Source organism: Aphelocoma coerulescens, unplaced genomic scaffold, assembly GCF_041296385.1.
Source record: "Aphelocoma coerulescens isolate FSJ_1873_10779 unplaced genomic scaffold, UR_Acoe_1.0 HiC_scaffold_94, whole genome shotgun sequence".
Lineage (NCBI taxonomy): Eukaryota > Metazoa > Chordata > Aves > Passeriformes > Corvidae > Aphelocoma > Aphelocoma coerulescens.
In genome coordinates, this window is record NW_027184076.1 from 71,522 (window position 1) to 180,402 (window position 108,881).

General features: G+C 49.6%; 3 protein-coding genes across 5 annotated transcripts; 1 reads left to right on the forward strand and 2 right to left on the reverse strand.

Moving 5' to 3' along the window:
- Positions 1 to 13,811: 13,811 nt before the first annotated feature.
- On the reverse strand, positions 13,812 to 21,263 carry LOC138102601 (SH3 and multiple ankyrin repeat domains protein 1-like). The gene is made up of 8 exons (XM_069000322.1): positions 20,792 to 21,263; positions 19,763 to 20,116; positions 18,750 to 18,839; positions 18,442 to 18,629; positions 17,311 to 17,410; positions 15,621 to 16,223; positions 15,159 to 15,272; positions 13,812 to 14,779 (listed from the first exon to the last, which is right to left on the reverse strand). Exons 1-6 carry the CDS (start codon positions 21,261 to 21,263, stop codon positions 16,153 to 16,155), a joined length of 1,275 nt encoding a protein of 424 aa, XP_068856423.1. The 3' UTR covers positions 13,812 to 14,779; positions 15,159 to 15,272; positions 15,621 to 16,152.
- A 13,088-nt stretch (positions 21,264 to 34,351) lies between these two features.
- On the reverse strand, positions 34,352 to 94,824 carry LOC138102609 (uncharacterized). Of its 3 annotated transcripts, XM_069000332.1 has the most exons (6): positions 94,456 to 94,824; positions 93,429 to 93,616; positions 91,800 to 91,920; positions 90,013 to 90,721; positions 89,605 to 89,718; positions 88,231 to 89,226 (listed from the first exon to the last, which is right to left on the reverse strand). In XM_069000332.1, the coding sequence occupies exons 1-4, from the start codon at positions 94,682 to 94,684 to the stop codon at positions 90,651 to 90,653; spliced, it is 609 nt and encodes a 202-aa protein (XP_068856433.1). In that variant the 5' UTR covers positions 94,685 to 94,824; the 3' UTR covers positions 88,231 to 89,226; positions 89,605 to 89,718; positions 90,013 to 90,650. The 3 variants fall into 3 exon arrangements, with proteins under 3 accessions (XP_068856434.1, XP_068856433.1, XP_068856432.1); XM_069000333.1 differs by lacking the exons at positions 88,231 to 89,226; positions 89,605 to 89,718; positions 90,013 to 90,721 and adding exons at positions 34,352 to 34,393; positions 35,024 to 35,046 and having other exon boundaries at positions 91,823 to 91,920; XM_069000331.1 differs by having other exon boundaries at positions 89,605 to 90,721.
- Positions 43,577 to 68,820, forward strand: LOC138102624 (uncharacterized). The gene is made up of 17 exons (XM_069000340.1): positions 43,577 to 43,608; positions 52,405 to 52,517; positions 53,461 to 53,498; positions 53,936 to 54,058; positions 55,870 to 55,992; positions 58,483 to 58,617; positions 58,895 to 59,239; positions 59,664 to 59,831; positions 60,156 to 60,333; positions 62,366 to 62,429; positions 63,119 to 63,167; positions 63,943 to 64,055; positions 64,721 to 64,838; positions 65,656 to 65,755; positions 66,190 to 66,386; positions 68,036 to 68,173; positions 68,609 to 68,820. The coding sequence occupies exons 1-17, from the start codon at positions 43,577 to 43,579 to the stop codon at positions 68,735 to 68,737; spliced, it is 2,163 nt and encodes a 720-aa protein (XP_068856441.1). The 3' UTR covers positions 68,738 to 68,820.
- Positions 94,825 to 108,881: the final 14,057 nt, after the last annotated feature.

The window sequence follows — 108,881 nt, forward strand, 5'->3', positions numbered from 1 at the left end:
TTGTTGGGTCTCTCGATCACAATTGCAGCCTTGCTCAGGACCTCACTGCTGAAATACTGGCCTGTGTCCAGCTGATCCAGTGCATGGCCTGTGGGCTGCTGCTGTTCCTGCTTCCCTGTCTTGTGTATTGCAGTGAAGACCGTGTGCAGAGCCCTTGGGGCACTCTTGAAGACGGACGTCCGTCTCTCTTGAGCCAGGGCATCGATGACTGTGGGGGAAGGAGATCTGAAGGCAGGTCCTGCAGGTGTTCCTGCTTCTGTTGCTTCCTTCATGCTCAGTTCCAGGTCTGGCTCTGCTTCTTCCAGCTGCTGGCCAGGACCCTGTTTCACAGGGTGGTCCTTGTCCAGGCCCTCAGCCCTGATGGACTGGGCCAGCTCTGGCAGAGCCTCTTTGCAGCCTGCTGGGTGCTGCCTCTTTTGCTCTCCTTTGCCTTGGGCAGCAGCTAAGGCCCTCCACAGAACGCTCAGCGCCTTCCTGCGCCACGTCTGGTTCCCTTCAACCAGGGCGTCCAGGAAAGCAGAGAAAGGGATGGTGTAGGTGAGGGCCTGGCCTGCATCTGGGTGAGCTGCTGCCTGCTCCCCCACCTGAGAGGGCTCTTCCTGAGCTGCTGGGGTGACAGTGGCTGTGCTATCTTCTCCTTCATGGTCTTCACCTGAGAGACATTCCTTGTCCTCAGATCCTCGTGCTGTGGTACTTGCTACTGTTCCCTCATCCATGTGGCAGCTGGGGCCTGCCTTAGGACCAGGGTGGGAGCTCCTGTTGTCCTGCAGGCCCAAGGAATTGAGCCGGTGGTGAACAGGAGATGACCCAATGTCATCTGTCCCTTGGCACAGCTCTGTGTCTATTGCATCTTCCCATTCCTCTGCCTCGGACAGCTCAACATCAAGGGCGTCTTCCCACTCCTCTTCCTCAGACAGCTGAACATCAAGGGCGTCTTCCCACTCCTCTTCCTCAGACAGCTCTGGACCCATGGCGTCTTCACACTCCTGCTCCTCGGTCCAGGCCACCGGCTCACTGCTTGGAGCTTGGGCTCCTAGCCTCTCCAGTATCACCTGATTGTTTAGGGTGCCCTCAGTGAATCTCCGATGTGTCACCTGTGGCTGCTGTGGTGCGGTGTAGCCAATCGTCCATGGGAGGCTGGTGGCCCTGTCCCGTCCGGTCTCAGGCTGTCCCATGGTGTCATTGGCACTCACCTGCCCAGGTGTGTCATCGAGCCTCCCGGAGAGCCTCAGCAAGGAGCCCTGTCCTTGCCTCTGTGGCTCTCTGTGCTCCAGGCCATCCTGCTGCTGCAGCAGGGTGGCTTCCCACAAGCCGTGGGCCCAGACGCTCCTGCGCGGCTCCTCCAAAGGCCTCCTCTTGAAGGACACGATGACCTCCTTCAAAACAGGCCCGTGCCACGAAGTGCTTTGGTGGCACTCAATTTGCACTGACAGCCCTGCTTGGTCCTGCCATGCCGGATGCTGCTGGTGGCCTGTGCCTGCATCTGCACCCCTGCTCGGGGAAGCTGATACAGACACGCGGCGTGCCTGTGCCGGCTCTGCTGCCGGCCGCTCCTCCTCCATGCTTGGCTTTGGCGTCCTCTGCCGCAGACCTGTCACTGCTGCCCTGGAGAGCTGCTGCCTCCCGAGAGAGCTGCTCTCCTAGGACTGGGCACCCCAGGGCTCTCTGCTCCTTAACTACCGTCAGGGCAGGGCCCCGTGTCACAATGGCCTCTGTTTCCTATGGGCACTGCATCTCAGGGGGCCACTGTCACACAGGGCCATGCCCTGGCTTTGCCATTCTGTTGTCTGATGTCATCTTCAGAAAGACCATGAAGATTTAAACCATATGTGAACAAGCTGAGATGACAAGAACAGCTTTTTTATTTTTTGAATTTCAACTTTGCTACCTGTTTGGCTCAGCAAGAAGATCCCAAGTAAATAATGGTTCAGAACTATCAGAAAGGGTGAAGAGAAAGGAGATGCTGTTATTTAGTTATGTGTTTTATTTAATTAACACTCCTCATCTACAAGCAGCAGCTTAATAAGTTTTCTTTGGGAAGCAAGAACTCCTCAGGCAGAGTTTGAGGTCATGACTATAGAATGAGACATCTCTTCCTCCACGTGCTCCTGGCTCTGCAGTTCACTTCTTCCTTTGGCCTTTCCAGCCACTTACAAAGTTTTTCTCTCATTCTCCCTGACATCCATCATCCAAAGTCCTGCCAGAATTCAGGGTCTCTTCTGCATTGCTGTAAAGGCTATTGTAGGCTTGTAAGAGATGGTCCAAAGATCCCTCATCTGCCTCACGATCATTGCCAAGGACAGAGACTGAACACAGGAGTCCTGGCCTGGCTGAGGTGGGATGTCTGTCATGTGTTGCCTGTGGGTGTGCCCACTGGGAACTAATTTTCCTGAGGAGGAAAATTAGCGCAGGTCACAATGGACTGCGCCGTTCTTGCTGGCCAGGCGGGAAGAACTGCGCTGAAGCAGAAAGGAATGACCTGTCCTGTACACCTGTCCTGGACCTGTTTCCCAAAGCAACGGGCCTCATAACAAGAGCTGTAGATTTGTCCCACCTCTTGGGGAAAAGGGGGAGATGTGGGGATACAGCTAGAAAGCAGAAGTGACAGCACTGCTAAACTCATGTCAGAAGTAGACGCGCTAACGCTGCTAGGCCACAAACCATGGCAGGCAGTACGGCCTATAATGAAGTAGTTAGCATAGGAGAAAGGCATGCTTGGTATGTACCTGTGATAGTCAGTGCTAGCTTCTAGTTTTGCAATGTTATTACGAAACATAGATATGGTCTTGGCCAGTTGCCCCGCGCTTCTGAAAAGGACTATAAAGGGACTTTCTGAGATAACTGAGAAGAGATCTCCCCACGGAAAGAAGGCGAATTTGTTGGCAGGAGACCACGAGGACTTTGTCTCATCCATTGGTAGCTACTTCCCCCACCTTCTTCCTCTCTACTCTTTTACTTTGTTTCCTTTCTCTCTCTCTCTCTCTCTCTTTCTCTCCTCTATCGCATTACTGTGTTGTGGGCACTTAATAAAAGTACACTGTTCTGATTAAAACTGAAATCCCTTGTGTCCTTTTGCACTCTGAGATCCATAAACGAACCATCACGACCCTCGCTTGTATTAGTGGATCTTGACAAGGCTGCACTATGCCCTGTGACACACACAACACTGGCCTTTTGAGGACTTCCAGAACTAGACATCACTCCCTTTTTTGTGGAATTCTGGAACTAGAACTGACTTGAGCTCAACGAGCCAGCTTTGCAGTGGCTATGCCTCTCATTAAGTGGAATCCTTTACAAATTCCTTTATCAAGTCTCAGCAGTTTTCTTCAACACACTAAAGAGGGCACAAACTCATTGGGTCACAACACAGGGATTTTGTTCCCCATTTGTCCCTGAGGCTTTAAAAAGAAAGCCTTGGATCAAGGAATGCAAGCACTGCCATGACACATTACAGAGCCAGCTCACAGTGCTGCCAAAGCTGTGGAGGGAACAGGGGCTCATTCCAGACAGAAGCTATACCATTTCTTTGGGTTGGTGCTTGAACCAAACAAAAGATACAGTTCCTCCACATTTGACTGAAGACTGGTTGGCCTTAGCTGCATTTGCAACTCTCAGTCCATGTGCTAGGCTCACATGAGTGAGATGCTCAAGAGAGACATGCTTCAAGCTCAGGGGAAAATGCAGGCTGTGGCAACACAGCTGGTGCAAATTAAAAAAAAAACCCTCATTTTATCTCAAAACAAATGGGACCAGAAAGTGACCTTCATTTCAAGGAAAGAGTTTTGTCTAACTGAGATCTGTAACGTGTTATGCGATACATGTTTTGTATTGCTGTACTAAGTCAGATTTCCTGTGTAACATCAACTCCCTCTACCACAGTTGAGTGGATCAGTGATGTAAATTTTTCTCATTGAGTTCATTAAAGAAGCATAAGTGTCTCCCTAATTAGCCAGCCCAGCCCAGGCGGAGTGAATGTGTGTGACTCAGCCGAACGCAGAGCATAAAATCCAGACAACCAGAAAAGAATGTTAAAGAGAGTAATGGGCTTCAGCTGGTTTCAGCCATTTCTTCAGCCGGCATGTCTTCCCGGAGACGGGAGTCCCTCAGAGCTGTGATGGTGAGTGGCCCGCAGAGAACAGCAATGGGATCACACTGTGCTGCGGGCTGGTGCTGCGGGCTGGTGCTGCGGCTACGCGGGAAACACGGCGGTGGCTGCGCGCTGGGTGCAGGCAGCGGCTGCTCCATCAGGGAAACACTGGAGCACCGGACTGTCATGGCGAGGAGCTGCCCCGGGGAAGTGTCGAAGCAGTGATGCCTGAAGTGGCCACCTGAAAACAGAGACTAGACAAGAATAAGGGAATAAAGGTAGGTATTTGTTTGAAAGGCCTTCAAAGGTACATCCTGGGGAGCCAGAGGCTACTGCCAAGATGGACCCCAAGATGGACCCCAGGTCACGAGTTCTTCACACTTTTATAGGTTTGGTTCATTTGCCTATCAGGGTTAATTCTCCAACTAGAGCTTCAGTTAATGATGTAATTTCCCCACATTTGCCCCCCCTTTAGAGGCTTTTGGCTTATACTTTTTGGGCCTAGGACAGTCAGAGTGTCCTTGGAGAGCAGGCCTGGAGAGGCTTTGTTATGTCTACCTAGCATGAGAGAGCAGAAGTTAGCAGGCTACAAGAAACTTCAGCGTTACACACTAGGCAGTACAGGATTTGAAAAATACGCCAAGTTAAAACCTAAGGCATCATTTCCCCCTTTAGAGGCTTGACAAGGCCGCTCCAAGTTCCAGGGCAATTGTTCGCTTGATTTTCCCTCTGTTAGTTTGTTGCTAGCTTGTGTGAACCCACAGCCTTTGGCATACAGCCGGGCGGCGCAGAGGCTTGGAGGCTTGGAACCTGCTTCCACCCACAGTCTGAAACCCTGGGGCTTGTGACTTTGATCTCTGCCTCTTCCACTTTTCTTTCTCGGCTTATTAGTGTGTGTTTAGATCGCTTTGCTTTATTTCTGTGAACGTCTCTGTTTATAAGCATAAAACCATGGGCTGTAATATTTCTCGTATGGGGAATGAAATACCGCAGAACTCGCCTTTGAGTTTAGTATTAGAAAACTGGCAAAAATTGACTGGCAAAGATAAAGCCCTTCCAAAATCTGAATTAATTTGCTTTTCTAGATTAGTCTGGCCATCTTATGAATTAGACAACCATCAGACTTGGCCGGAATTTGGCAGCCTAGATAAAAAATGAATACCGTGTTTAATATCATATCTCCAAAAAGATCGCTGTTTCTTAGAACTAGATTATGCGAAGCTCTTCTTGGTTCTATCCAAGTTACAAAGATCTAAAAGAGAACGCATACTGCTTTTAAAGAAAGAAGAGAAGAAGGATAAGAAGTCCACATTGGACCCATTGGAGGGAGGGTAGGGAGGGGGTGAAAATGGACTTAATAGCTCCTGCCTTGAGGCCTGGGCCCTCCACAGCCCCAGCACAGCCTCTGCCGCCTCCCCCCAGCAGAGCCTTCGGTTATAGCCAAGCTGGGGAAAGATGATATCAAATTTCTGGTAGGCACCGGTGCACGTATTCTGTGTTACATGCTTTAGAAGGGAAACTGAGTCAAGATACTGTTCATGTCGTTGGGCCAACAGGGGTAACTGAAACACAGCCTTTCTTCCAACCTTTGAAACTGAAACCGGGGAAGCACTGGGTAACTCACCAATTCCTTTCCATGCCTAACTCCCCTAAACCATTGCTGGGGAGGGATTTGTTGGAGAAATTGGAAGCTGAAATTAAATTTACAAAAGGGAAAGCTGCACGAGTTATAATTCCAGAAACTAAATTTGTCGAAGTTGCTGCACTTTTTATGCAGGGCAGATGTGGTGAAATCCCCATTGAAGTTGAAAATGCTGTCAATCCAATTGTGTGGGCCAGTGATGTTCCAGGAAGATCCAAACAGGCAGAACCAATGAGCATTGCACTCAAACCAGGAGCCACACTGGTAAAGCAAAAACAATACCCTCTGAAATTAGAAAGTGGTAGAGGATTGGTGCCTATAATTGAAAAATTCCACCATCATGGGTTATTAGTGCAATGTGAGTCCAAGTATAGCACACCAATCCTTTCAGGAAAGAAAGCTGATGGCAAGAGTTATCAGTGAGTCCAAGATTTGAGGGCTAGTAACAGAATTACAGAGGACGTACACCCAGTGGTAGCAAACCCTTATATACTTTTGACCACACTGACAGACGAATTAGGGTGGTTTACTGTTGTAGACCTGAAAGATGCCTTTTTCTGCATCCCTGTACATCAAAACAGCCAGGAGCTTTTTGCTTTTGAGTGGGAAAATCCCAAAACAGGGAGGAAAAGTCAGTTTACTTGGATAGTCCTACCCCAGGGTTTCAAGAATAGCCCAACAATAGTTGGAAACCTGAGGAGACTGACAGCTGCTCCGGGGGCCTCACACAGTCAGACCTGAAATCGGTCAGAATTTACCCATGAGAATTTTACAGTGACATTTTGCAGCTTCAGTGAAACCCACAGAGAAAGCCAAGAAGATAATCAGTGAGAGAAGGTGTTGTGGACACAAGGAGAGGACGTTCTTGTTATGGGACATTAAGACTGTACAAGGAAGAACTTGCGGATAATATGTCACAACTATACCTTGGCTTGTACAGCTAATTGTTTTACTGCTTGAATGGTCACTGTATGTTAGACAGCCTTGTTGTTGTTAAGCAGCCAATCTCAATAAGCCACTGCAATTGTGAAGAGGTATAAGAATAGCAGTAGAGAAAATAGAAAAACTTTTACAGCTTTGGATTACAACAAGTGTGTGCTGTTACGTCCGTCTCAACAAAGCCCCAGAAACCAGCTAGCAAAGGAATTGGAAGATTGGAGGAGACAAGAGCCAGCAGGAGTTATTCTTCAATATGTTGATGACATCTTGATTGCAGCTAAGACCACAGATGACTTCATCCAATTCACTGTAAGTCTGTTAAACTTTTTAGGACAGAGTGGATACAGAGTTTCTAAAGACAAAGCACAGATCACCAAGGAAGCAGGAAGAAGGGTGCGGTATCTCAGGAAATATTTAAGGGGGTTGTTAGGGCGTGTAGGAAAAAAGTTGGAGAGGCCAAAGCTCAGAACTTAATTTGGCAACTTTTGTGACGGAGAATAAAAAACGGTTTTACAAATATATTAATGGCAGAAGGAAGGGTAAGAACAACCTCGATTCTCCACTGGATGCGGGAGGGAATTTAGTGACCGCAGATGGGGAGAAGGCAGAAGTGGTTAACGCCTTCTTTGCCTCGGTCTTTATTGGAAAGACGGTTTTTGCTCAGGACAACTGTCCTCCTGGGCTGGTAGATGGTGTCAGGGAGCAGGATGCTCTGCTTGTTATCCAGGAGGAAGCAGTGAGAGAACTGCTGAGCTGCTTGGATGTTTATAGATCTATGGGAGCAGATGGGATCCATCCCAGGGTGATGAGGGAGCTGGCAGATGAGCTTGCAAAGCCGCTCTCCATCGTTTACCAACAGTCCTGGCTCACTGGTGAGGTTCCAGATGACTGGTGTCATGGGTTGGCAAAGCATAGTCGTGGAAGTGATGTCCTTGCAGGGGGGTGCTTACAGCTTCCTCTGTGACCTGACAGGACCTGTAAGATGGCCAGTTTGAAAATGGACAATTCTTTGAGCCACTTAAAGTTGTGACTGCCTCTGTGATGCACACTTAAGAATAGAAACCCTGAGGCAGAGGCTCTCTCTTGTTTCTGTGCTGGGACAGGTGGCTGTGGGCCCCGTGCGGGGGCCAGTGGGCCCGGCCCACGGCCATCCTGGAGCGGATGGACCTGTTCCACCCGTGGAACTCCCCCCAGCAGGGCTGTGGGCAGCCAGAGCGGCTGGGCTTCCCCCCCCCTCTCCACTGCGATGATAAGCCACATTCCAGCTGCAAGGCCGAGGTGAGATTAACCCTTTCAGTGCTGTGAAGAGCTGAAAACCTGAGGGAAGAGAAAGAGGAGATGCTTAAAGCTAAAATTCTGTTGTGAAGCTATGATATATCAGAGTATCCCGTTGTAATTTCATGAAGATATGGGGGGTGGAGTGTTCAACTCGTGCTTGTGAGCAAAAGCACCTGTGCTGAGATAGGCAGATGCTGATGCAGCTGTAATTTCATGAGAAGTTTGGACAGGGAGAGATGGAAGCGATGAAGACTTTTGCTCCAAATGGGAAAGGAGAGAACCTCAGTTCCTAGAGATGTTCCCAGAGATAGTCCTAAAGATGAAGATGAGGAAGACCCTTTGCTCCCAGGGAAGGAGATGGGCCTCTGTTCTTAGAGATGAAATGCTCCCAGAGATGGGTGAAGAGAACTTTTGTTTCTGAATGGCTCAACCTTAAAATTGTACCCCAAAAACATTCAAGAGTGGACCCTTGAAAGCAGTTGTGGGAAAAGCTGCAAGGTGGGGGGGGGGGGGGGGGGGGGGAGGGGAAAGGGAGTCACATGCGAGCAGGGAACCAACCTGGGCAGCTGTCTCATTGTGATACTGTTTTCATAGCACGAGCAAGAGAGACTCCTCTTCCTAAATAGACTGAACAAGGTTTTTATGGAAGTGGTAAACAGACTGAACATCTTAAGGGTTTGTCTTTTTACATTGTCAGTGGGAGAAGGGAGGAAGGTGGGGGAGGAGAAGAGTTCTGAAGGTGTGGTATAATTTTTTTTTTCCTTCTTTTAGGTCTGTTAATAAACTTTTTAATATTCTTTCAAGTTTGGTGCCTGCTTTGCATTTCTCCTAATTCTTACCTCACAGAAGATAAACAGTAATGAGTATCTTGGACCAAACCACTACACTAAATTGGTGTTTCTGCCCGGTTACAAACCCAAACCCGCTACACTGGAAGCTGGCCAGCGTGAATCCCATTCACAAGAAGGGTAGGAAGGAAGATCCTGGAAATTACAGGCCAGTCAGTCTAACCTCGGAACCTGGTAAGGTTATGAAACAGTTTCTTTTGAGTGCCATCACACAGCACCTACAGGATGGCCAGGGGATCACACCCAGCCAGCATGGGTTTAGGAGGAGTAGGTCGTGTTTGACCAACCTGATCTCCTTTTATGACCAGGTGACCCACCTGGTGGATGCGGGAAAGACTGTGGATGTTGTCTGTTTGGACTTCAGCGAGGCCTTTAACACTGTTCCCCACAGTAAACTCCTGGAAAAGCTGGCAGCCCGTGGCTTGGACAGGCGCACTCTTTGCTGGGCTAAGAACTGGCTGGATGGCCGCGCCCAGAGAGTGCTGGTGAATGGTGCTGCATCCAGTTGGTGGCCAGTCACTGGTGGTGTCCCTCAGGGATCTGTGCTGGGGCCAGTTTTGTGTAATATTTTTTTTGATGACATGGATGAGGGTATTTGAGTCTACTCTGAGTAAATTTGCAGATGACGCTAAGCTGGGAGCGTGTGTCGATCTGTTGGAAGGTAGGAGGGCTCTGCAAAGAGACCTGGAACGGTTGGATAGATGGGCAGAGTCCAGTAAGATGAAGTCTAACGAGTCCAAGTGCCGAGTCCTGCATTTTGGCCACAATAACCCCCAGCAATGCTATAGGCTGGGGACAGTGTGGCTGGACAGTGCCCAGGTAGAAAGGGACCTGGGGGTACTGATCGACAGCTGGCTGAACATGAGCCAGCAGTGTGCCCTGGTGGCCAAGAAGGCCAACGACATCCTGGCCTGTATCTGGAATAGTGTGGCCAGCAGACCAGGGAAGTCATTCTTCTCTGTACTTGGCACTGGTGAGGCCGCACCTCGAGTACCATGTCCAGTTCTGGGCCCGTCAGTTCAGGAGAGACATTGAGACACTTGACGGCGTCCAAAGGAGGGCAACAGGGCTGGTGAAGGGCTTGGAACACAAGCCCTGTGAGGAACGACTGAGGTTGTTTAGCCTGGAGAAAAGAAGACTCAGAGGTGACCTTATCTCGCTCTACAACTACCTGAAAGGTGTCAGGCGGGGGTTGGTCTCTCCTCCCCGGCAACAACTGACAGGACAAGAGGACACGGTCTTAAAATGCACCAAGGGAAATTTAGGTTGGATGTTAGGAAAAAGTTTTTTACTGAAAGAGTGATAAAGTTCTGGAATTGTCTGCCTGGGGAGGTGGTCAAGTCACCATCCCTGGATGTGTTTCAAAATAGATTGGATGTGGCACTCAGTGCCATGGTTTAGTTGAGGCGGTCTTAGGGCATGGGTTGGACTCGGTGATCTTGAAGGTCTCTTCCAATCTGGCGATTCTGTGATCCTGTGATCAGTGAAGAAATAGGGACAAACATCAATGAGGTCACTAATCCTGGAGATGAGAAGGGCCCCAAAGCCAATGTCAGCTTAAAAGGGAAATTTATTACAGATTGCTATGACTGCACTGCTTATATAGAATGACCAATTTCAGTTAAAAGCTGGCTGCAGAATGGTACAACTCTGCTGACTATAGATAAAGATACAAATGTCCATTTCAGTTCCCACAATCAAGTATGTTACAGGTTACAAAGCAGTGCCTCTGTATTTATAGACATATATGTATATGTATATGCATATGTATATGTATATGTATGTGTATATATAAGGAGCCAAATGATCTCAATGTCCGCAGAGCAGGAACTAAACTGTACAATACTACACGTGTGTACACTGGACTTTATACATATATAAATATAACAATCTATGGTATATAAATATATTGATACCTGTATAAAAACAACTCTACACAGAGTGAACTTTTACATAACTATCCAAACACCAGTGTCCCCATCTAAACTTCCATACAAGTGTAAGTCAAGAAATAGGACGGTGTAGCTATCGAGCTCTGTATGTACAGAAACAGACCTCGAGACATACAGAAACATAGCTGTGGACAGGCACAAAGGTAACTGGGTACACGGATGGGTGGGATAAGAGAGAGAGGGAACGCGGCCGGCCCATTTCCGCCCGCTCGGGCCCGCGCAGAGCGGCCCTTCTGGAAACGCAGAGCAGACGCAGATCTGGGAAGCAAAGGGAATGCTGAGTCACTTCCAGCGTGCCCTCAGCCCCGCCACAGCCTCAGCACACCCGCAGCCCTCCCAGTCCCTTCAGACCCTCCAAGCCCATCGGCCCCCAGTGCTGCCATCGCCCGCAGTGTCCGGGGTGCCCTGAGCCCCGCCAGCCCTCTCAGCCCGCGCCTCTTCCCTGCCCACTCGGCCTCCGCCGCCATCGCCCTCAGCTCCCGCAGAGCTCCGCTGCTTCCCCTCGGCCCCCACCGCCTCAGCGGCCTCTCAGTGCCGTAGGCACCAGCAGCAGCTCAGCAGCGCGGGGCCTTGGGCGGCGCTGTCCCTGCGGCAGCCCCGGTGCCCTCAGCCTTCCCGGCCCTTCAGCGGCTCCCCGGTGCCTTGAGCCCCGCGGCCCCTGAGGGGGACGGTGCCCGGTGCCACCGGCGCTTCCCGCCGCTCCCGTCAGCTGCGGCCAGCCGGGACCTGGGGCTGAAAGCGCTGCTCGGCCCGGCCCCGCTGCCAGCACGGACCCCAGCACGGAGTAGTGGAATTTACTGTAATGCAGCTCTGCCGAAAAATAATCACAGAAGGATAAGTTAAGCACTACAGCTAAGCATTACCAAAAAAGGTTGCCTCTAGTGATTAAGAGAGATACATCTCCAGATACCCTACTCCTTTCCCCTTCATCCAGATCCGCACATCAGCTGGGGGAAGCTGTCCCAGCAAAGCCCTGCAGAGCCACGGCTGGGAACGGGGACATCCTGCGGTGCCTCCACCTTTGCCGGCCACGAGGCTTCCGAGGGCGCTGTGAGAGTAGCCCGGCTTGGACAGTGCTGCAGGAGCATCTGACAGAACTTCTAGTGCAGGGACACCTGATTGCATTCTCCTCTTGGTTTTCTCCCCTTGAGTCTGGCAACAGGAGGAATCGAAGGAGTTGTCTTGGATCCTACACCCCCAGACAGGCCCAGGTGTGGCCTTGTCCGGATTCTAAATGCCAAAGGTAAATACCTGCATCCCCAAGGAGCGGATACGTAGATCCTATTGCTAATAATACTTGATTAATGTGTGGAGACATAGATCCAATTGCTGCCTGTGTCCTTACAAAGTTGATGCCAAGGCAACGAGATGTTGCTTGAGCTCTGCAAAAAGCTGTAGCTATGCAGAAAGAAGTAGGTAGTCTGTAACAGGGGATGTGCAGGAAGCACTTGGAGAAATCAGCACATTTAGCAGAACAGGCTAACTGCAAAAGCTAACCACTGGCTATTTGAGCAGACAATCTTAGAGAGCATGCACAGGGAACAGGGCTGAGAAGTTCAAGCCCAAGGAAGACTTACGAGCCTTCATCAGAAACGACCACCAGGAGGCTGATGACCACCTCATGCAGAAACCACACATGGTTTGCTGCAAGGGCTTGCAAAACCATGGGATTAGAAAATGTGTTGCAATATGAAGGATAGGAAAGTACAATGTGCACATTAAGGAAAAAAGTAGAAAAGCTATACTGGGTGAAGAATGGACAAGTGAGTTTGTGGTGGAGTTATCCCACTCACTCCCGCCATTGAATAAACAAATACCTGCTCTGTAGGCCTTATACTATGGAGTAGTGTTTTCTGGCCTAGTTTTTGGGCATCAGAGTGCACCAGTAGGGTTGAGTTGCTGAGCACGTGCACAGTTCCCTGCAGTGCCTCCTGTTCCTGGTAGCTGTACATGCCATTGTCTCCTCTGCAGAAGACACAGCCCAGGAAAACAAGGCAAAGTTCTTACCTACTTTTCCCACAAGACTTGTTTGTCCCAATGGTTTCTGAGAGGACTGCATTTCCCTCTCCTCAGCGTTCTTATTTCTCATTCCACAAAATAAGAGAGCTGAAGGAGTTTCTGGCGTGGGAGTACCTCATCCCTCTTTCCTTCTAAAGGCTCTGCCTCACGGAGCCCTGGTGACCTGCCAGTGCTTTGGCACGGGAGGCATTCATTCCCTAAACACAAGGGCAGTGACTTCAGCTGCAAAGCCTCTCATTGGAAGGGCATTGCTGTTACCCTGCAGGCTCCATGGGCACGGGGTTTGTGTGAGCAGGGCAATCACAGCCTGTGTCCTGGAAACAGATCCAGCAAAATGAGCAGATCCTGCTGTCTCCTTGGTCCTGCTGATCCCAGCAGCAACTCCCCTGCAAGTTCCTTCAGGGAACTTCACAAAAAGGGCTTTCATCATTTCAGCGCTTGTGAGAACTTGTTGCTTCCCAGTTGTCCAGCATCCTTCTGGATTTTGGAGCATTTCAGCACTTGGGTCAATGGCCCTTCCCTCATCCCTGCCCTGCAGCAGTTACAGTCACTGTTCCCTCGCCCTGGCTCCAGACCTTTTGCCAAAGTGCTGCCAAAGGCAGCGCAGCTGGCTCAGGATCCCAGGTTGCTGCTGCTCTCCAGGATGACCTTCAGAGGGACACTTGGAGCGCTCCCTAAAGAGCTCCCGGTGGGACGGGGGTGGATTTCTCCCCCCCGGGTGGCTCCTGGCTGCAGTTCTACGCTCAGGGGAGCCCCGATTTCTCAGCAGGCCTCTGCAGCGAGTCTGTAGCCAACGTGTGGCTCTGCTGCCAGCCCAAATGTGCCGTTCCCTTGCCCAGCCTGGCTGCAGCTGGGGGATCTGCTGGGCACGGCTGGGGATTTTCATGGCCAAAATCCTCCAGCGTCTTCACGTCTACATCTGCCCATTGCTTTGGAGAGCACAAATCACAGAACACTCCTCTCAGCTGACAAATGTCATTTATTGCCGGTTGCTGCAGCCACACCGCTGATCTACAAACACATGAGAATCAATTTCAGTTGAAAAATGTAATTTATTACAAATTGCTACATCCCTGCTGACAATAGATAACTGTACAGATCTCAGTTAAGGTACAAAACAGTCATTTATTTGATTATTACAACAATGCTACGTCAAAATATACAGACATCAACTTCCAGAAACAAAAACTAATTTATTGCCAACCTCTACAACAACTCACTATACACAAAGATCAACTGAAGTTTAACAACTTAATTTATTCCATGTTACTATAACTGTACAGCCCATATAGAAACACAAAAATATCAACATCTCTCTCTAAATAACCCTATAGCAAGAACTGAATAAATAGAATTACGCAACTATACAACTCCATCTATATTTAAATAGAACTAATACATATCTAGAACCACCACAATACACAGATGTAAATATAAATACTCATATTACCTACAATACATATATAAATAGATAGATAAAACAACTGCATCTATACAAATATACAAATATGAGCTAAACATCTCAACACATGTAAATATAATTACAGAAATAGATCAATATGCATACAAAACTATAAAACCAGACATATATACCAATACAAATACCAATGTACCTATTTAAAGAGCCAAATACCTACAAGAACATCACTAGAAATAGATACCTAGACAAATGTATAGACAGGAAATAGAACTTGACAGAGACATAACAACATCCGTATATACTTAGATACATATATACACATGTATGTAACGAGAAACATGTATGTATATAGCTACACATACATATATATGTACTACATCCATTCATGTAACAACATACACATAGAAATATACCTATGCAAATAGCACATACATAAATATCAATATAATTATCATGCTCTACGTGCAAGTCCATTCATCTGTAAGCAGAACTACAAGCAGAGGGATTCCAGCCGCCCCATCTTCAAAGCCTCTCCCTCTGTCGCTTCCTCTCGTGCAGAGCAGCTCTCCTGGATGGGGACAGCAGATGGGACATCTGGGAAGCAAAGGGAACACTAAGTCAGGATTGGGACGTTTCCCTTGGCAGCAGCTGCACTTCCATCGGGGAAGAGGAAATCTCAGAGCCTCCCCAGGAGGGTTAGAAAGAAAAACCAGGCCCAGCGGGCCAGGCTGTGGCGAGCGCAGCCCCGGCGGGACCGTCCCGCAGCCCCCGGCAGCGCGGCACAGCCGGCACCGCTCCCGGGCCCTGCCGGCGCAGCTGCCTTGCCCAAGGACAGCCCCTGTGCCGCCCGGGGCAGCCGCGCTGAGCGGCCCCAGCACGGGCAGGGCCCGCTCCTGCCCAGCCGGCCAGTGCCCGCGGCCAAAGCCCACGCCAGCCTCACGCCCACCCTGCCTCAGTGGCCCTGGGGCCTCACCCAGGCTCTCGGGCGGCAGCAGCAGGTCCCCGTTCGCTGCTCTTGCTGGCGGCCTTCAGCTTCTCCCTGCTGGCTCCCATCACTCTCCGGCTCTTCTCAACGACTTCAGGGCAGCTGTGGCAAAAGTGGAGGCTCTGGAATTGGTTCCACAGCCTGACAGAACCACAGGCCCAGACCCCTCTGTGCTCCCTGCTGGCCCCCTCCATCCCCTCAGCCCTGCCATGCCCTCAGCCAACCCCCAGTCCCCTCCCAGTTCCTTCAGCCCCTCACAGTCCTCTCCAGCCTCTCAGTCCCTTCTGACCCATCCCATCTCCTTAGACCTGGCACCCCCCTCAGCCTGTGCCACTTCCCTTTCACCTCAGTGCCACCACTGCCCTCTGCTCCCCCACACCCCTCAGCCCCACCAGCACCTCAACGTCACCGTCCCTTCAGTGTCACCTCTCCCCAGCCCCTCTGGCTCACCGCCCTCCAGCAGCTCCTCAGGGCACAGTGCCTGCGGCCGCCGGCAGCTCCCACCGCTCCAGGGACACCGGGGCTGCAGCTGCTGCTGCGCCCGGCCCGGCCGCCAGCTCGGAGCCAGCACCAGAAGAGGGGACAGAGGGGGAAAGACGAGATGAAAAAGGCAGCCGAGGCAGGAAAAAGCTTAAAATGCAGGTCTAGGCCTATATAAACATCAATCTATGGATCTAAACATCCATTTACCTCTAGCTAAATAACTGTGCACATTTATAAATAAAACTCTATATATGTATGTATATTGCTGTACACGTATATAAATGTAGATATGCACATCTAAAAATGTAAATACATCGACATAAATATAATTTTATCATCTATATAACTACAGATACAAATTTAACTATACAGATCTATAAATATATGCACGTATAAGCACAGCTCTGTAAATCTAAAAATGTAACCACATTATATATAAATCTAACTATGGAAATCTATAAAGCCATCTATAAACAGAGGGATTGCACCTGTCAGATGGTCACAGGCTCTCCCTCGGTCTCTTCTCCCCACGCAAGGCAGCCCTCCTGGAGAGGTAGATCAGATGGATATCTGGGAAGCAAAGGGAACACTGAGTCAATATTGGTCTCCATGCATCTTTCTCTTTGGAAGTAATTGTCCTTCTATCAAAGACTGCAAAAGATGGCCCGAAAGGCAGACTCTCACTTGGGAATTTCAGGCCTGCTCTTTAAAGAGCAGGGAGCATTCCAAGTTTTCAAAACCTCCAAAGGTTTGAAGTATCCCAGTAAAGCCTCAGCACTCGCAGTGCAAATGGCACCCACGAGAGCTTGAAGCACAGACAGTCCCAGCTCCCACACAGAAGCCCAGCCTTGCTCTTTCTCTGTGCTGACAGAGACACCTCAGTCCTCACTGAAATGGCTGAAGCTGACGGGTGCTGTGAGCTGAGTTACGAACCAGCACCGTTCCCTGCCATCTACAAAGTGCCCTCTGCAGTGAGCAACAGCTCCTCCAACACAACCATCAGCTCTGGCAGGAAGAGCTGGGAGGGAAAGAGCTCCCCACGAGGCCTGCAGGCAGCACCAGCTTTGCTCAAGCATGCAGTTCCAAGGTGCTCCCTCTCTCCTATTACTTCTCGCTAATCTGGGATAATTTAAGTTTTTCCTTTCCAAATCATAAATCCTTGTGATTTATTATTTGTTTGGCCTCTGCTGCTTGTATTTTTAATGTGTCTCACTAGAGCTATCAGCAGACTGGTACTACATTGATTTAATGCTCTGAGATAAAAAGCTCAGACTTCTACACTGACTTCTTGCTGGGGTTTTGCTCTCTTGATTCAAGAGTCCCTCAGTGTTGCCTCCAGAGCACTGTCACCCTGCAGCAAATTCATCCATGGACTTCAGGACAGAATTGGGACAGCCAGGTTGGTGACACAACTCCCACAGGCTGGGTTTATTCACTGCTCTCTGGCCACAGCACAGCACTCGGTGTCAGTGCCTCTGGAGAAGCGTGGAGGGCAGGGCTCGGGGAGGCTGTGCCAGGGCAGGATTTGACCTAAAGGCACCAGGAAGCACCAACCCTGCAGACAAGAACTCAACTCTTGTCATCTCCCTTCCTGCCAGAGGCAGGCTCAGAGCAGCCACCTCAGAGCTCTCTAAAGCAGTGTGGGCTCTCTCCTTACCAGGCTCCTCGGGTTCCAGGGAACTGTTCCTGCAGCTCTCGGTGCCAGTCAAAGCTCCCTCTGCTGCAGCCTTCCTCACAGCCTCCCCTCCTGAATTGTCCTGAAAAGAAAACCAGAAAGAAAGAAACCCAAAGATCACTCACTATTTTCTGCAGGGACACCATAGCTCAGAGCCTGCAACATTTCCTTCTCTTAAGGAAGAAAATGCTTTTGAAAACTGCTGTGGGTGAGATTAGAGAAGACAAAAGGCCTTCAACAGTCCAGAAGATTGACTTCTCAAACACAGCCCAAAAGCTGTCCCAGCTGACAACGTTGAACATGGGGAGTGACAATGAACACATGGAGTGGGCACTGAGGAAGGAGTCCTGCCAGCTCCTGGCACAGGGATGTGCTCCTCCCTCCAAAGCCCTGAGCAGAACAGGCTCATCCAGGCAGCAGCTTTACAGGGACTGCATGGGAGCACACATCTCTTCCCACAGAGATGCCCAAGAGGAAGGTGCTTGAGCTCTGGAACACGGAGAGCAAGACTGGCAAGCTTGCCCAGCTGAGGATTTCCCAGACAGAAACAGGAATGGAGGCACCAGGTTACTGAGAGGAGCAGAAAGCTGCAGCTCCAGCCCATCCCCAAACAGGGCTCTGGCAGCGCCTGCACGCTCGGCACGGCTCACACAGCAGCAGCAGCAGCTGCAGCCCAGCCCTTGCTTTGCCTTGGCCTTCCCACCCAAAACAGGCAGAGCCCACTGCTGCTGCTGCTGTCAGGGAGGCACCTCTCGCATGCCCCTCCCTGCACGGGACCCTTTGCCTTCAGTGGCAATTCTCCCCACACTCTTCTCTTCTGTCCCATCACACAAAGCCTCTTAGAACCTTCAAAGCTTCCACTTCCTCACCACAAATGCCCCTGCACCAGGAATTCTTCCCAGCAAAAGGAGCACTCAAACTTGGCCAACACCTCTCATCCTCACTAAGGGCTATCCCCCTTCTCATTCCCTCTTCTTTTGGAGATCTTGCTTTGCCAAGCAAATCCTCCCCTGTCCATTCACAGCTGAGCTCAAGAAGCCTTTCCTTCTCAGCCATGCAACAACATTCACAGCTGTCAGTCCAGCCCCTTTCATCCCTGTCCAATGGAGTTACCTGAGCCAAGGGAGACCTCTCAGGGTGGGAGGACGAAAGCATCTCCTCCAGCGTCTCAAGCACAAGGTCCAGATCCAGCGGTGGCAATTCCTCTTCCCCAGGACTATTCCATGCCCAGCTGGAGGCTGTCCATGCTGCCCAGCCAGCACAGCCAGCTGGAGCACTGGGGGCTGGATGGCCTGGTGTGGCTGCAGGAATCCAAACACATTGGTCAGGCTCCAGAATGTGGCTTTGGGATGCAGAGCTCTACTGCTGCCTTGCAGCAAACATCGCAGGAAGAACACAGCAAACTCAATTCCAGAACTCACGCTCCTGAGCACCGGCACTTGTACTGGAAGGGCCTGGAGGCAGCTCTGAAACCGCAGGTGAGGCAGCAGCGAGGTTCTGGCGCGAGGGAGCTGTGGAGCAGAGAGGGAAGAAGAAAGGAAGCAAAGGGAAGGCTGGGTCATTACTGGTCTTTGGGTGTGTTTCCCTTGGCAGCAACTGTACTTCTATCAGGAAAGGCAAAAGCTCCCATCCTCCCAAGCAGGGTGACAAAGGAAAACATCCCCACGTGTTCTGAGCCTTTGCAACAACCAATTCTAGTTAGCTCTCCCCTATTCATTCAACCACTGAAAAAACTGTGCCGCTGCAATCCCCTGGCAGGAGGCAACTGCCACAAACCCAACTGCCAGGTCCTTTCCCCTCTGCTCCAAAGGGACACAAAACTTTAAAATCACAAAGTATAACCACAAATCCTATCTCGCCAGCAGCTTTTGGATTGGGCTGCTTAAGTTTCTCATCATGCTGGACCACAGCAAGTGGATGCACCCAGGAAGAGCTGAAATCTTCAGAAACACACACCGAAATTAAACTGTGACTTTATTCTAAAAACAACCTTGTGCGTGAGGCCGTATTCTGCAGCTGCAACTGTTCTGGGGCACACAGAGCTCACTGAAATGTAACAGCATTCTTTGCAGGAGAGAGACAATCTGTAAGCTCTGCAATATCCTATCACCATCCTAGTTTGGCTTCAATCAATGAAAGAGGGGAGTTCACCCAACACTGACCACTTGTCAGGCAATGCTTTTCGCCTCGCCCTTGCACCTCAGCACAGAGGCTGTCTGGAAAATGCCCAGGAGAGGCTCCATATGCGGAGGAAGGACAGGAAAAGCAGACAGAGCATTCTTTTGCATTCAAGGTCCCTCTTGCTAGGCGACTTGACACTTTCTACCTGCTTCTCACCTGAGATCTACCCATGGCAGAGCACTGTGGGAAAATACTTCAAACGGTCGCTTTCCAGGACCTGTCTGAAAAGCAAGGGTAGAAACTCTTTCCCTACCTGATGGGCTGCGGGCTGGAGTGTGCTGCTCTGAGGACGTGCAGCTGCTGCTCTCGCGAAGGGCCCTGGAAGTGGCTTGATGGTCGATGCAAACCAGGCGAACCATGAGCTCAGGGCGGCGTTTCAGGTCCACGCGAACCAGCGGAACGGTGAGCTTACGCAGATGAAATTTGCGAATGAGGGCGATTGATGGTTCCTCTGATGAAGCCCCTGGAAGTCTGGACGTTGCAGACACTTTCTTGGGAGGTGCTGGGGAAGCCCCAGACTCCTGAGCACCTGCACTTCGCCTGGAAGGGCCTGGAGGCAGCTCTGAACCCTCAGGTGAGGCAGCAGCGAGGTTCTGGCGCGAGGGAGCTGTGGAGCAGTGAGGGAAGAAGAAAGGAAGCAAAGGGAAGCCTGCGTCACTATTGGTCCTCAGGTATGTTTTCCTTGGCAGCAACTGTACTTCTGTCAGGGAAGACAAAAGCTCCTATCGTCCCAAGCAGGGTGACAAAGAAAAAAATCCCCACATGTTCTGGGCCTTTGCGAACACCAATTCCTTGTCAATTTAGCACTCCCCTGCTCGTTCAACCGTCTGGGAAAACTGTCCCGCTGCAATTCCCTGGCAGGAGGCAACAGCCACAAAGCCAACTGCCAGGTCTTTCCCCTCTGCTCCAAAGGGACAGGAGGCTCCCTCCAGCTGGGCCTGACCGCGACCGAGCCCTCGGCACTCACACGCACTTACGGAGAGCTCCCCAGGCATCCCAGGGCCGGGCAAGGAGCAGCGCCAGCCACGGCGCAGGGCTGCGCCAGCTGCAGGCCCAGCGGGCCAGGGTGTTTGCTGTGAGCGCAGCCCCGGCGGGACCGTCCCGCAGCCCCGGCAGCGCGGCACAGCCGGCACCGCTCCCGGGCCCTGCCGGCGCAGCTGCCTTGCCCAAGGACAGCCCCTGTGCCGCCCGGGCCAGCCGCGCTGAGCGGCCCCAGCACGGGCAGGGCCCGCGGCCAAAGCCCACGCCAGCCTCCGTGCCCGCAGCTCCCACCCCGTCTCACCGGCCCTGCGGGGCTCCTGGAAGCGGCTGCGCGGGCGCCTGCGCTCCTCCCGCCCGGCCGCAGGTCGCTGCCTCTTGGCTCTGGTGCAGCGCCTGATGCAGAGGAGGAGGTGGGGGCGGTCGCGGCGAAACCAGGGGTTGCGGTAGTGGAGGCACGCCCCGGCATCGCCCGGCACAGCCGCGCCAACGCGGCCCGCCGCCTCATGGAAGCCGTAGCGGCTCAGCTGGCAAAGGAAGCTGCGGAACCGCGTGGCTTTGAAGGCGTCCGGGGACATCGCCGCCCCCTCTCGGCCCGCCCCGTGGGGGCCGGCCGGGCTGAGCAGCTCCTGCTCAAAGAGGGCGCGGTCGATGAGCAGCCCCTGGCCCTGGCTGTCCCAGCGCACGGAGCGGACGCGGGGGCTGTTCGCCAGACGCCACAGCTTGGCGGGGAAGGTGCTGGCATTGAGCCCGGCGGGCAGCGGCAGCTCGGCCATCGCGCCTGTCGCCCACTGGCGCCGCAACGGCCGCAGCTGCACCGGCGGCGCGCGGCCTGAGGGGGGCGCTGCGCTCGGCCCCGCGCGGGAACGAGCGGCACAAAGCCGGGGCTGCGGGCACAGCGCGGGCGGGGCGGCTCCCGGGGCGCTGCCCGGGCGCGGCACGGACCGGAGCGGGGCAAAGCCTTTCTTTCTCTGCGTGGAATCGTCCCTCTGCCTTTGGCTCGCAGCACGACCCCAAACCACCAAGGCAAGCGCAGCCAGTTTCAGAAAGGGTCCAAACTGAGGAATCCCATGGGAAACTGTTCCTATGTGTCAAGTGGCAGCCACATCTCTCTGTGTTCCGCATGGCTGAAGGGAGGGAGGAAAAAGATCTTCCACTGAGTAGCTTCACTCTTTTGCTTGGGGTTGCTACCAGAGTTGCCTACTTCAAAGCAGACTGGTCCAACAAGACCAGGGGAAATGATGAAAAGGAGAGACTTGAGGACTTGCTTTTTGCCCCTTTTCCAGCTAACTGGCTGGCTCTTTCTCACTGTTTCTGCCTGTCTTGGGCAGATTTGGCCCATTTCTCATTCTTTGGAGTCAGAAGCAGCAACAGGAAGGGGCAGCAGTTTTGTCAGCGTTGCCCATCAAAGCTTAAATCGTGCACCGTGGATGGATGTTGCTTTCCCCAAGGGATTAATGACCTAGAGTTGTAGTGAACTCCCGCTGATGTCTCTCCAAGAGATTGTGCCTTTTTCTTTCCTCAGGAATCATTTCTTCTCTTCTTTTTTTTCCCCAGTCTGGGGAGAGTTCCAATGCAAAATCCCTCCTGCAGCCAAGTCTTTTCAATGGACACTAACAAAGGTGATCTTCCAATCCTCTGTGCTTAGTGTCACTTGTTCTTTTAAATTCTCTTTTGAACTGGAAAGATTTTTCTGTTCATAGCAGGAAAAAATAGACCTAATTCTTCCATCTCTTTAATTTGTGCCTTTTTTTTTTTTTTTTTTTAATATCTCTACATCATTTAACCCTGCGGGCTCATGTGAGTATGTTTGGTGCTGTGGCATAAGCTCATCCCACACACAGAGGGGATGTTCTCCTTACATCCAGCTTGTCTTGAGTTCCAGCTAACACTGCCTTCTCTTGCCCTCCTTCCAGGTCCCTTTGTGAGGAGCCCTGCCCTGTCACTTTGGTCCCTGCCCTATGGGTGACACAAGGATTGTTGGTCTCACCACATTCTGGAATAGTCTTTTGCACTGAGTGGTTTAAAGATGCCCTGTCATCTCTTCCTGTGTGTGCTGGCTTTCTCAGAAAAATGGAAACCCACTACCCAGAAAATCTCTTCCCAATTCATCTTAAACAGCTTAAAACAGTACCTGAATTCCAAATGATGCACCTCAGTGGGATGGGGTTTGTCTTTCTTTAAACACAGTGTAACAACTCTTGTAAAAATTATCCCAGCGACCGAATTGCAACAACATTTCTAATGAATAGGCAAAAAGGAGAAGACAGGAGTTCAGAAGAGAAGGGACATCTTTCTTCATGTTTCATGGCCCTTATTTCCCAGACATTTGTCTATGTGCTGCTTCATCCAGAAAAGCCTCTTTGAAGATCTCCTCTGTACTCTCTGTGAGTTATGAGAAACACACGATCACTGGACCGGTGCCCTACTGGAGATGAGGAAGCAGGTGGCTGAAAAGCGGATTGTCCATTGGAATGTTTAGTCACCCCTGAAGTATGGTTATGGTTGCATTGACTTTTCCACAGTACTCTGTGGCTAAGAATGAGAAGTTACCCTTAGCTGTGTTTTAAGGCTACTGAAACTTGAAAAGAAGGGTGCTTATCTTGTGTCTGGCAGCATGACTCATTCCCAATTTTCTACCCTACTGGTAGAATTTAATGTCAGTTACAAACACCACAAGACAAATGATGGATATTACATTTCAGTGTTTGGGCCAAAAATTGGTTTAATAATTAACAACAGAAAAGGTTGTTAAGTTTTAGGAAAGAAAAATCCTTAAAACTGTGGTATGTGGTTTTAGATTAAGATTTTTCTCTTAAAATTACTCCTTTCCCCTTTTAAAGTAATTTGTAGAGAACATCACTCAATGTACAGGCCTGATGACTTTAAGTATTATTACTGTTCCATATCTTTCCTTTTTCCCTACATGGCACCGTAGCTTTTGAATCCCAATTTTTACCACTTTGAAAATGCAGTTTTAATGTTTTTCCTACTGGTGAATACTTACCAGTTCCAAGTTAAAGAGCAGTCAGTTCTGAAAGCGAAATATGCCTTATGTAAATATATTTTTTCACTAGTCTCCTGGTATTACGTGCAACAGGGGCAACGTTAAAACAGTCTATACTGACTTATTTTAGAAGCTGTTAGAAATTATAAATATTTTCAGTATATCTGCAATACATTAGTGTGTGTTTCAGGTGAAACTGTCCCTTGTGCTCTTCTGCTAGCATGTAAGATCTCCTTGCGGCGTAGGAAGACACAATTTTCACTTTCTGATTGGCCCACAGCTGTGTCACTGCCTTCACCTTTCCATCTCAGATGCTCAGACAGTTTTTCCTCCAACACCTGCGATAGCAATGTCCCTTAAGGTGATGCAGACATGGTGGGCATGCAGCACCCAAGCTGTTCCTGATCTTCTGGGAACTAACTGCTGGTCCTGAACCCATCCTTTGCTGTTTACTTCTATACCGTACTTGTGGCAAAGGCTGTTCCTGCCAGTGTTGTAGGTTACTTGGTCTAACCACAGCAGCATGAAGAGTAGAAGCTGAAGAAAGAAATGTACATTTTTCTGACCAATTTAGCTGGAGTCTGTATTTGGACTTACATTGCTGATAAAAGTGAGAAATTCCTGGCAAACAAGTAATAAGTCATTGAATTTAGCATGTATTTCTTGGGTTCCTTGGCTACAGAACGGGGAAGAGAATCTTCATCACTTTCTTCCTCCTTACAGATGTGGTTTTAACCCAGTATAGGAACACCTAGACCCCAAGTTTGACATAACTAAAAATATTGGCATAGGAGGTAGAATCCCACCAGGCAAAGGGAATCTTACTGCAACAGCAGGTACAGAGCATCCACGCTTTTGAGTCCAGTGAATTCAAAACACAGGTTTTGAAACCTGCTCACCAGCACTGAGGGGGCCACCTTAGTCCCTGGACTTTAGAGGGTAAGAAGAGAGAACATAAAGTCTTTTCTACAAAAAAACAGAACCACAAAGTAAAACTTCATGGTAACTGCCCTGAAACTGCACCTCCGTTTTGGGATGAACTTGGTCTGAAATGGTTCTTTGCTGAACTTCACAAGCAGCTTCTGCCTCTTTCTGTTTGCTCCCTTGGGTTTGTTTGTCTGCAAACACCATCTCAGGTTGTTCTAGTGCTGCTCCCCCCGACTAAAATCTCTCTGTACATTCTGCAGCCTCCACTGAATATCTGCATGAACTGTTTTGTGTGATGTCTGCACAAGTCTTGTTAAACCTGAAGTTGTGATGCCCTGGTTTGGGTCTCCCTGTCTCCTGGACATGCTGCTCAGGTCTGCCAGGATGGTTGTCCTCCCTCAAGTGAGCTGAGCTAGTGGAAGCGCTCCAGGGACGTTTAAGAGCGCAGCTACCTCAGGTGGAAGAAATTCTCATCGTCTGTGCCCGTTCAGGCTGGCTGTGACTGTGCCGAGGGGAAATGGCATTTGTTACCTGAGTAGCTCCAGGAGGACTAAAGGTCATGGTGAAATGCTCTGGTGAGGGCTGTGGCAAAGGAACAAAACTGGGATTAAGGGGAGTTTTCAGTAATAATTGCATCTTGTTCTGGCTGCTGTCACAGGTAGTTTAGTCACTGGCTAAGGTAGCTCAGAAGTGATTTTGGAATACTGCTGTTGGACTTTAAATGGTATGGACTCTTCCTCATCCAGATGTGTGGCTGTGGGCCTGTGTGTTTATGAGTGACACACAAGCTGAGAGAGGCAGACAAATTCTGCAGGGCTCCTGGGGTTCAGGTGCCCTCCAGCATCCTTCTGCTTGCTGGAAAAGCTTCTTGCCAAGCAATGGAAGAAATTCTCCCTCTTCTTCTCCAGGAATATCAACTTGGCCACCTGCATCTTGCAGCTCATGTCAAGGGAAGTACTGGGAAGCTGGACATCTCATAGACTCCAAACTCACCTCATATGTTTGCTGTGTCCTTCAGTAAAGAATGTCTTCTTACCAGAAGAACTTGAAGACATTCGACACCTAAGCCAAAGTAAAAGAAAAGAAAGAAATTAAAGCATCCGTTGTCAGTATTTAGGATCAAGAAAATGCAAATATTTGCAAAAGGCTCAAGTGAAGAAATGAAGAAACAAAGCAGGGTTTACTCTATTAAAGCTAGGGATATAAGTCTGCCTGCTTATGCACCCAACTGCTTTCCAGGTGTGCACCTGCCAGGGATTTTACCTTTCTGTATGCTGTAGGTCTCAGGCTAAAACCATCAACAGGCAAACCCAACCAAACCAAACTAACCAACCAACCAAAAAAACTCCACAAAAATCCCCAACTCAGAACTAATCTGAACTAAACTGAACTAAACTAACAAACCCCCCCCCCCAAACACCAATCCCCCACCAAACGAAATAAAAAGTAGGTGGAGAAACTTGTTCCCATAATGTCACTCCTTTGACACAAGACAGTTTAGACCTCTTTTTGAATGTGAAAGAAAACCATACATCCTAGGTAGCAAGATTCAATTATCACTGAATAAATAAGAAGGACATTTTAGTGTCGGGAGAATTTGACCGTTACTCTTAAGCAAAAAAGTTGGTACCTTACTTTCCTGGAAACATCACTTCTGTTTATGGTATTACAGTCCCTCCTGACCGGGCCAAATAACAGCTCCTTGTCTGCCGACAAATACAGCCATGATTCTCAGGTATTTCGGTGTGTGGAGATGAGCAGCGGGTGAAAAGGAGCACAAGCCATCTCCTCTGAGCTCCTGCTGTTTATGGGAACAGATACGGGCCTTGGGGATGTTTGCTAAAACACTGCACTCCAGCAATCAAACTCCACACATTCAGAGTGCTGAGTGCTGAGGCACACTCAGCACTCGCTGGCACCAGCTGAGGACTGTGGGCTTCTGTGAAGCCAACACACAAAATTAACCCCTGTTAAGGTCAAAGCAATGGCATTGTTTAAGAATTAGACAAGTTTATCGGACAAAATTATTTTGATGACAGAATGTAAATTTATTTTTTGCAGACAGCACAGCAGATGATGGAAATTGCAATCAAAGATGTCTGTTGTAGGCAAACTAGAATGCAAGGCTGATTGTTTCATTCTGAGATTTCGATCTGAACTGTATTTGTGCTGGACAAACAATAGGATATACCATTACAAGGAGAAAGAGGTGGAAATGCTTTGAGAAAGGAGGAGCATGAGCCATCTTAGCATGAAAAGCAGGGGTCTGTGCTTGCTGGGCTCTCCCACAGGCCCAGTTTTGTGCCACATGGCCAGTCTGATTCTAGTTATGAACCCTGTGGAGAGCAATAACTGTCCTGACTTAAGCAGTGGAAAAGGGAATGTGCTTGCTGGGGTAAATTGATAGTTTTCTAGTAAATCTTTGTCTGACCATGAAAGAATAAGGGAAGAGACAAGAATTTTATAACACCATTTGAAGGAGCTGGGAAAAAACTGTGGAGTTGTTCTCTTCCTCTGGTCTGAAATCAACAACAGTTTTTAAAGTCTGATGCCCAAAACCTGGGCAAGAGAGCAGTCCTCCGTAGTATAAGGCCTATAGAGCAGGTATTTGTTTATTGGACACCGGGAGGGAGGGAGGGAGGGAGGGAGGGGAGTAACTCCACCACAAACTCACTCCATTCTTCACACAGTAGTAGATTTTATACTTTTTTTCCTTAATGTGCACATTATACTTTCCTAACCTTCATATTGCAAGACATTTTCTAATCACACGTTTATGTCAGCCCTTGGAGCACATGCACAGTCTCTGCACGCGGTGGTCGTCAGCCTCCTGGTGGTCATTTCTGATGAAGGCTCCTAAGTCTTCCTGAACTTCTCACCCCTGCTTCCTGCACGTGCTCTCTAAGATTGCCGGCTCAAATAGCCAGGGGTTAGCTTTTGCAGTTAGCCTGTCCTGCTAAATGTGCTGGTTTCTAAAAAGGGCTTCATTCACATACCCTGTTACAAAGGACCTACTTCTTTCTGCATAGCTACAGCTTTTTGCAGAGCTCAAGCATTATCTTGTTGCCTAGGCAGCAGTAGCCTGGCTTTGATAGTGCTGAACAACCAGTCTGACAGAACTTGTATTGCAGGGACATCTGATTTCATTCTACTGTTTCCTTCCAAAGCCCAGCCATGGCTGGAGGAGGAACCGAGGGAGTTGTCTTGGATCCTACACCCCAAACAGGGCCAGACGTGGTCTTGTCCGCATTCTAAATACTGAAAGGTAAAGACACGTTCCACCAATGAAGGGCTGCACAGATCCCATTGATGGTAATGCCTGGTTAAGGAGCAGACCCGTAGAACATTTGGTCAGAAGGGTCATCTAGAGGGCAACTTTGGCTCAGGGCCTGTTGCTGAGGCCTCAGTCCTTCAGTGTTTTGTGGTGCAAATGAATGCCCTGGAGGGCTGGAAAGGAACAAGTCCCTCTTTAGCAGGTTGCAGACAGGGAACGGGATTAGCCCTGCCAGGCCGGGCTGGGGCCAAGAGCAGAAGGCCGGCACGCTGCGTTTGCCCACGGGCAGCCGTGCAGAGCAAGGAGGCCGCTCCTGCCCAGGGGCTGAGGTGCCCGAAGCTGCCTCCCTGCTGCGCAGCTCTGCGGGGCCCGTGGTGCGCAGCGTCCTGGGCAGCCAGGGCAGCCCAGCTGCCTTGGAGCACGAGGAGCGTCCCAGAGAAGCTGCGGCCCTTTGCTTTGGAGCTGTTTCTCCCAGTAGTTCTTCCGAGTTCTTCTTTGGACTATTTCTCCGAGTCTTGTCATTAATCCATAGATTCTGACGTGTTTTCCTTTCTCCTTGCAAATTTAAGACATCTTTTTGAGAGAAGTGACTGACGTAGCTTCTGCTGCGGGTGGTGCTTTAGTCTGTAGGTCAGGGCAGGTGATTTTAACCAAGGATGGAGTCCAAAGGTAACGTTCCAGTTTTGCCAAGTCAATAAAACCATTTACAATGGGGGTGCTGATGCTGAGCAGCTTTCCTAGTTTTTGGAAAGTTGCAACCTTAAAAAACCCTACAGGTTTTCCTACCTGAGGATACCAGCAGTAGCATGATGCCAATTCTTTGCACCTCTTTTCTGTATCTTTGGTGCTTTTAAGAGTTCCTCAGTCCCCAGCAGGAAAGAAAGCACGTGTGATAATGTAAGTGATTTGAGAGCTGTGTGTTGTGCCTTGCCCCATCAGCGTTCGTGCCAAGCTGGACACCCCACTGGTAGGTCTGTCGAGTTGAATTCACCCTAATTGTGTGCAAACAGCAGCCCAGAGATGCCGAGAAGAGCAAGGACGGTGGGTGGGTGTGCACGGACACACCCGTGGGCTGATGGCTGTGTGGGCAGAAGGCTTTGGACAGCAGTACATCTTCACTCTCCCAAGTTGGAAGAATATTTCAAATCTACATGAAATGAAAATATTTCTCAAAATGTATCAAATAATACATATTAATTTATCATCTCTTCAATTTATCCTATATAGTATGATATACAATATATTTTAATAGATATAATAAATAGAATATGTCAAATTTCTACTTGATCTTTTCCTAAGCCATAGCCTGTGGGGCTTATAGACCATCTCCTAGCAGTGCTACATTTTTGCCTTCTGGTCCTACTTATTATAGCAGCGTTTCCCCTGCGAGTTCCTTCAGGGAACTTCACTCAAAGGGCTTCCATCATTTCAGCGCTTGTGAGAACTTGTTGCTTCCCAGTTGTCCAGCATCCTTCTGGATTTTGGAGCATTTCAGCACTTGGGTCAATGGCCCTTCCCTCATCCCTGCCCTGCAGCAGTTACAGTCACTGTTCCCTCGCCCTGGCTCCAGACCTTTTGCCAAAGTGCTGCCAAAGGCAGCGCAGCTGGCTCAGGATCCCTGGTTGCTGCTGCTCTCCAGGATGACCTTCAGAGGGACACTTGGAGCGCTCCCTGAAGAGCTTCCGGTGGGATGGGGGTGGATTTCTCCTCCCCGGGTGGCTCCTGGTTACAGTTCTACGCTCAGGGTGATGCCTTTTCCTGGTCTTAAAATCAAGAGTCAAACACGGTTAGAAGGGGAAAAGGGATTTTACCTTGGGATTTATTTTAAGGATCCTTAGGTGCACATGTCCAGGTCATATGCATGGAGAATGACAGCAGTGGAAAAACTCAATTGGGAAGTACAGGGACCACCCAGAGAGAGTAGCTATGTGTGTAGAAATGGGACCCTCTAAACCCAGATTTGCAAGATTTGTCAAGAGACATCCATGACGTGGGTTCAAGCCCTGCCTGTAGCCTTGCTGAGAGTCCGCATACAGCCAAGGAGAAGGGACAACATCAGTCCCTATGAAATATTATATGGCAGGCCATAGCAGGTTCCACATATCCCAGGGGAAATTCATATGAGAAGTAAAAATGATTTGCAAAAGTGTTTAATGGCTCTGAGTTCCACTTTGCAGAAGCTCCAGAGATTCGTCGTGTTATCCAAACCAATAGGATTGGACACAGCTGCTCATCCCAGACTGAGTCTACATCAAGTGGTGGGACAGCGACCCCTTGCAAGCCAAGTGGAAGGGACCATTCCAAGTTTTGCTGACCACTTTTACTGGGGTCAAGGTTGCTGGCAAGGGACCGTGGATCCACTACTCCAGGGTGAAGAAAGCTTCTGCTCCCAAAATCACCGAGATTTGATACAGAGACTGATACAAATCAGAAAGATGCAGTTTAAACTGTTTTTGACATGTTTCCTGTTTGTCCAACTGGTAACCATGGTTCAAGGTTCACCCCATGATTTGCATAAGACTGTGGTCCAAAATGTGTCCAAAATTCTTAATAAGAGCAATTGCTAGATCTGTACTCAGTTACCACCCCTAGATGGGAAGGGTCAGTGGCCATTGATTGGCATTTTAATGGAAGAGAACCGCACTGAAATGTGGGAACCAATGAATAGCACCCTTCTGCTCCCCATTACCCTGAGTAGCCTGGTAGAGCATGCCAACTATAAGGTTCCTTGTGCAATTGTAAACGCCACAGGAAAAGCCGTTCTTCCTTCATATTGTCATCAGACCCATTTCAGGGAAATAATAGACCCAAGAACTGCAGCAAAGATGAAACTGACAGGGTGGAGACTGGCTCAGTCGTTTGGGATGGGGTTGTATTGGATATGTGGTAATAAGGCCTGGAAAGTTATGCCTGTGAACAAAGACCAGGCTTGTGCTATTGGGGCTGTGGTCCCAAATATAACAATATTTGACCATCTTGAAAAACCAAATGAGAAGAAAAAAAGGTCTCTTAATCCCCTCATTGAACATCCCACACTTTTTCATAGCATAATCAGAGCCCTTGTACCCGCTTACGGAGTAGTTGAACTGGAAAGAACAATTGTAAACATCTCGGCTGTCATTGAACGTATTGAGCAGCATACTGCAGATGCAATTTCAGCCTTACAGGAGGAAGTTGACAGTCTGTCCCGTGCAGTTATGCAAAACAGGGTAGCTCTCAATTTCAAACTTGCTGCACAAGGAGGTGTATGTGCTATTGTCAGTACCACTTGTTGTTCTTATGTGGACCAAAGTGGAAGAATTAAGAGAGATTTAGATGAAATTTGGAAGAGAACTCAAATTCTACATGAAGTAGCTTCTAGAAATAACACCTTAAAATTTGATCATGTTTTTGATACCCTCACCTCATGATTACCAAACTGAGCCCAGGTAAAAGAAATATTCATAACAGCTGTAATTGTAGTTATTATCTGTGTAATTTGCTGTGGAGCAGTTGGTTGTGTAAACAGGTTCTGCGGGTAAAGAATACAGACCAGACAAGACAGAGTTTTGTTAGTCTCTAAAACGGGGGCAATGATGCCATGAAGATTTTTGCCTTTTCTTTTATAGCCGTTATACCTTTTTACAACTTCTGTATTCTTCGTGCTTTTTGCCGACATTCTTAGACTTGTTTGTCAAACTGAGAGACAAAACATTTTAGGAGCTTGGTAGCTAGGGATCAGTGTGCCCCAGAGCCCAAGGTCCTCTCCAGAACACATTCTGTAAAGCAAGATAGAACCATGGCAGGGGAAGGTTCCTTAGAGAAGGGGGCTCACTTGAGCCTCTCCTTGGGGAACCTTTGATAGATCTGCTAATTAGTAAAACCTATAATGTTATACCCGATGTTGGGGAGACACACACATACTCAGCGGGGTGCATCTCAATGCATACGACCTGGACGTGTGCACCTAAGGATCCTTAAAATAAATCCCAAGGTAAAATCCCTTTTCCCCTTCTAACCATGTTTGACTCTCGATTTTAAGACCAGGAAAAGGCATCAAGGGGAGTCCCGCTTTCTCAGCAGGCCTCTGCAGCGAGTCTGTAGCCAACGTGTGGCTCTGCTGCCAGCCCAAATGTGCCGTTCCCTTGCCCAGCCTGGCTGCAGCTGGGGGATCTGCTGGGCACGGCTGGGGATTTTCATGGCCAAAATCCTCCAGCACCATCCTGTTTACATCTGCCCAGTCCTTTGTACAGCACAAATCTACCATTCTTGCAGTTTAAACATGGAAATTATTGCAGATTGCCACCCTTGCACTGCTAATGTACAAATACAAAAAAAGCAACTTCAGTTTAAAAATGACATTTATTTTAAATTGCTACACCCACGCTGCTAATACATGAACATAAAACTATCAACTGAAGTTTACAAAACTAATTTATTGTTACAATCATGCTATGTACATATATACAAATACCCACTTCAGTTAAAAAAAATTAATTTACTGGAACCCTCTACTACCACTACACACAAATATCAACTGAAGTTTAACAATTTAATTTATGACATAATTCTACAACTGTACGGCCCATATATGAATACAGAAATACAGATATCCCTCTCTAAAGAATCCCAGATCCAGAACTAAATAAATAGAATTCTAGAACTATACAATTCCATAAATCTGAAATATAAGTAAATACATATCAAATACAAATACGTATAAAAACACACAGATGTAAATATATATTAAATATTTCATGTGAGATATAATGAGACATCTATAATACACACATATCAAATCCCTCTATAAATATGCAAATATCAATGTACTAATATAAAAATCATTCCAACCCCATCAATCGATCTCTAGAGGTACCCAACTGAACAAGTATGTAAATATAACTACAGATGTAAACAGATCGATATACATGCATCAATATACCCATACAAATAGATATACAGGTGTCAATATCCCCATTCTTCTAACGCTCTTAGTCATACTCCACACATTTATAACTAGAATTATATCAGGAGGGATTGCAGCCGCCGATATTCCCAGGCTCTCCCTCAGTCTCTTCCTCTCGTGCAGAGCAGCTCTCCTGGATGGGGACAGAGATGGGACATCTGGGAAGCAAAGGGAACACTGAGTCAGGATCGGGACGTTTCCCTTGGCAGCAGCTGCACTTCCATCAGGGAAGAGAAATCTCAGAGCCTCCCCAGGAGGCTTAGAAAGAGAAACCAGGCCCAGCGGGCCAGGCTGTGGCGAGCGCAGCCCCGGCGGGACCGTCCCGCAGCCCCCGGCAGCGCGGCACAGCCGGCACCGCTCCCGGGCCCTGCCGGCACAGCTGCCTTGCCCAAGGACAGCCCCTGTGCCGCCCGGGGCAGCCGCGCTGAGCGGCCCCAGCACGGGCAGGGCCCGCTCCTGCCCAGCCGGCCAGTGCCCGCGGCCAAAGCCCACGCCAGCCTCACGCCCACCCTGCCTCAGCGGCCCTGGGGCCTCACCCAGGCTCTCGGGCGGCAGCAGCAGGTCCCCGTTCACTGCTCTTGCTGTGGCCTTCAGCTTCTCCCTGATGGTTCTCATCAGTCTCTGGATGTTCTCAAGGACTTCAGGGCAGCTGTGGCAAAAGTGGAGGCTCTGGAATGGGTTCCAAAGCTTGGCAGAGCCACAGTCCCAGATCCCGCTGTGCTCCCTGCTGGCCCCCTCCATGCCCTCAGCCCTGCCATGCCCTTGGCAAGCCCACAGCACCCCCAGGTGCTTCAGACCCCCACAGCCCTCTCACCCCTCTCAGGCCCTTCAGACCCATTGAGTGCCCTTAGACCTGCCATCCTCCTCAGCCTGTGCCACTTCCCTGTCACCTCAGCACCCCCACACCTCTCAGCCCCACCACCCGCTCAGCTTCCTCCAGACCCCTCAGCTCTTGCCATCCACATCAGCTCTCCCAGTTCCCTCATTCCCACCACCCTCCTTAGCCTGTGCCACTTCCCTTTCACGGCAGCCCCCACCATTCCCCTCTGCTCCCCCACCATCCCCTCAGCCCCACCAGCACCTCAACGTCACCGTCCCTTCAGTGTCACCTCTCCCCAGCCCCCTCTGGCTCACCGCCCTCCAGCAGCTCCTCAGGGCACAGTGCCTGCGGCCGCCGGCAGCTCCCACCGCTCCAGGGACACCGGGGCTGCAGCTGCTGCTGCGCCCGGCCCGGCCGCCAGCTCGGAGCCAGCCCAGGAAGAGGGGACAGAGGGGGCACAGGGGCAAAAGCAAGAGATCAAAAAGGAAGTAGAGGAGGGAAAGAGCTTAGAATCAGCCTATACCTATACAGATATCAATCTATGTACCTATGCCTCCATATACCTATAACTATATAAATAGAAGTATGCACATCTAAGTATTGATAAACATAACTACATCTATATAAATGCAACTGTACACATGTATAAATGTAACTATGCAGATCTATACATACAACTACGTATATATAAATATAATGATATATAACTATATATAAAAATGTAACTATATAGCTCTAGAAATACAACTACATAGACATATAACTAAAACTGTATAAATCTATAAAGATAACTGCAGAGATAAATATAACTATACACATCTATCAATATCACTATAGACAGAGGGATTGCACCTGCCTGATGGTCACAGGCTCTCCCTCTGTCTCTTCCTCCCACTCAGGACAGCCCTCCTGGAGAGGTCGATCACATGGGATCTGGGAAGCAAAGGGAACAGTGAGTCAATACCGACCCTCGTGCACATTTCTCTTGGGCAGCAATTGTCCTCCTATCAGGGACTGTTACAGGTGGCCTGAAAGGCAGAGTCTCACTTAGGAATTTGAAGGCTGCTCTTTAAAGAACAGGCATCCTTTCAAGTTTTCAGAAACTCTGAAGTTTTGAAGTCTCCCGATAAATTCTCAGCATCCCCAGTGCAAATGGCACCAACGAGAGCTTGAAGCACAGACAGTCCCAGCTCCCACACAGAAGCCCAGCCTTGTTCTTTCTCTGTGCTGACAGAGACACCTCAGTCCTCACTGAAAGGGCTGAAGCTGAAGGGTGCTGTGAGCTCGGTTATGAACCACATTGGGACACCCGGGTTGGTGACACAACTCCCACGGGGTCAGGGTTATTCATGGCTCTCTGGCCACAGCACAGCACTCGGTGTCAGTGCTTCTGGAGAAGCGTGGAGGGCAGGGCTCGGGGAGGCTGTGCCAGGGCAGGATTTGACCTAAAGGCACCAGGAAGCACCAACAAGAGCTCAACTCTTCTCATCTCCCTTCCTGCCAGAGGCAGGCTCAGAGCAGCTGCCTCAGAGCTCTCTAAACCAATGTGGGCTCTCTCCTTACCAGGCTCCTCGGGCTCCAGGGACCTCTTTCTGCAGCTCATGGCACCAGGCAAAGCTCCCTCTGCTGCAGCCCTGTTCCCGGCCTCCCCTCCTGAAGACTCAGGGGCAACATTAATATTCCCCTTGAAAAAAAAACAGAAAGAAAGAAACCCAAAGATCACTTACTGTTTTCTTAGAATTACTTCAGGGGTACAATACTTCAGAGCCTGCCACATTTCCTTCTCTTGAGGAAGAAAATGCTTTTGAAAACTGCTGTGTCTGAGTTTACAGAAGACAGAATTTCAACACACTTGGCAATGAGATATTGGGGATCCCAAAAAATCCCACTCGCCACCTTGACTCTGCCCTTCCTGGCTAATAAATCTGAAGAAGGCAGTGGGTGTGCATATTAAACAAAACAGAGAAATTCTTTGGCAAAGTTGTATAATAATATGCAAAAAGGCCTGTGCCAACACAGGAACTGAACACTCCAGGCACATCTGGGAAGAGGCAAGAGTTAACAGGAAGGGGATTCCTAAGTCAAAGATGGAATCTGTCAAACACAAGGACTCATGGTCCCTGACTGAATTGCTCTTCCACACAGAAGAAGCCCCTGGGCTTAAAGGAGTCCTTAACCCGTTCATGTCCAGCATCATCATTGTCCTGCTCACCAATCACACAAGTCATGGGGCCTCAAAACCAACACTTCTGCCCCCTAAAAGCTCCACTGCTCACACACTTCCATCCCTTGTTCCTAACAAAGAAGTCTGGGCCCCAAAGGCCTTCAACCATGGAGAAGACTGACTTCTCAAACACAGTCCAAAAGCTGCAAAAGCTTCCATTTCATCACCACAAAGGCCCCTGCACCAGGGATTCTCCCCAGCAAAAGGAGCACCCAAACCTGGCCACCACCTGCTCAAACCTCTCATCCTCCCTAAAGGGGGAGACTTTTCATTCCCTCTTCTTTTGGAAATCTTGCTTGACCAAGCAAATCCTTCCTTCTCCATTCAAAGCTTAATCCAAGAAGCCTTTGCTTCTCAGCCATGCAACAACATCCACAGCTCTCAGCCCAGCCCCTTTCACTCCCACCCAATGGAGTTACCTGAGCAAAGGGAGACCTTTCAGGCAGGGATGGTGACAGCATCTCCTCCAGTGTCTCAAGAACAAGGTCTAGATCCAGGGGTGGCAATTCCTCTTCCCCAGGACTATTCCAAGCCCAGCTGGAGGCCGTCCAAGCTGCCCAAGCAGCACTGCCAGCTGGAGCACTGGGGGCTGAACTGCCTGGTGTGGCTGCAGGAATCCAAACACATTGGTCAGGCTCCAGAATGTGGCTTTGGGACACAGAGCTCTATTGCTGCCTTGCAGCAAACATCACAGGAAGCACACAGAAACTCAATTCCAGAGATGTACTCTGACTTCCCAGGGGATTGGAAGACTGATTTCTTCCTCTCAAACAGTGTTTCCTCTAATTGATGGGTATGTATATTAAAGGATGGATTGTAAAACTGATCTACACACAAAGACTTTGTAATCTCAGCCTTTTCTATCTCCCCAGCAGCTTTTAGATATGGCTGCTTCTGAGTTTCTCATCCCAACAGACCACAGAAAGTGGATTCACCCAGGAAGAGCCCAGATCTGCAGACACACATGCTAAAATTCAAATCTGATTGTATTGTAAAAAGCAACCTTGTGGGTGAGGCTGTATTCTGCAGCTGCAGCAGTTCTGGGGACACACAGAGCTCACTGAAATTTAATAGCCTTCTTTGCAGGAGAGACAATCTGCAAACTCTGCAATATCCTGTCAGCATCCTAGTTGGGCTTCATTCCAAGAGAGATGGGGGTGCACCTGACACTGACCAGTTGTGGACCAATGTTTTTTGCCTCTCCCTTTCATCCCTACAGAGAGGCTGTCTGGAAAATGGCCAGAACAGCCTCCAAATCTGGAGGAAGGACAGGAAAAGCAGACAGAGATTGGTTTTGTTTTCAAGGTCCTGCTTCCCAGTTCACTTGACAATTCCTGTCTGATTCACACTGGAGATGTACACATGATAGAGCACTGCAGGAAAATACTTCAAATGGTCCCTTTTCATGATCTTCCTGAAAAGCAACGGTAGAAACTCTCTCCCTACCTGATGGGCTGTAGGCTGGGTGTGCTGCTCTGAAGATGTGCAGCTGCTGCTCTCTGGAAGGGCCACAAAAAGGCTTTGATGGTCTACGGGAACCAGCGGAATGATGAGCTCAGGCTGGCGTAGAAATCTGTGTGTGCCTGGTTCCTCTGATGAATCCTCAAGAAGTCTGGAGGTGGCAAACACTTTCCTGGGAGTTGCTGGGAAAGCCTCATGCTCTTGAGAACCTGCACTTGTGCTGGAAGGGCTGGAAGCAGCTGTGAATCCTCAGGTGAGGCAGCACCGAGGTTCTGGCACAAGGGAGCTGTGGAGCAGTGAGGGAAGAAGAAAGGAAGCAAAGGGAAGGCCGAGTCACTACTGGTCCTTGGGTGCGCTTCCCTTGGCAGCAACTGCACTTCTGTCAGGCAAGAGAAAAGCTTCGATCCTCACAAGCAGGGTGAGAAAGAAAAATTCCCCACATGTTCTGGGGCTTTACAACAACCAATTTCTTGTCTACTTAGCTCTCCCCTACTCGTTCAACCGTCTGGGAAAACTGTCTCGCTGCAATTCCTTGGCAGGAGGCAGCTGCCAGAAACCCCACTGCCGGGTCTTCTCCCTCTGCTCCAAAGGGACAGGAGGCTCCCTCCAGCTGGGCCAGACAAAGACCGAGCCCTCGGCACTCCGATGCACCCACAGAGAGCTCCCCAAGCATCCCCAGGGCCAGGCAAGGAGAAGAGCCAGCCACAGCTCAGGGCTGGGCCAGCTGCAGGCCCAGCGGGCCAGGCTGTGGCGAGCGCAGCCCCGGCGGGACCGTCCCGCAGCCCCCGGCAGCGCGGCACAGCCGGCACCGCTCCCGGGCCCTGCTGGCGCAGCTGCCTTGCCCAAGGACAGCCCCTGTGCCGCCCGGGGCAGCCGCGCTGAGCGGCCCCAGCACGGGCAGGGCCCGCTCCTGCCCAGCCGGCCAGTGCCCGCGGCCAAAGCCCACGCCACCGTTTGTGCCTGCAGCTCCCACCCTGGTTTTTGCTTTGCCACCAGCGGTTCCTGCTGCTCCCGTCAGGTGTGGGCAGCCAAGACCGGGGGCTGAAAGTGCTGCTCAGCTGGGCCTGGCCGCCAGCCCGGCTCCCAGCATGGCCACAGGGCACAGAGCTGGCACAGCAGACAAGGCAATGGGGACAGAGGCAGCAGAGTGGGGATAGATGTGGTAGAGCAGCAGATGCCTTGACAGGTACCAAGAGACGTACCTAATTATCCATTGACATGGAACATGTGAAAAAGCGGCCTCTAGAATGAAAACCTTAGCTTGATAGGTGTCACTATAAACATCTAGAAGCAGAACTAGAGGGAGAGGGGTTCCAGCTGCCCCACCTTCACAGCTTCTCCCTCAGCCCCTTCGTCCCGCCCAGAGCCATCCTCCTGCAGAGGTTCAGCACGTGGGCGTGGAGGAAGCCAAGGGCTGCAGAGCCCCTGCACAGCTGCCATGGAGCTCTTGCCAAGCCCTGCCCAGCACCAGCCCCTGCCGGCCCTTGCCAGTGCCTTGGACTGACTCAGGGCAGTGTGGAGAGGAGGGTGGGCAGCAGAGCCTGGCACATCCATACCTGGGCTTCTTGGGCTGCCAGAGCTTCCTGCATTTCTCCAGTCTTCTTTGGTGTGTCCTCCTTTCCCTTTCTGGCTGCTATTCCCTGTCTTCTGGCCAGGCCTCTGCTCGCTGTCTTTTCCTTCTCTTTTTCTCTTCCTGGGGCTAGCAGTCTACAAGCCTTTAGCCACAAAGTTGGATTAGAGAGGCAAAGGTGGGAGGCACAAGCTCAGTCCCTTCTTGCTGGAACCAATGTGGGCTCCTTTTACCTTCCTGACACAGAAAGGCTCGTCAGGGCTTCGGCCTTGGCCAGCGACTCTGGGGAGCTCTGGTGGGTGTTTGGAGACAAAGCTGGAGGTGCCTGAAGCAGAAATTCTGGAGGTGAGGGGGGGGGGGGGATGGAGGGATGAGGGGGATAAGGAGGGAGGGAGGAGAGAGTGGGAAAGGGAGGGAGGGAGGGAGGGAAGGGGGGGGAAGGAGAGAGGGAGGGAGGGAGGAGGGAGGAAGAGCCATCACGGCTGAGCCTTGCCTCTGCACAGGAGGAAGGCGCTGGCTGGGGGGCAGCTCTTGCAGGCAGCTCCCGCAGCAGCCTTGGCTGGACACAGGGGGCCGCCAGGCACAGGCACCTCTGGGCAGCCAAGTTGCCTTTGGCCAGCAAGGCTGCAGCCGGCTGCTGAAGCCAGCCTTACCTGCTTGTTCTCGGCCAGCATGGCCTCGAGCTCCAGCTGCTCCTCCTGCGGTGGGCTCAGCAGCTTTGGCCCCAGGCAGACGGCCAGGCTGCTGCAGGTCATTCTGCTGCTGGACACGTGCTGGCCGATGAGTCGCAGCAGTGCCAGCAGCTGCCTGAGGAGGAGCAGCTTTGCTGCGGGCAACTTCTTGGCCCCCCCGAGGGAACAGGAAGGCAGCGTCCATCAGCAGGCCCACGTTGCCCACGGCCGTCCCCAGAGCTGGCCCCAGGCAGGGGGCAGCCAGCGGCTGCTGCGCAGCTCCGCAGGCGCTCTCGGCCAGCGCTCAGGGCTCCAGCGCTCCCGTGGGAAGGATGCAGGGCGTTGCTGCCCAGCTCCTGATTTCCCCCGAGCCCACGCAAGGGAACGCTCCCCGTGCATTGCCCCAAAATCAGACTGCCAGCCAGCAAGAGCAAGCTGTCCAAAAACACAGCCCCTTCAGGAGAGTGTCCCCTTTCAGGAGAGTGCCAGGCTTCCAGCAGTGCCTGCTGCGGAGCTGGAAGCTGCTGCCCACGTTTACTCTTTGAGCTGACAGATCTTGTCCTCTCTGCTGGCCATCTGCATCGCAGCCGTCCAGTCCTCGTAGAGGTCGGTGACGAGGAGCTTGCCGGGGATGCTTCCCAGGAAGTCCTGCAATGCCAAGGGCTGCCGGTGAGCCTTGGAGCACGGTGGCGCAGGCAGGAGCCTTTGCAGCTGCAGCTCAGGAGGACTCACCTTGAGGAGCATGGCCAGCAGCAGCACTGGCTGGCTTGCCATGTCGACGTGCAGGCCGTGGTCCAGGGCCTGCCGCAGCTCCTGTCAGGCTTTGGCGCTCTCTGCTTTCTGGAAGATGCCTTCTGTTGTGGGCCCTTCCTGGTGCAGGACAGCCAGCAGCTCCTGCAGGAGAGGCGGGAGGGCAGGGGCTTGTGTGAGGAGCTGCCCTGTTCGCAGAGCTCTGCCCCAGCCTGGGCTCGCTGCCTCCTGCTGCAAAGGGGCTGGGAGCAGGAGCCTGAGGCACGGCTGAAGAGCCCAGTGCCCCATGGCTGGGGGACATGCGTGGGGACACTGGCTGTGCAGCATCCAGAGGGAGGGACGGGCAGCCCTGTGCGGCCGCCTCACCTGGATGGGCCGGGGCAGCGTGCCGTCCTCCGCGCAGACGGCTGCCAGGGGCTGCCCGAAGAGCGCCCTGCTGCAGCCGGAGCCCTCCTGCCCTGGCGCCCGCGCAGCCCTGGCTGGGCCCCGCCGCAGAGCAAAGGGCCAGGGCAGCCACCTCCTCCTCGTCCTGCCGCTGCTGCTGCTGCTGCCGCTGCTGCCGGTCCCTGCTGCTGCAGAGGAAAAGAGAACCAAAGGCATCAGTGGAGACAGCCAGGCCAGCGCTGCCACAGCCTGCCCTGCCCTGCCCTCAGCACCGTGTGGAGCCATGCAGAACCCCAAGCAGTGAGCAGGCAACTGCAAGTGTGGCTGCACCTTGGAGGCTTCTGAGAGCTGGAGTGTCACTGGGAGAAGCTGCCCCGGGCCTGAGCCTGCCCTTCTCCAAGCTGTGGGCAGCACTGCAGGCTCTCTGTCCATGCACAACCATCTCCAGTGGTCACAGTCCAGCAGGTGCCCTTGCCCATGCCCAGGGGATGCCCTCCTCAGGGTGCCACAGCTGCATGGCCCCACTTGGGGCACAAGTGAGGGCAGCTCGGCCAGAAGAAGAGATCGTCTTTGCTTTTGCCTGGTCTCTAGTGAGGTGGAACATTTGGATGAGAGCTGGAGCATTCTGATGGAACACTGCATGGCTCAGCTGGGCTTGCTGGAATCTGTTAGGCACATTCGCTAACTCGATGGGCATTGCTAGGGCATCTGCTCTCCTGTTCCCTTCGGCATTAAATCCTGCCAGGTCAGTGTGTGATCTCACACACTATGCATGACATAGAATGGTTGCTTTCAGTGGGAGATCAGTTGAATCAATTTCGAAAGCAAGTTATGAAGTTTTGGGTTTGCAACCTCCTTTAGTAAGGCTCTCTCTGCCCTGGAAACTACACCTGCAACATAGGCTGAGTCAGTTATCAAATTAAATGGTTCACTGAACCACTCAAATGCCCTGACCACCGCTGTAAGTTCTGCCACTTCAGGATCCTTCAACTACCTGTACATCAGACTCCCACTTCTGAGTGCAGGGATACTTCCATGTGATGACAGACTTGCGGGAACGACCGCAGGCATCTGAAAAGATTGTCAAGGCATTTAATGGTTTTCTGCTTTGAATTTCTTTTGGAATCAGTTTGAAAAGGCAGACCTGGGGCTCAGTGGTGTGCCTGCTGGGACGACAGCGCTTCCTGTACCTTACAGATGGACTGTCTCACCTCCTCTGATAGATGCCTGGGTGATGGGAGGTCATCTTTCCCTCGCAGGAGGTTGAACAGAGGAGCGAGATCTTCTGTTGTCAGCTCTAGGAGAGGCCTCACCCAATTGATGGACCCGCAGAGCTGATGGAGTTCCTGCAAGGTCTTAGGGTTATCAATTATTTTGACTTGTTGGGGAACCACAGTCTGCTCATTGGATTTTTAGTCCAAGGTATTTAAATGGAGAGGTTTTCTGGACCTTTTTGGCCTGGATTTCAAATCCATTTGCCTCTAAGGCCTCAATTACCTTCCCCAATGTCCAGTCTAAATAGGATTGGTTAGGAGCACACACCAAAACATCGTCCATATAGTGGAGCACTATTGCCTTTGCTGCTAACTTTCTGACAGGGGACAGAATGCGAGCTACATACCACTGGCAGATGGTGGGTGAGTTCTTCATGCCTTGTGGCAAAACTCACCACTGGTAGCGCTGCACGGGAGCCTTTCGGTCGATGGAAGGGACCGAGAAGGCAAACCAGGGCGCATTGTCTGAGCGTAGTGGGATCTGGAAGAAACACTCTTTAATATCAATGACTGCTACCTTCCACTGCCTGGGGAGCATGGAGGGTGAAGGCATTCCGGGCTGCAGGGGTCCCATGTCCTCTATGACTGCATTTATTTTCCGCAAGTCCTGGAGGAGGCGCCACTGGTCTTTCCCCAGCTTTTTGATTCCAAATACCAGGGAATTCCAAGGGCTCTTACATGGTTCGATATTTCCTCTTTTCAATTGCTCCTCCATGAGTGTGCTAAGTGCCTTTAATTTGTCATTTTTCAAAGGCCATTGATCCATCCAGATGTGTTTGTCAGAGATCCAATTTAATTTCTGGAAGGGGCACTCCGCAGTGGCCTGTACAAAAAATGTTGGGGTTGAGATGGAATTTCGACTCGAGCCCCCCACTGGGACATGAGATCTCTGCCCCGCAATGGAAATCCAGAGTCAATTACAAAAGGACGGACTGATGCTATCTGTCCCTCTGGACCCTCAATTTGGACAACTGCCTTGCTTCTTTGAGCAGATATAGATCCCCCCCCACCCGTCACAATACCTTCTGCCAGCTGCAGCTCCCAGTGTGACGGCCAATTGTGGGAAGAAATGACTGTCACGTCTGCTCCCATGTCCATCATTCCTGCCAGGCTGATGTCTGAGCCTTGGCCAGACAGTTTGCAATTAAGCATGGGTTTGTCATTCCCAGCTGCCTCAGCCCAGAAGACAGAGGGGTTGTAGTCCTGTGGCGGACTACTGGGCATGAGAATAGCTTGGGCCACAACCTGGTTAGCAGCAAGAAAATAGGGAGGGTTAACACACTGGATATTGACAGTAAAGAACCCTTGTGGGCCCACTTGAACAATTTCTGGTGTAACACAAATGTCAGCTGGTGAACGTACAACATCTTTTAACACAAACAATATACAGTCTCTCAGACTCTCACAACTCACGACGATTCTCTGGGGTGTCACCGAGTCCATTTGAGTTGCAGTGGTCGTGGTAACCATTTTCCTGGTGGCAGTTTCTTCATTCATTCCCCCATGTGGCCCTGCCAATCCACACAGTCCTGTCAGTGTTTTGGCTGCATCCCATCGGCGGCAGGCGATGTCATTTTCCCTGGGGAGACAGCTCAGGAACCCTGATTAACTGAAGCCAGAGCTCTGCAGTTTTGGGCCAAGTGCCCTGGTTTGCCACACCTGTGACAGACCCAATTAGCATTTCTATTGAAATAGAAATCTGAGATGCTGTTGCATCAGCAGCGGCTGCAATTTCTATTAAGTTTTTCCCCGTTTTTAAATTTGGCTGATGAATTGGCACCAATGTCGTGCAAGCACGAATCATTTGACTTAAGGTCGGTGGAGGTTCGAATGGAAGACCCAAAACCACTCTATTACAAGCATCATTGGCATTAATCTTTGCAATTTGCGTTATAATATGCTCTCTTGTTTTCGGATCTTCCGCTTGTTTTTCCACTACCAGCCTCAGTTTATCCACAAAATCAATAAATGGCTCATTTTGCAGTTGCCAAATCTCAGTGTAATTCAATTGAGGTGCTAATTTAGGGGGCATCATTAAGAACGCTTGCTGTGCTGCTTGCTTTACAGCATTCAGGACCGGCTCTGGTGTATTTTGAGCCTGGTTCTGGGGCTTGGCTAATAACCCCTCACTGGTAAGGTGATCCATAGAAACCCCCGCGTTGTTTGGATCCTGCAGTAAAATAAGGAGGACCTCTCCCAGTTGCTTCCTCCAACCTTCTTCCCACATTTGAAACTTGGATGGGGAAAGCAAGCAGGAGAAAATGCTTTTGAGGTCATGTGGCACAATCACTGTACCGGTGAGAGTTATCTTAAGAAGGTTCTTAAAATACTGACTCTCCCTCCCAAATGCTTTCTGGGCTTTGCAAAGCTCTTTCAGCCCTGCAGAATCAAAAGGTTTCCATGTGGGATTACTGCCAGTTCAATCATATGTTACAGGAACAGCAAAGGGATAGGAAGGGGCTGAGGAGACTCCCGGACCTGATTTCAAGGTGGTTCCGGTTTCTACCCCGTGGGAACTGGAATGGGGGGGGCGTGGGAGCCAGGAACTCCTCCACAGGGGGCGGGGTTGGAGGACCAGAAGGCGTGGTCACAGGATGGGCGGGGATTCCCAACGCAGGGGGCAGTACCCAATGCATGGGAGGAACCCGATGACATCACATCTCGGGGAGGGGATAGGAAAGGGTTGGGGGTAAGAGGGCGAAAGGGCCTGGGGGAAGAACAAGGGGGGGAGGGGTGAACTGTGCCATGTGGTCAGCGCCATTGTTCAGACACGTGGAGTGGGGGGGGACAATGGCAAACAGCATTTAAAACAGTTTTCTGGGCTTATAACGGGAAGAGGGCAAGGGATACAGGGTTTGGGAAGAGGTCGAGGCAGCTTGACCAGAGCTACCCCAACAGGGTGGCTGAAAAGAGCGAGAGGGGTCAGAGAGAAGGTAGCAACTCTGTGCCTCTGGGCATATCACCCCATTCAGTTTTTCCAATGAAGGGGAAGTGGGATGAGGAGCAGGAGGGGAGAAAGGAGGGATACAGGAAGAACTGCAAGGGGATTTGTGCTTTTCTTTTACTTTCTGATCCATTTTATGCAAGTCCTGAAGCACTAGAACTAGAGGAAAGAATTTTTCTCCAGAGGAGTCCCCTTTTCGCTTTAAATCAGTAATCTTATGCCCCACAGCCTTCCAGAAGGCAGGAGATTTTAAATTTGCTGGAGACACTTGAGGAAGGTAAAAGAAAAGCCAGCGAACTGTTTTAACAGACCCTTTGAAAATTTGAAACCAGTAACTGAAAGGAATTTCACAACTTGGAGAAAAACCTCTCTTTGGGGCTGAGAGAGTTTGGATCCCATCTCTCTTTGGGCACTTCTTCCGCCCACCACCTGAAAAAAGAAAAAAGAAACAAAATATCAGGGACCAGGGATACTCGCACAAGTTTCAGACATCAGCACAAATTTGTCTGGTCCCAAAGTAAAAAGCACAGGTTGGGTTCTCTGAGGCACGCCTGCTCTCCAAAGTCAGTTCAGTGCAGAGTGAGTGGGAGTTAGCAGCCTTCTCTCAGGGCACTGCTCCTAAAACAGAGCAGACTGCTCCGAGAGGCGTTAGCAGTCCAAAGTCGCTTCTTATCGCTGTCCACTGACAGCCACGATGTCACAGGGATCCACTCGTGTGAGCCCCGTGCTTGGTGCGCCAACCTAACCAAGTTCTTGCTGCTCGGGGCACGAGCTCTGGCGTGCCCCAGGTCAGAGACAGCCCAGCTGCGTTACTTCTGCCCGCCGCAGAAGCGACTTCAGCATCAGGAAAAGAGCTGCTGGCTGAATTAGCTAGCTGGCTTCTCGGCAGAGGAAACATGGCAGGAGCCAATGGTATCAGCTCACGTTAGCTCGGAGACAAAGGAAGAGAGAGGCTGTTCTGGTCTGGCTCCTAACAGATTTCTTGTTAGAAGTTTCGCAACCCGAACGAGCTGGGAAGGGATGGAATGTGATGGGATCCTCCCTGAGGCTTGTCCGCAGTTTTATAGAGTTTGAAAACCGCGGGGAAAGGGGAAAACAACCAATGAGTTACAAGCCAGGGGGAGGAAACAATTTCACAAGAACCACTGGGGGAAACCGAGAGGTGGGAGTTATAACAGAGAACCAGTGAACAACCAAGTAACCGAGAATTTTCCCGAACCGGGGGAGGCGGCTTGTACCCGGGCACTGCCCAGGGGGGTGCGGCTTAGGCTTCTGAGCCGCCCATTGACCCATCCTCTGAGTCTGCCTCTTCGGGAAACTCGATCCAGTGGATGGGTTGGTGTAGTGGTTTGGTCCAAATACTCATTCCTGTTTACCTTGTGTGAGATAAGAATTAGGAGAAACGCAAAGCAGGCACCAAACTTGAAAGAATATAAAGAAATTTATTAACAGACCTAAAAGAGGGGGGAAAAAAAAAAAAATCATACCACACCTTCAGAACACTTCTCCTCCCCCCCACCTTTCTCCCATCTCCCACTGACAATGTAAAAAGACAACCCTTGAGATGTTCAGTCTGTTTACCACTTCCATAATTGTTCAGTCCGTTTAGGAAGAGGAGTCTCTCTTGCCCATGCTATGGAGAAATTAGCACAATGAGACAGCTGCCCGGGTTGGTTCTCTGCTCACATGTGAGTCCCTTCCCCTGACATGCAGCTTTTCCCACAACTGCTTTCGAGGGTCCACTCTTGAATTACTGGGGTACAAATTGAAGGTTGAGCCATTCAGAAACAGAAGTTCTCTTCAGCCATCTCTGGGAGCATTTCATCTCTAAGAACAGAGGCCCTCCTCCTTCCCTGGGAGCAAAGGGTCCTCCTCATCTTCATCTCTAGGGCTATCTCTGGGAGCATCTCTAGGAACTGAGGTCTTCTCCTTTTCCATTTGGAGCAAAAGTCCTCATCACTTCCATCTCTCCCTGTTCAAACTTCTCCTCAAATTACAGCTGCTTCAGCATCTGCCTATCTCAGCGCAGGTGCTTTTGCTCACAAGTACAAGTTGAACACTCCACCCCCCCATGCCTTCATGAAATTACAACAGGTACTCTGATACATCATAGCTTTACAACAGAATATCAGCTTTAAGCATCTCGTCTTTCTTCTCCCTCAGGTTTTCAGCTCTTCACAGCACTAAAAGGGTTAATCTCACCTAGGCCTTGCAGCTGGAATTTCGCTTATCGCTGTTGGTCACACGATCTTTTGCCGGACAGCAGGGCAGCTTCAGCTGAATCTTGGCCGCACTGGAGAGGGGGAGCCGGGCTGCTCCGGCTGCCCATAGCAGGGCTGTGGGGGTGTTCCGCGGGTGGAACAGGGCCCACCGGCTCCAGGATGGCTGTGGTGCGGCCCGGCCTGGCCCGAGCAGGGCCTGGGCTGGGCCCGCTGGGCCCCCGCACAGGGCCCACAGCCTCCTGTCCCAGCAGCAGAAACGAGAGAGGGCTCTGCCTGGGGTGTGTCTATCCTTAAGTGTGGATCACAGAGGCCACAATTTTTAGTGGCTTCAAGAATTGTCCATATTCAAACTGGCCAGCTGATAGGCTCTGTCAGGTCACAGAGGAAGCTGTAAGCACCCCTTTGCAAGAGCATCACTTCTGGGATTATGCTTTGCTAACCCATGACAGCTGGGATTGATTGGCATCACGCTGCCCCAGCCCCGCAGTGGGCTGGGTCACACCAACAATTTCAACTGTTTGTTTCCTTACCTGAGGAAAATCGGATGGATTTCCTGTCTTTTCTTCCAATTACCATTGTTTTCAAGAAGAGGATAAAAAGCTTGATGAGTTTTGTTTAATGGAAGCTGCGCTTAAGGGACCAACAAGAACTGCAGAGATCCTTCTCATGTAATAATCCTTAGAGATAGTATAGATAGTTAGTATAGCAAAGTCCCTCTTCCAAACTGCCTGTCAAGCTGGTGGGAATCTTCAGAGAAGCAAAACGTGCTTTTGCTGATGTAGTTGCCCCTAACTAGGTCCGCCAATCAAATCAGCTGCCAAGGCAAGCTCTGCTGACTCTTGGAAAAGCTGTGGCTGCTTTGGGGTCTGAGTTTTTTGTTGGTATAGAAAAGTCATCTCTGCCTCTCTGCCAGGGCAGAAATTGCCACTGCAGAGTGGGCTCTGGGAGAGCATTTACAGATGTGAAAGAAGCAGGTGGAGCCTCATGTTTCCTTTTTCTCCAGGCTGAACTCCTGATAGCCACAGGAGGGAGACCAAAGCTGCAGCAGCCCAAGCTATTCTCAGTTTCGCTGCGCCACTTCCTGAGCTGCTGCCTGCAGACAAAGGAGGAGCGGCGCTGGTCTGCCAAGGAGCTCCTGCAGGTAAAATGCAAAGGGGCTGCAGGTCAAACAGTGTCCGAGGATGGGCTCCTCCTCCACTGAAGCCCAAGGCATAAGATGAGCCCCCTTCCTCCTCATCTCCACTTCTGGTTCTTTTTAAATGAAAATGGTGAGGAATCCTAGGCTGGGCTGGGCTGGTAGGAGCCTGTAAAGGTCATCTGGTCCAAACAGCCTGCAATGAGCAGTCCCTGCAATGAGGGACAACTTGAAAGAGATCAGGTTGCTCAGAGCCCCTTCCCACCTGACCTGGAATGTTTCCAGGGAAGGGACACCTACCAGTTCTCAGGACAACCTGTGCCACTGTTGCACTATGCTCCTTAGACCTACTCGGAGTAAATCCCCTTTTCATTTAAAAATATTATCCCTGCCTTTGAAGCACTGAGCTTGGAAAGTCATGGTTCATTGTTCTTGGTTGTTTTTTTTTTTTCCTTTGGGCAGCATCCATTTGTAACATCAGCCAAGCCTGCGTCCAGCCGGGCACCACTCATTATTTCAGTGAAGAGGTGGAAAGAGAAGAAAAGACTGTGACAATCACATCAGGACTGTTTTCTCCATGACCAGCTTAGTGTAGGATTGTAGAGTAGGATTGCAGAGTAGGATTGTAGAGAAGGATGGCAAATAATTAAAGTTTCTGAAACCTCAACTCATTTGGAAGATTTCCTTCCTTTTTACCCTGTGATTTAGCTCAAGATTTCCTTCTCAATTGTCCGTTGTTTCTTAAAGGTGGAAAGTGACACTTATGGCTTCTTTGGTATGGTTTGTCAGTGGGGCAGGCTCTTCTTCATTCATCCTCTCCAGACCACACTGCCTTTGCAATACGGCACACTGGCCGGTTTTTGTCCAGCCATTGTGCTTGTAGTTGAGGCAGAAAGGGCAATGGCATTTGCAGGCAAAAGCAGAGGAGGAGTTGTGCAGCCAAGACATCCTGTGCAGATGTAGGTGTTGAGCTGTGACTCGAGAGCATTGGGGTTCCTGCCACTTGGATTTGTATCCCTAAGTGCAATCTCTTTGGCTCGGGGAGAGTCTTGCTCAGCTGAGAAAGCAGAAAGCTCAGCGAGGGTGCTCTGAAAGGTCTCGTCTGAGGCAGAGCTGTCAGCGAGCGTGAGGTGAGAGCGGCCCGGCCTTGCCCAGGCCGGAGCCCCAGCAGAGCCCACGCAGAGCCCAGAGCAGCCTGAGGCTGGGCAGAGGCAGGCTGGCAGGAGGCCCTTGGAGCTGCAAGAGGCAGCAGCCTGGCACTGGGTGCCTCTTCCTGGGAGCGGGCACATCGTCCCATCTCAGAGCCAAAGCGGCAGCTGGCTGCTCCCGAGGGAAGCGTAGCCGTGCTGGGCACAGCGCAGACTGGTGCCATTGGCCGTCTGGAGGCAGCCCAGGAGGAGAGAAAGGCAAAAGACAGCCGAGGGCTGGTGCCCCGGCTGAGGATTGCTACTCTTCTGCCGGCTGCCCTGGAAGTCCTGGGAAAGGTTAGCAGTGTGTGCAGCAGCCTGGGCACAGCGGGAGGGAGCCGGGCTGCTCCGCAGGCTCGAGCACGGGGCAGCGTCCTTCAGGCACGGCACTTCTGCCAGGGGCACCGAGGCCAACGGGAGGCAGCGACAGCTCGTCAGGTCAGATCCGCAGGAGCCAGTGCCTCACACAGCTCGGGGAGGAAGCAGTTCTGCACTGAGTCAGAGCAAAGGTGTGGAATGCAGAGCGTTCTGCAGAAATATTCGGGGCCACCAGGCCAGCCTGCTTTGTGCTCTCCAGGGCACAGCAAGCAGTGCACCACGCAGCTCTGAGTTGCTGGCAGAGAGGTGTTAAAAATGAACTCACTTTTGGATACAATTAAATGGTAACAAAGTCGTCGAAGCAAAGGAAAACTGCTTATGAGTAACGATTCCGTTGAGCCGGGTGTGTGCCTCCCTCCCCGAGAGCTCAACACACCCCCCCTCTAAGAAAATGGCTGCTTTTTAGACCCTTTCCCAGCCGGGACGGTCCCTGTCCCCTTTCCCAATGGGTGGGTACTAAGAAACTTAGGTGCTCTCCTGACCACCTTCTTTTCTGTCCCCTCCCCTCCCATCCTACTTCCTTTTTAGTCAGGTCTTCAACCCTGCCCCTCTCCCAGCTCACAGCAACACCCAGCAAATTAACTAGAACAGCTCCAAACCATAAATCCAACATACATCCAGCAATTTTCATTCTTTGACCTAAACCCCTTTTGGCTGCAGCAAAATATTACTTCCTCTCTCAGAGGGAATCGGGGATGTGCCTGAGGCTTGTGCTTGAGTAGTGAACTGATTTGGAAGGGAGCAGAAGGCTTTCAGTAGGCAATTTGTGTTTTCTTTATTACTTTGGGAAAGAAAGATGCAATGTGGCTTCACGCAGCAAAAGCACTTGCAGGGTGCAGTGACGAAATGTTGTGTTCAATTCCCAGGGAAGGAAGGTGTAAATGACCATCAGAGGAGAATTTGAGGAATGGGTGTTACGGGTTCAGGAGGACGCCCATGCCCAGAGAACTCAAGACCCAGTTAGAATTGCAAAGCAAATGAATTTTAGTAGTCACGTTAGCAAGAAATACATACCGGCGCCTGGCTGCTGGAAAAGCCACCGAGCAGGAGAAGGAGATAGAGCATGGCTCCTGAGTGGGAGGGGCAGAAGGGCAGGACTCCTTCAGGGCGTCCCCTGGATAAAAATGGCGTGCGTCATGTCGTCCTCTCCCCTCCACCCCCGGGGCACACCTTATATCTCCTCCTCAGGAGTGGCCAGTTTCAACATCATTTCGTCCAGGGCCAACTTACGAGATGAGGTCACATTGGCCCATGACCATACTCCATGCCAACAATGGCTCCATTATGTATTGTTTCTCCTTTCCCAGGATGAGTTCCACCAGGTGACCGATACCTAGTTTCATTTCTAGAAGTTAGTCCCGCTAACTAAGAATACAGTCGTCTTCTGCATTATCTTGTCGATGTGCAACACTGCGGACCAAACATGTCAGGCCTCAGATCTGTCTCCTATCCCTGACACATGGGGATGTTCCCCAAATGACCACCAGAGACCCTCAGGACACCCCTACTCTCACATCAAGAACTTCTGACAAGTGGTTTAAATATGTCAAATAGTTTGAAGTCATGTTTAGCCTGTGAGTTTCAGCAAAGTAATGAGTGTGTCTTAGTTCCATGGGTACAAACTAGTAAGTGAGATTGCTGGGTGTGCACGTGTTAGGGAAGTGATTCCCCATGCACCCAGCACTGAAATCAAGTGCCGCCTCCTTTCTAACGCTGAGCTGGCAGCAGGGATGGATCCCTGCTTGGTAACCTTTCATTGTGGTCACTTATATTGAACAGTAAAAAAGGTTGAAATGAAATATTTCAAGCCGTTTCCCTCTGGTTTCCCTTTCCTGGGGGCCAAAGCTCTGTGCCCCAGGTGGCCTGGGTGTGTGCAGAGAAATGCAGCCCCCACAAAGCCCTTGGTTTTCCCACAAGTCATCATCACTCCTTCCCAGGTGCGCCCAGCTCTGGCAGGAGAGAGAGAGCCCACGGCGCAGTGGGCACCGTGCCCTCCCAGCCGGGGCTCTCTGGCACAGAGCAGCAGCAGTGCCAGCACCTTTCAACCCGCTCCTGGCCTTGGCTTCAGCCGGGAGCCAGAAGCCTCTGGAAATCAGCACTGCCAGTTGCATTCCCAGCTTGGAGCAGCTCCTGCGGGTGGGCAAATCCTGCCCGTTCGACTGCTTCCAAAGAGGACGAAAGGCAGAGGCAGAGACGTACCTACAGAGGGGACCAGGGCGTGTCCAATAAAAGTGCAAATGTGTGGGGAGATTTGTTAGGAATTATTACAGCTGTCATGCAATTAGTGCCTTCTCTCCTGGATCTGTGCAATGCTTTGGGCCATTTTCTTGGTCTAGTTTCCTTTGCTTTGGTCCCATCTCAGTGTTCACTTGGGGTACAGGCTGCAGGTGCTTGGGGCACTCTTTGAGTTACTCTTGGAGCCCTTGAACAACAGGGTTTGGCCCACGAGGGGACTTTGTGCTGCTTTGTGACAGAGGAGAACTTCCCAGGCTATTGTGTGTTTGCTGCAGGGAAGCTTGGGTTGCTTAGCATCAATTCCCAGACCAACGCAGAGCAGCTGCTTTGTGATGTCAGGGCATGGTTGCCACGTTGTGGTGCTGTCATCAGAAGGTTGCCTTGGTGCACAGAAGGTCTCAGTGTCAGAGCAGCTCTTGGGCTTGCTCAGAGCAGGAGCATCCTCCTGGTTGAGGCCTTGTCAGGGGGCAGCTGCACTCTGACAGGAGCCTTGTTTTTTCTTGTGTTAGAGCACAGTCTGCAAACTTGCACAGCAGTGCTAAAATCATGGAGGCACTTGCTGCTGCAGTTTGCACTGTGTATGGCATTGGTTATTCTGCCTATTACCTGACTAACCTGACACGTGAGTAGAGGTTTTCCCTGGGTGTAACCCAACCTGGCTTGTGTAGGTCTTCCTGCTCTTTCTTAGTAACTGAGTTGATTTTGAAACAAAAAGACCATTAGGATGCCACTGCTTTGGTAAAGCTCCTGTCAACACATTCAGCTCAAAAGAGGGTGTCTGTAGCCAGGGAGGTGTGGGCAGCATTTGCAAGGGAACGTGCAGGGGTTCCCTTCCCTCCACGGGAGAGTCTGTGGCAGCCGAGTCTGTCATTTCCTCAGGGGGCTGGGTGAAGCAGGACAACTTTGAAAAGGCAGCCTGGGAGGTGTTCTCAGAAGGCCTTCAAAGAACTCTGCAGTTGTGCCTGGAATTCAGGGAAAGCTTCTTTGTTTCTAAATTTTGTCATTAAAAGATTTGACTGTCTAACTCGACCCTTTAATGAGTGCTAAAATAGTGATTCTTTTTGCAATGAAGTGCAAACTCCCAAACAGTGAGTGTCTGCTCTTGAACCCCAGAGCTGCTCCTGGGCTGTTTCCCAGTAGAACTATGACACCTCAGGGGGGTTTGGGGGAAGGATTTCTGGGCAACAGGTTTTCAGTAACTTAATGAGAATTAGTGCTAGCAACCTTTTTATAAAAAAAGAACCTGAAGGAGAGGATAAAAAAGGCAGCTTTAGCTGTTGGTCAGAAGAGAAATATTGGGTGTTAAAGAACAATTTGCATTTTCTTGATCAAGTTTGTATTCATTTACTGGCAAAAGAGGCCAAAGCATAGGCACAACCAAGAATATTGTCCTGCTCTCTTGCTGGATGTGTGGAAGAACTGTGTCTGCTGGAGGGCTATTGTGAAAAGAAAACACTCTCTGTTTGGGTGGACTTGTTCTGCGGGATTAACCAGGTTTTTTCACAGCGGTTTTTTCACAGGCGGTTTTTTCACAGCATCTGGTTCATTTTCCCTTCCCACTGCAGGTCACATGATCCGCGTATTCGTCAGTCCTGACCCTGAGGTGAGTGAGACAGGAACTTTTGATGTTCCTGGTGTTTAAGAACTGTGTAGAAAGCTGTGAGCTTGGCCTGCGGCAGTAGAGTAAGGAGGCTGAGCTGGGTGGGCAGAAAGAAAATCCATGTTCATGTCTGCAGCAGCAATAGCAAAGGCATCACTGTGTAATAGCTGCTTTTGCATTTCAGAGCTGTCGCAGAACTAAAAGCCCAGCTTTGCAGAGAGAACGTTGCTTGCTGACAGTAGCCAGGCTGCAATATCTAATTCAGAGCAATATGCAGTACTGTTGAATTAGCCCATTTTACTTTAGTTGGAGGCACTTGGAATCCCATTGCTATGCAAGGTTATGATTTCTCCTTAGTAGAGCTGGTTGTAGAGCTGAATAGAGATAAGGTTAGAAATGACAGGCAACTGCCTGTCCCTCACACTCCTGCCTGTCCACAGGGCACAGAACCAACCGCCGGCGCTCCTCTGGCTCCCTCTGCTCCTGGAGCAAGGGCCAAATGGGTGAAAAATGTCTGGAAATCACCAGCTGGCATCAGACGTGAACCTGAACGTCCTGAGCCGGTAAGTGCCAGTTGTGGTTGGGGCTGTGTTTAGAGGAAATCAGAGCTGCAAGTTTCTGAGCGGCCAGCACTTGCTGGTGGTGGCCGAGGATGCTGAGTGCTGGAGTCCTGGCAGGACCTAGCGATTCCCCCCAGCCAGTGAGAGCTGGAACACGGCCTTTGAGCTGTCATGTTTAGGCCCCAGCTTGCTGGGATTCCAAGAGGGGCAAACGTGAATCATGAAGGCTCCCCTGTCGCCAGAGGAGGGAGCGCTCCAAAGACACCGCTCTCAGCCTTGCCAGACACGTGGGGGACACGGTGGCCTGGAGAGCCGTGTCCCACTGCACAGGCTGGCCAAGTAGCTGCTGGCACAAAAGCTGTTGATGTGAGCACACAAGGGCTTTGGGGTGGTTTGTCCACATGAGCTTCTTGGGTGGGCCGAGCTGGGAGTATTTCAGAGACACACTGGGGACGGGGAGGTGCTGCTTGAAGTCAGGGACTTTGGTGCCTTGGTTGCCAGGTTGTTCTCTGGCCTCTTCAGGCAGAGCAGTGAGGAGCAGAGCTGACAGGGGCTCTGAGTGCGCCTGTGTTTTTGCTTTTGATAAGCTGCAAAGAGATGGTTGTGTTGTGCACGGACCTGTGTGGGGCCCCTCTTCTCCCGTGTGGCAAAAGAAGCAAAGTGCGCAGTTGGGAGCCCTTCTTCCGGGGCAGAAGCCCGAGGCTGCCATGTTTCTGCAGATACTTTCTGTTGTGAAGTCTGTTTTTAAAACTGCATTTGAAAACTGCATTGGAGCCTAGAGTGGGGGCAAAGCTGCAGCTCCTTGAGTGCTGTCTCGTAGGGTTAAGAACAGGAAGGAGATCTTGCCGTTCTGGCTGCTGTATTTGAAGTCAATGTGCAACTTTGTGCCTGGGGAGCTGCGTGGGAGAAAAGGAGCCAGGGGTGCCGGTCCACAGTAGCTGAACGTGAGGCAGCGTGTGGCCAGGTGGCCAGGAAGGCCAAGGGCATCCTGGCCTGTGTCAGCAAGAGTGGGGCAGCAGGAGCAGGGCAGTGACCGTCTCCCTGTGCTGGGCACCAGTGAGGCCGCAGCTGGAGTGCTGTGTCCAGTTCTGGGCCACTGTGAAGAAGCAAGACCTTGAGGGGCTGCAGCGTGTGCAGAGAAGGGCAAGGGAGCTGGGGAAGGGTGTGGAGGCCAAGTGCCATGAGGAGGTGCTGAAGCAGCTTTAGGCTGGAGAAAGGGAGGCTCCTGCGGGACCTTCAGGCAGACTTCCCTAAATGCCTGCATGACAGTGCTCGCCACAAGTGCCGTTGCATCCCCTGCCAAGCATCCCCTCACTGCACCCAAGGGCTTTAGGCACTGCAGCAGGTGACCCTTTTGTCTTTTGGTCTCTTGGTTTGTTGGTTTGCACGGAGGAGAAGGCCTGTTTATTTTCTCTTTCTCCAGCAAGCAAAGGTGCTTTTGCTGTACCTTTCCTGCCCTTTTCCAGCACTAGCACAGATTTTATCCAGTTTTAGGTTTCCATGTCTGCAGCAGCAATAGCAAAGGCATCGCTGTGTAATAGCTGCTTTTGCATTTCAGAGCTGTCGCAGAACTAAAAGCCCAGCTTTGCAGAGAGAACGTTGCTTGCTGACAGTAGCCAGGCTGCAATATCTAATTCAGAGCAATATGCAGTACTGTTGAATTAGCCCATTTTACTTTAGTTGGAGGCACTTGGAATCCCATTGCTATGCAAGGTTATGATTTCTCCTTAGTAGAGCTGGTTGTAGAGCTGAATAGAGATAAGGTTAGAAATGACAGGCAACTGCCTGTCCCTCACACTCCTGCCTGTCCACAGGGCACAGAACCAACCGCCGGCGCTCCTCTGGCTCCCTCTGCTCCTGGAGCAAGGGCCAAATGGGTGAAAAATGTCTGGAAATCACCAGCTGGCATCAGACGTGAACCTGAACGTCCTGAGCCGGTAAGTGCCAGTTGTGGTTGGGGCTGTGTTTAGAGGAAATCAGAGCTGCAAGTTTCTGAGCGGCCAGCACTTGCTGGTGGTGGCCGAGGATGCTGAGTGCTGGAGTCCTGGCAGGACCTAGCGATTCCCCCCAGCCACTGACAGCTGGAACACGGCCTTTGAGCTGTCGTGTTTAGGCCCCAGCTTGCTGGGATTCCAAGAGGGGCAAACACGAATCATGAAGGCTCCCCTGTCGCCAGAGAAGGGAGTGCTCCAAAGACACCGCTCTCAGCCTTGCCAGACACGTGGGGGACACGGTGGCCTGGAGAGCCGTGTCCCACTGCACAGGCTGGCCAAGTAGCTGCTGGCACAAAAGCTGTTGATGTGAGCACACAAGGGCTTTGGGGTGGTTTGTCCACATGAGCTTCTTGGGTGGGCCGAGCTGGGAGTATTTCAGAGACACACTGGGGACGGGGAGGTGCTGCTTGAAGTCAGGGACTTTGGTGCCTTGGTTGCCAGGTTGTTCTTTGGCCTCTTCAGGCAGAGCAGTGAGGAGCAGAGCTGACAGGGGCTCTGAGTGCGCCTGTGTTTTTGCTTTTGATAAGCTGCAAAGAGATGGTTGTGTTGTGCACGGACCTGTGTGGGGCCCCTCTTCTCCCGTGTGGCAAAAGAAGCAAAGTGCGCAGTTGGGAGCCCTTCTTCCGGGGCAGAAGCCCGAGGCTGCCATGTTTCTGCAGATACTTTCTGTTGTGAAGTCTGTTTTTAAAACTGCATTTGAAAACTGCATTGGAGCCTAGAGTGGGGGCAAAGATGTTGCTCTGAAGTAGGTGACACTTTCATCTTTTTGTTTGTTGGTTTGTTGGTTTTCTAGGAGGAGACTCCCTGTATTTTCTTTCTCGGCAAACAAAGGTGCTTTTACTCAACCTTTCCTGGACTTTTCTAGCACTGGACGAGATTCTGCTAGAATTTTAGCTTGCAAGCTGGCGGTTTTGGAAGTTGCAGTGTTTTTGCATGAGAACACGTAGTTTGGGGCAGGGAGATTGGTGCAGAAGGAGCTGTTCTGGTGTCCGGCCAGCCAGCAGGGCCTTGCACATCACTCTCAGGTTAACAGCGCCCATGCCTTTTGGCAGCCCAGGGGAGCAGAATGTGTTGTATTCCAGGTATAGGAATTCAGCAGGAAATCAACACCCTTGCATTCCAGCTGGTCCTCTGAGGTCAGAGGGGCTGGGAGGGGCTCAGCTTCACTTCTGAAGTGCAGCCACTTTAACATCATCAGTCTGGTTGAGTCCAAGAGAAGAACTTGCCCCAGTACAGATGCACAAAGAGTGCAGTTCCCAGTGCAGTGTCCTGGGTCTGATCGCATTCTAGAAGGACCTTCCTGCTCCAGGTTCCCCAAGAGTGTGGTTTATTGAAGCAACAGGAGAGCAAGTTCAGGACTGCTGCTAATCAGGGCACTGGCTACCAAGTGTTGATGTGTGTAGTGAGGGAAAGCATAGGAAAAGAGAGATGATAACAGTGAGATAGATCTATCTATCTATCGATCGATCGATCGATCGATCTATTTATCTAAATGAAACTTCCCTGCTCTGCTCCAAGGCAATTGGAGGTGCAAAGCTCACCTAAAGACATCCTTTCAGGAGAGGAGGAGAGACATGTTCCATCAAGCGATCCCAAGCAGGCAGATATGTTTCCCCCTCCAGAGATGGTTGTTTTTTCCCCTCAGAGGTGTTTTCCTCCCCCTGTTTATCCGTGAAAGTTTGGTCTGTCCTATGGGTGTGGAGCAATCCCATCCTCTAGGTGGGGTTTGGTGACTCTGGTCAAACATGCATTACAGGACACATGGTTTCCTTCACTGGCATCCTGAAGGGTGTCTAAGCTAATTTGTTAATGGGGCCTTCTGAGGGTCTCTGTTACTGCCGGTCAGAATTCTCAGTTGATAAAAGAGGGAGGACAAGAAACACCTTGGTTCTCCTCCATATACTGAGGTGGCCATAGAGGCCCTCTGACCTCCATTGGAGGCTCTTTGTTCGCATCCTCATCTCCTGAATAATCCAGGATTTGTAACAAGAGTGTAGATGTCAGAAAGGCAGGAATGGCAGTGCAGGCCTGAAGAGAACATGAACTCCAGAAGTGTCTCTCACAAGGAGCAAGCTCCCACAGGAAGCCACCTGCAGAGCCAGGGTGGGGCTGTGGGACAGGGCTGGGTGTCAGTCACTTCTGAAAGACAAGCAGGACACGGCAGAAGAGGAGCGAGGTCCTCAGCAGAGCCTTGAGAAATGCCCCACGTTCCCTTGTCAGATGCCTAAGAGTCTGTTGGAGCTTCAGTCCCAGATGGAGCCTGACTGTAGTGCCAGTGTCACTTTGGAATCTGTGCCTCCCCGTGGGCAGAGAAGGACCCGGGAGAGCAGCAGCACATTGCTTTGGGAATGTGCGAGCCCATCAGTCTCTGAGTCCTGCCCCATAAATATTTTATGGGAAGTTGAAAGCCATCTTCTCTTGCTTTCTGTGCAGCTCCTTCTAGAGAAAGAGCATGAGCAGATTGCTCTATCAGAGATGCCTTGCCAGACTCGGCGAGAGCTGTTCCCAGCCCGAGAGCAGCTGCAGCAGCTCAGGCAGCAGGTGGAAGAGGCACAAGAGAATGGCCAGGTGAGCCTGCTTAGCCAGGTGACAGAGTGAAGGGCAGGAACAGGGACATAAAACGGAGCTCTTGGGACTGAGGAGGCCAGGAGTCCCACAGGCACTGAAAGCACAGAGCCTTGTCATCTGCAGAGCCCAGTGCTGGGATGGGAGGGTTCCAATGGAAGCAGAGCTGGGTAGGGAAGCAGAAGGGAGGGGCTGAATGAATGTGATTTTGAGGCTGAAAGAGGAAAAAGCTGAGCCTGATGGCAGCTGCCAGTCACTTGCTTTGCATTTGTGTGTACAGAACATCAAGGCAGAGCCACAAGCAGAGCTGCCCGAAGCCAAGAGTGACATCAAGGCAGCAAAGAGGAGGAGCAAGGAAGACATCAGAAGCATCCAAGAGGAGAAGAATCTCCATCAGCACAGGAGCGATCTACAAGAGCAGGTGAGTGTAAGAGCTGAAGCCACTCCACTCGTGAGACATCCTCTCTCTGCTTCCTTGCAGAACATTGACAAAGAGCTGCAGGCAGAGCTGCAGGAAACTGAGGCTAGGATCAAGGCAAGGGAGAAGAGGCTGGGTGAAGGACTGAAAATCATCCGAGAGGAAATTAATCTTCTACTCCAAAAGCATGAGGCTCTACAAAAGCGAGTGAGTGAAACAGAGAGAGCCGCTGCAGTCACCAAACTGGTGGTTTCTGCCCTTCTTGCTTTTCCTCTGCAGAGCAGCAGGCGGGTGGGGTGATGTCTCTGAGTGCCATCCTGCTGTGGTCTCTATCACAGCCACTCTGAAGGACACGTCCTGGGCTGCTGAATCTCAGCTGCTGCCCTGGACAGTGTGACTAGTCCTTTGGCCTTTTGGCCAGCAGTCATCCAAATGGATTCCTGCTGGCCTGTTCCTGCTCTCCTTGTTTCTTGAGGTGTTTTTGCAGGTCAGCTTGGTGACCCTGATGGATCTTGAAACAAGCTGTCTGTATCCCTTGTGAACCTGTTCTTTCCCTTTCCTCACAGTCGCTGACCCACGGCTGACAGGGATAAGCTGTAGTGTCTGACTGCTTTGTTGTGTTTGACTTGAGGTGGAAGTGTGGACATCTCAGCTGGCAGCCTGCAAAGACTTCCAGCAAGTGATTGGCCACAAAGAGCCCCAAGGCTGGCGTGGGGCACAGGAACTGTCCCAGCCGGACCTGCTGCAGCTTGAGCCCGTCCCGAAGATGGTGGAGGAAAAGAGGACTCCATGGGAGGAGGTAGAACATTAGAACAAGGAGATGCAAGTGTGTCCATAGTCCTTGGAGGGGGAAAAGAGTGCTTGGGAGGAAGTGGAATAGTCATTGCAGCAGTCATCCTTCAGAAAATCCATGAGAATGGAACAGGAATCTGGCCATGAACTCAAGTAAAATCAGCCTTTGGTTTTGACCCATCCGGTTTGAGAAGTGGACATGCAAAAAAAACCATTTTAAGAGCCCTGCATGTGGCTGACAGCATCTTCCTCTGGGCCTGCATTTGAAATGGGATCCCAGGGCAATCTCTGCCAGCCACACTTTCTGACACAACCTCATTTCTTGTCTCAGATCTACACAGGCTCTCGCATGGAACCTGCTCCTGCAGCAGCAGCAGCAGCAGCATTGTCTAAAGGAGCCTTTGCACCCCAGCCTGAGAAGTGGAGCCCGGGCACTTTGCTCAGCTCCAACACCAACACAGCTTCTTCCCATCAACAGGAGATGGAGGATGACCTCCTGGAGCTACTGAGTACGTCTTGTGTATTTCTTGTGTGAGGGACAGTGTATTGTGTGCATGTGTCAGCATAGCTGTGCCAAATGTTGCTCCGCAGTTTGCTGTCACAGGGACATTTAGGACTCCTCACAGGAAGTGCTGTGCTTCGAGGCAGCGAGGGAGTGCTCTGGGTGTTCCTGCTGCCTCTGAGCACAGCTCAGACTGCCTTGGCTTTGCCTGAGCTTCCCTCTCTGCTGAAGGCAGAAGCAGGGATTGTTCCTGCATCAGCTGTGACCTAGCAAATGATCTAGGCAAGTCCTCTGTGCTAGTGGCCAAACTGAACGGAATATTTGGCTTCCTAAATTCTCCTTAGACTCCTGATTTCTCAGCATTCATCAGAGCAAAAGACCTTCGCAGAAATTGTTTGGTTTTGGAGTTTTGTCTTTTGGTGGGTTTGTAAGGATTTTGGTTGGTGGTTTGTTGTTTTGGGGTTTTTTTGTGTGTTTGGTTTGGGCCTTTTTTTTTTTTTTTCTGGTGAAGTTGTTTTTTCTCCATCCTGAAGGAGCTCTTCTTCCTCATGTGTCTTATTGGTGTAATTTTGATGACTGTTACTATTCCACTACTACATCTACAGTTGGTTTTTATGACAATGCAACGTTTTTGCCAATGACCACTTCTTTGAAAAAACATCAAGTGACAGCACAAATTGAGAGCAAGAGGTGTTTTCCACATGTCCCCAAAGAAAAAGCAGATACTTTTATAACAATCCCTATTTAATATCCTAGTTTCATGCTTATAAGGATGTGTCCAAGAGACACATTGATGTGGCGTGGTCAGGTAAAACTGCACTGCAGGCATTTCTCAGGAGTGAGCCTCCAGCCCATCCACTGTCTATCCCTCAGATCCGTGGCACTTTTTCATCCCTGATTCCCAGTCATTCCCGTGACTGTTAGAATGCCACCCGTTGGCCCAAGCCCTGCACAGCTCACTCTCTAGGAAAACACATGAAGCCCTTTGTGATTCTGCAGCACAGCCCATTGAATCTGCTTCCTGCCCATAACAGCTGCCAGTGCTGTGCTCTCAGGTAAGACCTGGGGGGGCTGAGAACAGAGCCCAGTTGACTCTGTGTCTACCATCACCTGTTGGGACAAGAAGGGCATTGATGTGCACCTCGGTGTGTCTGATCTCAAAGCCAATCCTCTTGTGTCCTGAAAGGGGGCAAGAGCTTGGAACGGGGCTCGGTCTGGCTGTGGCTTCTTCCCAGTGCTTGTCAGTGCTCATCCTTGGGCCTTCCCAGCCCTGCTGTGGTACCTGCCCTGCCCCTGACGGCCGCTGCGACTGCAGAGGCTGGAGCCTTCCTCAGCTGAGAGAGTCCTGCTGCTGCCCGGCCGCTGCAGCGCGGAGCTGCCAGGAGGCAGCAGCCCCTCGTCTGGGCCGGCTTCTGCATGGCACGGCCTGGACTCACGAGAGGCTCAGCATCTCCTCTGGGCAGCTGTCCGTGCCACGCCGGCACCCGAGGAGCACTGCTGTCCTTGCTGCCCGTGGCCGCTGTGCCGAGCTGGGAAGGCGGGGACGTGTGCAGAGCTGAGAGGGCGAGTCCAATGCCAGCGACTGATCCGCGCAGTCAGGGGGAAGACAAGCAGTGTGGTTCTTCACATGGGACACGGGCAAGGGCATCTTTGAACTCAGCCTGCCCATAAAGGCTGAGCATCCTGATGCGGAAAGCCCCGTTGGTATTGGTCACAATGTGAGCTGCTCTGGTTTACAAAAAGAAAGGCATTCCTTTGGCAAGATGCCATCCTCTCCTGCGAATGCATCTCTCTGTGCTTTGTTTCCTCTCAAGAGATCTCTTCAGAGGACTGTAGAAAATCAGTCTCAGTGCTGGCCATCTGTGCTGCAGAGCTGCCTGGCCTGTTGCTGTTGCTGTTGTGGTTCTCGTCGCTGTTGTTGTTGTTACCCAGATGACCACAAAAGGCTCAGAGCCCCAGAGAGTGGGGCTGCCTTTTGTATCTCCTGGAAGGTGGCATCTCTGCTTTCAAGTGAGCATCTTGCACTTTGTTTCCCTCAGGGAAAATGGTGAGCATGGAAAATCCAGTGATGAAATACACTGAACTGGAAAATATCGGCAGTGGGTGAGTCCAACCACAGTTTCTTCTACAAAACCATGGGCCGGCTGTTCTGCTGGTGGAATATCTATCAAGTGTCAAGTCAGGCAAGCTGCAAACATGTTCAGACACTGGGCTTAGATTGACCCATCTCTCAGTGCTGGTCAGAATTTGTAAGTGTGGTCAGAAGGCATTGTCAAAGACATCTCCATGCTGCCACGGTCTTGCCTGCAGCAAGGAACAGGAGCTGGAAGATCTCCTGTCTCTCAAGTGTGGGACAGCTGTGTGTTAATTTCCTTAGCATTTTTGTATGTCTCAAAATCATACGGCCACACTAATGAAAGGAGAATCTTGCTTGCCTGAAAGAGAAGCCTAGCCCCTGGTAGCTGTCAGATAACAGTTCTCAGGAACAGTTCTTTCCAAGAGGTTGCTGAAGGAAATACTCGGTGGTCAGGATTAGAACCACACAGTTTAGAAACGGAAACTCAAGATGAAAGAATAAGCTCTCTTTTTGAGCTGAGGGACTAAAGCCCAAAGCTTCAGGAACAGGCCCAGTGCCCATGCACTGGAGAGGAAAATGCATCATGTGCCCTCTGGCAGAGCCCTCATGCCTCCTGCAGGTTTTAGGCACTTAGAGCAGAGATCTCCTGTCCGGGCTGGCTTTCACGCCAAGATCTAAACAGCTTCTCCTTTCTTTGCTGCTGTTTTGTTTCTAGGGGTTTCGGAGAAGTTTGTAGAGCATTCGACACTGCCACAGGAGGAGAGGTAAATGTCAACAGTCCCTGCAGATTCTGCAGCTCTTGAGGGCTTTCCCCTCTGGTGTGAGTTGTGGCTGGAGCTTTGGGTCACCGCGAGAGCTGTGCTGCAAAGGCACAAGAAGCACAGACTGGTGCCAGCCTGCAAAATACATTTGGGACAGTCGTTGTCCTTCTCAGCTGCCAGAAGGAAGGCAAAGAGAGCAGTGGTTCCTTTTGGAGAAGGAAATGCTCACTCACTCTCAGTGGCTAAAACAAAGGTGGTGCCTTAGAGCATCTCACTGCTTTCTTGTGGCTACAGCTTCAGAGTCCTGAATTCTCATTTCTGGCTGCCAGCAAACACATCTGAACCTTACTGGTAGTTCCTTAGCAACCTGCAGTGCTGCACTTGGGAACTGCACGTAGGGAGGGATCTGCAAGGCGTCCCTAAAAGCCCTAAGCCCTGCTTATAGCCCAGGATGTATCCATAGAGTAGCAAGGCTTGGATTACTTCTCTGGATCCCAGGCAGAGCAGCAGAGAGTGTGGGCAGAGCTTTGTGGGTGATAGTTGACACCATTGTTACCAAGTGGACAAGGCAAAACGTCAGTGGCCATGTGTCCTGTTTCTGGCCCACAAGGGAGCGGAGAAATGGGCTGTTGGAATGTCAGTTCCTAATTACTCCAGTGTCTAATCACAAGGCACTTTGGCACAGCTCAGCTGTGTCATTCCAAAATCACTCGCTCCGTGTGTGTTGTGGTCTCGTGCCACCAACTTCTCAAGGTACTGATTGTCATTGTCATTTTAGGTGGCCATAAAGAAAATTAGTCTGCAAGGACTGAGGAGGAAGGAAGTAACTGTCAATGAACTCATGATCATGAAGATGAATAGGAATCCCAACCTGGTCAACTATTTAGACAGGTGAGTGGTCGTGGTCTTATCCCATGAATGTTTGTTTACCTACTGCAAGCATGAGAGGTCAAAAACCCACTTTGGTCTGTGGCAGAAAATAGAGCCATTAATTACTGATCAATTATTATTTCTCTTCTCATCTCCAATGGATGGGAAGAGAGTGCATTTTGTCTGCATTAGTCTTCCCTGGCACACATCGTTTGACAATTCTTCAAAAGCCTGCACCAGTGCTATCTTACGAAGTCAATACCCTCTAAGTTCACTGCCACCACGTTGTCTTGGGGCTTGATTTTTCTCAAGAGTCTTAAATGCTAATGAGCCATCCGAGAGAGGATTTCCCTTGGACTGCAGCCCCTCTTTTCCATTGCTGGGCATGCCAGGAAGACTAGGTGCTTTTTTTCCATAAACACCATGTGTGACAGCTTTTTATCTGGGCTGTTAGTAAACTGCGTTTTTCACTTGCTGGCCATCTAAGACATCTCCTTTTTCACAGCTGTGCCTTTCTCCTTGACACAGCACAGACTGCAATCGCTGCACAGCCTAGAGGGAACGTCTATTCCTTTGAGTCTGTTCTCGTTTCAAAGGGACCTGGAAACAAGAATCAATCGTTGTCTTTTCCAAACAGTGGCGTAGCCATGCACGTTCATCTCCATGGCCTCATTTCCTTCTTTCAGCTACCTTGTGGATGATGAAGTCTGGCTGGTGATGGAGTACATGGATGGAGGCACTCTGAGAGATGCCATCAATGAGATGTACATATCTGAAGATGAGATGGCAGCCGTCAGTCGGGAGGTCAGGGATCCCACCTGTGCTTCCGAGGGCTTGGGCAGGATTGTCTGGGAAACAGGGGCTGAGAACTGGAGGGATTCCATGTGCCAAACTTTGCTTCTGTGTGGCTGCTATGCTATGGGGAAGCAGGGGAACTGCGTGGCAGTGTGCCTGCACTCCCTGTACTCTGTTCTTGTACTCTTATCTCCTGCTGTTGCATTCTCACTCTGTCTCTTGTATTTGTAGTTGCTGTTCTCCACCTTGCCTCTCTGAATGCTTGCCTGGAGCCTGTCTGCACGGCATTCCTTGCCTGTAAAAGCAAAGGTGCTGGTAGCAGAATTGGAAACTAATGGTAAAAGGGACTCATTTCTCAGAGTCCTCAGCTGAAAAGGGTAGTAGTGCACCCAAAATGCTGTTTGCTTCTGAAAGGCGACTCATGTGATACTTCCAAGTCTGTGCTGAGGCCAGCAAGAAAACCTTTGCCATGCAGCCTCCCACCCAAAAGTGAGCCGCTTCACAGCAAAGGGAGGGACTCTTTCTTTCTTGGCAAAGCCTTGCTTGTCCTCTGGATGAAGAAAGCACATCCACTGCAGCAGCAGTCATTCTGGCTGCTTTGCAGAGGACAGTCTAGAACAGCAATTCCCGTTGGCTCTCTCAAAAGCTGACGTGCCTTCCCTTAGAAAGGTAGTGTTGGAGCAGCAAGCTCTTCCTCTCAATGGCTCTGTGTTCTGCCATTACACTCTATTCCCCTGGAAAGGGAATCTTTTAGAGCTGTTTCCTTTCTTGTGGGCTCAAATCACACCACTCATTTTTATCCTCCTGTCTCTGTTTTCTCTCTCAGTGCCTGCAAGGACTGGATTTTCTTCACTCAAACCATGTCATCCATCGAGATGTGAAGAGCAGCAACATCCTTCTCAGAACTGACGGCTCTGTCAAGCTGGGTTGGTATATTCTTGGCCAGGCAGAGCGTTCCGGGCATGTGGGGTTTGGGGCTGCTTTTGAGTGACTGCCAGTTCCCCCAAAGTGGTGCTGCTGGCAGTGCAGGGACCCCTGCAGCGAGCTGAAGGCACAGTTGCAACGTGCACAGAGGTATGGCGAGGAAAAAGCAGTCCAGAGTGGCACTGGTTTGGGTCTGTGGGTGTCCCTTCCAGAGGGAGGGAGCTACAATCTAAAGGTTCCAGGGAATAAAAGCCACTTCTGGGGGCAGGATTAAAAAATTATAAAAGCAGCCACTTCCGTGTTTCCTTGGCTAAAGTCCTGAGGAAACAGAGCAGGGACGGATTTCCAGGAGATTCAACAGCGCTTTCTCAGACTTACAGTGGGGAGTTCTTTTGCTTGGTTTCCTAATTGTACAGAACTTTTTTGTTCTCCTCAGCTGATTTTGGCCTCTCTGCTCAGCTCACCCCTGAGCAGAATCTAAGGAGCTCAGTGGTCGGGACGTCTTGGTGGATGGCGCCTGAGGTTGTGCTAGGTCAACCATATGGCCCCAAAGTGGACATATGGTCTCTTGGAATTGTGGGGATCGAAATGGTGGAACGAGAAGCTCCTCACTGGAATGAAAGTCCTTCCTTGGTAAGGAGCAAATACTCACTGATCCCTCTGTCTTTTTCACCTATCCTGTGTTCTGTCCTCCATCAGAAAAAATCCCATTGCCGTCTGCTGGCACTGCTTCCACCAAGGTCCCCTTCTAAAAATGGCCCTGCAGCACATCAGCATCTGCTGTAGTTTTGGTTGCATCAGTGGGGGAACTCAGGCCCTACCACATGCAAACACTCTCCATTCTCAGGCAACACTTTCCTTTAGGTTTTAAGGTGTTCCAGCTCATCTGTCTGTGTAGAGGTCTCTAATAACACAAAACACACATCTCAGAGCTGGTGTTACATTTCCAGAAAAGAAGGAAAGAAACCCAAACCAACAAAGTTTCTAAAACAGTGCTTTTCTAGAGAAGAACTGCACTCCCTGTACGGTTTCTTGTCACTTGCCTAAAACCTGGGCATGAGGGTGTAAAGGCCACATAGTGTCTTCTGCTTCTTGTGCAGTGTTGCTGAAACACTTAGTGACCATATTTCTGTCATAGCCCAAGCCACGTTCTCCACGTGACCAAGCTGCAGCCTGGTGACATGGAGAGCCTGCCAAAACCTCCCATTTGTTACCTGGCACTTTCTGGGATGGGCACATCTTTAATGCATTGACTTGAGTATCCAGAGGAGCAGAGGGTTACCATAGGGATGGCATTTCTCCTTCTGCTGATTTGACCGCGAAAAGATTTTCTTTTGCCACATCAGAGAAGCTGGAACTTGCAGACTGCTGCGAGACAGAGCTGCAGGTGGCTCCTGTGTGCCCAAACAGGCATTTTCATCCCAAGACCTTTCTGCATGCATCTTAACGTGTCTGTGTTGAACGCGAGGTTCCAAATGTTTCTTTCCTTACCTGAGCAATAACTCCCTTTTCTATAATAATGCTTGAAAACAGTTAGAGCAAAGTCCCTCTTCCAAACTGCCTGTCAAGCTGGTGGGAATCTTCAGAGAAGCAAAACGTGCTTTTGCTGATGTAGTTGCCCCTAACTAGGTCAGCCAATCAAATCAGCTGCCAAGGCAAGCTCCGCTGGATGCTGGAAAAGCTGTGGCTGCTTTGGGGTTTGGGTTTTTTGTTGGTATAGGAAAGTCATCTCTGCCTCTCTGCCAAGGCAGAAATTGCCACTGCAGAGTTGAGCTTAAACAAGGGGCTCTGGGAGAGCATTTACAGACTTGAAACTGATGCCTGGAGTGGCTACCTAAAACCAGAGACTAGACAAGAATAAGAGAATCAAAATAGGTATTTATTTGAATGGCCTTCAAAGATACAGCCTGGGCAGTCAAAAGGCTACATCCAAGATGGACCCTGGGTCATGAGTTCTTCACAGTTTTGTAAGCTTGGTCCATTTCCATAGCAGGGTTAATTCTCCAATTATGAGCCCAGTTAATGATGTAATTAGCCCAAGTTTGCCCCTCTTCAGAGGCTTTGAGTTCACACATTTTGGGCCCTGGGACAATCGGAGTGTCCTTGGAGAGCAAACCTAGAGAGGCTTTGTTATGTCTAACTAGCACGAGAGAACAGTAGCTAACAGGCCACACAAAACTTCTGAGCTACACACTAGGCAGTACAGGAATTGAAAAATAGAAAAGTTAAAACCTAAGGCATCAAAAGAAGCAGGTGGAGTCTTGTGTTTCCTTTTTCTCCAGGCTGAACTCCTGATAGCCTTAGGAGGGACCCCACAGCTGCGGCAGCCCAACCTGTTCTCGGCTTCTATGCGTCACTTCCTGAACTGCTGCCTGCAGACAAAGGAGGAGCGGCGCTGGTCTGCCAAGGAGCTCCTGCAGGTAAAATGCAAAGGGGCTGCAGGTCAAACAGTGTCCGAGGATGGGCTCCTCCTCCACTGAAGCCCAAGGCATCAGATTTGAGCCCCCTTCCTCCTCATCTTCACTCTTGGTGCTTTCCAAATGAAAATGGTGAGGAATCCTGGGCTGGGCTGGCAGGGACCTGTCAAGGCCATCTGATCCATGTGGCCTGCAATGAGCAGGGATATCTTGAAAGAGATCAGGCTGCTCAGAGCCCCTTCCCACCTGACCTGGAATGTTTCCAGGGAAGGGACACTTACCAGCTCTCAGGACAACCTGTGCCACTGTTGCACTATGCTCCTTAGACCTACTCGGAGTAAATCCCCTTTTCATTTAAAAATATTACCCCTGCCTTTGAAGCACTGAGCTCGGAAAGTCATGGTTCATTGTTCTTGGTTGTTTTTTTCCTTTGGGCAGCATCCATTTGTAACATCAGCCAAGCCTGCATCCAGCCTGGTGCCACTGATCGAGTCACTGAAGAAGTGGAAGGAGGAGGAGAAAAGATTGCAGTGGCAATCCATCCATTCAGGACTATTTTCTCCATGACCAGCTTAGATGAGGATTGTAGAGTAGGATTGTAGAGTAGGATTGCAGAATAGGATTGTAGAGTAGGATTCTAAATAAATAAAGTTTCTGAAACCCCAACTCATCTGTAAGATTCCTTTCTTTCTCACCCTGTCGGGAAGCTCAAGATTTCTTTCTCAATTGTCCATTGTTCCTTAAAGGTGGAAAGTGACACTTACGGCTTCTTTGGTATGGTTTGTCAGTGGGGCAGGCTCTTCTTCATTCATCCTCTCCAGACCACACTGCCTTTGCAATACGGCACACTGGCCGGTTTTTGCCCAGCCATTGTGCTTGTAGTTGAGGCAGAACGGGCAATGGCATTTGCAGGCAAAAGCAGAGGAGGAGTTGTGCAGCCAAGACATCCTGTGCAGATGTAGGTGTTGAGCTGTGACTCGAGAGCATTGGGGTTCCTGCCACTTGGATTTGTATCCCTAAGTGCAATCTCTTTGGCTCGGGGAGAGTCTTGCTCAGCTGAGAAAGCAGAAAGCTCAGCGAGGGTGCTCTGAAAGGTCTCGTCTGAGGCAGAGCTGTCAGCGAGCGTGAGGTGAGAGCGGCCCGGCCTTGCCCAGGCCGGAGCCCCAGCAGAGCCCACGCAGAGCCCAGAGCAGCCTGAGGCTGGGCAGAGGCAGGCTGGCAGGAGGCCCTTGGAGCTGCAAGAGGCAGCAGCCTGGCACTGGGTGCCTCTTCCTGGGAGCGGGCACATCGTCCCATCTCAGAGCCAAAGCGGCAGCTGGCTGCTCCCGAGGGAAGCGTAGCCGTGCTGGGCACAGCGCAGACTGGTGCCATTGGCCGTCTGGAGGCGGCCCAGGAGGAGAGAAAGGCAAAAGACAGCCGAGGGCTGGTGCCCCGGCTGAGGATTGCTACTCTTCTGCCGGCTGCCCTGGAAGTCCTGGGAAAGGTTAGCAGTGTGTGCAGCAGCCTGGGCACAGCGGGAGGGAGCCGGGCTGCTCCGCAGGCTCGAGCACGGGGCAGCGTCCTTCAGGCACGGCACTTCTGAGCAGAGGGGTGAGAAGGTGACAAAGACAAGATGCACACCATTTTGATCCAGGGGATGTCCTGAAGGTGCACTGCCTACCTGCCACTCCCTCTGACCACCATGCTCCATCGCCTTGTCCTGCTCAGCAGCTTTTTGGGAATCCAGGGGTCGCTATGTTTCATTTGCTGCTGCATCTAATAAAATAAATTTGCTTTGCAACCCCAGTTGTGTCTTATGTTTTTTTGTGCATGGGTCTTCTCCTGAACCTGCTGCAAAAACCAGTAGAGACCATCAAGACACCCCTACTCTCATGTGAATAAATTCTGAGAAGTGATCTAAATATGTCAAAGGATTTGGGGGAAAGTTTAGCCTGTAAGTTTCAGCAAAGTAATGAGTATGTCTGTCCCGTTCCACTGAGGGAAACTGTGAGGAGTTCTTTTAGAATTAGATGGTCAAGAATAAAATTAAGCCAAATGAGGCAAACCTTGTAACTGAGACCTGTTTATTAGTAATAAAAAGAACAACACAAAAAAGGAATCACCCAAACGAAAGGAGACTGGAAAAGACAGAAAAGAAGGAAGGAAAATGGAAAAGGAATGGGCGGGGAAGAGAGAGAGAGAGGGGAGACAGAGAGCAAAAGAGGGCGTTACCACCAGCAGATCAGGGAGTGCCGTCGACGTCCACGCGACTGGGGGGTTGATGGGCTGCCTGCTAACGAGCCTGCGCAGCTCTCGGAGAGGCACAGCTTCACAGGCGCCGCTCCCGTGGTGATGGGAGTAGACTCACACGCAGTGAGTGCGAAATCAAACAGGAGGTCCAGGACCCTGCACAGGTTCGCGGCAAAGATTGCAGTGATGGCTGGATCAGAGCAGCAGGGTTGAACGTGGGTAGCTCAGGCAGGGACGTGGGGGCGAAGCAGCAAGGCGGCGGTCAGGGACACAGGGAGGCAGGACAGGCGCGAAGGCAAATGAGCCAATGAGGGCATGTTATAAATGACTTATTGAGAGGTGGCTTTTGCCGTATGTTGTATGAATTATGGGTTATATTATGAGTTATATTATGAGTTGTGATGCTGAATATTATGATATTTTCCCAGGGAAAATATCAAGGTGATAGGATATGTTGAAATGTTTTGTGTTGCTGGGGTGGTCTTGTTGTGGAGGTTGGTTTTGCAGGGCTGTATATCTGTATGTTGTAATAGCAGTTCTGGGGTTTGCAAAGGGCTGCGCTGTTGCCAGCCAGACTTTGAAGGCACCACCATAAAAGGACTAGGACTCCAACCAGTGAGGACCCTGAAGGCCACAGCAACAGAAAAGCGCAGGCTCCCAAATGACTGACCAGGGGGCGAGACTATGCAAAGCCATGAATAAATATGCATCAGGCTGATACAGCCAGAAGGGTATTGTCAGAAACAGGTGGACAATATTGCCAATTTTAATTGGTTTTATGAACAGTGACTGAGAATGGGAACCGAGAGTAGCTCAGGAACCCAAAACAACAAGGCAGATGAAGCAGCACGCGCGACGCTGGCTGCTCCCCCGACAAGCATGTCAGCAAAGGAGGACCCGGTGCCAGGCACCGGAACAGTTTATACAGTCTTTTGACCTGCTCAACATTGGTCAGTTGCGTTTGATCCGCGCTGTCCTTGGCTCGTTTAGGGCTGCATTCCTGGCCAATCATTTTCCTGACAAGCAATTTCTGCTCTTATAGTCCAATCCATATCCTCTCTGGTGGGGTTAGCGATGATGTAATGTCCGTCTCGGAACTTTCCAGATACTCCAGCCCACTGACCGGTCCCATGCGCCATCCAATGCTGACCCTACTAATTAATTACCTCCTTAACCTTTTTAATTAGCAGAGATCAAACCACTTATAATAGGTTTAAAAGGCAGGACCACCATTTTGTGGGTGAGCCTCTGGCACCCAGCCACACTTCCAGCACTGTCCCCTTTAGCTTTGCCATTTTTATTGAGTTCTCAATAAATTTTAATAACTCATTTCCATATCGGATTTGGGTCGTTTATAACAATTTGGGGACTTGTCTGGGATACACATACCAGTTCTGCAGGTCCCAGGGCTGCACTCATTGGGAAGGCCAGCCCCGCTGATTTCGGTGGTCCACCTGGCACCTCCAGTAGATCCTTAGACCCAAGCTGGATTACCAGGAACGAGGAGAACTAGCAAAGCAAAAGTAAAAATTCCCCTGTTTATTTGGTTTTTTGCGGCAGTTATTTATAATTTCTTTGCATGAAGACCCTGCCCACACAGGCGGAGGGGACTTGGCCAGGGGTGGAGTTGGGTGGGAGAACCCTGAAGAGCTCCGGGGGGATCGAGGATGAAACTGCCTGCAGAGTGACAGACTGGATAACAGCGTGGTGAGGCAGAGAGAGAAAGGTAGCAGGGAGCTGCTGGAGTGGGACGTGAAGAGACTGGCAAGTGGCAGAGACGCAAAGTGAGAGGGGTAGCAGAGGAACTGCTAAGTGGCAGAGATGTGAGGTGAAAGAAAAGCGGCGGGAGACATGAGAAATAGGATAGCTGGTGACGCAGAAAGAGACGGTAGCAGGATTCTGCTGGGGCAAGATGCAACCATGAAAGAGGCAAGGCGAGACGCAGAGGGACGGACAGGGTGGCGGTGAGGATGCGAAGAGAGGGTAGCAGAAAACTTCTAGATGGTGGGAAGCAAAAGAAAGGTAGCAGAAAGCCCCAAGAAGGCCCTGAAGGGGGGCTTAGCTGTTGGGAGGGAAGGCAATTGTAGTGGAGAAGGATCCTGAAAACGAGGAGGTGGAAACCAGAAGTGTATAGCAAAGGGGGAAGGATTTGGTTGTTGCGTACGGGGGCAGAGAAGGAAGAGGGAATGGAGGATAACTCCAAGATTGTAACGTGGGACAGAGGAAGAGCAGAGAAAAGCCTAAGAAGGAAAGTAAAAAGGTACCTATGGATATACCCCTAGAAGCCCTGGAAACAGCAATTACCCCAGGTGCACCGGTGTGGGAGACAGAGGAGTAGAAACTCCTGCAGTTAGAGGAGGCTTTGATTTGCAACCCTGGAAGAGACTAGGTCTGGCTTAATTGACAGAGATTTACAGATCTTAGGCAAAAGCATTACAAGCCTGTGTTCCTATAGTTATAAGTAAAAATGTACACTGGGTGTTCTGGTGGAGGGTTTTAAATATAATAGTGTGATTTCATATAGTTTGAGTTTAGAATGTAGATGGTATAATAGAGACATCTGTGTGTATGTGACATGAGAAGTTATTGGTCAAGACAGAGCTGCATTGCAGGGAGAAGTGCCACAGGTGATAGGTCATAAATCCAAAGCAAAGTGTCGTTTTAAGTGCCTATTGGATTAGAATGTTAGAAATTACGACGTAACTCTAAATCTTGTGACTATTCGCCATTATTCGGAGGTACTGTAAAATCTCACGCCTCGACTGATGCATTTTGTTACTTTAAACAATAGATCCAATTAGTCACATGGTCCCATCCCTGAAAGTTATTTCCTCCGACGAGTGAAACGTGAGAAATTCTACACACCGGTACCTCTGGGAACCCCAGGAGCCCCAATTACCCCAGATGTACCCATACCTTTGAAAGCTCCTGCGCCCCTGATTACCCCAGGTGCCCTGGTACCTCTAGAAACTCCAGCACCCCCGATTGACCCGGGTGCACTGGTACCTCTAGAAACACCAGTGCCTCCGGAGAGGAGGATACCCTCAGATGGACCTAGCCAGAATACTAGGAGTAAAGCAATATCCAGGGGCAAGGAGAATTCTAGAGATGGGAGTCACAGGCTCCAAGTGTGTCCCCTCAGAGAAGTACTGATGGAAGGAATGCAAGGAGGGGTAGGGTTTGTAAACATCTGTCGCAACTCCTCTGAAGTGAGAGCCTTCAAAAAGGAGTTGAAAGGATTACTGGATGTGCCTCTTGCTTTGTCTGAACAGGTGGATCACTTTTAAGGACCAAGCACTTATTCTTGGGACGAGATGCAGTCCATCCTAGGCATGTTGTTCACTCAAGAGGAAAAGCAAGTTATAAGGATGACAGGTATGAGAATTTGGGATAAGGAACACTGGAACGGACAACAAAATGGGGGGGAGAAAATGCCCATTCCCCCTGGGATCACAACACCAAAGAGGGAAGGCCAAACATGGAGGACTATAGGGCTTTGATAATTAGAGGAATAAAGGAGGCTGCTCCATGAAACCAGAACGTTAATAAAGCTGTTGATGAACAGCAAGGGAAAGAGGAAACCCCCACAGAATGGTTAGAAAGACTCAGGAGAAACATGAGGCAATATTCTGGCATAGACGCAGAGACAGAGGCTAGCCAGGTATTATTAAAAATCAACTTTGTCATGCATGCCTGGCCAGATATCCGGAGAAGGATGCATAAGCTTGAGGATTGGCAGGAACAAGAATTAAATAAACTATTGAGGAAGGCCCAGAAAGTCTATGTTGGAAGGGAGGAGGAAAAAATCAAGACAAAAGCTAAAGTTATGGTGGCAACTGAGAGAGAAGGGAATTGACCTACGAGAAGTGGAACTCTGACAGGATAGGGGGTGGCAACAACAGATGCTCGCTGGAAGAGATGGTCTGAAGATCCCTCATCTGCCTCACGATCATCGCCAAGGACAGAGACTGAACACAGGAGTCCTGGCCTGGCTGAGGTGGGGTGTCTGCCAAGTGTTGCCTGTGGGTGTGCCCACTGGGAACTGGTACGCATTCCTGAGGAAAATTAGTGCAGGTCACAATGGACTGCGCCGTTCTTGCTGCCCAGGCGGGAAGGACCGCGCTGAAGCGAAAAGGAATGACCTGTCCTGTACACCTGTCCTGTACGCCTGTCCTGTACCTGTTTCCCAAAGCAACGGGCCCCATAACAACGGCTGCAGATTTCCCCACCTCTTGGCCAGTTGCCCCTCGCTTCTGAAAAGGACTATAAAGGGACTTTCTGAAATGACTGAGCCCCAGATCTCCCCACAGAAAGAAGACGAATCTATTGGTGGAAGACCACTTTATCTCATCCATTGGTAGCTATTGGCCCCCCTTTTTCTTCCTCTCTACTTTTTTTTTCTTTATCTCTCTTTCTCTCTCTTGTTTTTCTTTATCTCTCTCCTCTATTGCATTACTGTGTTGTGGGCACTTAATAAAGGTGCACTGTTTTGATTAAAACTGAAATCCCTTGTGTCCTTTTACACTCTGAGATCGATAAATGAACCATCACGAGCCCCGCTTGCATTAGCGGATCGTGACACTCGGGAATGGTAACAAGCTGGATGAAGTGAGAACAACCACTAAAACCAAGGTCCCATATGTTTTTATTGTAAAGGGAAGGGACATCTAAGGAGGAATTGTTCTCAAAGGAGTAAAGATCTGGAGGTTTTTGAAGAAGTACAAAAAGGGAAAACAAAAAGATCAGGAGTGTCAGGGACTCTATCTCTTGGGAACAAAATAGCATCGTGAGCCCCTGAGAAGCTTAAAATTAGGTCCTCAGGGAGAAGAATTTGAGTTTTTGGTGGACACAGGAACTGAGAGAACATGTGTCTGTAAGATCCCAAAAGGATGTGAGAAGAGCCAGGAATCTTTACAAGTAGTGGGGGTGAAAGGGGAAGGATTTCAAGCGTCTATTGTTAAACAAGTAATCTTTAAGGGAAATCACAAAACAGGAAAGGGGGACATATTACTAGTACCAGGGGCAGGATGTAATCTTCTTGGGAGGGATTTGCAAATACAATTAGGAACTGGGGTACTGCCCAAAGAAGGGGAAATAGTAGTTAAATTGTTCAAACTAAAAGAGGATGGTGAAAAACAGACAAATCCAATTGTATGGGCAGGACCAGAGAATCAGAGTGAATTTGACATGATGTCCATTACGATTAAAATAACTGATAAAAGCCGCCCAATCCAAGTTCCTATTCCTCGGAATAGTACCCTATTTCCTCGGAAGGGTGTAAGGGATTACAACCCATTATTAATTCTCTGGTCAAAACCAGAACCCTCGAGCCATGTATGTTCCCACATAATAACACTCCCATTCTACCTGTTAAGAAATCAGATGGTACCTATAGATTGGTACAAGATTTAAGGGAAGTAAATAAGAGAACTCTTGACCGCTATCCTGTAGTCCCTAATCCATACACCCTTTTAGGTAAGATACCACCCTCGCATCAATGGTTCAGTGTAATAGATCTCAAAGACACCTTTTGGGCTTGTGCCTTAGTTGAGGAAAGTCGAGACATCTTTGCTTTCGAGTGGGAGGATCCTAATAGAGGAAGAAAACAACAGCTTAGGTGGACAAGACTACCCCAAGGGTGTAAAGAATCCCTGAATTTGTTTGGGCAGGCCTTGGAGGACACCCTACGATCCTTTGTCCTAAATCCCAACATTAAACTCATACAATATGTAGATGATTTGTTACTCTTCGGGACAGAAGAAAGAGAAGTTAAGAAGGCCACAATAGACCTCCTAAATTTTCTAGGAGCTCAGGGATTGAGAGTGTCAAAGAAAAAACTCCAATTTGTGGAAGAGGAACTCCAATATTTAGGTCACATAATTAGCAGAAGCAGCTGACGGTTACATCCAGAAAGAATTACAGGGATAGTTATTAAACCAAAACCAAAGAAAGAACTAAGGCAGATTTTTGGACTGTTAGGATATTGCTGGCTATGGATTGAAGGATACACCCAGGCTGTTAAATGGTTCTATGAGAAATTAACTGAAGAGGAAGTAATCTGGACTAAGGAGGATGAAGGCAGGTTTGAGAAATTAAAACAAAAATTGATAACTGCCCCAGCCCTCAGTCTCCCTGCTCTAAAAAAAGCCTTTTCTCTATTTGTGAACATAGACAATGGGGTGGCCCATGGGGTCCTAACTCAAGACTGGGGAGGATCTAAAAACCCGTTGCGTACCTATCCAAGCTGTTAGATCCCGTTCGTAGGGCGTGGCCCACATGCATTCAAGCTGTAGCCACCACTTCACTGTTAGTGGAGGAGAGCAGGAAATTAACCTTTGGGGGAAAGTTAAACGTACACACTCCTCATTCCGTGAGGACCATTTTAAATCAAAAGGCTGAAAAATGGCTCACAGCCTCTTGGATACTCAAGTACGAGGCCATCCTAACAGGCTGGAACGATCTGGAATGGATCACAAACAAATATTTGAACCCAGCTCAATTCTTATATGGGGAGCTGGTTGGAGCTTATGTCTGCCTAGACATAATTGATTATCAAACCAAAGTGAGGGAGGACTTAACTGACTAACCACTCCAAGGAGGGAAGATTCTGTATATAGATGGCTTCTCAAGATGCATATAAGGGTGTTGGAGTGAAAGCTCCTCTGGACTCAGGCCCAGAGGGAAGCCAAAGAACAGGGGTTGAATTAAAACCTTTGGACAAGCTGAGATACATGAAGCCACACCAAAGTGAAATAGAAATATAGATCTTTTTAACTTTTAGTAGAAATATATGCTAAGTGCCTTAAACATTAAAAAGCTGTAGCACAGACCTTAAACACAGTTCTTGCTGCAGCAGTGTTACCTATTCACAGAATTCTTTACTTTAGACAAAATATAGGTAGAATCATACTGTTCATGTTTTTTAGATAGAGTGTTCACATAAACAACAAGAACTGATAGAAACTATAGACGCAAATCTGTGTAATACCTATGTAACACCTGTGGAAGACTTAGGATTGCTAGAATTAGACCAGGATAGGTTAAGAAAAGGAAAAGTAGAATCGTGTGTTAATCATATTGGTCAGTTAACAAATATAATCCACAATTCTGTAAGAAAAAATATAGAGCATATAGAGCACATAGAGCATATAGAAGAAGAAGAAGTTGTTTTCTGCCTACTGTTTGCTGTTGCTGCTTGGCTTTATCATGAAGCCCCTTTGAACTCTGCCTTCAAGAAAGCTATGAGACTATGAAATAAAGAACTTAGCAGAACAGCAGCCTCCTCTGCTCTCTTACCCTGGTCCAAGAAGGAAGGGTACCCCGTCAAAAGCTCAACACAAGGGCGACAGAAATCAGGGGATGCCATCATAAATGGACAAAAGATGACAGTAGCTGAAAAAGGAGAATTGCCCCCAAATTGGTCAGCCCAGGCTTGTGAATTATGTCCTTTAGTCCGGGCTTTAAAGTTAATAGGCCGTGGAAGAGGAACAATCTACACTGACTCAAAATATGCCTCCAGCATGGTGCATCCCTTTGGAAAGACATGGGAAGAGAGAGGGTTACTAAACTCAGAAGGGAAGGGACTGATTCATGAAGGACTGATTTTGGAGGTCTTAGAAGCCCTGAGATCAGCAGAGGATATAGCTGTTGTTCATATTAAAGGTCACCAAAGGGGAATGGCTCCAGAGATTAGAGGAAATACTCTTGCTGACAGAGAAGAAAAGGATGCTGCAGAGAATGGGAAGGAGAAAGTAATGATAGTCCTAACTTCCAAAGATAAAGAGTCAGAAGCTCCAAGGTTTAGTAAGCAAGAAGAGGAGAGGTTGAAGGAAATAGGAGCAGAAATAGATGATGCAGGTAATTGGAAACTCCCAGATGAAAGGCAGCTGTTAAACAGACCCCTCACCAAAGAAATATTAGAAAGAACACATCAAAAGACCCATTGGGGCAGGCAGGCCCTTTGTGATGAAGTTTTGAAAAGTTATGGGTGTATAGGTGTTTTTGGAATTGCAAAACAAGTAACCAAAAGATGTGTGATTTGTCAGAAGATGAACAAAAAGGTAATGAGAAGAACAACTTTAGGTGCCTAGGACCTGGCCCTAAGACCCTTTCAAAATATACAAGTGGATTTTACTGAACTTCCCCAAATCCAGCGCTGGAGATATTTACTGGTAGTGGTGGACCATTTAACCGATTGGGTAGAGGCTATACCTGCTGTGAGAGCAACAGCCAACACCATCTCTAAAATGTTGTTGGAACAAATTATTCCCCGATATGGGATGGTTAACCGAATTGATTCAGACGGTGGAACACGCTTTGTCTCTAAAGTGTTACAACAATTAGTCCAAGCACTGGGGATAAAATGGGAGCTACATACACCGTGGCACCCGCAAAGTTCCGGACAGGTCAAGAGGATGAATCAAACTCTTAAAAGGGCATTGACCAAATTGATGATTGAGACTCAGATGTCTTGGATAAAATGCTTACCCCTTGCGTTACTAAGGGTTAGAACGCAACCACGATCTGACCCAGGGGTATCTCCCTACAAAATGATCTTTGGGTTACCTTTTTTAGCCGCAGCTCACAGAGCCGCAACTGGTGAGGAAGGGGAGGCAAACATCACAAAATATATTAAAACCATAGCCTGAAATTTGGAACATTGAAGAAAACGAGGGATGATTCCCCAAACTGCCCTTCTAGATTTAAAATACATCACCTCGAGCCTGGGGACTGGGTGTTAATTAAATCTTGGAATGAACCACCATTAATACCACAATGGGAAGGCCCCTTTTAGGTGCTGGTAACAACCGAGACAGCCGTCAGGACTGCTGAGCGAGGCTGGACCCATGTCAACAGAGTTAAAGGACCTGTCAACGAACCCTGCCAGTGGACTGTAACATCAGCAGCAGGACAGTTGAGGATGCCCCTAAAGCGGGTGGCAAGTAGACCGGTGGTTTGGGATACCTGAGGGACAAAAACTGTATAAACTCTGACATCGTCCCAGGGATGGTTTAATCCGTCCACAAACGGCGGGGGAAGGTTTGGGGTATAGCAATCACTGTCTTTGTATGTGTGTAAGATATAAAAAGAGGAAAGCCCCACCTGGTCCTTTTAAAATCTGTGGGGTTCTTGCTAGCTACGTACCCTGTTTGAAGTATCTGAACCCCAGAACTGTGATTGTAGTTTTATGTTGTGGATTCAAACTATTGCTGCCAGAGAATCAAGAATTAACCAAAATCGAATAGGAAGAGACCATCAAAGAGAATCAAACCCCGTATTTCCAAATGCCAGCAGGAACTCCGTATGATGTGGATGTGAGCCTACAAGGCCAGAGGGCAAGACCAGGTGGATATCTGTACTCTCCACGTAAGGAGCCAGCTATGGGTGGCAACCCCATAGGCTGTGGCTGTGGGATTAGGAGTCCTACTGGACCTCTGGTGCTTATTCCACTTCTTATTTGGAGATGCAAGCAGAAGGAACCCTCCCTGCTGGAAGGGTTATCAAAATCTATTTTATGGAAGTACCTGGGATTCTTATCTGGTAACCCATACTCACATGAAAAGGTGCTTGTTATTCATCTTAAACAGTGACTGCTGCGATAACTTATTTAGGCAAGCTTGGTGGAAAAAAACGATTAAGACCAAAGGTATGAACTAATGACACAGATAAAGAATCTAACATACAGCTCAAGCCAAATAATGGTTTCAAAGAATAAGAGGGGGGATTGCTATAAATGACTTCTTGAGAGTTGGTTTTCGCCGTATGTTGTATGAATTATGGGTCATCTTATGAGTTATATTATGAGTTGTGATGCTGAATATTATGATATTTTCCCAGGGAAAATATCAAGGTGATAGGATATGTTGAAATGTTTAGTGTTGCTGGGGTGGTCTTGTTGTGGAGGTTGGTTTTGCAGGGCTGTATATCTGTATGTTGTAATAGCAGTTCTGGGGTTTGCAAAGGGCTGCGCTGTTGCCAGCCAGACTTCGAAGGCACCACCATAAAAGGACTAGGACTCCAACCAGTGAGGACCCTGAAGGCCACAGCAACAGAAAAGCGCAGGCTCCCAAATGACTGACCAGGGGGCGAGACTATGCAAAGCCGTGAATAAATATGCATCAGGCTGATGCAATCACAAGGGTATAAAAGGCAGGACTACCATGTTGTGGGTGAGCCTCTGGCACCCAGCCACGCTCCCAGTGCTGTCCCCTTTTGCTCTGCCATTTTTATTGAGTTCTCAATAAATTTTAATAACTCATTTCCATATTGGATCTGGGTTCTTTGTAACAGGGCAGCAGAGCCAAAAGGCAGGCTGGGGCAGGTCCAGGGAGGGAGCGAGTGAGCCAGCGAACAAATAGCAGCGAGCAGCAGCGAGCCCTAAAGCTCATGATAGAGCCTATAGAAGTTAGAGTTATATAAAGTTAGAGTTTATATCCCCTGTCCCCTTCCAAAGTCTGCTCACTGACAGGGGAGCATTGTCCACTCCAAGTTTTCTCTGCCATCCATTGGTGGAGACCTTTCACCATCTGACTTGAGAAGCCTCTCTGGCGTGTACAGTGTCACCTACTGACTGCCTGTCCCATGTGAGGTGTTGACAGGCAGAGTCTCCCCAGAGACAAGGCTTCCCCCATCTCCTGGCTGCCTCCTGCAAGCGGCACACGTGCACTTCCTCCCTCAGCATGCCTCTGACAGCCAGGGTTGAGACAAAACAGAATTAGCTGAATCAAAGCTAAATCACAATATCTTAGTTCCATGGATACAAACTAGCAGGTGAAATTGCTGGGTGTGCATGTGTTAGAGAAGTGATTCCCCATGCACCCAGTGCCAAAATCAAGTAATGCTTCCTTTCTAATGCTGAGCTGGCAGCGGGGATGGAGCCCTGCTTGGTAACCTCTCATTTTGGCCATTTTTACTGAACAGTAAAGAAAAATCAAAATGAAACCATTTCCATTAAGTTGTTTTCTGACACTTTACCGTGCTGTAAATCTAGTCCCTCCGGATGGGAGAGAATTTACCGAAAGTCCTTGCAAGGAGTTTGAGAGATAAACCGAGATGTCTCCTTTAGTTTCAGTGCTTCCAGATAGTTGTTTATTAAGTCTTATCAGAGGAACAGAGCCACTAGGGTGACCCAGGTACAGCACAGAAAGAAGAAAAGTAGGAGTGAGTCCAATCATCAAGATTTACACAGCTTTTTAAAGATATTTTAACCAATAGTTACTAAAAAGGTACATGATTTTCACTTTCCTACCAATGATTCAGAAACACAACTAGGAACTGCAGAATTTTCTATCCAATCAATCCAAACTACTTTTACTGCAGAACATGGAGTAGTAGAAGAAGGAGAAGAAGGTTTAGAGAACAACAACAATCCTCCATTTTGATATTTTTTACTCTTTTCTATGTACTACAAAGAGAAGCCCAAAACCTCTAAATTTTTCACCCTGTGACAATCTTACATAGAAGTCTATCAGCTAATTCATACCACTGTATTTTCTAGCTGTTGTCTGACTGTTGGTAATTTTTTCCAAGGTTTGAAGCTAAAGCACTGTTCTTCAGGGGGGTAAGAACCCTTCAAAACAGGCAGAGAAATCCTCTCAGCAACCTGGGTTCGTACAGTTTTCCTCTAGCTGACCTGTTCTGGGGGCCAAAGCTCTGTGCCCCAGGTGGCCTGGGTGTGTGCAGAGAAATGCAGCCCCCACAAAGCCCTTGGTTTTCCCACAAGTCATCATCACTCCTTCCCAGGTGCGCCCAGCTCTGGCAGGAGAGAGAGAGCCCACGGCGCAGTGGGCACCGTGCCCTCCCAGCCGGGGCTCTCTGGCACAGAGCAGCAGCAGCGCCAGCACCTTTCAACCCGCTCCTGGCCTTGGCTTCAGCCGGGAGCCAGAAGCCTCTGGAAATCAGCACTGCCAGTTGCATTCCCAGCTTGGAGCAGCTCCTGCGGGTGGGCAAATCCTGCCCGTTCGACTGCTTCCAAAGAGGACGAAAGGCAGAGGCAGAGATGTACCTACAGAGGGGACCAGGGCGTGTCCAATAAAAGTGCAAATGTGTGGGGAGATTTGTTAGGAACTATTACAGCTGTCATGCAATTAGTGCCTTCTCTCCTGGATCTGTGCAATGCTTTGGGCCATTTTCTTGGTCTAGTTTCCTTTGCTTTGGTCCCATCTCAGTGTTCACTTGGGGTACAGACTGCAGGTGCTTGGGGCAATCTTTGAGTTACTCTTGGAGCCCTTGAACAACAGGGTTTGGCCCATGAGGGGAGTTTGTGCTGCTTTGTGACAGAGGAGAACTTCCCAGGCTATTGTGTGTTTGCTGCAGGGAAGCTTGGGTTGCTTAGCATCAATTCCCAGACCAACGCAGAGCAGCTGCTTTGTGATGTCAGGGCATGGTTGCCACGTTGTGGTGCTGTCATCAGAAGGTTGCCTTGGTGCATGGAAGGCCTCAGTGTCAGAGCAGCTCTTGGGCTTGCTCAGAGCAGGAGCATCCTCCTGGTTGAGGCCTTGTCAGGGGGCAGCTGCACTCTGACAGGAGCCTTGTTTTTTCTTGTGTTAGAGCACAGTCTGCAAACTTGCACAGCAGTGCTAAAATCATGGAGGCACTTGCTGCTGCAGTTTGCACTGTGTATGGCATTGGTTATTCCGGCTATTACCTGACTAACCTGACACGTGAGTAGAGGTTTTCCCTGGGTGTAACCCAACCTGGCTTGTGTAGGGCTTCCTGCTCTTTCTTAGTAACTGAGTTGATTTTGAAACAAAAAGACCATTAGGATGCCACTGCTTTGGTAAAGCTCCTGTCAACACATTCAGCTCAAAAGAGGGTGTCTGTAGCCAGGGAGGTGCGGGCAGCATTTGCAAGGGAACGTGCAGGGGTTCCCTTCCCTCCACGGGAGAGTCTCCGAGTCTGTCATTTCCTCAGGGGGCTGGGTGAAGCAGGACAACTTTGAAAAGGCAGCCTGGGAGGTGTTCTCAGAAGGCCTTCAAAGAACTCTGCAGTTGTGCCTGGAATTCAGGGAAAGCTTCTTTGTTTCTAAATTTTGTCATTAAAAGATTTGACTGTCTAACTCGACCCTTTAATGAGTGCTAAAATAGTGATTCTTTTTGCAATGAAGTGCAAACTCCCAAACAGTGAGTGTCTGCTCTTGAACCCCAGAGCTGCTCCTGGGCTGTTTCCCAGTAGAACTATGACATCTCAGGGGGGTTTGGGGGAAGGTTTCCTGGGCAACAGGTTTTCAGTAACTTAATGAGAATTAGTGCATGCAACTTATTTTTTAAAAATAAGAACCTGAAGGAGAGGATAAAAAAGGCAGCTTTAGCTGTTGGTCAGAAGAGAAATATTGGGTGTTAAAGAACAATTTGCATTTTCGTGATCAAGTTTGTATTCATTTACTGGCAAAAGAGGCCAAAGCCTAGGCACAACCAAGAATATTGTCCTGCTCTCTTGCTGGATGTGTGGAAGAACTGTGTCTGCTGGAGGGCTGTTGTGAAAAGAAAACACTCTCTGTTTGGGTGGACTTGTTCTGCGGGATTCACCAGCACAGGCAGTTTTTTCACAGCATCTGGTTCATTTTCCCTTCCCACTGCAGGTCACTTGATCCATGTATTCGTCGGTGCTGATCCTGAGGTGAGTGAAAGGAACCTTTGATGTTCCTGGTGTTTAAGAACTGTGGAGCAAGCTGTGAGCTTGGCCTGTGGCAGTAGAGTAAGGAGGCTGAGCTGGGTGGGCAGAAAGAAAATCCATGCTCATGTCTGCAGCAACAATAGCAAAGGCATCGCTGTGTAATAGCTGCTTTTGCATTTCAGAGCTGTCGCAGAACTAAAAGCCCAGCTTTGCAGAGAGAACGTTGCTTGCTGAGAGTAGCCAGGCTGCAATATCTAATTCAGAGCAATATGCAGTACTGTTGAATTAGCCCATTTTACTTTAGTGTGAGGCACTTGGAATCCCATTGCTATGCAAGGTTATGATTTCTCCTTAGTAGAGCTGGTTGTAGAGCTGGTTGTAGAGCTGAATAGAGATAAGGTTAGAAATGACAGGTAACTGCCTGTCCCTCACACTCCTGCCTGTTCACAGAGCCCAGAACCAACCTCAGGCTCTCCTCTGGCTCCCTCTGCTCCTGGAGAAGAGGCCAAATGGGTGAAAAATGTCCGGAAATCTCCAGCTGCCATCAGACGTGAACCTGAACGTCCTGAGCCGGTAAGTGCCAGTTGTGGTTGGGGCTGTGTTTAGAGGAAATCAGAGCTGCAAGTTTCTGAGCGGCCAGCACTTGCTGGTGGTGGCCGAGGATGCTGAGTGCTGGAGTCCTGGCAGGACCTAGCGATTCCCCCCAGCCAGTGAGAGCTGGAACACGGCCTTTGAGCTGTCATGTTCAGGCCCCAGCTTGCTGGGATTCCAAGAGGGGCAAACACGAATCATGAAGGCTCCCCTGTCGCCAGAGAAGGGAGTGCTCCAAAGACACCGCTCTCAGCCTTGCCAGACACGTGGGGGACACGGTGGCCTGGAGAGCCGTGTCCCACTGCACAGGCTGGCCAAGTAGCTGCTGGCACAAAAGCTGTTGATGTGAGCACACAAGGGCTTTGGGGTGGTTTGTCCACATGAGCTTCTTGGGTGGGCCGAGCTGGGAGTATTTCAGAGACACACTGGGGACGGGGAGGTGCTGCTTGAAGTCAGGGACTTTGGTGCCTTGGTTGCCAGGTTGTTCTTTGGCCTCTTCAGGCAGAGCAGTGAGGAGCAGAGCTGACAGGGGCTCTGAGTGCGCCTGTGTTTTTGCTTTTGATAAGCTGCAAAGAGATGGTTGTATGATAGAAACAAATTTGCTTCTCTTTTGTCTAGCAGGACAGGTGTAAAATCCTACCACATCCAGAGAGCGAGGCGTGGAAATGACTTGAAGGAGCAAGTCAAGTAAAGTAAATTCGGCGCTGGAAGAGTGAAGTTCTGTCACTCTAAATCAGCGTGATGCCTGGAGGGTTTTATACCAGGTTTGCACCTAAGCTGATGCTAAAGAAGTACATAAGGTCCAACATAGACCTAAGGTTTGCACAGCAGAGTTTAGGCTGACAGCTAAGGGAGCATACATTCAATGGTCTTTCCAACCCAAAAGGCTAATGAGAAATGTTGGTATTTCTGCTCTCCTTCATTGTTTACACTATAGAAACATATTTTCTGAGATTTTGCAATTGCAGCTACAAATCATGGCCAGGTTAAGTTATGTAAGTGGTTGTTGTGCCTTTAGAATTGTGCAGGTCAATATCAGTGTAGCTGCTTCTGGTCATACAAAAAGCTCTTTCAAGATACGTCTTAAAGAGAAATGGGTTTTCCCTTTGCATTCTTAAGTGCAAAGCCTTCTCCAGGAAGTACAGCAAACAGGTTATCTAGATTGCCTTTTCACAGTGACAGAACACTCCCCCTTTAATCTGCCTGGATTGCACAATTCTCATCTGTATTAAGGAATTTCATTTAGTCTCTGCTGTAAGTAAGTGATTTCTGTGCAAGAGGGTTGATCAAGGATAAACCCAAATTAACAAGAGTGGTATTTGTTAGGGCTCATCATACACTTTGAACAAGCCATACCATCAAGCCCAAAGCTAATATGGCTCCTTGTTAAATATTTCTGATGGATTGCACATCCTTGTGTGAAGAGGGAATTGGGATTTAAAGCCAGTATTTATGCATATATAAGCATTGTGCATGAACATTGCATGTTCAGAATGAAAACCAAATATCACCTGTACAGGGTAAACACTGCAATAACACAAACACGCTTCTCCCATCAGGTTCACAGGCAGCTTAACCAATTCTGTGCTTGCACATAGCCTGTTCTGGTATCTGGTGTCACTCTGAACCGGGGAAAGTCACACATAGATACTGTAGGACCATGAAAATCTCTCCAAATACAAACCAGTCTCCAGGTGACACAAGTGACTACAGCAACCTCCAATAACGTAGCAGGGAACCCAGATTTGTTGTGTTCTCTTTGTCATTATGGGTTTATAATTCACAGACTCCGAGAAGGGCTTGAGTTGGAAGGGACCTTAAAGACACTCTAGATCCAGCCCCTCTGCCATGGGCAGGGACACATTCCACTAGCCCAGGTGGCTCAGACCACATCCAAGCTTTGGCAAATACCCAAGGACACCTTTTCTGTTTTTCAAGGTCAGATTTCCATGCTCCTATTCACAGATGGCTCCAGTCTCATGCAGAGGATTGCTGGGTTGGTCACTCTCATCTCCACAACCCAGCAATGGTCCTATTTTGGATGGCTCTCACTGCTCCCAAGGCCCCAGGGACCAGCTACTGCCTTTGTTCCTTCCGCTTTCCTTTCCAGGATCAGTGATTTACCGCTACTTCCTCCACGTCTGAGACAACTGGAAGAGATAAGGCACTGCGGATGCAGCTTCTGACAGAGAGCTGATAACACTCAGCTGAGTATTTTATTCTCCTGCCACTACGCTGTCAGGCTGCCTACACAGAGTTCCTCCTGCTTGGAAAGGGGCTGGTGTGAGCAGCAGGAATTGATGCTGGCTGGAACACTTCAAAGAACTGGACAAAAGCAGCCTTCTCTGGAAGGCCACCAGCTGCCCTTTGCCAGCAGCACAAGGTGTGAAGGCCCCTTTGAAGGCCATCCCTGCACAAGGACAGCCTGGCCTTCCAGTACCTCCGCCAGTACCCAGAACACCTTTCAGGCTTTGGGGCTGGCCCTGTCCCTTGCTCTGGAGAAGCAGGTTGCTGTTAGAGCTCACATATCCACAGTTTCTGGCTGGATTACCACGTTTTACCACAGAAAGCCCTTCCGACAACAGTACACAGAGGCTCATCTGCAATACAAGGGCATTTTTTTCCAACTTCTCCCTTGGACCAGTGTGCAGCAAGCACACCTGGGCCTCATTCAACTCTCTGTGTGGGCCAGGTGTCAGCTTCTGTTGGGAATTTAAAGCTTTTACCCTACTTTCCACAGCAAATCATGAAGCAAACTCAGCTGCACCAAAGCCCAAATTTCACTTTAAAAATTACAATTTTCATTTTCCTCTATTCAAGCCATGAAGAAAACAAACTTTACTTGAGTGAGCTGGAGGCACAGCGTCCTCCCAGATCATTCACGAGCAGAACAATACTCCAGGGGAAGACTGGCAAAGCCAGAGTTTCCTGATACTTAGGAAGCTTTGCAAAACCTTCCCACCTGTGGTGGTACTGCACCCTGCTGAATTCCTGGAGCCCTCACTCACCTCAGGTAGAGTTTGGACAGGAAGGGGCAGGAGGAGGGAAGACTTTGCAAACACTGTCACGAGGCCAGGGCTGTTTTCATTTATGGTGACACGTTGCAGTACATAATCTTTTATTTAATGGGAGGGAGGGAGGGAGGTGCTGAAGGGCAAAAATTCTCAGTAACAAGGACATCTTCCACTTAAACAGCAAGGTAAATGAAGGGGAAAGTGCAATCCTATCTTTCCTGGAAGGGATTTTATACACATTATTGTTGCTGAATACATGCCTAGACAGTGGTGATTTAGGGCATCTAATCAAGCTCCCACAGTATCATCACATCTGTTTTGCCACATTTTCTTTCTTGTTTTCATTGGGCACGATTTCTCCTCCCCGGGTGGCTCCTGGCTGCAGTTCTACGCTCAGGGGAGCCCCGATTTCTCAGCAGGCCTCTGCAGCGAGTCTGTAGCCAACGTGTGGCTCTGCTGGCAGCCCAAATGTGCCGTTCCCTTGCCCAGCCTGGCTGCAGCTGGGGGGATCTGCTGGGCACGGCTGGGGATTTTCATGGCCAAAATCCTCCAGCGTCCTCACGTCTACATCTGCCCCTTGCTTTGGAGAGCACAAATCACAGGACACTCATCTCAGTTGACAAATGTCATTTATTACAAATTGCTACACCCGCGCTGACAATATATAACTATACAGATCTAACTTTAAGTTCAAAAAAGTAATTTATTAGACTTCTACAACAATGCAATGTAAAACTATACAAATACCCACTTCCGTTAACAAAAATTAATTTATTGCCAACCTCTACAACAACTCACTATACACAAAGATCAACTGAAGGTTAACAACTTAATTTATTGCATACTACTACAACCGTACAGCCCATATATCAGTACAAAAATATCACTATCCTTCTCTAAATAGCCCTATGCCAAGAACTCAATAAACAGCATTCTACAACTGTACAACTTTACACATATTTAAATAGAAATAAAGACATTTATAACCACCACAAGATACAGATATAGATGAAATATTAGATATTACATACTATATCTAGAAATACATACATACAACAAACCTATCTCTAGGCAACCATACAAATCTCCATATCCATACAACGAATCAATACCAATATATAGCTGTACATCTCAACACATATGTAAAGATAGTTATACATAGAAATAGATCAATATACATATAAAAATATAAAAATAGACATATATACCTAACCAAATACCACTATACCTATTTAAGTAGCCATATGCCTAGAACTACATCAATAGAAATAGATACCTAGAAAACAGTATACATAGGAAACAGAACACAGACATAACAACATACACATATACTTAGATAGATAGATACACATATATATAATTACAAACATATATATATACAGCATACATCCATAAATATAACAACATACATATAGAAATATACCTATACAAATAGCAACCTACATATAAATATCCATGTAATTATCACTATCTTATGAGCAAGTCCATACATCTTTAAACAGAAATACAAGCAGAGGGATTCCAGCCGCCCCATTTTCAAAGCCTCTCCCTCGGTCTCTTCCTCCTGTGCAGCGCAGCTCTCCTGGACAGGGACAGCAGATGGGACACCTGGGAAGCAAAGGGAACACTGAGTCAGGATCGGGACGTTTCCCTTGGCAGCAGCTGCACTTCCATCAGGGAAGAGAAATCTCAGAGCCTCCCCAGGAGGCTTAGAAAGAAAAACCAGGCCCAGCGGGCCAGGCTGTGGCGAGCGCAGCCCCGGCGGGACCGTCCCGCAGCCCCCGGCAGCGCGGCACAGCCGGCACCGCTCCCGGGCCCTGCCGGCACAGCTGCCTTGCCCAAGGACAGCCCCTGTGCCGCCCGGGGCAGCCGCGCTGAGCGGCCCCAGCACGGGCAGGGCCCGCTCCTGCCCAGCCGGCCAGTGCCCGCGGCCAAAGCCCACGCCAGCCTCACGCCCACCCTGCCTCAGCGGCCCTGGGGCCTCACCCAGGCTCTCGGGTGGCAGCAGCAGGTTCATATTCGCTGCTCTTGCTGGCGGCCTTCAGCTTCTCCCTGCTGGTTCTCATCAGTCTCTGGATGTTCTCAAGGACTTCAGGGCAGCTGTGGCAAAAGTGGAGACTCTGGACTTGGTTCCATGGCTTGGCAGAGCCACAGTCCCAGATCCCTCTGTGCTCCCTGCTGGCCCCCTCCATCCCCTCAGCCCTGCCATGCCCTCGGCAAACGCACAGCCGCCTTCAGTTTCTTCAGACCCCCACAGTCCTCTCATGCCCCTCAGTCCCTTCAGATCCATCCTGTCCCCTTAGACCTGCCACCCCCCTCAGCCTGTGCCACTTCCCTGTTACCTCAGTGCCACTTCGCCCTCTGCTCCCTCAAACCCCCCAGTCCCACCAGCACCTCAAGGTCACCGTCCTTTCAGTGTCGCTGCCTCCTCAGCGCCCTCAGCCCCCTCTGGCTCACCGCCCTCCAGCAGCTCCTCAGGGCACAGTGCCTGCGGCCGCCGGCAGCTCCCACCGCTCCAGGGACACCGGGGCTGCAGCTGCTGCTGCGCCCGGCCCGGCCGCCAGCTCGGAGCCAGCACAGGAAGAGGGGACAGAGGGGGCACAGGGGGAAAACAAGAGATTAAAAAGGTGGCTGAGGGCAGAAAGAGCTTAGAATGCAGCCTAGGCCTATATAAACATCAATCTATGTATCTAAACATCCAAATACTTCTAACTATATAACTGCGTACATTTATAAATATAACTTAGATATATATATAAATTTTTCTCTACACATATATAAATATAACTCTGCAAATCTATAACTGTAACTGCATATGTATAATTACATCACATCTATAACTATATATATAAATTTAACTACACAGATCTATAAATATATGCACCTATAAACACAACTCTATAAATCTATAAATACTATATGTAACTAATAAGTATAGTGTAAATACTATAACTAACTATATGGATATATAAATATAACTATAGACATCTATAAATCTATCTATAAACAGAGGGATTCCACCTGCCCGATGGTCACAGGCTCTCCCACGGTCCCTTCCTCCCACGCAAGGCAGCCCTCCTGGAGAGGTAGATCAGATGGATATCTGGGAAGCAAAAGGAACACTGAGTCAATATTGGCCTTCAGGCATCTCTCCTTTTGGAAGTAATTGCCTTTCTATCAAAGACTGTAGAAGGTGACCTGAAAGGCAGACTCTCCCTTGGGAATTTGAAGCCTGCTCTTTAAAGAACAGGGAGCATTCCAAGTTTTCAAAACCTCTGAAGGTTTGAAGTCTCCCGATAAAGTCTCAGCACCCACGAGAGCTTGAAGCACAGACAGTCCCAGCTCCCACACAGAAGCCCAGCCTTGTTCCTCCTCTGTGCTGACACAGACACCTCAGTCCTCACTGAAATGGCTGAAGCTGAAGGGTGCTGTGAGCTGAGTTACGAACCAGCTCCATTACCTGGGACCTACAAACTGCCCTCTGCAGTGAGCAACAGCGGCTTCAACTCGACCATCAGCTCTGGCAGGAAGAACTGGGAGGGAAAGATCTCCCCATGAGGCCTGCAGGCTGCACCAGCCTTGCTCAAGAACGCAGATCCAAGGTGCTCTCTCTCTCCTATTAGTTCTTGCTAATTTGGGGTAAGTTAAGTTTTTCCTTTCCAAATCATAAATCCTTGTGTTTTATCATTTGCTTGGCCTCAGAGCTTCTGCTGCTTGTATTTTTAATGTGTCTCACTAGGCCTACCAGCAGATTGGTCATACATTGATTTAATGTTCTGAGACAAAAAGCTCAGACTTCTACATTGACTTTTTGCTGGGGTTTTGCTCTCTTGCTTCAGGAGTCACTCAGTGTTGCCTCCAGAGCACTGTCACCCTGCAGCAAACTCATCCACAGACTTCAGCTCCAAACTGGGACACCTGGGTTGGTGACACAACTCCCACAGGGTCAGGGTTATTCATGGCTCTCTGGCCACAGCACAGCACTCGGTGTCAGTGCCTCTGGAGAAGCGTGGAGGGCAGGGCTCGGGGAGGCTGTGCCAGGGCAGGATTTGACCTAAAGGCACCAGGAAGCACCAACCCTGCAGACAAGAGCTCAACTCTTCTCATCTCCCTTCCTGCCAGAGGCAGGCTCAGAGCAGCTGCCTCAGAGCTCTCTAAAGCAGTGTGGGCTCTCTCCTTACCAGGCTCCTTGGGCTCCAGGGACCTCTTTCTGCAGCTCATGGCGCCAGGCAAAGCTCCCTCTGCTGCAGCCCTGTTCCCGGCCTCCCCTCCTGAAGACTCAGGGGCAACACTACGATTGTCCTGAAAACCAGAAAGAAAGAAACCCAAATATCACTCACTGTTTTCTGCAGGGACACAATAGATCAGAGCCTGCCACATTTTCTTCTCTTGAAGAAGAAAATGCTTTTGAAAACTGCTGTGTCTGAGTTTACAGAAGACGAAAGGTCATCACACTTGGCAATGAGATACTGGGGATCCCAAAAAATCCCACTCACCACCTTGACTCTGCCCTTTCTGGCTAATAAATCTGCAGCAGGCAGTGGGTGTGCATATTAAACAAAACAGAGAAATTCTTTGGCAAAGTTGTATAATAATATGCAAAAAGGCCTGTGCCAACACAGGAACTGAAAAGTCCAGGCACATCTGGGAAGAGGCAAGAGTTAACAGGAAGGGGATTCCTAATCCAAAGAGGGAATCTGTCAAACACAAGGACTCATGGTCCCTGACTGAATTGCTCTTCCACACAGAAGAAGCCCCTGGGCTTAAAGGAGTCCTTAACCCGTTCATGTCCAGCATCACCATTGTCCTGCTCACCAATCACACAAGTCATGGGGCCTCAAAACCAACACTTCTGCCCCCTTAAAGCTCCACTGCTCACACACTTCCATCCCTTGTTCCTAACAAAGAAGTCTGGGCCCCAAAGGCCTTCAACAGTGGAGAAGACTGACTTCTCAAACACAGTCCAAAAGCTGCCAAAGCCGACAAAGTTGAATGTGGGGCTCACACTGAACACATGAAGTGGGCACTAAGGAAGGAGTTCTGCCAGCTCCTGGCACAGGGATGTGCTCCTCCCTCCACAGCCCTGAGCAGAACAGCAGAACACTCTCATCCAGGCTGCAGCTTTGCAGGGTCTGGATGGGAACACACATCTCTTCCCACAGAGATGCCCAAGAGGAAGGTGCCTGAGCTCTGGAAAACGGAGAGCAAGGCTGGCAAGTTTGCCCAGCTGAGGATTTGCCAGATAGAAACAGGAATGGAGGCACCAGGCTACTGAGAGGAGCAGAAAGCTGCAGCTCCAGCCCATCCCCAAGCACGGCTCTGGCAGCGCCTGCACGCTCGGCACGGCTCACACAGCAGCAGCAGCAGCTGCAGCCCAGCCCTTGCTTTGCCTTGGCCTTCCCACCCAAAACAGGCAGAGCCCACGTCTGCTGCTCTAACGGAGGCACCTCTCGCATGCCCCTCCCTGCATGGGACACTTTGCCTTCAGTGGCAATTCTCCCCACACTCTTCTCTTCTTTCCCATCACACAGAGCCTCTTAGAACCTACAGAGCATCACCACAAAGGCCCCTGCACCAGGGATTCTCCCCAGCAAAAGGAGCACCCAAACCTGGCCACCACCGGCTCAAACCTCTCATCCTCCCTAAGGGGGGAGACTTTTCATTCCCTCTTCTTTTGGAAATCTTGCTTGACCAAGCAAATCCTTCCTCGTCCATTCAAAGCTTAATCCAAGAAGCCTTTGCTTCTCAGCCATGCAACAACATCCACAGCTCTCAGCCCAGCCCCTTTCACTCCCACCCAATGGAGTTACCTGAGCAAAGGGAGACCTTTCAGGCAGGGATGGTGACAGCATCTCCTCCAGTGTCTCAAGAACAAGGTCTAGATCCAGGGGTGGCAATTCCTCTTCCCCAGGACTATTCCAAGCCCAGCTGGAGGCCGTCCATGCTGCACAAGCAGCACTGCCAGCTGGAGCACTGGGGGCTGAACTGCCTGGCGTGGCTGCAGGAATCCAAACACATTGGTCAGGCTCCAGAATGTGGCTTTGGGACACAGAGCTCTATTGCTGCCTTGCAGCAAACATCACAGGAAGCACACAGAAACTCAATTCCAGAGATGTACTCTGACTTCCCAGGGGATTGGAAGACTGATTTCTTCCTCTCAAACAGTGTTTCCTCTAATTGATGGGTATGTATATTAAAGGATGGATTGTAAAACTGATCTACACACAAAGACTTTGTAATCTCAGCCTTTTCTATCTCCCCAGCAGCTTTTGGATGTGGCTGCTTCTGAGTTTCTCATCCCAACAGACCACAGAAAGTGGATTCACCCAGGAAGAGCTCAGATCTGCAGACACACATGCTAAAATTCAAATCTGATTGTATTGTAAAAAGCAACCTTGTGGGTGAGGCTGTATTCTGCAGCTGCAGCAGTTCTGGGGACACACAGAGCTCACTGAAATTTAATAGCCTTCTTTGCAGGAGAGACAATCTGCAAACTCTGCAATATCCTGTCAGCATCCTAGTTGGGCTTCATTCCAAGAGAGATGGGGGTGCACCTGACACTGACCGGTTGTGGACCAATGTTTTCTGCCTCTCCCTTTCATCCCTACAGAGAGGCTGTCTGGAAAATGGCCAGAACACCCTCCAAATCTGGAGGAAGGACAGGAAAAGCAGACAGAGACTGGTTTTGTTTTCATGGTCCTGCTTCCCCATACACTTGACACTTTCTACCTGATTCTCTCTTGAGATCTTCCCACGACAGAGCACTGTGCAAAAAGACTTCAAATGGTCACTTTCCAGGACCTGTTTGAATAGCAAGTGTACAAACTGTCTCCCTACCTGATGGGCTGTAGGCTGGGGTGTGCTGCTCTGAAGATGTGCAGCTGCGCTTCTGCGGAAGGGCCACGGAAGTTCTCGGATGGTCTACAGGCACCAGTGGAACCATGAGCTCAGGGTGGCGTTTAAGGTCCATGCGAACCAGTGGAATGACGAGCTCACGCTTGAGTGGAAATTTGCATGTGCCTGGTTCCTCAGATGAGACCCCAGGAAGTCCAGAGGTGGTAAACATTCTCTTGGGAGCTGGTGGGGAAGCGTCAGACTCCTGAGCACCTGGACTTGTCCTGGGAGGTCCGGGAGGCAGCTCTAAACCCTCAGGTGAGACAGCACCGAGGTGCTGGGATGAGGGAGCTGTGTAGGAGGCAGGGAAGAGGAAAGGAGGCACAGGGAAGACTAGGTCAGTATTGGTTCTCAGGTATGTTTCCCTTGGCAGCAACTGTACTTCTATCAGGGAAGAGAAAAGTTCCCATCCTCCCAAGCAGGATTACAAAGAAGAAAAAAAAAAAAAACATGCTTCCGGGCTATTCAACAACCAATTCCTTGTCTACTTAGCTCTCCCCTACTCATTCAACCGTCTGGGAAAACCGTCCCGCTGCAAATCCTTGGCAGGAGGCAGCTGCCAGAAACCCAACTGCCGGGTCTTTTCCCTCTGCTCCAAAGGGACAGGAGGCTCCCTCCAGCTGGGCGGGACCACAGCCGGGCCCTCGGCTTACACACCCGCACGGAGAGCTCCCCAAGCAACCCCAGGGGCGGGCAAGGAGCAGAGCCAGCCACGGCTCAGGGCTGGGCCGGCTGCAGGCCCAGCGGGCCGGGCTGTGGCGAGCGCAGCCCCGGCGGGACCGTCCCGCAGCCCCCGGCAGCGCGGCACAGCCGGCACCGCTCCCGGGCCCTGCCGGCGCAGCTGCCTTGCCCAAGGACAGCCCCTGTGCCGCCCGGGGCAGCCGCGCTGAGCGGCCCCAGCACGGGCAGGGCCCGCGGCCAAAGCCCCCGCCAGCCTCACGCCCGCAGCTCCCACCCCGTCTCACCGGCGCCGGGGGGGTGCCCGGCGGGGAAGTGCAGCAGCGGCCGCTCCGTGTTGAGCTGCTGGAAGCGGCTGGGCTGGCGGCTGCGCACCTCCAGCCCGGCTGCCAGCCGCTGCCTGTTGGCCCTGGTCAGGCGCTTGATGCGCAGGAGGAGGTCGGGGCGGTCGCGGCGGAAGTTGGGATTCTTGAAGTGCACGACGGCCCCGGCATCGCCCGGCACAGCCGCGCCAAACCAACCCAGCACCTTCTGGAAGCCGTAGAGATTGAGCTGCCGGACGACGCTGCCGAAGTGCGTGGCTTTGAAGGAGTCCGGCAGCGCCGCCCCTCCCTCTCCGCCCGCCCCGTCGGCGCCGGCCGGGCTGAGCAGCTCCTGCTCAAAGAGGGCGCGGTCGATGAGCAGCCCCTGGCCCTGGCTGTCCCAGCGCACGGAGCGGACGCGGGGGCTGTTCGCCAGGCGCCACAGCTTGGCGGGGAAGGTGCTGGCATTGAGCCCGGCGGGCAGCGGCAGCTCGGCCATCGCGCCTGTCGCCCACTGGCGCCGCAACGGCCGCAGCTGCACCGGCGGCGCGCGGCCTGAGGGGGGCGCTGCGCTCGGCCCCGCGCGGGAACGAGCGGCACAAAGCCGGGGCTGCGGGCACAGCGCGGGCGGGGCGGCTCCCGGGGCGCTGCCCGGGCGCGGCACGGACCGGAGCGGGGCAAACCCTTTCTTTCTCTGCGTGGAATCGTCCCTCTGCCTTTGGCTCGCAGCACGACCCCAAACCACCAAGGCAAGCGCAGCCAGTTTCAGAAAGGGTCCAAACTGAGGAATCCCATGGGAAACTGTTCCTATGTGTCAAGTGGCAGCCACATCTCTCTGTGTTCCGCATGGCTGAAGGGAGGGAGGAAAAAGATCTTCCACTGAGTAGCTTCACTCTTTTGCTTGGGGTTGCTACCAGAGTTGCCTACTTCAAAGCAGACTGGTCCAACAAGACCAGGGGAAATGATGAAAAGGAGAGACTTGAGGACTTGCTTTTTGCCCCTTTTCCAGCTAACTGGCTGGCTCTTTCTCACTGTTTCTGCCTGTCTTGGGCAGATTTGGCCCATTTCTCATTCTTTGGAGTCAGAAGCAGCAACAGGAAGGGGCAGCAGTTTTGTCAGCGTTGCCCATCAAAGCTTAAATCGTGCACCGTGGATGGATGTTGCTTTCCCCAAGGGATTAATGACCTAGAGTTGTAGTGAACTCCCGCTGATGTCTCTCCAAGAGATTGTGCCTTTTTCTTTCCTCAGGAATCATTTCTTCTCTTCTTTTTTTTCCCCAGTCTGGGGAGAGTTCCAATGCAAAATCCCTCCTGCAGCCAAGTCTTTTCAATGGACACTAACAAAGGTGATCTTCCAATCCTCTGTGCTTAGTGTCACTTGTTCTTTTAAATTCTCTTTTGAACTGGAAAGATTTTTCTGTTCATAGCAGGAAAAAATAGACCTAATTCTTCCATCTCTTTAATTTGTGCCTTTTTTTTTTTTTTTTTTTTAATATCTCTACATCATTTAACCCTGCGGGCTCATGTGAGTATGTTTGGTGCTGTGGCATAAGCTCATCCCACACACAGAGGGGATGTTCTCCTTACATCCAGCTTGTCTTGAGTTCCAGCTAACACTGCCTTCTCTTGCCCTCCTTCCAGGTCCCTTTGTGAGGAGCCCTGCCCTGTCACTTTGGTCCCTGCCCTATGGGTGACACAAGGATTGTTGGTCTCACCACATTCTGGAATAGTCTTTTGCACTGAGTGGTTTAAAGATGCCCTGTCATCTCTTCCTGTGTGTGCTGGCTTTCTCAGAAAAATGGAAACCCACTACCCAGAAAATCTCTTCCCAATTCATCTTAAACAGCTTAAAACAGTACCTGAATTCCGAATGATGCACCTCAGTGGGATGGGGTTTGTCTTTCTTTAAACACAGTGTAACAACTCTTGTAAAAATTATCCCAGCGACCGAATTGCAACAACATTTCTAATGAATAGGCAAAAAGGAGAAGACAGGAGTTCAGAAGAGAAGGGACATCTTTCTTCATGTTTCATGGCCCTTATTTCCCAGACATTTGTCTATGTGCTGCTTCATCCAGAAAAGCCTCTTTGAAGATCTCCTCTGTACTCTCTGTGAGTTATGAGAAACACACGATCACTGGACCGGTGCCCTACTGGAGATGAGGAAGCAGGTGGCTGAAAAGCGGATTGTCCATTGGAATGTTTAGTCACCCCTGAAGTATGGTTATGGTTGCATTGACTTTTCCACAGTACTCTGTGGCTAAGAATGAGAAGTTACCCTTAGCTGTGTTTTAAGGCTACTGAAACTTGAAAAGAAGGGTGCTTATCTTGTGTCTGGCAGCATGACTCATTCCCAATTTTCTACCCTACTGGTAGAATTTAATGTCAGTTACAAACACCACAAGACAAATGATGGATATTACATTTCAGTGTTTGGGCCAAAAATTGGTTTAATAATTAACAACAGAAAAGGTTGTTAAGTTTTAGGAAAGAAAAATCCTTAAAACTGTGGTATGTGGTTTTAGATTAAGATTTTTCTCTTAAAATTACTCCTTTCCCCTTTAAAAGTAATTTGTAGAGAACATCACTCAATGTACAGGCCTGATGACTTTAAGTATTATTACTGTTCCATATCTTTCCTTTTTCCCTACATGGCACCGTAGCTTTTGAATCCCAATTTTTACCACTTTGAAAATGCAGTTTTAATGTTTTTCCTACTGGTGAATACTTACCAGTTCCAAGTTAAAGAGCAGTCAGTTCTGAAAGCGAAATATGCCTTATGTAAATATATTTTTTCACTAGTCTCCTGGTATTACATGCAACAGGGGCAACGTTAAAACAGTCTATACTGACTTATTTTAGAAGCTGTTAGAAATTATAAATATTTTCAGTATATCTGCAATACATTAGTGTGTGTTTCAGGTGAAACTGTCCCTTGTGCTCTTCTGCTAGCATGTAAGATCTCCTTGCGGCGTAGGAAGACACAATTTTCACTTTCTGATTGGCCCACAGCTGTGTCACTGCCTTCACCTTTCCATCTCAGATGCTCAGACAGTTTTTCCTCCAACACCTGCGATAGCAATGTCCCTTAAGGTGATGCAGACATGGTGGGCATGCAGCACCCAAGCTGTTCCTGATCTTCTGGGAACTAACTGCTGGTCCTGAACCCATCCTTTGCTGTTTACTTCTATACCGTACTTGTGGCAAAGGCTGTTCCTGCCAGTGTTGTAGGTTACTTGGTCTAACCACAGCAGCATGAAGAGTAGAAGCTGAAGAAAGAAATGTACATTTTTCTGACCAATTTAGCTGGAGTCTGTATTTGGACTTACATTGCTGATAAAAGTGAGAAATTCCTGGCAAACAAGTAATAAGTCATTGAATTTAGCATGTATTTCTTGGGTTCCTTGGCTACAGAACGGGGAAGAGAATCTTCATCACTTTCTTCCTCCTTACAGATGTGGTTTTAACCCAGTATAGGAACACCTAGACCCCAAGTTTGACATAACTAAAAATATTGGCATAGGAGGTAGAATCCCACCAGGCAAAGGGAATCTTACTGCAACAGCAGGTACAGAGCATCCACGCTTTTGAGTCCAGTGAATTCAAAACACAGGTTTTGAAACCTGCTCACCAGCACTGAGGGGGCCACCTTAGTCCCTGGACTTTAGAGGGTAAGAAGAGAGAACATAAAGTCTTTTCTACAAAAAAACAGAACCACAAAGTAAAACTTCATGGTAACTGCCCTGAAACTGCACCTCCGTTTTGGGATGAACTTGGTCTGAAATGGTTCTTTGCTGAACTTCACAAGCAGCTTCTGCCTCTTTCTGTTTGCTCCCTTGGGTTTGTTTGTCTGCAAACACCATCTCAGGTTGTTCTAGTGCTGCTCCCCCCGACTAAAATCTCTCTGTACATTCTGCAGCCTCCACTGAATATCTGCATGAACTGTTTTGTGTGATGTCTGCACAAGTCTTGTTAAACCTGAAGTTGTGATGCCCTGGTTTGGGTCTCCCTGTCTCCTGGACATGCTGCTCAGGTCTGCCAGGATGGTTGTCCTCCCTCAAGTGAGCTGAGCTAGTGGAAGCGCTCCAGGGACGTTTAAGAGCGCAGCTACCTCAGGTGGAAGGAATTCTCATCGTCTGTGCCCGTTCAGGCTGGCTGTGACTGTGCCGAGGGGAAATGGCATTTGTTACCTGAGTAGCTCCAGGAGGACTAAAGGTCATGGTGAAATGCTCTGGTGAGGGCTGTGGCAAAGGAACAAAACTGGGATTAAGGGGAGTTTTCAGTAATAATTGCATCTTGTTCTGGCTGCTGTCACAGGTAGTTTAGTCACTGGCTAAGGTAGCTCAGAAGTGATTTTGGAATACTGCTGTTGGACTTTAAATGGTATGGACTCTTCCTCATCCAGATGTGTGGCTGTGGGCCTGTGTGTTTATGAGTGACACACAAGCTGAGAGAGGCAGACAAATTCTGCAGGGCTCCTGGGGTTCAGGTGCCCTCCAGCATCCTTCTGCTTGCTGGAAAAGCTTCTTGCCAAGCAATGGAAGAAATATCTCCCTCTTCTTCTCCAGGAATATCAACTTGGCCACCTGCATCTTGCAGCTCATGTCAAGGGAAGTACTGGGAAGCTGGACATCTCATAGACTCCAAACTCACCTCATATGTTTGCTGTGTCCTTCAGTAAAGAATGTCTTCTTACCAGAAGAACTTGAAGACATTCGACACCTAAGCCAAAGTAAAAGAAAAGAAAGAAATTAAAGCATCCGTTGTCAGTATTTAGGATCAAGAAAATGCAAATATTTGCAAAAGGCTCAAGTGAAGAAATGAAGAAACAAAGCAGGGTTTACTCTATTAAAGCTAGGGATATAAGTCTGCCTGCTTATGCACCCAACTGCTTTCCAGGTGTGCACCTGCCAGGGATTTTACCTTTCTGTATGCTGTAGGTCTCAGGCTAAAACCATCAACAGGCAAACCCAACCAAACCAAACTAACCAACCAACCAAAAAAACTCCACAAAAATCCCCAACTCAGAACTAATCTGAACTAAACTGAACTAAACTAACAAAACCCCCCCCCCAAACACCAATCCCCCACCAAACGAAATAAAAAGTAGGTGGAGAAACTTGTTCCCATAATGTCACTCCTTTGACACAAGACAGTTTAGACCTCTTTTTGAATGTGAAAGAAAACCATACATCCTAGGTAGCAAGATTCAATTATCACTGAATAAATAAGAAGGACATTTTAGTGTCGGGAGAATTTGACCGTTACTCTTAAGCAAAAAAGTTGGTACCTTACTTTCCTGGAAACATCACTTCTGTTTATGGTATTACAGTCCCTCCTGACCGGGCCAAATAACAGCTCCTTGTCTGCCGACAAATACAGCCATGATTCTCAGGTATTTCGGTGTGTGGAGATGAGCAGCGGGTGAAAAGGAGCACAAGCCATCTCCTCTGAGCTCCTGCTGTTTATGGGAACAGATACGGGCCTTGGGGATGTTTGCTAAAACACTGCACTCCAGCAATCAAACTCCACACATTCAGAGTGCTGAGTGCTGAGGCACACTCAGCACTCGCTGGCACCAGCTGAGGACTGTGGGCTTCTGTGAAGCCAACACACAAAATTAACCCCTGTTAAGGTCAAAGCAATGGCATTGTTTAAGAATTAGACAAGTTTATCGGACAAAATTATTTTGATGACAGAATGTAAATTTATTTTTTGCAGACAGCACAGCAGATGATGGAAATTGCAATCAAAGATGTCTGTTGTAGGCAAACTAGAATGCAAGGCTGATTGTTTCATTCTGAGATTTCGATCTGAACTGTATTTGTGCTGGACAAACAATAGGATATACCATTACAAGGAGAAAGAGGTGGAAATGCTTTGAGAAAGGAGGAGCATGAGCCATCTTAGCATGAAAAGCAGGGGTCTGTGCTTGCTGGGCTCTCCCACAGGCCCAGTTTTGTGCCACATGGCCAGTCTGATTCTAGTTATGAACCCTGTGGAGAGCAATAACTGTCCTGACTTAAGCAGTGGAAAAGGGAATGTGCTTGCTGGGGTAAATTGATAGTTTTCTAGTAAATCTTTGTCTGACCATGAAAGAATAAGGGAAGAGACAAGAATTTTATAACACCATTTGAAGGAGCTGGGAAAAAACTGTGGAGTTGTTCTCTTCCTCTGGTCTGAAATCAACAACAGTTTTTAAAGTCTGATGCCCAAAACCTGGGCAAGAGAGCAGTCCTCCGTAGTATAAGGCCTATAGAGCAGGTATTTGTTTATTGGACACCGGGAGGGAGGGAGGGAGGGAGGGAGGGGAGTAACTCCACCACAAACTCACTCCATTCTTCACACAGTAGTAGATTTTATACTTTTTTTCCTTAATGTGCACATTATACTTTCCTAACCTTCATATTGCAAGACATTTTCTAATCACACGTTTATGTCAGCCCTTGGAGCACATGCACAGTCTCTGCACGCGGTGGTCGTCAGCCTCCTGGTGGTCATTTCTGATGAAGGCTCCTAAGTCTTCCTGAACTTCTCACCCCTGCTTCCTGCACGTGCTCTCTAAGATTGCCGGCTCAAATAGCCAGGGGTTAGCTTTTGCAGTTAGCCTGTCCTGCTAAATGTGCTGGTTTCTAAAAAGGGCTTCATTCACATACCCTGTTACAAAGGACCTACTTCTTTCTGCATAGCTACAGCTTTTTGCAGAGCTCAAGCATTATCTTGTTGCCTAGGCAGCAGTAGCCTGGCTTTGATAGTGCTGAACAACCAGTCTGACAGAACTTGTATTGCAGGGACATCTGATTTCATTCTACTGTTTCCTTCCAAAGCCCAGCCATGGCTGGAGGAGGAACCGAGGGAGTTGTCTTGGATCCTACACCCCAAACAGGGCCAGACGTGGTCTTGTCCGCATTCTAAATACTGAAAGGTAAAGACACGTTCCACCAATGAAGGGCTGCACAGATCCCATTGATGGTAATGCCTGGTTAAGGAGCAGACCCGTAGAACATTTGGTCAGAAGGGTCATCTAGAGGGCAACTTTGGCTCAGGGCCTGTTGCTGAGGCCTCAGTCCTTCAGTGTTTTGTGGTGCAAATGAATGCCCTGGAGGGCTGGAAAGGAACAAGTCCCTCTTTAGCAGGTTGCAGACAGGGAACGGGATTAGCCCTGCCAGGCCGGGCTGGGGCCAAGAGCAGAAGGCCGGCACGCTGCGTTTGCCCACGGGCAGCCGTGCAGAGCAAGGAGGCCGCTCCTGCCCAGGGGCTGAGGTGCCCGAAGCTGCCTCCCTGCTGCGCAGCTCTGCGGGGCCCGTGGTGCGCAGCGTCCTGGGCAGCCAGGGCAGCCCAGCTGCCTTGGAGCACGAGGAGCGTCCCAGAGAAGCTGCGGCCCTTTGCTTTGGAGCTCTTTCTCCCAGTAGTTCTTCCGAGTTCTTCTTTGGACTATTTCTCCGAGTCTTGTCATTAATCCATAGATTCTGACGTGTTTTCCTTTCTCCTTGCAAATTTAAGACATCTTTTTGAGAGAAGTGACTGACGTAGCTTCTGCTGCGGGTGGTGCTTTAGTCTGTAGGTCAGGGCAGGTGATTTTAACCAAGGATGGAGTCCAAAGGTAACGTTCCAGTTTTGCCAAGTCAATAAAACCATTTACAATGGGGGTGCTGATGCTGAGCAGCTTTCCTAGTTTTTGGAAAGTTGCAACCTTAAAAAACCCTACAGGTTTTCCTACCTGAGGATACCAGCAGTAGCATGATGCCAATTCTTTGCACCTCTTTTCTGTATCTTTGGTGCTTTTAAGAGTTCCTCAGTCCCCAGCAGGAAAGAAAGCACGTGTGATAATGTAAGTGATTTGAGAGCTGTGTGTTGTGCCTTGCCACATCAGCGTTCGTGCCAAGCTGGACACCCCACTGGTAGGTCTGTCGAGTTGAATTCACCCTAATTGTGTGCAAACAGCAGCCCAGAGATGCCGAGAAGAGCAAGGACGGTGGGTGGGTGTGCACGGACACACCCGTGGGCTGATGGCTGTGTGGGCAGAAGGCTTTGGACAGCAGTACATCTTCACTCTCCCAAGTTGGAAGAATATTTCAAATCTACATGAAATGAAAATATTTCTCAAAATGTATCAAATAATACATATTAATTTATCATCTCTTCAATTTATCCTATATAGTATGATATACAATATATTTTAATAGATATAATAAATAGAATATGTCAAATTTGTACTTGATCTTTTCCTAAGCCATAGCCTGTGGGGCTTATAGACCATCTCCTAGCAGTGCTACATTTTTGCCTTCTGGTCCTACTTATTATAGCAGCGTTTCCCCTGCGAGTTCCTTCAGGGAACTTCACTCAAAGGGCTTCCATCATTTCAGCGCTTGTGAGAACTTGTTGCTTCCCAGTTGTCCAGCATCCTTCTGGATTTTGGAGCATTTCAGCACTTGGGTCAATGGCCCTTCCCTCATCCCTGCCCTGCAGCAGTTACAGTCACTGTTCCCTCGCCCTGGCTCCAGACCTTTTGCCAAAGTGCTGCCAAAGGCAGCGCAGCTGGCTCAGGATCCCTGGTTGCTGCTGCTCTCCAGGATGACCTTCAGAGGGACACTTGGAGCGCTCCCTGAAGAGCTTCCGGTGGGATGGGGGTGGATTTCTCCTCCCCGGGTGGCTCCTGGTTACAGTTCTACGCTCAGGGTGATGCCTTTTCCTGGTCTTAAAATCAAGAGTCAAACACGGTTAGAAGGGGAAAAGGGATTTTACCTTGGGATTTATTTTAAGGATCCTTAGGTGCACATGTCCAGGTCATATGCATGGAGAATGACAGCAGTGGAAAAACTCAATTGGGAAGTACAGGGACCACCCAGAGAGAGTAGCTATGTGTGTAGAAATGGGACCCTCTAAACCCAGATTTGCAAGATTTGTCAAGAGACATCCATGACGTGGGTTCAAGCCCTGCCTGTAGCCTTGCTGAGAGTCCGCATACAGCCAAGGAGAAGGGACAACATCAGTCCCTATGAAATATTATATGGCAGGCCATAGCAGGTTCCACATATCCCAGGGGAAATTCATATGAGAAGTAAAAATGATTTGCAAAAGTGTTTAATGGCTCTGAGTTCCACTTTGCAGAAGCTCCAGAGATTCGTCGTGTTATCCAAACCAATAGGATTGGACACAGCTGCTCATCCATTCCAGCCTGGAGACTGAGTCTACATCAAGTGGTGGGACAGCGACCCCTTGCAAGCCAAGTGGAAGGGACCATTCCAAGTTTTGCTGACCACTTTTACTGGGGTCAAGGTTGCTGGCAAGGGACCGTGGATCCACTACTCCAGGGTGAAGAAAGCTTCTGCTCCCAAAATCACCGAGATTTGATACAGAGACTGATACAAATCAGAAAGATGCAGTTTAAACTGTTTTTGACATGTTTCCTGTTTGTCCAACTGGTAACCATGGTTCAAGGTTCACCCCATGATTTGCATAAGACTGTGGTCCAAAATGTGTCCAAAATTCTTAATAAGAGCAATTGCTAGATCTGTACTCAGTTACCACCCCTAGATGGGAAGGGTCAGTGGCCATTGATTGGCATTTTAATGGAAGAGAACCGCACTGAAATGTGGGAACCAATGAATAGCACCCTTCTGCTCCCCATTACCCTGAGTAGCCTGGTAGAGCATGCCAACTATAAGGTTCCTTGTGCAATTGTAAACGCCACAGGAAAAGCCGTTCTTCCTTCATATTGTCATCAGACCCATTTCAGGGAAATAATAGACCCAAGAACTGCAGCAAAGATGAAACTGACAGGGTGGAGACTGGCTCAGTCGTTTGGGATGGGGTTGTATTGGATATGTGGTAATAAGGCCTGGAAAGTTATGCCTGTGAACAAAGACCAGGCTTGTGCTATTGGGGCTGTGGTCCCAAATATAACAATATTTGACCATCTTGAAAAACCAAATGAGAAGAAAAAAAGGTCTCTTAATCCCCTCATTGAACATCCCACACTTTTTCATAGCATAATCAGAGCCCTTGTACCCGCTTACGGAGTAGTTGAACTGGAAAGAACAATTGTAAACATCTCGGCTGTCATTGAACGTATTGAGCAGCATACTGCAGATGCAATTTCAGCCTTACAGGAGGAAGTTGACAGTCTGTCCCGTGCAGTTATGCAAAACAGGGTAGCTCTCAATTTCAAACTTGCTGCACAAGGAGGTGTATGTGCTATTGTCAGTACCACTTGTTGTTCTTATGTGGACCAAAGTGGAAGAATTAAGAGAGATTTAGATGAAATTTGGAAGAGAACTCAAATTCTACATGAAGTAGCTTCTAGAAATAACACCTTAAAATTTGATCATGTTTTTGATACCCTCACCTCATGATTACCAAACTGAGCCCAGGTAAAAGAAATATTCATAACAGCTGTAATTGTAGTTATTATCTGTGTAATTTGCTGTGGAGCAGTTGGTTGTGTAAACAGGTTCTGCGGGTAAAGAATACAGACCAGACAAGACAGAGTTTTGTTAGTCTCTAAAACGGGGGCAATGATGCCATGAAGATTTTTGCCTTTTCTTTTATAGCCGTTATACCTTTTTACAACTTCTGTATTCTTCGTGCTTTTTGCCGACATTCTTAGACTTGTTTGTCAAACTGAGAGACAAAACATTTTAGGAGCTTGGTAGCTAGGGATCAGTGTGCCCCAGAGCCCAAGGTCCTCTCCAGAACACATTCTGTAAAGCAAGATAGAACCATGGCAGGGGAAGGTTCCTTAGAGAAGGGGGCTCACTTGAGCCTCTCCTTGGGGAACCTTTGATAGATCTGCTAATTAGTAAAACCTATAATGTTATACCCGATGTTGGGGAGACACACACATACTCAGCGGGGTGCATCTCAATGCATACGACCTGGACGTGTGCACCTAAGGATCCTTAAAATAAATCCCAAGGTAAAATCCCTTTTCCCCTTCTAACCATGTTTGACTCTCGATTTTAAGACCAGGAAAAGGCATCAAGGGGAGTCCCGCTTTCTCAGCAGGCCTCTGCAGCGAGTCTGTAGCCAACGTGTGGCTCTGCTGCCAGCCCAAATGTGCCGTTCCCTTGCCCAGCCTGGCTGCAGCTGGGGGATCTGCTGGGCACGGCTGGGGATTTTCATGGCCAAAATCCTCCAGCACCATCCTGTTTACATCTGCCCAGTCCTTTGTACAGCACAAATCTACCATTCTTGCAGTTTAAACATGGAAATTATTGCAGATTGCCACCCTTGCACTGCTAATGTACAAATACAAAAAAAGCAACTTCAGTTTAAAAATGACATTTATTTTAAATTGCTACACCCACGCTGCTAATACATGAACATAAAACTATCAACTGAAGTTTACAAAACTAATTTATTGTTACAATCATGCTATGTACATATATACAAATACCCACTTCAGTTAAAAAAAATTAATTTACTGGAACCCTCTACTACCACTACACACAAATATCAACTGAAGTTTAACAATTTAATTTATGACATAATTCTACAACTGTACGGCCCATATATGAATACAGAAATACAGATATCCCTCTCTAAAGAATCCCAGATCCAGAACTAAATAAATAGAATTCTAGAACTATACAATTCCATAAATCTGAAATATAAGTAAATACATATCAAATACAAATACGTATAAAAACACACAGATGTAAATATATATTAAATATTTCATGTGAGATATAATGAGACATCTATAATACACACATATCAAATCCCTCTATAAATATGCAAATATCAATGTACTAATATAAAAATCATTCCAACCCCATCAATCGATCTCTAGAGGTACCCAACTGAACAAGTATGTAAATATAACTACAGATGTAAACAGATCGATATACATGCATCAATATACCCATACAAATAGATATACAGGTGTCAATATCCCCATTCTTCTAACGCTCTTAGTCATACTCCACACATTTATAACTAGAATTATATCAGGAGGGATTGCAGCCGCCGATATTCCCAGGCTCTCCCTCAGTCTCTTCCTCTCGTGCAGAGCAGCTCTCCTGGATGGGGACAGAGATGGGACATCTGGGAAGCAAAGGGAACACTGAGTCAGGATCGGGACGTTTCCCTTGGCAGCAGCTGCACTTCCATCAGGGAAGAGAAATCTCAGAGCCTCCCCAGGAGGCTTAGAAAGAAAAACCAGGCCCAGCGGGCCAGGCTGTGGCGAGCGCAGCCCCGGCGGGACCGTCCCGCAGCCCCCGGCAGCGCGGCACAGCCGGCACCGCTCCCGGGCCCTGCCGGCGCAGCTGCCTTGCCCAAGGACAGCCCCTGTGCCGCCCGGGGCAGCCGCGCTGAGCGGCCCCAGCACGGGCAGGGCCCGCTCCTGCCCAGCCGGCCAGTGCCCGCGGCCAAAGCCCACGCCAGCCTCACGCCCACCCTGCCTCAGCGGCCCTGGGGCCTCACCCAGGCTCTCGGGCGGCAGCAGCAGGTCCCCGTTCACTGCTCTTGCTGTGGCCTTCAGCTTCTCCCTGATGGTTCTCATCAGTCTCTGGATGTTCTCAAGGACTTCAGGGCAGCTGTGGCAAAAGTGGAGGCTCTGGAATGGGTTCCAAAGCTTGGCAGAGCCACAGTCCCAGATCCCGCTGTGCTCCCTGCTGGCCCCCTCCATGCCCTCAGCCCTGCCATGCCCTTGGCAAGCCCACAGCACCCCCAGGTGCTTCAGACCCCCACAGCCCTCTCACCCCTCTCAGGCCCTTCAGACCCATTGAGTGCCCTTAGACCTGCCATCCTCCTCAGCCTGTGCCACTTCCCTGTCACCTCAGCACCCCCACACCTCTCAGCCCCACCACCCGCTCAGCTTCCTCCAGACCCCTCAGCTCTTGCCATCCACATCAGCTCTCCCAGTTCCCTCATTCCCACCACCCTCCTTAGCCTGTGCCACTTCCCTTTCACGGCAGCCCCCACCATTCCCCTCTGCTCCCCCACCATCCCCTCAGCCCCACCAGCACCTCAACGTCACCGTCCCTTCAGTGTCACCTCTCCCCAGCCCCCTCTGGCTCACCGCCCTCCAGCAGCTCCTCAGGGCACAGTGCCTGCGGCCGCCGGCAGCTCCCACCGCTCCAGGGACACCGGGGCTGCAGCTGCTGCTGCGCCCGGCCCGGCCGCCAGCTCGGAGCCAGCCCAGGAAGAGGGGACAGAGGGGGCACAGGGGCAAAAGCAAGAGATCAAAAAGGAAGTAGAGGAGGGAAAGAGCTTAGAATCAGCCTATACCTATACAGATATCAATCTATGTACCTATGCCTCCATATACCTATAACTATATAAATAGAAGTATGCACATCTAAGTATTGATAAACATAACTACATCTATATAAATGCAACTGTACACATGTATAAATGTAACTATGCAGATCTATACATACAACTA

Coding starts and splice junctions, on each gene's coding strand:
- LOC138102624 (XM_069000340.1), top strand. CDS start 43,577: ATGTCGTGCAAGCACGAATCATTTGACTTAAG. Junction 53,499..53,935: donor TCGTCAGTCCTGACCCTGAG/GTGAGTGAGACA, acceptor GCCTGTCCACAG/GGCACAGAACCAACCGCCGG. Junction 68,174..68,608: donor CTGCCAAGGAGCTCCTGCAG/GTAAAATGCAAA, acceptor TCCTTTGGGCAG/CATCCATTTGTAACATCAGC.
- LOC138102601 (XM_069000322.1), bottom strand. CDS start 21,263: ATGGCCGAGCTGCCGCTGCCCGCCGGGCTCAATGCCAGCACCTTCCCC. Junction 20,117..20,791: donor CCAGGAGCCCCGCAGGGCCG/GTGAGACGGGGT, acceptor ACTGCTCCACAG/CTCCCTCGCGCCAGAACCTC. Junction 17,411..18,441: donor AGAGGTCTCCCTTGGCTCAG/GTAACTCCATTG, acceptor TTTTCTTTTCAG/GACAATTCAGGAGGGGAGGC.
- LOC138102609 (XM_069000332.1), bottom strand. CDS start 94,684: ATGTTTACCACCTCTGGACTTCCTGGGGTCTCATCTGAGGAACCAGGC. Junction 93,617..94,455: donor CCCAGCCTACAGCCCATCAG/GTAGGGAGACAG, acceptor GGATTCCTGCAG/CCACGCCAGGCAGTTCAGCC. Junction 90,722..91,799: donor CCTGGAGCCCAAGGAGCCTG/GTAAGGAGAGAG, acceptor TTTGCTTCCCAG/ATATCCATCTGATCTACCTC.